Consider the following 138,249-nt stretch of genomic DNA (forward strand, 5'->3'; position numbering starts at 1 on the left):
TAAATAGAAAGCACTGGCTATGGTAGAGGACACATCTGGATTCAAATCTGGCCTCCATTATTTACAAACCGTTTGCCCTTGGGCAAGTTATTTAACTTCACTGAGCCTATTTCTTTGTCTATTCCCGTTTCACAGAGTAATTATGAAGTTCAGAAATACTGTACACAAAGAACATGACACATTGTATGCATTCAACATGTTTAGATTCCTCCCAATTGCTTGTTTATATCCTCAACCCATGTTTTTCTTTTCTTTTTTTTTTTTTTTTTTTTTGAGACAGTCTTGCTCTGCTGCCCAGGCTGGAGTGCAGTGGTGTGATCTTGGCTCACTGCAACCTCTGCCTCCCGAAGTTCAAGGGATTCTCCTGCCTCAGCCTCCAGAGTAGCTGGAATTACAGGCACATACCACCATGCCCAGCTAATTTTTGTATTTTTTAGTAGAAATGGGGGTGTCACCATGCTGGCAAGGCTGGTCTCGAAATCCTGACCTCAGGTAATCTGCCTGCCTCGGCCACCCAAAGTGCTGGGATTACAGGTGTGAGCCACCGCACCTGGCCAACCCAGTTTTTTCTAACTGGGTTCTTGTCTTTCTTATTGAAGGATCTCTTTGCATATTGTGGATATTAATCCTTTGTTAGGTTTGTTGCAAAGCTTTCCTGCAAGTTTGTTTTTACTTATTTATTCATTCATCAGTAGGTGTACTGAGCACCTACTATGTGACAGAGACTGTGCTAGGAGCTGCAAATAAAGTAGTGAATGAAGCAGATACTGTCTCTGCCCTTAAGTTATTTCTAATTGGAGAGAAAATCAAACAAAATTAATTATAAAGTGTGACAAAGGCTAAGAAGGAATTTAGCAAAAGGGTGGGACAGAAGGGGATCCACTTTTGGTGGGGTGGTCATGAAAGGCCTAAGTTATTAACATCGAAGATGACATTGAAGGATGAGAAAAAGCCAGTCATGTCATGAATGGAGGGACAAGCATATTATAAAGGACTGAAGTGGCAAAATTTGGCACATTCAATAAATTGAAAGATCACATTCCCAAATCATATTTGGCAGGGAGAATAGTGATAGGAGATGAGTCAAGAGGTTGGCAGGGGCCTCACAGGACAAGGTGAAGAAATTTGACTTTATTATAAATGTATATAATTATTATATATATTATATAATATATATATTTATATATATAATCATCATTATTATTTTTTTAAAGGACAGGATCTTGCTCTGTCACCCAAGCTGGAATGCATGGCACAATCATAGCTCACTGTAACCTCAAACTCCTGGGCTTAAGCAATCCTCCCACCTCAGCCTCCTCAGTAGCTGGGACTACAGGCCTGCACCACCACGCTTGGCTAATTTTTAAATTTTTTGTAGAGACAAGGTCTTGTTATGTTGCCCGGCTGGTCTTGAACTTCTGGCCCCAAGTGACCTGTTTCTATTTTAAGGAAGATTGTCATGGCAGCTGTGACAATGGATTACAGAAGAGAAAGAGCGGACAGTAGGCTACCATGTTGTTGACAGAAGTTAGGATAATGGCTTGTACCAGATAGTGACAGTGGGCATAATAAGAAAGGTAGATTTCAGGTATGTTTTTTGTTTTTTTTTTTGTCGAGATAGAATCTTGCTCTGTTGCCCAGGCTGGAGTGCAGTGGCACAATCTTGGCTCACTGCAACCTCCGCCTCCCAGGCTCAAGCAATTCTCCTGCCTCGGCCTCCTGAGTAACTGTGATTACAGGCACCCGTCACCATGCCCGGCTAATTTTTGTATTTTTAGTAGAGACAGGGTTTCACCATGTTGGCCAGGCTGGTCTTGAACTCCTGACCTCATGATCTGACCACCTGAGCCTCCCAAAATGCTGGGATTACAGGCGTGAGCCACCATGGGGCCTTGGGTATGTTTTGAAACAGTTCAACATGATTTGTTAAGGAACTGAGTGGAGGACAAAGGAGAGGAAGAAATAAAAAATAATTCCCCTGGCCGGGCGCGGTGCCTCACGCCGGTAATCCCAGCACTTTGGGAGGCCGAGGCGGGCGGATCACAAGGTCAAGAGATCAAGACCATCCTGGCCAACATGGTGAAACCCCGTCTCTATTAAAAGTACAAAAATTAGCTGGGCGTAGTGGTGCACGCCTGTAATCCCAGCTACTTGGGAGGCTGAGGCAGGAGAATCGCTTGAACCCGGGAGGCAGAGGTTGCAGTGAGCCAGGATTGTGCTGCTGCACTCCAGCCTCGTGACAGAGCGAGACTCCATCTCAAAAATAATAATAATAATAATAATAATAATAATAATAATTCCCCTATTTTCTTGCTGCTGAACTTACTGGGTGGTAATTGTGCTATTTAAGGAGGTAGGGAAGACCCTCATGGGAAGCGGACAGATTTGAAAGGAAATAAAGACTTCAGTGTTTTACTTGTTGGTTGCATTAACACATTAAATCTTCACTCCAGCTCTATAAGTACTATCATTAACTCTACTTTAAAGATGAGAAAACTAATCCAGAGAGAAATTAAGTAACTTGCTAGGGTTATAAATGATAAAGCCAGAATCTATTGATCTTTCTCCATTTTCCACTCCTTCCCTCCATCCAATCATTTATCTTCTCTTTTTATTGAGACAGGGTCTCACTCTGTTGACCAGGCTGAAGTGCAGTGGAATGATCATGGCTCACTGCAGCCTCGACCTCTCAGGCTCCAGTCATCCTCCCACCTCAGCCTCCCAAGTAGCTGGGAATACAGGCACGTGCCACCACGCCCAGCTAATGTTTATATTTTTTGTAGTGATGGGGTCTCACTATGTTGCCCAGGCTGATCTCAAACCCCTAGGCTCAAGCAATCCTCTTGCCCCAGCCTCCCAAAGTGCTGGGATTACAAGCGTGAGCCACCGTGCCTGGCCATTTATCTTCTCATCCATCCACTCTTCTAATCACCTATTGCCTCATCTTCCTAGTTCCCCACACACCATTTTCTCAATTCACCCACCCATCTCTTCATCCACCCATGCAATCATCCATCCATCCTCCCAGCCCCCAGTAAATATTCATCACGTGCCAGATTCCCCAGGCACCTGATACCTGCTGTGCAGGAGGAAAGTCAGGGATGAGAAGGCATGAGACAGACACAATGACATGCAGCTTAGCTTAAGATATTTATTTAATGCTCTCACATTTGGCCTCTGTGACCCAGAAAAGCGGTAGAGCAGGGCAGGAGCACATGATGCATCCTTCAGCCACTGCAACCTCCAGAGGGACCAGGTCTTCTTCAGGAAATCTTCGTTCCTGGTGGATGACTGATCAGCCATAACTGCAAGACACAGACATTTAGCACCTCGGCTTGCAGACTAAACACCCACCCTGACTGCCCTCATCCCATGAGGATCCAGGTGCCTTTGCCCCAAGAAGCCTGGTTTCCATACTATATCCCTCACCATGGGGAGAAGTCCTGCGCTCTCCATTTCTCCATCGCTGGCTTCTCCTGGGAGTCATGCCAATCATTGGTCTGGTCCCCATCGAAGTTTCCACAGGCCCCACACAGTTTCCCAGCATGGTCATCGCTGACAATCACAGCCACCTTCCCATTGGCTCCAAGCCACACCTGGACCCCTGCCTTCTGGCGGACTAGCAGGGAGCCATCAGGTGTACGACTCACGGACACAGATGCTAACTTCTCAGCTGGGAGATCCACTCGGAGACCATTCACCTGGTGGGGGATGCCCAGCAAACACAGAGGTGAGGCCACAGCCACAGAATAGCTGGGTGTTACCAGGATGGAGGATGGAGACCCCAAACAAGATAAGTTCATGGAGCTAAATCAAAGAGGCAGGTGCTGAAAGAGATGAAGACCTGGATGTTTGCACTATTTGGAGCAATGGATACATGAGAAGATAGCTGGAGATCTGGATAGACGGATAAAAGGATGGAGAGTGGAGGGATGGAGAGACGTACCCATGGATCTACACAACACCCCAAAGTCGGTGGGGGAAGCATTTTGTACCAGACAGATAAGCAAACAAACGGACAAACAATCAAACCCCAGGGTCATCCTTATGGTTCTAGTTTTCTTTTTCTTTTCTTTTCTTTTCTTTTTTTTTTAAGATAGGGTTTTGCTTTGTCATCCCAGCTGGAGTGCAGTGGTGCAATCACAGCTCACTGCAGCCCTGACCTCCTAGACTCAATCAATCCTCCCACCTCAGCCTTCTGAGTAGCTGAGACTACAGGACTACAGATGTGTGCCACCACACCAGGCTAATTTTTGTATTTTTTTCTAAAGATAGGGTCTCACTATGTTGTCTAGGCTGGTCTTGAACTCCTGGATTCAGGTGATCTGCCTCGCTCAGCCTGGTTCTAGTTTGCAAAATAAAACAAACTTTGAGCACATCCTGTAAGTTATTGGTTCCCTAACCAAAACAACGTTATCCTTTATTTTTGCAATGCTGATGTCTGAAGATAAGTAATGACTTTAGCAAATATAATAATCATGTGAGAAAATTACTTTTTCTTCATCATAGGCTGCAGATCCAGTAACTTTGTGAGTTTTTCCTTTACATAACTGTTGTCTATGTTAGTTGGTGAATTAACCCTTCTAAAGTTAGATTCCCTAGAGAAACTTCCTTAAAAGACTTGTCTTTTTTTTTTTTTTTTTGTAAATCCTTCTTTTGTTTGTTTGTTTTTTGTTGTTGTTGTTTTGTTTTTTGGTTTTGGTTTTAGTTTTTTTTTTTGAGATAGAGTCTTGCTCTGTCGCCCAGGCTGGAGTGCAATAGCGCGATCTCAGTTCACTGCAACCTCCGCCTCCCGGGTTCAAGTGATTCTCCTGCCTTAGCTGGGACTACAGGCATGTGCCACCATGCTCGGCTAATTTTTGTATTTTTAGTAGTGACAGGGTTTTGCCATGTTGGCCAGGCTGGTCTCTAACTCCTGACTTCAAGTGATCTGCCCACCTCGGCCTCCCAAAGCGCTGGGATTACAGGCATGAGCCACCATGCCCAGCCCTCTAAATGCTTTTGTATCTGAGTTTTCCTCTGCCAGATGATTGGAGAGATAGGTAGATAGATCTGAAAAGACAGATGGGTGGGTGGGTGGGTGGATGGATGGAGGGATGGATGGGTGGATGGGTGGATGGACGGATGGGTGGGTGGATGGAAGAAAGAAGGGAGAAAGACTAGAAGGAAGGAAATAGGAAAAAGAGAAGGGGGTAGAATAGATGCTGGAAGGAAGGAGGGGAAAAGGGAGGATGGGTGTAGTGAAGGACAGATGAAGACTAGTGGATGGAAAGTCTCAGTAGGGTGCAAGCTTTCCAAGTATAACGACTGAGTCCGAGTCATCTCTCTTACCCAGCACATGGCCTGGCACAAAAGGAGCAGGGCTGAGTTTATTCACAAAACCAACCTTTTACTGAGTACCCTCTAGGTGCCATGCCCTGATCTGGGTACTGGGAACAAACTGGTGACCAAGATGGACAGGATCCCTGCCTACCTGCGGCTTATAGTCCAGTGATGAACAAAGATGCTGAGCATCTTCTGGGAGTTTCCTTCTAGGAGTCTGGAATTTTGGTAGGTGGATACCAAAACCCCAGGCACTGAGACTCTATGAATTTCCCTGGCAGATGACATTTCATGTTTCATCACAACTTTGTTGCTGGAGGAATTAAGCACATCCTGTGTGACTCTACCAAGAAAGGACTCTCGGAAGCTTGCACATGATTTCCCCTGGACTTTGTGCGATGCACCTTTTCCCTGTGTCAATTTCACTTCGTATCTTTTCCCTATGATACATCTTAGCCCTAAGTACAACTGTATGCTGAGTCCTGTGAGTCCTAGTGAATCACTGAACCAGGTTATGGGAAACCCTGACACATTATGTGACCCCCCACCCCCAGCCTTGACCAATCACGGAACTTCCTCCCTAAAGTCACAGTGATTGGCTCCAGGGGTGGGCATGTGACCCAAACTGGCTCAGTGAGATATAATCCTGGGTCTTTTATTGAACCATTTTCTGTTAAGGTAGATAAGCTGGTGGGGTGTAGGCCTGGGCAGCTGGGCGGAGGTCGTCTTTACACCTGTAAGTGGAAAGCCTGTTTGAGAACAAAGCTGATTTGGCAAATAGCAAGTCTCAAAGACGGAAGTACAAATTTCTGATAATATTGCCAGGGCACCTAGATCCAGCCATTCCTGAGGCTCTATCCTGGGATTTTCTAGCTACATGGACTAATAAATTCAATTTTGCTTAAGGCAGTTTGAATTTGGTTTTAAGTCACTTGCAACCCATAGAGTCTTGATTCATACTAATGTCAAAACTATTAAGTTACTTGAGTATGTTTTTGCTCCTCTAGAACTCAGCCAGAACAGAGGGACCAAGTTTGAAATATTGAGATAAATACAAATCCAGAGACTAAACCGCAGAGACCTGGATAAAGAAAACAGATCGCAAGACAGAAAGGAAGCCAGGAATGTGGGGACACTGTAATCAGAAGAGCGAAAGCCCAGGGAGACATTCCCTACCCCCTACTCACAAACTTACCCACACACCCTTGTTTGGAGTCAACGTCACAATCCCATCCTGGAAGAAGATGTGGACCTGGCCCACAGCCTCCGTTTTGCCATGGCAGATCTGGACTTCGGCAACTACACGGTACCAGGGGATGGTATTCTGTAGTCCTGGGCAGCGGGAAGAGAGCTCATAGACACCAGGAGAGGTGGTGGCACCATGGGCCCCATCAAAGGTGGTGAGGTTGGCACCCACAGACAGGACACAGAGACCACGGGTGGCCCAGCAGTTCCGGGCTTCAGCCTTGACCTCACATACACGGCCTGGTGGGCAGCCAGCTGCCTGGCATGTCAGGCCGGAGCTTGAGGAACAGGAACAGCGCTCGCTGCAGTCTGAGGTCAGCAGGGAGGAGTTTACCTGTGCACAGAAAGGGGCCAGGTTATGGTGGTGGGATGGATCGCAAAAATGGCCACACTGCTTGAACCCTCTGTATCCATGCAGAGTGACTTTACAGACTCCCATTAAGAAATAGAGTTTATTTCCCCCTCCCTATGAATCTGGGTTGGCCGTAAGACTATATTTAGGTCAATGAAACACAGAAGAAGCAATGTTGTAACAGGTTTAAGCCTAGACCTTAAGAGACCTCACAGCTTCTCTTTCCTTCTCTCTCTCTCACATACACAGAATCCTGCCCAGCCACCATGAGAACAAGCCTGGGCTAGCTCCCTAGAAGATGAGTGACCCCATGGAACATAGATAACTCTTCCAGCTCAGGCCACCCTAGACCAGGCAGCCTTCAGCTGACCCACCAGCTGACTACAGATATTATACATGAGTAAGCCCAGAGGATAGCAGAAGAACCACCCAGCCAAGTCCAGCCTAAACTGCAGTCACAAAATTGCAAACTAAATGAATAATTGTTTTAAGCCACAGCGTTTTGGAGTGATCTGTAACCCAGCAAAAGCTAACTGATACAGGTAAGAAATGAAGAAATGTAATTAACAAAATAAATGCCATCTCTACAATGATGATTTCCACATCTCTAGGCCAGACCTCTCCCATGAAGGCCAGACTCACAAATCCAAGACTTCGGGCACAGGCAGAGGGGTCAGGGCAGAGATGGGGAAGCATAGGGAGCTGAGGGGTTCAGAGGAGGCACCTAACCCAGCCTAGGGGATCAAGGATGGCTTCCAGTAGGCAGTGAGACCTCAAGGAAAGAGCAAAATTTGGCTCCATTTGCAAGCAATGCAAGTTAGTGCTGCATGTTAATGGCTAGCCTCGGGCTGACTTCTCTATGTCACAATTTCTTCATCTGTAAAATGGGGAAAATAGTCATAGTATCTATTGCATAAGATTGTTGTGATTATTAAATGAATTAACATCCAGAACATGGCCGGGAGAGGTGGCTCATCCCTGTAATCCCAGCACTTTAGGAGGCCAAGGCAGGAGGATTGCTTGAGCCCAGGAGTTTGAGACCAGCCTGGACAACATAGCGAGATCCCATTTCTACATAAAAATTAAATAGTTAGCCAGGGATGGCAGTGTGAGCCTGTGGTCCCAGCTACTCAGGAAGCTGAGACAGAAAGATCGCTTGAGCCCAGGAGTTTGAGGCTGTAGTAAGCCGTGATCATGCCACCGCACTCCTGCCTGAAAGACAGAGTGCAATCCTATCTCAATAAATAAAGAAATAAATAATAACACCCATAACAAACATGGTGCATAGTAAGAGCTCAAAAAAAACTATTAACAAGAATAAATCAATTCTTCAATTTAATTCATATTATTAAACAATTATTAGCTGGGCTACCTATTTGCACTGTTGTAAACTGCTATTTCTTTTTTTTTCTTTTTGACATGGAGTCTCGGTCTGTTGCTCACGCTACAGTGCTGTGGCACAATCTCGGCTCGCTGCAACTTCCACTTCCTGGGTTCAAGGGATTCTCCTGCCTCAGCCTCCCGAGTAGCTAGGACTACAGGTGTCCACCACCACACCCAGCTAATTTTTGTATTTTTAGTAGAGACGGGGTTTCACCATATTGGCCAGGCTGGTCTCAAACTCCTGACTTTTTGATCCGCCCGCCTTGGCCTCCTAAAGTGCTGGGATTACAGGTGTGAGCCACTGCACCCCGCTGTAAACTGCTCTTTCTTTTTACTGAGTGCGATGAACATGCAGGGCAAGGCCCAGTGCTCAGTGGGTATCTTTCCTGTATAATCGGGCCTGATCCTCAGACACCTATGGTACAAAGATGGTGATTAGTCCCATTTTACAGGTGAAGAAAATGCAGTTCAAGGAGGGGCCAAATGATGCCCCCGCCCCAAGATATCAGGTCCTAATCCCTGTAATGAGTAAATGTCACCTTATATGGGAAAAGTGTGTTTGCAGATGTGATTGAATTAAGGATCTGAAGATGGAAAATTTCTCCTGGATTATCTGAGTGAGCCTTAGATGCAATCACGTGTATCCTTATAAGAGGGAAGCAGAGGGAGATGTTATGACACACTCAGAAGAGGAGGCAGAGGTTGGCGTGATGTGGCCACAACGAAGGAAAACCTGCAGCAACCAGCAACTGGAAGAGGCAACGAACAGATTTTCCCCTAGATTTCTTTTTTCTTTTCTTTTCTTTTCTTTTTTTTTTTTTTTTTTTGACATGGAGTCTCGGTCTGTCACCCAGGCTGGAGTGTAGTGGCGCCATCTCGGCTCACTGCCACCTCCGCCTCCTGGGTTCAAGTGATTCTCCTGCCTCAGCCTCCTGAGTAGCTGGGATTACAGGCACGCACCACCATGCCCGGCTAATTTTTGTATTTTCAGTACAGACAGGGTTTCACCATGGTGGTCAGGCTGGTCTTGAACTTCTGACCTCGTGATCCGCCCGCCTCAGTCTCCCAAAGTGCTGGGATTACAGGTGTGAGCCACCGTGCGTGGCTCTTTTCCTTTTTTCTTTAGAGGTAAGGTCTTGCTCTGTCACCCAGGCTGGAGTGCGGCAGCGTGATCATAGCTCACTGCAGCCTCCAACTCCTGGGCTCACGCCATTGTCCCACCTCAGCCTCTTGAGTAGCTGGGACTATAGGTGTGCACCACCATGCCCAGCTAATTAAAAAAACAATTGTAGAGATGGGGTCTCATTATGTTGCCCAAGCTGGTTTTGAATTCCTGGGCTCAAGTGATCCTCCTGCCTTGGCCTCCCAAAGGGCTGGGACTGCAAGTATGAGCCACTGGGCATGGCCTCCCCTAGATTTCTCTGGAGGGAGTGCCACCTTGCCAACACCTTGATGTCAGCCCAGTATTCCTGATTTCTGACTTTTGGCCTTCAGAACTGTGGGAGAATGAATTTCTCCTGTTTAAGCTACCATGTCTGTGGTAATTGGTTACAGAAGCTGCAGGAGACTAATAGGGGGAGGTTGCTTGCATCAAGTCACACAGCTGGGATATGGTGGTACCTCCTCTGTCCCCAGCCTTGAAGAGGTCAGCACAGAATCTCTGGGTCTCTCTCAAGCTCTTCTACCCTCTCTGCCCACCTCAAGCCCCTACTCACCGGCAAGTATCGGCCATTATGGGTGCAGCCACAATCTTGGACAGGGATGCAGACACCCTGGGAAAGCAGGAAGCGGTCGTCGCACTCACAGCCCTCAAAACAGCGGGTGGTGCAGCCCGTGAGGCCGGAGAGAGCCGCACAGGAGCCCTGGCAGGTGCGAGTGCAGATGGAGTAGTGGCTGTGGGCGGGGCACTGGAGCGCTGCAGAGAGAGGAGGCAGGGCTGAGTCACACCTCCAAAGGGTCCTGGATAACCAATGGGGCCTACTGCACACCCAGCCCTCTTTTAGGCGGTGCTGAGGACACAAATATTGAGAAAAGTCTCAATCCCAGTCCTACAGAGCTCACTTCCAGTGGGACAGACAGGAAGAGCCCAAAGTAAACATGCTGCATCAGGGAGTGTAGACAGAGAGGTCAGGGTCAGGGTGGGGAGGCACAGGCAGAGGGGTCAGGGCCAGGGTGGGGAGGCACAGGCAGAGGGGTCAGGGCAGGCATGAGGGGGCAAAGGCAGAGGGGTCAGGGCCAGGGTAGGGGGCTACAGACAGAAGGGTCAGGGCTGGGATGGGGAGGCACAGGCAGAGGGGTCAGGGCCAGGGTAGGGGGCTACAGACAGAAGGGTCAGGGCTGGGATGGGGAGGGCACAGACAGAGGGTTGAGGGCCAGGGTAGGGGGCACAGGCAGAGGGGTCAGGACCAGGGTCGGGGGCACAGGCAAAGAGGTCGGGGCCAGAGTGGGGGCACACAGGCAGAGGGGTCAGCGCCAGGATGGGGAGGGCACAGACAGAGGGTTGAGGGCTGGGGTTGGGGGCACAAGCAAAGGGGTCAGGGCTGGGGTGGGGGGGCAAAGGCAGAGGGGTCAGGGCCGGGATGGGGAGGGCACACACAGAGGGTTGAGGGCCGGGGTAGGGGGCACAGGCAGAGGGGTCAGGGCCGGGTAGGGGGCACAGGCAGAGGGGTCAGGGCCAGGGTGTGGGGGGCACAGGCAAAGGGGTCAGGGCTGGGATAGGGGGGCACAGGCAGAGGGGTCAGAGTTGGGACAGGGGCTATATGGACCCAAGGGAAGTATCTGTGGTAAGTCCCTGGTCTCTGGCTAAGCAATTGGTGGAGGTGTGGCTGTTCTGCAATGCCCACCAGGTTTGGGGAAGGAGCATTAGGCTGGGGGTGAAATGCTGATTTTATCTGGGAACACAGCAGGTAAGAGGGACGGTAAGGACACCCAGGGGAAGGTGTCCTGGACACCCTAACAATTACCACAGACTTTGTAGCTTAAACAGGGGAAATTCATTCTCCCACAGTTCTGAAGGCCAGAAGTCAGAAATCAGGATCACTGGGCTGACAGTCAGGAGAGAGTTCAGGGCTTGAGACAGACAGACCAGGTCCATGGTCAACAATGAGAACAAATCTAAGGCCGCGGGTGTGGACGACCGCCCTGGGTATAGGTCCTGCCCAGGGGAGACCTGGCTCTGACCTGGAGCCGAAGGGGCCATTGCTTTTTCCTGAGAGTCTCTGGTGATGTCCCTCCCATGGGGAATTGAATGAGAGGTACACTCCTAGTTTAGGGGGGTGTTTAATAGCCTGCAGCCTTGTCTTGGGGGGACCTGAGGGGATATGGTCTTGTCGGGGGTAGAAGGAGGGTCTGTGTGAGCCACAGATCTCCCAACCCATCCAACTCTCCCTTTCAGGTCACTGCAGAAAGAGTCCAGAATAGAGCACTAGGGAAGAAGAGAATTTGAGGTTTGAGGAGAGTGGGCCCGGACAGGAGGCTGAGAAGGAACAGTCAGAGGGATAGCAGGGAAGCCAGTGGACTACGCCGCGGGAGAAGGAGTTGTGTGGGTGTGGGGTGGGAGGGGGTGGGGAGGGAGCGCTTTTACAGGGAGAAACCACTCCGACATGCAAATAGAAGGAATGGGCCAGGAGGGGCCCCTACACCTGGTCTAGAGTCCTGCGAAGGACCCACGGACACTCACGGCAGAAGCTGTCTGTCCTCCAGGGCTTCACGGCCACGCCAGCGGCCTGACAGGCCGCCGTGTAGGCTGCCAGGCTGCGGCACAGGAAGGCTTTGTCACCCTTTTGCGCGCACAGGTCGTATACGCATTGGCGGAAGTACTCAGAGGGACTCAGCACCGCCTGGCAGGTCGCGAAGGGGCCCTGGGGGTTCCGGAGCTGCCCGCAGGCCTCGTTGCTCTCATAGGGTGCAGTCTCCTCTGCCAAGCACACCGGGCAGCCTTGGGGCCCGCAGCCCTCGCCACAGCCCTTGGAGGAGCCGGGCGCCCGCCATGCAGCCCCAAAGGTCTCCACACTGGACGCTGCCGAGCCATTGGGCAGGACAAAGTCATCACTCCAGTTGCCATTGAAGTTCCCACAGAGGCCACAGAGCCGTCCACGGAAGGGGCTGGGGATGGACATGAGGAGGTGGGCATCGCCATCAAAGAGAAGCCGCAGCCCCTTGGTCGTCTGCAGAACCATGTTTCGGCCCTCGGCGGTCACCCGCACGCGGCCCACAGCCACAGGCAGGGCCACAGCCTCGCCGTCCACGGTGACCTGGGTGGAAGGGTCGGGTAGGTCAGGAACTCACAGAACCACAGGCAAGGCTGTCCTGTCCCACTCCCAGGCCAGAGCTGCATCTCCCTCAGTCCCATTAACATCAGGTCATGTTTCCCTTAAACTTCTTGGGCCTCAGGCCTGGCGTGGTGACTCACACCTGTAATCCCAGCACTTTGGGAGTCCCAGACAGGTGGATCACTTGAGCCCAGGAGTTCGAGACCAGCCTGGCCATGACAGCAAGACCTCATCTCTACCAAAAATAAAAAATTAGCTAGGCATGGGGGGCGGAGGTGGGAGGATTGCTTTAGCCCAGCAGGTTGAGCCTGCAGTGAGCTGTGATCACGCCAATACACTCCAGCCTGGGTGACAGAACAAGACCCTGTCACAAAACAACACAAAAATCTCCCACGGTGGGACCATTCACCAGACCTTCCAGGGTAGGGACCAGAGTTCCCATGTTAGAGGAATGTCCCTCTCATACCTACAGGGTGGGGTTGTGTCTCCCTCAGAACCCCCTAGATGGGGCTGTGTTGCCTTCAGACCCCCAGGGCAGGCTCACATGGACTCACCTGCTGCCCCTGAGCTAGGCTCACAACCTGGCCAGTCACAGTAACCAGGAGGCGTTGGAGATCTCCAGCTGCATTCTTCTCAAGCACGATGGAAAAGTCCTCGTCCCCAGGCTTTGGGTGGCAGACTTGGGCCAAGACATAGGAGCAGGAGCCATGCAGGTCGTAGACACGGCCATCAAGGGTGATGTAGTGGATGCCCCCGTTGGCCAGGCAGCGGCCACAGCCTGTGGCATGACAGGCCTGGACACCATCCTCTAACCGGCACTCCTCATGGGGCCCACAGGCTGCGCCCTCCTGGCAGGTGACATGGCCACCTGGCCCACACTCACAGCGCCGCTCACACTCAGGGCCCGGGTAGAAGACTTCGCCCAGTGGGTAGTAGCGGCCATCATGGAGGCAGCCACACTGGCCCACGGGTACGCAGGTGTCACCACTGAGCACGAAGCCAGCATCACAGACACAGCCTTCACGGCAGGCCGACTCACAGCCCTCGGGTGCCGAGAGGCTCGGACAGCTCACAGGGCAGGAGTCACCGCAGAGCTCGTAGTGGCTGTGGGCAGGGCACTGCAAGGCTGTGGGGACAAGGTGGGCATGAGCCAGGTAGGTGTTCGAGTCGGGGTCTGGGGAGGTCCTGAGTGGGAAAACTGCTCAGGCCAACTTGAGTGTCTCTGTGTATGCACATGTGATCCAGGACATCTAACTGGGGGACTCAGTGTGGGACCTGGAATGGGAGGGGACATGCCCTGGTCTCTCTGACCAGGTTATGTGTTAGCCTGACCTAATATTTCTGAAGATCAAATGACTCTGCTTGCCTGATTTTTATTTATTTATTTATTTATTTTTTATTTATTTATTTTTTTGAGACAGGGTCTCACTCTATCTCACCCAGGCTGGAGTGCAGAGGCGCGCTTACTGCAGCCTCCACCTCCTGGGCTCAAGCGATCATCCTGCCTCAGCCCCCCGAGTATCTGGGACTACAGGCATGAGCCACCACATCTGGCTAATTTATTAGTAGTTTTCTGTAGAGATGGGGTCTCACTATGTAATTCAGTCTTACCTGGGTGAAATGGATCACTTATATGTGTTTGGGATATTCAAGATCAGAACAGACGATGTTTATCTCAGGGTGTGAATGTGACTGGGGTATGGGGCCACATGTATCTCAGGGTATGACTCTGCCTGAGGGCACCCAGCTGTGGGTGTCTGACCTGGAGCATCTCCCAGAGTCCTTCTGACATGGTCTGTCTCAGGGTGTGCCTGGGTAAAGTTGGCAGGATACAAGTGACCAGGAGACCTTGCCTGAAGGGAACCACCTAGGACTATCTAATCATGCATCTGTGTGGATCTGCCCAGGGCTATGTAAGAGTCCTGATTCTATCTGAGTGTATCTAACCAGTTAGTCTCAGTACAAAATCTGAGCAGATACCACTGAAGGTATGTGACTTATTCTATGTGACTAGGTGTATTTCAGTGTGTGCAACAGACCAAGAGCCTCTGACCAGCTGAAACTCACTAGGTCTTCCTAACCAGGGGTACCTTGCTGTGTGACTGAGGCAGGGTCAGCCATCCCAATCTACATGCCTTGGATATCTGAGAGCATGGATCACCAATCCCCAACAGTGTCCTGGACCCCAGGTTTCTGACTAGGTGTTTCTTTTCTTTTTTTCTTTCTTTCTTTTTTTTTTTTTGAGGTGGTGTCTCACTCTGTTGCCCAGGCTGGAATGCAGTGTCACATCATGGCTCACTGCCACCTCTGCCTCCTGGGTTCAAGTGCCTCAGCCTCCTGATTAGCTGGGATTACAGGTGCCCAGCACCACGCCCAGATAAATTTTGTATTTTTAGTAGGGATGGGGATTTCACCATGTTGACCGGGCTAGTCTCAACTTCCTGACCTCAGGTGATCCACCTGCCTCGGCCTCCCAAAGTGCTGGGATTACAGGCGTGAGCCACCACGCCCACACTCTGACTAGGTGTTTCTAACTCTCTCTCACTGCAGTACCTTTCTTGGGGCATTTCAGTGTGTGAGTGCCAAGGTGTTTCCTGACAGGAGATACCAAGCTCAGAGGAAGGAAAGTGGCCCCTGAGCCCCATGGAGGAGGAAGGGGCTGCTGTCCTACAGTCCAGGGAAGGACAGGGAGAGACCCGACCATGTGGACCATGCATGGAGCAGTACTCACGACAGAAGTCCGGCCGCCTCCACTCGCGGAGCTGGGCCCCAGCGGCCTGACAGGCTGCCACGTAGGTGGCCACTGCAGGACAGAGGCCTCCAGGATGGCCCTGAACTTGGCAGGCGTCCAGCAAGCAGCCCTGGAAGTACTGCGCGGGCGGCACAAGGCCGTGGCAGGGCGCCAGCGGGCCGTCGGTGGCGGAGATCACGCCGCACGCGTCCGGGCCGCCGAAGGACTCCTGCTGCTCTGGGGTGCACGGCGACGGGCATGGCTTGGACACACATTCCCCGCAGCCCTGGGCGCCGCCCACCTGCCATCCCGCGGGCTTCCCGCCCACAGCCTTCAGGTCGTCTGCGGGGTCCTGGTTGTAGTTCCCGCATAAGCCACAGAGAGAGCCCGCGTACGCCGCCGGCACGCGCAGGCGCACGAAGCTGTCCCCATCGAAAGCCAGCGAGAGCCCTGAGGTTGTGGTCACCACCACGTCGGTGCCGCTCAGGTGTGCGTGCAGGAGCGAGTCCAGCTGGAAAGGCAGAGCCACGAACACGCCGTCGACCTGCGGGCGGGGGGTGGCGGCGGGGTGATGGGGCGCGGTGAGTGGAGAAAACACGGGTTTGAATCCTGGCCCCACCACCTACTAGCTGTGGGACCCAGAGCATGTCACCTCCCCTCTGAAAATAATAATGAGCATCTATAGGCCGGACGTGGTGGCAAAGCCTGCAATCCCAGTACTTTGTAAGGACGAGATGGGAGGATCACTTGAGGTCAGAAGTTCAGACCCGCCTCGGCAACATAGTGAGACCCCCATCTCTACAAAAAAAATGAAAAATTAGCCAGCGTGGTGGCGTGCGCCTTTAGTCCCAGCCACTTGGGAGGCGGAGGCCAAGGCGAGAGGATGGATTGAGCCCAGCAGTTCCAGGCTACAGTGAGCCCTAATCCTGTCACTGCACTCCAGCCTGGGCAACAGAGTCAGGCTAAGAAAAAAAAGAAAGAAAGAAAAGCAAGAAAGAAAAACACAAAAGAAAAAACAAAGAGCCTCTATAGGCTCATGTCACTGACTCCTCATCCTTCTCAAAAACAGGTACTTTTCTTAGACCAGTTTACAGAGGAATACACTAGGCTCAGAGAGGAAGAAGCCGCTGTGCCAAGCCATCAGGCTCCTAGGCCTACACTCTGACCCTTCCATCATGCCCCAGCTAAGCTGTGAAAGGTGCCCAGGGGAATGGTGAAGCCCTTACCATCTCAGGCAACCCCAGAGCTGGCACTTGCTCCTGTCTGGCCCACAGCCCTCCTCACCTGTAGCTTCCGGGGCCAGCGGGCACTCAGTGTCAGGCTGTGGTTGTAGATTTGCAGGGTGACACTGCGGGTGTAGCTGACAGCCTGGCTGCCCCGGTGCTCATTGGCTACAGTAACAGTGAAGTTCTCAGCCCCCAAGGGTGGTCCGTGGCAGGGTGCACTCAGCAGGTACTCGCAGGTGCCTTGGAAATCGAATCGGTGCCCATCCAGAGTGACGTAATGGGGGTCACCCCACGCCTGGCACTCAGCTGTGCTGACGGGCTGGCAGCCGTGCTGGCCGGATGGCAGGAGGCCACACACTTCACCCAGCCCACAGCTGGCAGGTGTGCAGACCAGCGAGCCATCCCCAGGCCCACAGCGGCACCTCTGGGAGCAGGTGCCATCAGCCCAAAACTCACTGCCCGCCTCGTGGTAGGTGCCATTGGCCCAGCAGCCGCAGCCATTGTTGAGGGAAACACAGCGGTCAGCACTTAGCACGAAACCCGCGTCGCACTGGCAGCCTTCCACACAGGGACCCTCGCATACGGCTGGGGTCGTAAGGGGTGCAGGGGATGGACAGCTGGCCGGGCAGGGTGGGCCACAGACCTCATAGTGGCTGTTTTCTGGGCAGGTGATCTCTGTGGGCAGACGAAGGAGCAGGAAGGAGAGAAATAGAGAGAAGGATGTTAGGGGTGGGGTCCCAGGACAGGGTGGGAGGAGACAGAGATACTAGGGAGCAGACAGAAAAAGGGAGAGACAGAAAACAAGACACAGAGAGAGGACACAGAGAAAGAAATGGGAGAGAGTGAGACACCAGGAGACCCAAGCAGAAACTGAGGGAGCTAGAGAATGAGAAACAGACAGATAGACACAAGCAAAGCGAGGCCCAGAGATGAGCACCAAGAGACAGAGAGACAAACAGAGAGAAAAGAAAACAAAGAGACCCAGAAGGACCAGAGTGAAACCAAACCAGCCCCGAAGAGATGGGACCCCGCCCCCCGCCCCGCCTCTGCTCCCCCAACACTCACCACAGCCAACCTGTGCCCGCCAGTCTTCGATGACAATCCCAGCGGCCTGGCAGGCGGCCACGTAGGAAGCCAGTGCCTTGCAAAGAATGTCATGGTCCCCACCACCCATGCAGACGTCCAGAACACAGCCCTTGAAGAAGCTCTCAGGTGGCACATGAGCATGGCAGGTGGTGAAGGGGCCCCCTGTGCCAGGGGCCAGGGGTCCGCAGAAGCCAGGGCCCTCGTACTGCTCCAACCGGTCCTCAGGGCACGTTGGGCAGGACCCCCGACATTCGTCCCAACACAGTGGGTCCCAGCCTGGGGCTCGCCAGCTGCCGCCCCAGATGGGTATGGAGGGAGCCAGTGTGCCATTAGGGAAGACCTGGTCATTGTTGGGGTTGCGGTCCATGTTACCGCAGAGCCCGCACACTGCGCCATGATAGCTGCTGGGCAGCGTCACGTCTACCCGCCAGTTCCAGTCATAGCTCACTTGCAGTCCAAAGTCAGCCACCAGCAGTGCCTTCGATGCACCCTGGGTCACTGAAATCCGCCCGTCGGCCACGGAGACAGGCAAGGCTGTGAGCACACCGTTCACCTGGGGGATGGAAGGAAGGCAAATGGGTCACTGGAGGTTTTACAGCCCCAGCTCTGGCCCTCTGCCTCCCTCTCTCTCATCCCACCGGGGGCTGGGAGAGGCCAAGGCCTTTCCCCGATAGTTGGATTGTCATCTGACACACTGTGGACAGTTGTTCTAGCCCAGGTCTTGGGGAATGAAACCTCACTTTACTTTTTCTAGATCTTCTCCCTTGATCTCTATCTCCCTCCTCTGTCTCTCTGTCTCTCTGTCTATCTCTCCCTCCTCTTCCCTTTCTCCCTCCTACCCTCATTCTCTGTGTGTCTCTTCCACTCACTCACCATCATTTATCCAGTGCCTACTCTGTTCCATCCCTCATTTTCTCTCTGTGAGCTACCATTAAGCTCTATCTCCATTTCCCTGGGCAGAAAGGATAGCCCATCTGTCTCCTCTGATCTCCCTACATATCTCCCTATATTTCTTTCTTTCTTTCTTTCTTTTTTTTGAGACAGATCCTCACTCTGTCACCCAGGCTGTAGTACAGTGTGGAAATCTTGGCTCTTGTAACCTCCACCTCCCAGGTTCAAGTGATTCTCCTGCCTCAGTTTCCAGAGTAGCTGGGATTACAGTAGCACCACCACACCCAGCTAATTTTTGTATTTTTAGTAGAGATGGGGGTTTCACCATATTGGCCAGGCTGGTCTCGAACTACTAACCTCAGGTGATCCACTCGCCTCAGCCTCCCAGAGTGCTGGGATTACAGGCGTAAGCCACCGCACCTGGCCCGATCTCCCTGTATTTCTCTCTGTGTCCTGGACTCTGGGCCTCTCACTTGTTCCCTCACAGACACTCAAACGACTGTTCACCTGGACTAGACTCTGAACTCAGCATGTGACATGCACCGCCTTGCTGTGGAGGAGGCCCTGATACGATGCCCACTTCACAGATGAGGAAACTGAGGCCTACCAAGTGAACTGCCCAGCATCACATAGCTCATAAGGAGGAGAGGCTGGATTGAAACCCAGGTCTATAAAAAAGGCAAATGCTGAGGTCCATGTTAAAGCCCTTTGCAAGGGGCTAGGCTCATTTAATTCCCAGTAACAGGGTGATATTTTTGCTGCAATTATTCTTTTTGTTGACAGTTTGTTTCAGGCCCAGGTGAAGACAAAGAGCCTTGAGCTGCTAACTATGGTCGTCAGCATCCCTCCTGCCCTCCTGGGGACCTCAGGGGACCATCCTGCCACACATACCCGGACTTTGCCGATCTCATCCTTGTGGATGGAGATGTTGGTGCCGAGGGCAGCCACGGTGACGACTCTCACGTAGGACACAGCAGGGTTGCCCCGGTTCTCGTTCTTGGTGGTGACGGTGAAGGGTGTCAGGCCCTGGGTGCTGACCCCCGGGCAGCCAGTTGTTGCCAGCACATAGTTACAGGTGCCCTGGAAGTCAAACTTCCGGCCATCGAAGGAGTGGTAGTGTGGGTCGCCCCACAGCCAGCACGTGGCCTCATAGTTGGGCAGGCACACGCCCTGGCCACCCTGCTCCTTGCATGTCTCCTGTGGCCGGCATGTCACGCCGTGGCACGGGTCTGCGGACAGAAGAGGGAGGAGGACCTTGAGGGGCTGCCCATTGTAAAGCATGGCCACTCCCTCCACATCTACCCCAGTCTGTGCCAGGGATCTGAGGGTTACTGCAGGCAAGACCACATTCCAGAGTCCTCATGTCTAGCACCCACTTCCTATAGTTTGCTTTTATATTTTCTTTTGTTTTATTGGTTTTTTGAGATGGAGTCTTTCTCTGTCACCCAGGCTGGAGAGCAATGGTGCAATCTCGGCACACTGCAATCTCTGCCTCCTGGGCTCCAGTGATTCTCCTGACTCAGCCTCCTGAGTGGCTGGGATTATAGGTGCCCACCAGCATGCTTGGCTGATTTTTGTATTTTTAGTAGAGACAGGATTTCACCATGTTGGCCAGGCTGGTTTCGGGCTTCTGACGTCAAGTGGTCAGCCAACCTTGGCCTCCCAGAGTGTTGGAATTACAGGCATGAGCCATGATATCCAGCCTGCTATTTTCAAGACCAGCCCCTGGGAGTCCCACACATCTGACACTGAGGCCCCATGGTGGACTGTGTCTAAGTCTCGGCTGTCAAAGGTCCCATACCTGAGACCTGGGCCCCAGAGGTCTGTACAGCCAAGACCCAGTACCTAGAGTTCCCCTGCCTCTGAGACTGAGGCCCTGCCATTTGCTGTGTGAGACTGAGATCCTGGAGTCCACGCACCTAAGACCAAGGCAAAAACCAAGGCTCTGGGTCTGTTTAAGGTGCACTTTCCATGCTGCCCTTGCTTGAGATTTCACCCTGTTCTTGTATTTTAAGTTTTATAGGAACCTCACCCTCTTCACTTACATAGGCTACGGCTGCTTTCACACCACAGTGGCAGAGTGAGTAGTTGTGATCCAGAAGGTATAGCCTGCTAGCTTAAACATTTACCATCTAGCCCTTTAGAGAAAAGGTGCACTTGACCCCAGTTGAGATCTGTGCCCCAGGGGTCCTTGTGTCTGCGATGCCAGCCCTGAGAGCATTCACGTCTGAGATCCCAGCCCCAGGGTTCTCTGTGTTCAAGACCTGGGCCCCAGGCCAGGTGTGGTGGCTCAGGCCTGTAATCCCAGCACTTTAAGAGGCTGAGGTGGGAGGATCGCTTGAGCCCTGGAGTTTGAGACCAGCCTGGGCAACATAGTAAGATCCCATTTCTACAGAAAGATTAATAAATTAGCCAGGCATGGTGGTGTGTGCCTGTAGTCCCCCACTAGTCGGGAGGCTGAGGCGGGAGGATTGTTTGAGCCCAGGAAATCGAGGCTGCAGTAAGCTACACTACACTCTAGCCTGGGCCACGGAGTGAGACCTTAGCTCAAAAAAAAAAAAAAAAAAAAAAAAAGATCTAGGCCTCAGGGTCCCCCATGCCTGAGACCTCAGCCCCCTGGACGTCTCCACATTTGAGAGAAATTGGTCTCCAATTTCTCTAGGTCCTGGAGGCCTCTGTGCCCAAGACTAGGGCCCTGGGGTGATCTTCTGGCAAGAGCCCAGCGCCAGGGTCTCAGCAGGATTTGAAATGTTTGAGACCCTAACTAGCTAAGTCTCATGGGCTGGGCTCCCTCAGTGCAAGACTCCATCCCTGAGGGTTGCTGTATTCAAGACAGTACCCTTGAGCGTGTCTCACTGCTGAGGCCCTGTCCTGGAGGGTTTCTGTGTCCGAGACCCTGTTCGTACAGTTACTACATCTGTGACCCCAGCTTGCGGAACCCCTGTGTGGGAGAGGCCAGCCTTCAAACGTCTCCTTCCTCCTGTGTCCATTATCTATGTACCGCCTCTCAGCTTCAAATACACCCACGGAGTTAAGCTTTGTCAACAGAGGGCGCTGGAGAGTCACTGCAGGAGGGAGGGGCTCCTGGTCTGGCTTCTAGCCAGTTTGGCCCTTCCAGCTCTGGCCAGGGTTTGGGGCCACATTCAGCGAGTGCCACTGGCCCCAGCTGGTTTCCCAGGGAGCGGTTTCCTTCTTGCCAAGTCCAGCCTGCAGAAACCTCTGTGCCACCCAGTGGGCTACAGCTGCAGTGAGACTGGACTCAGCCTTGGGGCTGATTCTCCCCTCCTTGAAGAGGAGGGGCCAATGTCTCCCTTCCTTGAGGCCTCTACCTTAGCCCTAGAGTGAGGGCTACTTCCTATATCTGCTTTGGTGGTATTCTTTAGTGTTCTCTTTATCGTTTCTATTTCTATTTACTTATTTGTTTGTTTGTTTGTAAAGAGATAAGGTATTGCTGTCTTGCCTAGGCTGGAGGGCAGTGGTGCAATCATAGGTCACTGAAGCATCCAACTACTGGGCTCAAGTGATCCTCCCAACTCAGCCTCCTGAATAGCTGGGACCACAGGCATGCATCACCAGGCCTGGCTAATTTTAAATTTTTTGTGGAGTCAGCGGTCTCGCTATGTTGCCCAGGCTGGTCTCGAACTCCTGACCTCAAGTGATCCTCCCAAAGTGCTGGGTGTGTGAGCCACCGCACCAGGCCCTCTTTACCCTTTAATAGTTAATCTCCTATTAATAAGTAAATGATTGTTTAATTAAACTTTCCTCATTCAAATGGCTGTGTGCTTTCTGTCTCTCAACTGGATGCTGAGCGATATAACCCCCATTCCTGTGAGTCCCTGTTATCCTGCTCATCAGCCCTTAGGGTCTCAACCCCTACCCCTTGGTGCTGGAGCTCCTATTCTCTCATCCTTGTGGGGAGGAGGGTTCTCTGCTCTTCACCCTAAGAAATGAGCACTGGCGGTAGTAGCTCTGTGTCCCACATTTAGTCTGGGGGGGTTCCCACATCGGAGACTATACTCCTAGAAATCCTGATCTTCCACTTGAGATGGGTCCCCATATCCAATGTCCTGCCTTGGTGGGGTCTCTGTGCCTGAGACTCAGAACTCTGCTCGCTGTCCCTGCCCCTGGGATCCCAGTCTCTCCCCTGCCCTTTGGTGCTAGTGTCTGAACCCCACACCTAATCCCACACATCAGTGTTCTACTCACGATGGCCCCCTAGGCTGCTGCTCCTGTATTCTAAAGTCTTATAGGAGCCTGACCTCTTCACTTACATAGTCTACTGCTGCTTTCATGCCACAGTGGCAGAGTGAGTAGCTGGAACGAGACCATGCACCCTGCAAGCTTAAATATTTGCCATGCAGCACATTAGAGCAATGGCGCGCCCATCCCTGCCTTATAACGAGGGTCTCTGACATCCACTCTGAGAAACCTCTGAGGGTCTCCACAGCCTGGATTTTCCCTAAGGGTCCCTACCTCCCAAAGTAGGTGGCCCTGGCCCTGTGAAACCTGGCCTAGGGGTCCCAGGTCTGCGACCTCAATCATTAGTCCTGTGCACCTCCCACCATGGACACCCCAGTCACACCACCCTCAGCTCCAGAGTCCCCATCCTCCATCCCTAGTCCCATCAGCCCCAGTCCCAGCCCAGCCCAGCACCTTTGTTGACGCAGCTCAGGATGCCTCCGGAGGGCTGGCACACCTGCCCCGGCTTGCAGCTGTGTTCCTGGCACACCACGCCTTTACCTGCATGGCACGTGCACTGCTGCCGACAGTCGTCAATGAGGACTGTCTGCTCCGGCTGTGGGGAGAGAGGGAATGGCCATCAGGGGCACCACGGGTGGGAGCCGACTCACATCTCTGGTGTTCTGGGCACAGAGGGGTTTGGCAGACGTCACAGACAAGGGACATCTCTTAGCAGGATGGCCCCTTGTCTGTGAAGCTGAGGCACAGCATGGCTTTGGGGCCATCATTCATTGGTTCATTCACTTTTCTTCATTTACTCATTCATTCCAAAATATCCACTCAACGTCTGCTGTAGGAGAAATGGTGTGACACGGTAACTAAGGGCAGATCGCCTGGGCTTGAAGCCCGTTTGTGCTGTTTCCAAACTGTGTGACTCTGGGCAGTTACTTCACCTCTTTATGGCTCAGTTTCATGATCTGCAGATTGCAGATGATAGTAGCGCCTGCCTTTGGAAATATAACTGAGTTATATTCAGATAATAACCAAGTTATATTCAGATAATAACCAAGTTATATTCAGACATGTAAAATTCAGATAAAATGAAAAGGGTAGGCCGGGCGCGGTGGCTCATGCTTGTAATCCCAGCACTTTGGGAAGCCGAGGCGGGTGGATCACGAGGTCAGAAGATTGAGACCATCCTGGCTAACACGGTGAAACCCCGTCTCTACTAAAAATACAAAAAATTAGTCGGGCGTGGTGGCGGGCGCCTATAGTCCCAGCTACTCCGGAGGCTGAGGCAGGAGAATGGTGTGAACGCGGGAGGTGGAGCTCGCAGTGAGGCAAAACTGCACCACTGCACTCCAGCCTGAGTGACAGAGCGAGACTCCATCTCAAAGAAAAAAAAAAAAAAAACAGAAAAGGGTTTCCTTTAAAACATTCAGATAGGAGAGGTACGTGGGGTAGACATCAAACAAGATCCGGAGAATGTGGCTTATTTTTGAAGCTAAGTGATGGGTAAGTACATGGACAGTCATTCCACTTTTCTCTTGATTTTTGCAGGTTTGAACGTTTTCAGAATAAAAAGTTTTTAGATATGTAATGCATATATAAAAATATGCACACATAGCACTTAAAACGGTACCAGATACATAGTAAGCACTATCTACACATTTTCTGTTATTATTAATATTATTTATGTGAGGAGAACAACAGAGAGAGGGTTCCACCCCTAGGAGAGCTCACAGTCCTGCAAGGGAGATGGACATTAGACAAATACATGCTCCAGTCAAAGAAAAAAGACCAACGGGGACAGAGTGGGAGAGGGAAGTAGAGGGTGTTAGCAGCTGGTATAACACATGAAAATCTTGTCTTTGTGGTCAGAAAGGCTCCCTTCGTCCAGACCTGGAAGGCAAAGCCACCCTTGACCTGGGGAGTCAGGGGAGGGTTTAAAGCTTCAGAGCCCGTGGTCATATTTAGAAAGATCTTTACCACTCCCATGTGGAGGGTGGACCAGAGGGAGCAGAGGTAGGAGCTGGGAGGGACCCAGGTGGGAGAGGACCAGCTGGACCAAGGGAGGGCCATGGGGACAGGGAAAGGAGTGGATACAAGAGACATTGAAGAGACTGAGTGGACTAGCTGTGGTGGCTCATGCCTGTAATGCTCGCACTTTGGGAGGCCAAGGCAGGAGGATCACTTGAAGTCAGGAGTTCGAGAGCAGCCTGGCCAATATGGCAAAACTCCACCTCTACCAAAATACAAAAAATTAACTGTGTGTGGTGGCACGTGCCTGTACTCCTAGCTACTCGGGAGGCTGAGACAAGAGAATTGCTTCAACCTGGGATGCTGAGGTTGCAGTGAGCTTGAACCCGAGAGGCGGAGGTTGCACTCCAGCCTGGTCAACAGAGCAAGACTATATCTTAAAAAAAAAAAAAAAAGAGGCTCAGTGGGTCGGGCATGGTGGCACATGCCATTAATCCCAGCCCTTGGGGAGGCCAAGGCGGGAGAATGGCTTGAGGCCTGGAGTTCACGACCAGCCTGAGCAACATAGTGAGACGCCCCCATCTCTATGTGTCCACAGGAAAATTAAAAATTCGCTGGGCTTGGTGGTGCACGCCTATAGTCCCAGGTACTTGGGAGGTGAGGTGAAGGATTGCTTGAGCCAAGGAATTTGGGGCTGCAGTGAACTATGATGGTACCACTGCACTCCAGCCTGGGTGACAGAGTGAGACCCTGACTCTAAAAGAAATAAATAAGAGGCCAAGTAGGCTGTGGGGCTGATGAGCAGTGTGAGGGGTGAGGCCCCATATTCTGCCCCAGATGACTAGGTTCCTACCTCAAAGTAGACACCATTGTGGTAGCAGCCACATTGCTGGATGGGCACGCAGGCTTGGCCGTTGTAGAGGAAGCCGGAGTCACACTGGCAGCCCTCAGCACACCCATCTGGGCACTGCAGAGGGGCACTGAGAGCCGAGCAGCCCAAGGAGCAGGTGTCCGCACAGAGCTCGTAGTGACTGTTCAGAGGGCACTCCATGGCTGCAAGGAGGGGGTACCGATCAGAGCCCTGGGGAGGGAGGCACTGCAAGGCCCAGGGTCTACCCCTTCTGTGCCTCAAGCTCTCCCCTCCCTGCCCCTCCGGCTCTCCCTCACTCACGACAGAAAGTTTCATTCCTCCAGGGCTCCACGTGGCCTCCAGCCGCCTGGCAAGCACTCACGTAGGCATGGATGTTGCTGCAGAGAATACTCAGGTTCCCACCACCCAGGCAGAGATCAAAGACGCAATCTTTCAAGGGACCCTGGGGATCCACCAGCTTGTGGCAGGAGGCCAGTGGCCCTCTGGGGCTGGAGAGGAGCCCACAGAACTCCTCCTTCTGATACTTCTTCTCCAACTCGGGAGGACACTCGCCGCTGGAGTTGCAGCCCTCGCTCCCCGGCGGGCAGGTGGGCGGCGGCAGGCAGGGAGAGTCGGGCACCACCTCCTCCCAGGAGTTGCCAAACTCATTGGCGTTGCCTGCCTGGGAGCCATTGGGCTTCTGGAAGTCATCCTTGGGGTTGCCGTTGTAGTTCCCACACAGGCCACACATCAGCTGGTAGTAGTTTCCGGGGACGGTGACCCGCACATAGTACACAAGGTCGTAGGCCACACGCAGGCCAAAGTCAGTCTCAATCACAACATCTGAACCATGCTGGGAGGCACGGATCTGGCCGTTGGCCAGCACCACGGGCAGCTTCATGTCCACACCATTCACCTGGGAGGGGAGAGAGGCAGGCCACGCTTCAGAAAGTAGACTTTGAGTGAGGGTGGGACCCTAGTTCAAGCCCATGCCTGATGCTGATCTTTGTGACCTCACCTCTTAGGCCCTCAGTTTCCTATTTATTAAATGGATATAATAACAGGGCCTGATAGTAGATTGAATGGTGGTCCCCAAAAGACATATTCACCCAGAATCCCATAGCGTGAGCTTACTCGGAATAAAGTTCTTTGCAGATGTAATCAGGGTAATAATCTCAACATGAGATTATCCTGGATTAAATTGGGCCTTAAATCCAATGACTAGTATCCTTATAAGAGCCAGAAAGAAAAAGACACAGAGACACACAGAAAGGGCCACATGAAGATGAAGGCAGGGATTAGAATGGTGTTGTCACAAGCCCAGAGAACCTGGAGTCTGCAGAGCTGGGAAGGGAAAGGAAGATCCCCCAACCAGTGTCTTTGGAGGGGGTGCGGCCCTGCCGACACCTTGATGTTGAACTTCTGGCACCCAGGACTGTGGAACATACATTTCTAGTGTTTTAAGCCACCAAGTTCGTGGCAATTTTTTATGGCAGCCACGGGAAACGAATACAGGTCTCGATGAAGTAACAAGCCTCCAGCTATCCTTTGTTTACCACTTGCTGCAGTCATTAATAAGCAATCGCCCCCAGAGCCACTTGCCCGAGTTCAAACAGTTTCCCCCTTACCCTCTTTGTGATCTTGGGCAAGTGAGTCACCTCTCCCTGTTTCTGTTTCCTCATCTATCAGGCGGGAATAAGGTGTTTGCCCCATGGAACTGTTGTCACGATCAGATAAATTAATATTTGTAAAGTGCTGAGAAACGCTGGCATAGCATGCATGCTTCAGGAGCATTTGCTGTTATTAGCAGCTATGAATGGAGGTTTTTCTTCTGAAGAGTAAACAGACACCATAGGTTTTTGCTTTAAAGCATCAGCGAGTGGAAAGTTAGGCTAAATTCTTGGGGAAATGAACTTAAACCTATGAGCTGAGGACCAGCGGTTTCAGTTAAAGATTTACTAGGCTCCAACAAAGCCTGGTAAATCCACCCCTGGACAGGGCACAGTGGCTCATGTCTATAATCCCAGCATTTTGAGAGGCCAAGTCGGGAAGATCACTTGAGCCCAGGAGTTCAAGGTCAGCCTAAGCAATATATCGAGAGCCTGTCTCTACAAAATAAAAAAGAAAACAAATTAACTGGGCATGGTGGTACATGCCTGTACTCCCAGCCACTCAGGAGGCTGAAGTGGTAGGATTGCTTGAGAGCAGGAGTTCGAGGCTGCAGTGAGCTAGGATCACACCACTGCACTCCAGCCTTGGTGATAGAGCAAGACCCTGTCTCTAAAAAATAAATAAATACATCAACCCCTGATTAACATGCTTTCTCACCCTTCCTTATCACAGACAGTGCACACTGGATTCTTTTGGAAATGTGAAGAATCAGAGGAGAAGGCAGGAGAAAGACATGCTCCTGGCTGAGTCTCCTAAAAAGATGGTCAACTGCCACACTTCCCAAGCAGGGCTGGGTGGTGGGTAAGGGCAACTGACTTAGCCTTGCCTCAGTTTCCTCAGCTGTAAACTGCGGGGTAATAAGAGCTCCCACATTTGTAGGGAAGCTGGGGGTTTCAGTAAGAAGCAACTAACAAGAACATCAACAACTCCTACTTATTTAGGCGCTGTATGTCAGGGGCTATTCTAGGAGCTTCGGAAACATTAGGGAATATATTCAATTAAGTCCTGCATGTCGGCCGGGCACAGTGGCTCATGCCTCTATTCCCAGCACTTTGGGAGGCTGAGGCCGGCAGATCACTGAGCTCAGGAGTTGGAGGCCAGCCCGGCCAACATGGTGAAACCCCGTCCCCACTAAAAATACAAAAATTTCCTGGGCATAGTGTTGCACACCTGTAATCCCAGCTACTCTGGAGGCTGACGCAGGAGAATCACTTGAACCAGGGAGGCAGAGGTTGCAGTGAGCCGAGATCGCGCCACTGCACTCTAGCCTGGGTGACAAAGCCAGACTCTGTGCCAAAAAAAAAAAAAAAGAAAAAAAAAGTCACGCCTCTCCAGTTGGCCAGATTAAGTCAGTAATTGATCAGCACCTTCGCCAATACTGCCACTAGAAAAACAGCTGCGTGTCTGTGTTTCAGTGGGATCTCAGGGGAAACCCCTCCACTATAACTGAGATGCCAGTCTCCACATGAGACCAAATCTTCTCAGTAAGAAAAGCACCGCAGAGCAGCACGGGGTTCAAGCTCCACCTTTGCTGGGGGACTATGGGCCAGTGATGGGCCATCCCACTCTGAAAAATAAAGCAAGTCATAGTGCCTGCAGCCCCTGTTGCAAGCATACAGACACCATGGACATGAAGTGCCTGGCAGCCAAAAGGTGTGCAGTCAGCTGTATAGAAACTATAGCTGCTGTTGTTGTTGTTAAGGGGGTGAGAGTGTCACCCACAGATTGTCCTCTGTCCGTGAAGCTTCTCCAGACTTGGACTTTCTCAACCTCTGATGGCACCACATCCTGCCAATAAGTGGCAGACTAGGGAGATGAGTAGGGCAGAATCCAGGACTGAGGTGGGGAGAGGATGGAGTGGGAGGGAGGAGAGGGTGGGAGAAATTTGGAGAGAAAAGTCAATGCCTGGAGGTAAAGAGAGGGTGGAGACTGAGGGACAGAGATGGGGGAGCAGCTCCCAAGTGCCTGATGACACCTCCCTCATTGGCTTCCCACTCTGGGTTCTGACTGGCATCTTCTGTCCTCAGAGACCCCAGGCCTCGCACATGCACTCTCATCTCTGTGCCCCCAACTACTGGGCTGAGCGCTGCCTGTGCCCCACCCACCCACAGGCCCCTCGCCCCCTGCCCCCCATCTGCTCTCACCGTGACCTTCCACTGTCTCTGCTCCAGCCGCAGGGTGAAGTTTGCCACCTGGACCGTGATCACCCTGGTCACACTGACTCGCCCATTACCCCAGGCCACGTTCTCCTGCAGGACGGCAAACCGATGTAGGCCAGGTCGGGTGCCGCAGGTCTGAGCCAGCACATACACGCAGGTGCCCATGAAGTCGAAGCGGCGGCCATCGAAGGTGGTGTAGTGGGGATCTCCCGACGCCTGGCAGGTGGTAGAGCCCACGGCCACGCAGCCCAAGCTGCCACCGGATGGCCGGCAGGTCTCATGCGGGCCGCAGCTGGAGGGCTCGCAGGACACCTCACCGCCCTCCCGGCAGTGGCAAAGGGAATCACACCCAGGGCCAGGGTAGAAGGTCTGGCCCAGTGGGTAGTAGCGGTCATCGTGGAGGCAGCCACACTGGCCCACAGGTACACACGTGTCACCACTGAGCACGAAGCCAGCATCGCAGACACAGCCTTCACGGCAGGCCGACTTACAGCCCTCGGGTGCCGAGAGGCTCGGGCAGCTCCCAGGGCAGGAGTCACCGCAGAGCTCGTAGTGGCTGTGGGCAGGGCACTGGAAGGCTGTGGGGACAAGGTGGGCATCAGCCAGGTAGGTGTTTGAGTCGCGGTCTTGGGAGGCCCTGAGTGGGAAAACTGCTCAGGCCAACTTGGGCGTCTCTGGGTATGCACATGTGATCCAGGACATCTAACTGGGGGACTCAGCGTGGGACCTGGAATGGGAGGGGACATGCCCAGGACTCTCTGACCAAATATTTCTTAAGATCAAATGACTCTGCTTGCCTGAATTTTTTTTTTTTTTTTTTTTGAGACAGGCTCTCACTCTATCTCACCCAGGCTGGAGTGCAGAGGTGCAATCACAGTTCGCTGCAGCCTCCACCTAAACCTCAAGCAATCCTCTGGCCTCAGCCTCCCGATTAGCTGGGACTACAGGTGTGAGCCACCACATCTGGCTGATTTATTATTATTTTTTGTAGAGATGGGGTCTCACTATGTAAGCCAGGCTTACCTGGGTGAAATGGATCACTTATATCTATTCGGGGTATGCAAGATCAGAACTGACTATGGGTATATCTCAGGGTGTGAATGTGACTGGGGTATGGGGCCACATGTATCTCAGGGTATGACTCTGCCTGAGGGCACCCAGCTGTGGGTGTCTGATATGGAGCATCTCCCAGAGTCCTTCTGACATGGTCTGCCTAAGGGTGTGCCTGGGTGAAGCTGGCAGGGTATCTGTGACCAGGAGACCTGCCTGAAGGGAACCGCCTAGGACTATCTAACTATGCATCCGTGTGGATCTGCCCAAGGCTATGCCAGGATCCTGATTCTTTCTGAGTGTATCTGACCAGTCAGTATAAAATTTAAGCAGATATCACTGAAGGTATGTGAGTAATTCTATGTGACTAGGTGTATTTCAGTGTGTGCAACAGACCTGGGCCCTCTGACCAGCTGAAACTCACTAGGTCTTCCTAACAAGGGGTACTTTGCGATGTGACAGAGGCAGGGTCAGCCATCCCAATCTACATGCCTTGGATACCTGAAAGCATGGATCACCAATCCCTAAGAGTGTCCTGGACCCCAGGTTTCTTTTCTTTCTTTTTTTTCCTTTTTCTTTCTTTTTTTTTTTTTCTGTTGTTTGTTGTTTGTTTGTTTTTTGTTTTTGAGATGGAGTCTCTGTCACCCAGGCTGAAGGGCAGTGGCATGATCTCGGCTCACTGCAACCTCTGCCTCCTGGGTTCCAGTGATTCTCCTGCCTCAGCCTCCTGATTAGCTGAGATTACAGGTGCCCGCCACCACACCGGGATAATTTTTGTAGTCTTAGTAGAGGTGGGGTTTCACCATGTTGGCCGGGCTAGTGTCGACCTCCTGGCCTCAGGTGATCCGCCAGCCTAGGCCTCCCAAATTGCTGGGATTACAGGCGTGAGCCACCGTGCCCACACTCTGACTAGGTGTTTCTAACTGACTCTCTCTCACTGCAGTACCTGACTTGGGGCATTTCAGTGTGTGAGTGCCAAGGTGTTTCCTGACAGGAGATACCGAGCTCGGGAAGGAAGGTGGACCCTCAGCCTCACGGAGGAGGAAGGGGCTGCTGTCCTACAGTCCTGGGAAGGGCAGGGAGAGACCCTACTATGGGGACCATGCATGGAGCAGTACTCACGACAGAAGTCCGGCCGCCTCCACTCGCCGAGCTGGGCCCCAGCGGCCTGACAGGCTGCCACGTAGGCGGCCACTGCAGGACAGAGGCCTCCAGGATGGCCCTGAACTTGGCAGGCGTCCAGCAAGCAGCCCTGGAAGTACTGCGCGGGCGGCACAAGGCCGTGGCAGGGCGCCAGCGGGCCGTCGGTGGAGGAGATCACGCCGCACGCGTCCGGGCCGCCGAAGGACTCTTGCTGCTCTGGGGTGCACGGCGACGGGCATGGCTTGGACACACAGTCCCCGCAGCCCTGGGCGCCGCCCACCTGCCATCCGGCGGGCTTCCCGCCCACAGCCTTCAGGTCGTCTGCGGGGTCCTGGTTGTAGTTCCCGCATAAGCCACAGAGAGAGCCCGCGTACGCCGCCGGCACGCGCAGGCGCACGAAGCTGTCCCCATCGAAAGCCAGCGAGAGCCCTGAGGTTGTGGTCACCACCACGTCGGTGCCGCTCAGGTGTGCGTGCAGGAGCGAGTCCAGCTGGAAGGGCAGAGCGACGAACACACCGTCCACCTGCGGGCAGGGGGGGAGCGGTGAACGGAGCAAACACGGGTTTGAATCCTGGCCCCACTACCTACTAGCTGTGGGACCCAGGGCATGTCACCTCCCGCTGAAAATAATAACCAGCATCTATAGGCCGGGCCTGGTGGCAAAGCCTGCAATCCCAGTACTTTGGAAGGACGAGATGGGAGGATCGCTTGACGCCGGAAGTTCAGATCAGCCTGGGCAACATAGTGAGACCCCCATCTCTACAAAAAAATGAAAAATTAGCCAGCGTGGTGGCGTGTGCCTTTAGTCACAGATACTCGGGAGGCGGAGGCCAAGGCAGGAGGATGGATTGAGCCCAGGAGTTCCAGGCTACAGTGAGCCCTAATCCTGTCACTGCACTCCAGCCTGGGCAACAGAGTCAGGCTAAGAAAAGAAAGAAAGAAAAGCAAGAAAGAAAAAAAGAAAAGAAAAACAAAGAGCCTCTATTGGCTCATGTCACTGACTCCTCATCCTTCTCAAAAACAGGTACTTTTCTTAGACCAGTTTACAGAGGAATACACTAGGCTCAGAGAGGAAGAAGCCGCTGTGCCAAGCCATCAGGCTCCTAGGCCTACACTCTGACCCTTCCATCATGCCCCAGCTAAGCTGTGAAAGGTGCCCAGGGGAATGGTGAAGCCCTTACCATCTCAGGCAACCCCAGAGCTGGCACTTGCTCCTGTCTGGCCCACAGCCCTCCTCACCTGTAACTTCTGGGGCCAGCGGGCACTCAGTATCAGGCTGTGGTTGTAGATTTGCAGGGTGACACTGCGGGTGTAGCTGACAGCCTGGCTGCCCCGGTGCTCATTGGCTACAGTGACAGTGAAGTTCTCAGTCCCCAAGGGTGGTCCGTGGCAGGGTGCACTCAGCAGGTACTCGCAGGTGCCTTGGAAATCGAATCGGTGCCCATCCAGAGTGACGTAATGGGGGTCACCCCACGCCTGGCACTCAGCTGTGCTGATGGGCTGGCAGCCGTGCTGGCCGGATGGCAGGAGGCCACACACTTCACCCAGCCCACAGCTGGCAGGTGTGCAGACCAGCGAGCCACCCCCAGGCCCGCAGTGACACCGCTGGGAGCAGGTGCCATCAGCCCAAAACTCACTGCCCGCCTCGTGGTAGGTGCCATTGGCCCAGCAGCCGCAGCCGTTGTTGAGGGAAACACAGCGGTCAGCACTTAACACGAAACCCGCGTCGCACTGGCAGCCCTCCACACAGGGGCCCTCGCATACGGCTGGGGTCGTAAGGGGTGCAGGGGATGGACAGCTGGCCGGGCAGGGTGGGCCACAGACCTCATAGTGGCTGTTTTCTGGGCAGGTGATCTCTGTGGGCAGATGAAGGAGCAGGAAGGAGAGAAACAGAGAGAAGGATGTTAGGGGTGGGGTCCCAGGACAGGGTGTGAGGAGACAGAGGGAGACACTAGGGAGCAGACAGAGAAAGGGGGAGACAGAAAACAAGACACAGAGAGAGGACACAGAGAAAGAAATGGGAGAAAGCGAGACACCAGGAGACCCAAGCAGAAACTGAGGGAGCTAGAGAATGAGAAACAGACAGATAGAGACAAGCAAAGCGAGGCCCAGAGATGAGCACCAAGAAACAGAGAGACAAACAGAGAGAAAAGAAAACAAAGAGACCCAGAAGGACCAGAGTGAAACCAAACCAGCCCCAAAGAGACGGGACCCCGCCCCCAGCCCCGCCTCTGCTCCCCCAACACTCACCACAGCCGACCTGTGCCCGCCAGTCTTCGATGACAATCCCAGCGGCCTGGCAGGCGGCCACGTAGGAAGCCAGTGCCTTGCAAAGAATGTCATGGGCCCCACCACCCATGCAGACGTCCAGAACACAGCCCTTGAAGAAGCTCTCAGGTGGCACATGAGCATGGCAGGTGGTGAAGGGGCCCCCTGTGCCGGGGGCCAGGGGTCCGCAGAAGCCAGGGCCCTCGTACTGCTCCAACCGGTCCTCAGGGCACGTTGGGCAGGACCCCCGACATTCGTCCCAACACAGTGGGTCCCAGCCTGGGGCTCGCCAGCTGCCGCCCCAGATGGGTATGGAGGGAGCCAGTGTGCCATTAGGGAAGACCTGGTCATTGTTGGGGTTGCGGTCCATGTTACCGCAGAGCCCGCACACTGCGCCATGATAGCTGCTGGGCAGCGTCACGTCTACCCGCCAGTTCCAGTCATAGCTCACTTGCAGTCCAAAGTCAGCCACCAGCAGTGCCTTCGATGCACCCTGGGTCACTGAAATCCGCCCGTCGGCCACGGAGACAGGCAAGGCTGTGAGCACACCGTTCACCTGGGGGAAGGAGGGAAGGCAAACGGGTCACTGGAGGTTTTACAGCCCCAGCTCTGGCCCTCTGCCTCCCTCTCTCTCATCCCACCGGGGGCTGGGAGAGGCCAAGGCCTTCCCCCGATAGTTGGATTGTCATCTGACACACTGGACAGTTGTTCTAGCCCAGGTCTTGGTGAATGAAACCTCACTTTACTTTTTCTAGATCTTCTCCCTTGATCTCTATCTCCCTCCTCTGTCTCTCTGTCTCTCTGTGTCTCTCTCCCTCTGTCTTCACCTAAGTCTATATCACTTGGTCTTCTCTCTCTCTCTTTCTGTCTCTCTGTCTATCTCTCCCTCCTCTTCCCTTCCTCCCTCCTACCCTCATTCTCTGTGTGTCTCTTCCACTCACTCACTATCATTTATCCAGTGCCTACTCTGCTCCATCCCTCATTTTCTCTCTGTGAGCTACCATTAAGCTCCATCTCCATTTCCCTGGGCAGAAAGGATAGCCCATCTGTCTCCTCGGATCTCCCTACATATCTCCCTATATTTCTTTTCTTTTTTTTTTTTTTGAGACAGATCCTCGCTCTGTCACCCAGGCTGCAGTACAGTGTGGAAATCTTGGCTCTTGTAACCTCCACCTCCCAGGTTCAAGTGATTCTCCTGCCTCAGTTTCCAGAGTAGCTGGGAATACAGTAGCACCACCACACCCAGCTAATTTTTGTATTTTTAGTAGAGATGGGGGTGTCACCATATCGGCCAGGCTGGTCTCGAACTACTAATCTCAGGTGATCCACCCGCCTCAGCCTCCCAGAGTGCTGGGATTACAGGCGTAAGCCACCGCACCTGGCCCGATCTCCCTGTATTTCTCTCCGTGTCCTGGTCTCTGGGCCTCTCACTTGTTCCCTCACAGACACTCAAACGACTGTTCACCTGGACTAGACTCTGAGCTCAGCATGTGACATGCACCGCCTTGCTGTGGGGGAGGCCCTGATATGATGCCCACTTCACAGATGAGGAAACTGAGGCCTACCAAGTGAACTGCCCAGCATCACATAGCTCATAAGGAGGAGAGGCTGGATTGAAACCCAGGTCTATAAAAAAGGCAAATGCTGAGGTCCATGTTAAAGCCCTTTGCAAGGGGCTAGGCTCATTTAATTCCCAGTAACAGGGTGATATTTTTGCTGCAATTATTCTTTTTGTTGACAGTTTGTTTCAGGCCCAGGTGAAGACAAAGAGCCTTGAGCTGCTAACTGTGGTCGTCAGGATCCCTCCTGCCCTCCTGGGGACCTCAGGGGACCATCCTGCCACACATACCCGGACTTTGCCGATCTCGTCCTTGTGGATGGAGATGTTGGTGCCGAGGGCAGCCACGGTGACGACTCTCACGTAGGACACAGCAGGGTTGCCCCGGTTCTCGTTCTTGGTGGTGACGGTGAAGGGTGTCAGGCCCTGGGTGCTGACCCCCGGGCAGCCAGTTGTTGCCAGCACATAGTTACAGGTGCCCTGGAAGTCAAACTTCCGGCCATCGAAGGAGTGGTAGTGTGGGTCGCCCCACAGCCAGCACGTGGCCTCATAGTTGGGCAGGCACACGCCCTGGCCACCCTGCTCCTTGCATGTCTCCTGTGGCCGGCATGTCACGCCATGGCACGGGTCTGGGGACAGAAGAGGGAGGAGGACCTTGAGGGGCTGCCCATTGTAAAGCATGGCCGCTCCCTCCACATCTACCCCAGTCTGTGCCAGGGATCTGAGGGTTACTGCAGGCAAGACCACATTCCAGAGTCCTCATGTCTAGCACCCATTTCCTATAGTTTGCTTTTATATTTTCTTTTGTTTTGTTGTTTTTTTGAGATGGAGTCTTTCTCTGTCACCCAGGCTGGAGAGCAATGGTGCAATCTCGGCTCACTGCAACCTCTGCCTCCTGGGCTCCAGTGATTCTCCTGACTCAGCCTCCTGAGTGGCTGGGATTATAGGTGCCCACCAGCATGCTTGGCTGATTTTTGTATTTTTAGTAGAGACAGGGTTTCACCATGTTGGCCAGGCTGGTCTCGGGCTCCTGACGTCAAGTGATCAGCCAACCTTGGCCTCCCAGAGTGTTGGGATTACAGGCATGAGCCATCATGCCCAGCCTGCTATTTTCAAGACCAGCTCCTGGGAGTCCCACACATCTGACACTGAGGCCCCATGGTGGACTGTGTCTAAGTTTCGGCTGTCAAAGGTCCCATACCTGAGACCTGGGCCCCAGAGGTCTGTACAGCCAAGACCCAGTACCTAGAGTTCCCCTGCCTCTGAGACTGAGGCCCTGCCATTTGCTGTGTGAGACTGAGATCCTGGAGTCCACGCACTTAAGACCAAGGCAAAGACCAAGGCTCTGGGTCTGTTTAAGGTGCACTTTCCATGGTGCCCTTGCTTGAGATTTCACCCTGTTCTTGTATTTTAAGTTTTATAGGAACCTCACCCTCTTCACTTACATAGGCTATGGCTGCTTTCACACCACAGTGGGAGAGTGAGTAGTTGTGATCCAGAAGGTATAGCCTGCAAGCTTAAACATTTACCATCTAGCCCTTTAGAGAAAAGGTGCACTTGACCCCAGTTGAGATCTGTGCTCCAGGCATCCTTGTGTCTGCGATGCCAGCCCTGAGAGCATTCATGTCTGAGACACCAGCCCCAGGGTTCTCTGTGTTCAAGACCTGGGCCCCAGGCCAGGTGTGGTGGCTCAGGCCTGTAATCCCAGCACTTTAAGAGGCTGAGGTGGGAGGATCGCTTGAGCCCTGGAGTTTGAGATCAGCCTGGGCAACATAGTAAGACCCCATATCTACAGAAAGATTAATAAATTAGCCAGGCATGGTGGTGTGTGCCTGTAGTCCCCCACTAGTCGGGAGGCTGAGGCGGGAGGATTGTTTGAGCCCAGGAAATCGAGGCTGCAGTAAGCTACACTACACTCTAGCCTGGGCCACAGAGTGAGACCTTAGCTCAAAAAAAAAAAAAAAAAAGATCTAGGTCTCAGGGTCCCCCATGCCTGAGACCTCAGCCCCCTGGACGTCTCCACATTTGAGAAATTGGTCTCCAATTTCTCTAGGTCCTGGAGGCCTCTGTGCCCAAGACTAGGGCCCTGGGGTGATCTTCTGGCAAGAGCCCAGCGCCAGGGTCTCAGCAGGATTTGAAATGTTTGAGACCCTAACTAGCTAAGTCTCATGGGCTGGGCTCCCTCAGTGCAAGACTCCATCCCTGAGGGTTGCTGTATTCAAGACAGTACCCTTGAGCGTGTCTCACTGCTGAGGCCCTGTCCTGGAGGGTTTCTGTGTCCGAGACCCTGTTCGTACAGTTACTACATCTGTGACCCCAGCTTGCGGAACCCCTGTGTGGGAGAGGCCAGCCTTCAAACATCTCCTTCCTCCTGTGTCCATTATCTATGTACCGCCTCTCAGCTTCAAATACACCCACGGAGTTAAGCTTTGTCAACAGAGGGCGCTGGAGAGTCACTGCAGGAGGGAGGGGCTCCTGGTCTGGCTTCTAGCCAGTTTGGTCCTTCCAGCTCTGGCCAGGGTGCGGGGCCACATTCAGCGAGTGCCACTGGCCGCAGCTGGCTTCCCAGTGAGGGGTTCCCTTCTTGCCAAGTCCAGCCTGCAGAAACCTCTGTGCCACCCAGTGGGCTACAGCTGCAGTGAGACTGGACTCAGCCTTGGGGCTGATTCTCCCCTCCTTGAAGAGGAGGGGCCAATTTCTCCCTTCCATGAGGCTTTCACCTTAGCCCTAGAGTGGGGGCTACTTCCTGTGTATGCTTTGGTGGTATTCTTTAGTGCTCTCTTTACCGTTTCTTATTTCTGTTTATTTGTTTGTTTGTAAAGAGACAAGGTCTTGCTGTCTTGCCCAGGCTGGAGAGCAGTGGTGCAATCATATAGCTCACTGCAGCCTCGAAATCCTGGGGTCAACTGATCCTCCTACCTCAGCATCCTAAATAGCTGGGACCACAGGCACGCATCACCACACCTGGCTAATTTTCAATTTTTTGTGGAGACAGGGGTCTCGCTATGTTGCCCAGGCTGGTCTCGAACTCCTGGCCTCAAGTGATCCTCCCAAAGTTCTGGGTGTGTGAGCCATGGCACCAGACCCTCTTTACCCTTAATAGTTAATCTCCTATTAATAAGTAAATGATTCTTTAATTAAACTTTCCTCATTCAAATGGCCGTACGCTTTCTGTCTCTCGACTAGATGCTAAGTGATATACCCCCCATTCCTGGGAGTCCCCATTATCCTGCTCATCAGCCCTGAGAGTCTTAGCCCCCACTCCTTGGTGCTGGAGCTCCCATTCTCTTATCCTTAGGGGGAGGAGAGTTCTCTGCTTTTCACCCTAAGAAATGAGCCCTGGGAGTGGCTGTGTCCCAGATTTAGTCTGGGGGATTCCCACATCAGAGACTATACCCCTAGAAATCCTGATCTTCCAGTTAAGAGGGGTCCCCATATCCAATGTCCTGCCTTGGTGAGGTCTCCGTGCGTGAGACTCAGAACTCTGCTCTCTGTCCCTACCCCTGGGATCCCAGTCTCTCCCCTGCCCTTTGGTGCTGGTGTCTGAACCCCAAGCCCAATCCCACACATCAGTGTTCCGCTCACGATGGCCCCCTAGGCTGCTGCTCTTGTATTCTAAAGTCTTACAGGAGCCTGACCTCTTCACTTACATAGTCTACGGCTGCTTTCATGCCACAGTGGCAGAGTGAGTAGCTGGAACGAGAACCTAGAGCCTGCGAGCTTAAACATTTACCATGTAGCACATTAGAGCAAAGGCGCGCCTGTCCCTGCCTTATACCGAGGGTCTCTGACATCCACTCTGAGAAAACTACCTCTGAGGGTCCCCACAGCCTGGATTTTCCCTAAGGGTCCCTACCTCCCAAAGTAGGTGGCCCTGGCCCTGTGAAACCCGGTCTAGGGTTCCCCAGGTCTGCAACCTCAATCATTAGTCCTGTGCGCCTCCCACCATGGACACCCCAGTTACACTGCCCTCAGCCCCAGAGTCCCCATCCTCCATCCCTAGTCCCATCAGCCCCAGTCCCAGCCCAGCCCAGCCCAGCACCTTTGTTGACGCAGCTCAGGATGCCTCCGGAGGGCTGGCACACCTGTCCCGGCTTGCAGCTGTGTTCCTGGCACACCACGACTTTACCCGCATGGCATGTGCACTGCTGCCGACAGTTGTCAATGAGGACTGTCTGCTCCGGCTGTGGGGAGAGAGGGAACGGCCATCAGGGACACCACGGGTGGGAGCCGACTCACATCTCTGGTGTTCTGGGCACAGAGGGGTTTGGCAGACATCACAGACAAGGGACATCTCTTAGCAGGATGGCCCCTTGTCTGTGAAGCTGAGGCACAGCATGGCTTTGGGGCCATCATTCATTGGTTCATTCACTTTTCTTCATTTACTCATTCATTCCAAAATATCCACTCAACGTCTGCTGTAGGAGAAATGGTGTGACACGGTAACTAAGGGCAGATCGCCTGGGCTTGAAGCCCGTTTGTGCTGTTTCCAAACTGTGTGACTCTGGGCAGTTACTTCACCTCTTTATGGCTCAGTTTCATGATCTGCAGATTGCAGATGATAGTAGCGCCTGCCTTTGGAAATATAACTGAGTTATATTCAGATAATAACCAAGTTATATTCAGATAATAACCAAGTTATATTCAGACATGTAAAATTCAGATAAAATGAAAAGGGTAGGCCGGGCGCGGTGGCTCATGCTTGTAATCCCAGCACTTTGGGAAGCCGAGGCGGGTGGATCACGAGGTCAGAAGATTGAGACCATCCTGGCTAACACGGTGAAACCCCGTCTCTACTAAAAATACAAAAAATTAGTCGGGCGTGGTGGCGGGCGCCTATAGTCCCAGCTACTCCGGAGGCTGAGGCAGGAGAATGGTGTGAACGCGGGAGGTGGAGCTCGCAGTGAGGCAAAACTGCACCACTGCACTCCAGCCTGAGTGACAGAGCGAGACTCCATCTCAAAGAAAAAAAAAAAAAACAGAAAAGGGTTTCCTTTAAAACATTCAGATAGGAGAGGTACGTGGGGTAGACATCAAACAAGATCCGGAGAACGTGGCTTATTTTTGAAGCTAAGTGATGGGTAAGTACATGGACAGTCATTCCACTTTTCTCTTGATTTTTGCAGGTTTGAACGTTTTCAGAATAAAAAGTTTTTAGATATGTAATGCATATATAAAAATATGCACACATAGCACTTAAAACGGTACCAGATACATAGTAAGCACTATCTACACATTTTCTGTTATTATTAATATTATTTATGTGAGAAGAACAACAGAGAGAGGGTTCCACCCCTAGGAGAGCTCACAGTCCTGCAAGGGAGACGGACATTAGACAAACATGCTCCAGTCAAAGAAAAAGGACCAACAGGGACAGAGTGGGAGAGGGAAGTAGAGGGTGTTAGCAGCTGGTATAACACATGAAAATCTTGTCTTTGTGGTCAGAAAGGCTCCCTTTGTCCAGACCTGGAAGGCAAAGCCACACTTGACCTGGGGAGTCAGGGGAGGGTTTAAAGCTTCAGAGCCCGTGGTCATATTTAGAAAGCTCTTTATCACTGCCACGTGGAGGGTGGACCAGAGGGAGCAGAGGTAGGAGCTGGGAGGGACCCAGGTGGGAGAGGACCAGCTGGACCAAGGGAGGGCCATGGGGACAGGGAAAGGAGTGGATACAAGAGACATTGAAGAGAATGAGTGGACTAGCTGTGGTGGCTCACACCAGTAATGCTCGCACTTTGGGAGGCCAAGGCAGGAGGATCACTTGAAGTCAGGAGTTCGAGAGCAGCCTGGCCAATATGACAAAACTCCACCTCTACCAAAATACAAAAAATTAGCCGGGCATGGTGCCACGTGCCTGTACTCCTAGCTACTCGGGAGGCTGAGACAAGAGAATTGCTTCAACCTGGGATGCTGAGGTTGCAGTGAGCTTGAACCCGAGAGGCGGAGGTTGCACTCCAGCCTGGTCAACAGAGCAAGACTATATCTTAAAAAAAAAAAAAAAAAAACAGGCTCAGTGGGTCAGGCCTGGTGGCTCATGCCATTAATCCCAGCACTTTGGGTGGCCAAGGCGGGAGGATGGCTTGAGGCCTGGAGTTCACGACCAGCCTGAGCAACATAGTGAGACGCCCCCATCTCTATGTGTCCACAGGAAAATTAAAAATTCGCTGGGCTTGGTGGTGCACGCCTATAGTCCCAGGTACTTGGGAGGTGAGGTGAAGGATTGCTTGAGCCAAGGAATTTGGGGCTGCAGTGAACTATGATGGTACCACTGCACTCCAGCCTGGGTGACAAGAGTGAGACCCTGACTCTAAAAGAAATAAATAAGAGGCCAAGTAGGCTGTGGGGCTGATGAGCAGAGTGAGGGGTGAGGCCCCATATTCTGCCCCAGATGACTAGGTTCCTACCTCAAAGTAGACACCATTGTGGTAGCAGCCACATTGCTGGATGGGCACGCAGGCTTGGCCGTTGTAGAGGAAGCCGGAGTCACACTGGCAGCCCTCAGCACACCCATCTGGGCACTGCAGAGGGGCACTGAGAGCCGAGCAGCCCAGGGAGCAGGTGTCTGCACAGAGCTCGTAGTGACTGTTCAGAGGGCACTCCATGGCTGCAAAGAGGGGGTGCCGATCAGAGCCCTGGGGAGGGAGGGGCTGCAAGGCCCAGGGTCTACCCCTTCTGTGCCTCAAGCTCTCCCCTCCCTGCCCCTCCGGCTCTCCCTCACTCACGACAGAAAGTTTCATTCCTCCAGGGCTCCACGTGGCCTCCAGCCGCCTGGCAAGCACTCACGTAGGCATGGATGTTGCTGCAGAGAATGCTCAGGTTCCCACCACCCAGGCAGAGATCAAAGACGCAATCTTCCAAGGGACCCTGGGGATCCACCAGCTTGTGGCAGGAGGACAGTGGCCCTGTGGGGCTGGAGAGGAGCCCACAGAACTCCTCCTTCTGATACTTCTTCTCCAGCTCGGGAGGACACTCGCTGCTGGAGTTGCAGCCCTCGCTCCCCGGCGGGCAAGGGGTGGGTGGCAGGCAGGGAGAGTCGGGCACCACCTCCTCCCAGGAGTTGCCGAACTCATTGGCGTTGCCTGCCTGCGAGCCATTGGGCTTCTGGAAGTCATCCTTGGGGTCGCCGTTGTAGTTCCCACACAGGCCACACATCTGCTGGTAGTAGTTTCCGGGGACGGTGACCCGCACATAGTACACAAGGTCGTAGGCCACACGCAGGCCGAAGTCGGTCTCAATCACAACATCTGAACCATGCTGGGAGGCACGGATCTGGCCGTTGGCCAGCACCACGGGCAGCTTCATGTCCACACCGTTCATCTGGGAGGCAAGAGAGGCAGGCCACGCTTCAGAAAGTAGACTTTGAGTTGGGGTGGGACCCTAGTTCAAGCCCATGCCTGATGTTGAAGATCTGTGTGACCACACCTCTCAGGGCTTCACTTTTTGTATCTCTAAAGTTGGTAGAATAATAGGGCCTGATAGTGGATTGAATGGTGGTCCATAAAAGACATATTCACCCAGAATCCCGTAACGTGAGCTTACTTGGAATAAAGTTCTTTGCAGATGTAATCAGGGTAATAATCTCAACATGAGATTATCCTGGATTAAACTGGGCCCTAACTCCAATGACAAGTGTCCTTATAAGAGCCAGAAAGAAAAAGACAAAGAGACATACAGAAAAGGCCACATGAAGATGAAGGCAGGGATTAGAATGGTGTTGTCACAAGCCCACAGAACCTGGAGTCTGCAGAGCTGGGAAGGGAAAGGAAGATCCCCCAACCAGTGTCTTTGGAGGGGGTGCGGCCCTGCCGACACCTTGATGTTGAACTTCTGGCACCCAGGACTGTGGAACATACATTTCTATTGTTTTAAGCCACCAAGCTCGTGGTAATTTGTTATGGCAGCCATGGGAAACAAATACAGGTCTCGATGAAGTAACAAGCCTCCAGCTATCCTTTGTTTACCACTTGCTGCAGTCATTAATAAGCAATGATCGCCCCCAGAGCCACTTGCCCGAGTTCAAACAGTTTCCCCCTTACCCTCTTTGTGACCTTGGGCAAGTGAGTCACCTCTCCCTGTTTCTGTTTCCTCATCTATCAGGCGGGAATAAGGTGTTTGCCCCACAGAACTGTTGTCAGGATCAGATAAATTAATATTCGTAAAGTGCTGAGAAACGTGGCTGGCATAGCATGCATGCTTCAGGAGCATTTGCTGTTATTAGCAGCTATGAATGGAGGTTTTTCTTTTGAAGAGTAAACAGACACCACAGGTTTTTGCTTTAAAGCATCAGTGAGTGGAAAGTTAGGCTAAATTCTCGGGGAAATGAACTTAAACCTATGAGCTGAGGACCAGTGGTTTCAGTTTAAGGTTAATAGGCACCAACAAAGCCTTGTAAATCCACCCGTGGGCTGGGCACAGTGGCTCATGTCTATAATCCCAGCACTTTGAGAGGCCAAGGCGGGAAGATCACTTGAGCCCAGGAGTTCAAGGTCAGCCTAAGCAATATATCGAGATCCTGTCTCTACAAAATAAAAAAGAAAACAAATTAACTGGGCATGGTGGTACATGCCTGTAGTCCCAGCCACTCAGGAGGCTGAAGTGGTAGGATTGCTTGAGCCCAGGAGTTCGAGGCTGCAGTGAGCTAGGATCACACCACCGCACTCCAGCCTCAGTGATAGAGCAAGACCCTGTCTCTAAAAAAATAAATAAATTAACCCCTGATTAACATGCTTGCTCACCCTTCCTTATCACAGACAGTGCACACAGGATTCTTTTGGAAATGTGAAGAATCAGAGGAGAAGGCAGGAGAAAGACATGCTCCTGGCTGAGTCTCCTAAAAAGATGGTCAACTGCCACACTTCCCAAGCAGGGCTGGGCGGTGGGTAAGGGCAACTGACTTAGCCTTGCCTCAGTTTCCTCAGCTGTAAACTGGGAGATAATAAGAGCTCCCACATTTGTAGAGAAGCTGGGGGATTCAGTAAGTATGGGGAAAAGAAAGAGAGATCAGACTGTTACTGTGTCTATGTAGAAAGAAGTAGACATAAGAAACCCCATTTTGGGGCTGGGCGCGGTGGCTCACGCCTGTAATCCCAGCACTTTGGGAGGCTGAGGCGGGCGGATCACGAGGTCAGGAGATGGCGACCATCCTGGTTAACACAGTGAAACCCCGCCTCTACTAAAAATACAAAAAAAAATTAGCCGGGCGTGGTGGCGGGCGCCTGTAGTCCCAGCTACTCGGGAGGCTGAGGCAGGAGAATGGCGTGAATCCAGGAGGATGAGCTTGCAGTGAGCCAAGATCTTGCCACTGCACTCCAGCCTGGGCGAAAGAGTGAGACTCCGTCTCAAAAAAAAAAAGAAAGAAAGAAAGAAAAAAAGAAACTCCATTTTATTCTGTACTAAGAGAAATTCTTCTGCCTTGAGATGCTGTTAATCTGTAACCCTAGCCCCAATTCTGTGCTTGCAGAGACATGTGCTGTGTTGACTCAAAGTTTAATGGATTTAGGGCTGTGCAGGATGTGCTTTGTGAAAAAAGTGCTTGAAGGCACCATGCTTGATAAAAGTCATCACCATTCTCTAATCTCGAGTACCCAGGGACACAATACACTGCAGAAGGAGGCCAGGCTGCAGGGACCTCTTCCCAGGAAAGCCAGGTATTGGAATGTCTGGGTGTAAAACCCAATTGTATGTTCTATTTACTGAGATAGGAGAAAACCGCCTTAGGGCTGGAGGTGAGACATGCTAGTGGCAATACTGCTCTTTAATGCACGGAAGATGTTTGTGTACGTGCACATCAAAGCACAGCACCTTTCGTTAAACTTATTTATGACACAGAGACCTTTGCTCACATGTTTTCCTGTTGACCCTCTCCCCACTATTACCCTACTGTTCTGCCACATCCCCCTCTCCAAGATAGTAGAGATAGTGATCAATAAATACTGAGGGAACTCAGACCAGTGCCCGCAGGGGTCCTCAAGATGCTGAGTGCAGGTCCCCTGGGCCCACTGTTCTTTCTCTCTACTTTGTCTCTGTGTCTTATTTCTTTTCTCATCCCACCTGACGAGAAACACCCACAGGTGTGGAGGGGCTGGCCCCCTTCAGTAAGAAGCAAATAACAAGAACACCAACAAATCCTATGTATTTAGGCGCTGTATGTCAGGGGCTATTCTAGGAGCTTGGGAAACATTACGGAATATATTCAATTAAGTCCTGCATGTTGGCCGGGCACAATGACTCATGCCTCTAATCGTGGCACTTTGGGAGGCTGAGGCCGGCAGATCACTGAGCTCAGGAGTTCGAGACCAGCCTGGCCAACATGGCGAAACCCCATCTCCACTAAAAATACAAAATTTTGCTGGGCGTAGTGCTGCACACTTGTAATCCCAGCTACTCTGGAGGCTGAGGCAAGAGAATCACTTGAACCTGGGAGGCAGAGGTTGCAGTGAGCCGAGATCACGCTACTGCACTGTAGTCTGGGTGACAAAGCGAGACTCTGTCTCAAAAAAAAATTAAAAAAAGTCATGCCTGTCCAGTTCACCAGATTAAGTCAGTAATTTATCAGCACCTTCACCAATACTGCCACTAGAAAAACAGCTGCGTGTCTGTGTTTCAGTGGGATCTCAGGGGAAACCCCTCCACTGTAACTCAGATGCCAGTCTCCACATGAGACCAAATCTTCTCGGTAAGAAAAGCACTGCAGAGCAGCACGGGGTTCAAGCTCCACCTTTGCTGGGGGACTATGGGCCAGTGATGGGCCATCCCACTCTGAAAAATAAAGCAAGTCATAGTGCCTGCAGCCCCTGTTGCAAGCATACAGACACCATGGACATGAAGTGCCTGGCAGCCAAAAGGTGTGCAGTCAGCTGTATAGAAACTATAGCTGCTGTTGTTGTTGTTAAGGGGGTGAGAGTGTCACCCACAGATTGTCCTCTGTCCATGAAGCTTCTCCAGCTTTGCACTTTCGCAACCTCTGATGGCACCACATCCTGCCAATGAGTGGCAGACTAGGGAGGTGAATAGGGCAGAATCCAGGATTGAGGTAGGGAGAGGATGGAGTGGGAGAGAGGAAAGGGTGGGAGAGATGTGGAGAGAAAAGTCAATGCATGGAGGTGAAGTGAGGGTGGAGACTGAGGGACAGAGATGGGGGAGCAGCTCCCAAGTGCCTGATGACACCTCCCTCATTGGCTTCCCACTCCGGGTTCTGACTGGCATCTTCTGTTCTCAGGGACCCCAGGCCTCGCACATGCACTCTCATCTCTGTGCCCCCAACTCCTGGGCTGAGCGCTGCCTGTGCCCCACCCACCCACAGGCCCCTCGCCCCTGCTCCCCATCCGCTCTCACCGTGACCTTCCACTGCCTCTGCTCCAGCCGCAGGGTGAAGTTTGCCACCTGGACCGTGATCACCCTGGTCACACTGACTCGCCCATTACCCCAGGCCACGTTCTCCTGCAGGACGGCAAACCGATGTAGGCCAGGTCGGGTGCCGCAGGTCTGAGCCAGCACATACACGCAAGTGCCCATGAAGTCGAAGCGGCGGCCATCGAAGGTGGTGTAGTGGGGATCTCCCGACGCCTGGCAGGTGGTAGAGCCCATGGCCACGCAGCCCAAGCTGCCACCGGATGGCCGGCAGGTCTCATGCGGGCCGCAGCTGGAGGGCTCACAGGACACCTCACCGCCCTCCTGGCAGTGGCAAAGGGAATCACACCCAGGGCCAGGGTAGAAAGTCTGGCCCAGTGGGTAGTAGCGGTCATCGTGGAGGCAGCCACACTGGCCCACAGGTACACACGTGTCACCACTGAGCACGAAGCCAGCATCGCAGACACAGCCTTCACGGCAGGCCGACTCACAGCCCTTGGGTGACGACAGGCTCGGGCAGCTCACGGGGCAGGAGTCACCACAGAGCTCGTAGTGGCTGTGGGCAGGGCACTGGAAGGCTGTGGGGACAAGGTGGGCGTGAGCCACGTAGGTGTTTGAGTCAGGGTCTGGGGAGGCCCTGAGTGGGAAAACTGCTCACGTCAACTTGGGCGTCTCTGGGTATGCACATGTGATCCAGGACATCTAACTGGGGGACTCAGCGTGGGACCTGGAATGGGAGGGGACATGCCCAGGACTCTCTGACCAAATATTTCTTAAGATCAAATGACTCTGCTTGCCTGAATTTTTTTTTTTTTTTTTTTGAGACAGGCTCTCACTCTATCTCACCCAGGCTAGAGTGCAGAGGCGCAATCACAGCTCGCTGCAGCCTCCACCTAAACCTCAAGCAATCCTCTGGCCTCAGCCTCCTGATTAGCTGGGACTGCAGGTGTGAGCCACCACATCTGGCTGATTTATTATTATTTTTTGTAGAGATGGGGTCTTACTATGTAAGCCAGGCTTACCTGGGTGAAATGGATCACTTATATCTATTCGGGGTATGCAAGATCAGAACTGACTATGGGTATCTCAGGGTGTGAAAGTGACTGGGGTATGGGGCCACATGTATCTCAGGGTATGACTCTGTCTGAGGGCACCCAGCTGTGGGTATCTGATATGGAGCATCTCCCAGAGTTCTTCTGACATGGTCTGTCTAAGGGTGTGCCTGGGTGAAGCTGGCAGGATACCTGTGACCAGGAGACCTGCCTGAAGGGAACAGCCTAGGACTATCTAACTATGCATCTGTGTGGATCTGCCCAGGGCTATGTCAGGATCCTGATTCTTTCTGAGTGTATCTGACCAGTTAGTATAAAATTTAAGCAGATACCACTGAAGGTATGTGAGTAATTCTATGGGACTAGGTGTATTTCAGTGTGTGCAACAGACCTGGGCCCTCTGACCAGCTGAAACTCACTAGGTCTTCCTAACCAGGGGTACTCTGCTATGTGACAGAGGCAGGGTCAGCCATCTCAATCTACATGCCTTGGATATCTGAGAGCATGGATCACCAATCCCCAAGAGTGTCCTGGACCCTGGGTTTCAGTCTAGGTGTTTCTGACTAGGTGTTTCTTTTCTTTCTTTTTTTCCTTTTTCTTTGTTTGTTTGTTTGTTTGTTTGTTTTTGAGATGGAGTCTCTATCGCCCAGGCTGAAGGGCAGTGGCACCATCTTGGCTCATTGCAACCTCTGCCTCCTGGGTTCCAGTGATTCTCCTACCTCAGCCTCCCGATTAGATGAGATTACAGGCGCCCACCACCACACCAGGATAATTTTTGTAGTTTTAGTAGAGGTGGGGTTTCACCATGTTGGCCGGGCTAGTCTCGACCTCGTGACCTCAGGTGATCCACCCGCCTACGCCTCCCAAAGTGCTGGGATTACAGGCGTGAGCCACCGCGCCCACACTCTGACTAGGTGTTTCTAACTGACTCTCTCTCACTGCAGTACCTGACTTGGGGCATTTCAGTGTGTGAGTGCCAAGGTGTTTCCTGACAGGAGATACCGAGCTCAGAGGAAGGAAGGTGGCCCCTGAGCCCCATGGAGGAGGAAGGGGCTGCTGTCCTACAGTCCTGGGAAGGGCAGGGAGAGACCCTACTATGGGGACCATGCATGGAGCAGTACTCACGACAGAAGTCCGGCCGCCTCCACTCGCCGAGCTGGGCCCCAGCGGCCTGACAGGCTGCCACGTAGGCGGCCACTGCAGGACAGAGGCCTCCAGGATGGCCCTGAACTTGGCAGGCGTCCAGCAAGCAGCCCTGGAAGTACTGCGCGGGCGGCACAAGGCCGTGGCAGGGCGCCAGCGGGCCGTCGGTGGCGGAGATCACGCCGCACGCGTCCGGGCCGCCGAAGGACTCCTGCTGCTCTGGGGTGCACGGCGACGGGCATGGCTTGGACACACATTCTCCGCAGCCCTGGGCGCCGCCCACCTGCCATCCGGCGGGCTTCCCGCCCACAGCCTTCAGGTCGTCTGCGGGGTCCTGGTTGTAGTTCCCGCATAAGCCACAGAGAGAGCCCGCGTACGCCGCTGGCACGCGCAGGCGCACGAAGCTGTCCCCATCGAAAGCCAGCGAGAGCCCTGAGGTTGTGGTCACCACCACGTCGGCGCCGCTCAGGTGTGCGTGCAGGAGCGAGTCCACCTGGAAGGGCAGAGCGACGAACACGCCGTCCACCTGCGGGCAGGGGGGGAGCGGTGAACGGAGCAAACACGGGTTTGAATCCTGGCCCCACTACCTACTAGCTGTGGGACCCAGAGCATGTCACCTCCCGCTGAAAATAATAACCAGCATCTATAGGCCGGGCCTGGTGGCAAAGCCTGCAATCCCAGTACTTTGGAAGGACGAGATGGGAGGATCGCTTGACGCCGGAAGTTCAGATCAGCCTGGGCAACATAGTGAGACCCCCATCTCTACAAAAAAATGAAAAATTAGCCAGTGTGGTGGCGTGTGCCTTTAGTCACAGATACTCGGGAGGCGGAGGCCAAGGCAGGAGGATGGATTGAGCCCAGGAGTTCCAGGCTACAGTGAGCCCTAATCCTGTCACTGCACTCCAGCCTGGGCAACAGAGTCAGGCTAAGAAAAGAAAGAAAGAAAGAAAGGAAGGAAGGAAGGAAGGAAGGAAGGAAGGAAGGAACGAAGGAAGGAACGAAGGAAGGAAGGAAAAGAAAAACAAAGAGCCTCTATTGGCTCATGTCACTGACTCCTCATCCTTCTCAAAAACAGGTACTTTTCTTAGACCAGTTTACAGAGGAATACACTAGGCTCAGAGAGGAAGAAGCCGCTGTGCCAAGCCATCAGGCTCCTAGGCCTACACTCTGACCCTTCCATCATGCCCCAGCTAAGCTGTGAAAGGTGCCCAGGGGAATGGTGAAGCCCTTATCATCTCAGGCAACCCCAGAGCTGGCACTTGCTCCTGACTGGCCCACAGCCCTCCTCACCTGTAACTTCTGGGGCCAGCGGGCACTCAGTATCAGGCTGTGGTTGTAGATTTGCAGGGTGACACTGCGGGTGTAGCTGACAGCCTGGCTGCCCCGGTGCTCATTGGCTACAGTGACAGTGAAGTTCTCAGTCCCCAAGGGTGGTCCGTGGCAGGGTGCACTCAGCAGGTACTCGCAGGTGCCTTGGAAATCAAATCGGTGCCCATCCAGAGTGACGTAATGGGGGTCACCCCACGCCTGGCACTCAGCTGTGCTGATAGGCTGGCAGCCGTGCTGGCCGGATGGCAGGAGGCCACACACTTCACCCAGCCCACAGCTGGCAGGTGTGCAGACCAGCGAGCCACCCCCAGGCCCGCAGCGACACCGCTGGGAGCAGGTGCCATCAGCCCAAAACTCACTGCCCGCCTCGTGGTAGGTGCCATTGGCCCAGCAGCCGCAGCCGTTGTTGAGGGAAACACAGCGGTCAGCACTTAACACGAAACCCGCGTCGCACTGGCAGCCCTCCACACAGGGGCCCTCGCATACGGCTGGGGTCGTAAGGGGTGCAGGGGATGGACAGCTGGCCGGGCAGGGTGGGCCACAGACCTCATAGTGGCTGTTTTCTGGGCAGGTGATCTCTGTGGGCAGATGAAGGAGCAGGAAGGAGAGAAACAGAGAGAAGGGTGTTAGGGGTGGGGTACCAGGACAGGGTGTGAGGAGACAGAGGGAGACACTAGGGAGCAGACAGAGAAAGGGGGAGACAGAAAACAAGACACAGAGAGAGGACACAGAGAAAGAAATGGGAGAAAGCGAGACACCAGGAGACCCAAGCAGAAACTGAGGGAGCTAGAGAATGAGAAACAGACAGATAGAGACAAGCAAAGCGAGGCCCAGAGATAAGCACCAAGAGACAGAGAGACAAACAGAGAGAAAAGAAAACAGAGACCCAGAAGGACCAGAGTGAAACCAAACCAGCCCTAAAGAGACGGGACCCCGCCCCCCGCCCCGCCTCTGCTCCCCCAACACTCACCACAGCCGACCTGTGCCCGCCAGTCTTCGATGACAATCCCAGCGGCCTGGCAGGCGGCCACGTAGGAAGCCAGAGCCTTGCAAAGAATGTCATGGTCCCCACCACCCATGCAGACGTCCAGAACACAGCCCTTGAAGAAGCTCTCAGGTGGCACATGAGCATGGCAGGTGGTGAAGGGGCCCCCTGTGCCGGGGGCCAGGGGTCCGCAGAAGCCAGGGCCCTCGTACTGCTCCAACCGGTCCTCAGGGCACGTTGGGCAGGACCCCCGACATTCATCCCAACACAGTGGGTCCCAGCCTGGGGCTCGCCAGCTGCCGCCCCAGATGGGTATGGAGGGAGCCAGTGTGCCATTAGGGAAGACCTGGTCATTGTTGGGGTTGCGGTCCATGTTACCGCAGAGCCCGCACACTGCGCCATGATAGCTGCTGGGCAGCGTCACGTCTACCCGCCAGTTCCAGTCATAGCTCACTTGCAGTCCAAAGTCAGCCACCAGCAGTGCCTTCGATGCACCCTGGGTCACTGAAATCCGCCCGTCGGCCACGGAGACAGGCAAGGCTGTGAGCACACCGTTCACCTGGGGGAAGGAGGGAAGGCAAACGGGTCACTGGAGGTTTTACGGCCCCAGCTCTGGCCCTCTGCCTCCCTCTCTCTCATCCCACCGGGGGCTGGGAGAGGCCAAGGCCTTTCTCCGATAGTTGGATTGTCATCTGACACACTGTGGACAGTTGTTCTAGCCCAGGTCTTGGGGAATGAAACCTCACTTTACTTTTTCTAGATCTTCTCCCTTGATCTCTATCTCCCTCCTCTGTCTCTCTGTCTCTCTGTGTCTCTCTCCCTCTGTCTTCACCTAAGACTATATCACTTGGTCTTCTCTCTCTCTCTCTCTTTCTGTCTCTCTGTCTATCTCTCCCTCCTCTTCCCTTTCTCCCTCCTACCCTCATTCTCTGTGTGTCTCTTCTACTCACTCACTATCATTTATCCAGTGCCTACTCTGCTCCATCCCTCATTTTCTCTCTGTGAGCTACCATTAAGCTCCATCTCCATTTCCCTGGGCAGAAAGGATAGCCCATCTGTCTCCTCGGATCTCCCTACATATCTCCCTATATTTCTTTTCTTTTTTTTTTTTTTTGAGACAGATCCTCGCTCTGTCACCCAGGCTGCAGTACAGTGTGGAAATCTTGGCTCTTGTAACCTCCGCCTCCCAGGTTCAAGTGATTCTCCTGCCTCAGTTTCCAGAGTAGCTGGGAATACAGTAGCACCACCACACCCAGCTAATTTTTGTATTTTTAGTAGAGATGGGGGTGTCACCATATCGGCCAGGCTGGTCTCGAACTACTAATCTCAGGTGATCCACCCGCCTCAGCCTCCCAGAGTGCTGGGATTACAGGCGTAAGCCACCGCACCTGGCCCGATCTCCCTGTATTTCTCTCCGTGTCCTGGTCTCTGGGCCTCTCACTTGTTCCCTCACAGACACTCAAACGACTGTTCACCTGGACTAGACTCTGAGCTCAGCATGTGACATGCACCGCCTTGCTGTGGGGGAGGCCCTGATATGATGCCCACTTCACAGATGAGGAAACTGAGGCCTACCAAGTGAACTGCCCAGCATCACATAGCTCATAAGGAGGAGAGGCTGGATTGAAACCCAGGTCTATAAAAAAGGCAAATGCTGAGGTCCATGTTAAAGCCCTTTGCAAGGGGCTAGGCTCATTTAATTCCCAGTAACAGGGTGATATTTTTGCTGCAATTATTCTTTTTGTTGACAGTTTGTTTCAGGCCCAGGTGAAGACAAAGAGCCTTGAGCTGCTAACTGTGGTCGTCAGGATCCCTCCTGCCCTCCTGGGGACCTCAGGGGACCATCCTGCCACACATACCCGGACTTTGCCGATCTCGTCCTTGTGGATGGAGATGTTGGTGCCGAGGGCAGCCACGGTGACGACTCTCACGTAGGACACAGCAGGGTTGCCCCGGTTCTCGTTCTTGGTGGTGACGGTGAAGGGTGTCAGGCCCTGGGTGCTGACCCCCGGGCAGCCAGTTGTTGCCAGCACATAGTTACAGGTGCCCTGGAAGTCAAACTTCCGGCCATCGAAGGAGTGGTAGTGTGGGTCGCCCCACAGCCAGCACGTGGCCTCATAGTTGGGCAGGCACACGCCCTGGCCACCCTGCTCCTTGCATGTCTCCTGTGGCCGGCATGTCACGCCATGGCACGGGTCTGGGGACAGAAGAGGGAGGAGGACCTTGAGGGGCTGCCCATTGTAAAGCATGGCCGCTCCCTCCACATCTACCCCAGTCTGTGCCAGGGATCTGAGGGTTACTGCAGGCAAGACCACATTCCAGAGTCCTCATGTCTAGCACCCATTTCCTATAGTTTGCTTTTATATTTTCTTTTGTTTTGTTGTTTTTTTGAGATGGAGTCTTTCTCTGTCACCCAGGCTGGAGAGCAATGGTGCAATCTCGGCTCACTGCAACCTCTGCCTCCTGGGCTCCAGTGATTCTCCTGACTCAGCCTCCTGAGTGGCTGGGATTATAGGTGCCCACCAGCATGCTTGGCTGATTTTTGTATTTTTAGTAGAGACAGGGTTTCACCATGTTGGCCAGGCTGGTCTCGGGCTCCTGACGTCAAGTGATCAGCCAACCTTGGCCTCCCAGAGTGTTGGGATTACAGGCATGAGCCATCATGCCCAGCCTGCTATTTTCAAGACCAGCTCCTGGGAGTCCCACACATCTGACACTGAGGCCCCATGGTGGACTGTGTCTAAGTTTCGGCTGTCAAAGGTCCCATACCTGAGACCTGGGCCCCAGAGGTCTGTACAGCCAAGACCCAGTACCTAGAGTTCCCCTGCCTCTGAGACTGAGGCCCTGCCATTTGCTGTGTGAGACTGAGATCCTGGAGTCCACGCACTTAAGACCAAGGCAAAGACCAAGGCTCTGGGTCTGTTTAAGGTGCACTTTCCATGGTGCCCTTGCTTGAGATTTCACCCTGTTCTTGTATTTTAAGTTTTATAGGAACCTCACCCTCTTCACTTACATAGGCTATGGCTGCTTTCACACCACAGTGGGAGAGTGAGTAGTTGTGATCCAGAAGGTATAGCCTGCAAGCTTAAACATTTACCATCTAGCCCTTTAGAGAAAAGGTGCACTTGACCCCAGTTGAGATCTGTGCTCCAGGCATCCTTGTGTCTGCGATGCCAGCCCTGAGAGCATTCATGTCTGAGACACCAGCCCCAGGGTTCTCTGTGTTCAAGACCTGGGCCCCAGGCCAGGTGTGGTGGCTCAGGCCTGTAATCCCAGCACTTTAAGAGGCTGAGGTGGGAGGATCGCTTGAGCCCTGGAGTTTGAGATCAGCCTGGGCAACATAGTAAGACCCCATATCTACAGAAAGATTAATAAATTAGCCAGGCATGGTGGTGTGTGCCTGTAGTCCCCCACTAGTCGGGAGGCTGAGGCGGGAGGATTGTTTGAGCCCAGGAAATCGAGGCTGCAGTAAGCTACACTACACTCTAGCCTGGGCCACAGAGTGAGACCTTAGCTCAAAAAAAAAAAAAAAAAAGATCTAGGTCTCAGGGTCCCCCATGCCTGAGACCTCAGCCCCCTGGACGTCTCCACATTTGAGAAATTGGTCTCCAATTTCTCTAGGTCCTGGAGGCCTCTGTGCCCAAGACTAGGGCCCTGGGGTGATCTTCTGGCAAGAGCCCAGCGCCAGGGTCTCAGCAGGATTTGAAATGTTTGAGACCCTAACTAGCTAAGTCTCATGGGCTGGGCTCCCTCAGTGCAAGACTCCATCCCTGAGGGTTGCTGTATTCAAGACAGTACCCTTGAGCGTGTCTCACTGCTGAGGCCCTGTCCTGGAGGGTTTCTGTGTCCGAGACCCTGTTCGTACAGTTACTACATCTGTGACCCCAGCTTGCGGAACCCCTGTGTGGGAGAGGCCAGCCTTCAAACATCTCCTTCCTCCTGTGTCCATTATCTATGTACCGCCTCTCAGCTTCAAATACACCCACGGAGTTAAGCTTTGTCAACAGAGGGCGCTGGAGAGTCACTGCAGGAGGGAGGGGCTCCTGGTCTGGCTTCTAGCCAGTTTGGTCCTTCCAGCTCTGGCCAGGGTGCGGGGCCACATTCAGCGAGTGCCACTGGCCGCAGCTGGCTTCCCAGTGAGGGGTTCCCTTCTTGCCAAGTCCAGCCTGCAGAAACCTCTGTGCCACCCAGTGGGCTACAGCTGCAGTGAGACTGGACTCAGCCTTGGGGCTGATTCTCCCCTCCTTGAAGAGGAGGGGCCAATTTCTCCCTTCCATGAGGCTTTCACCTTAGCCCTAGAGTGGGGGCTACTTCCTGTGTATGCTTTGGTGGTATTCTTTAGTGCTCTCTTTACCGTTTCTTATTTCTGTTTATTTGTTTGTTTGTAAAGAGACAAGGTCTTGCTGTCTTGCCCAGGCTGGAGAGCAGTGGTGCAATCATGTAGCTCACTGCAGCCTCGAAATCCTGGGGTCAACTGATCCTCCTACCTCAGCATCCTAAATAGCTGGGACCACAGGCACGCATCACCACACCTGGCTAATTTTCAATTTTTTGTGGAGACAGGGGTCTCGCTATGTTGCCCAGGCTGGTCTCGAACTCCTGGCCTCAAGTGATCCTCCCAAAGTTCTGGGTGTGTGAGCCATGGCACCAGACCCTCTTTACCCTTAATAGTTAATCTCCTATTAATAAGTAAATGATTCTTTAATTAAACTTTCCTCATTCAAATGGCCGTACGCTTTCTGTCTCTCGACTAGATGCTAAGTGATATACCCCCCATTCCTGGGAGTCCCCATTATCCTGCTCATCAGCCCTGAGAGTCTTAGCCCCCACTCCTTGGTGCTGGAGCTCCCATTCTCTTATCCTTAGGGGGAGGAGAGTTCTCTGCTTTTCACCCTAAGAAATGAGCCCTGGGAGTGGCTGTGTCCCAGATTTAGTCTGGGGGATTCCCACATCAGAGACTATACCCCTAGAAATCCTGATCTTCCAGTTAAGAGGGGTCCCCATATCCAATGTCCTGCCTTGGTGAGGTCTCCGTGCGTGAGACTCAGAACTCTGCTCTCTGTCCCTACCCCTGGGATCCCAGTCTCTCCCCTGCCCTTTGGTGCTGGTGTCTGAACCCCAAGCCCAATCCCACACATCAGTGTTCCGCTCACGATGGCCCCCTAGGCTGCTGCTCTTGTATTCTAAAGTCTTACAGGAGCCTGACCTCTTCACTTACATAGTCTACGGCTGCTTTCATGCCACAGTGGCAGAGTGAGTAGCTGGAACGAGAACCTAGAGCCTGCGAGCTTAAACATTTACCATGTAGCACATTAGAGCAAAGGCGCGCCTGTCCCTGCCTTATACCGAGGGTCTCTGACATCCACTCTGAGAAAACTACCTCTGAGGGTCCCCACAGCCTGGATTTTCCCTAAGGGTCCCTACCTCCCAAAGTAGGTGGCCCTGGCCCTGTGAAACCCGGTCTAGGGTTCCCCAGGTCTGCAACCTCAATCATTAGTCCTGTGCGCCTCCCACCATGGACACCCCAGTTACACTGCCCTCAGCCCCAGAGTCCCCATCCTCCATCCCTAGTCCCATCAGCCCCAGTCCCAGCCCAGCCCAGCCCAGCACCTTTGTTGACGCAGCTCAGGATGCCTCCGGAGGGCTGGCACACCTGTCCCGGCTTGCAGCTGTGTTCCTGGCACACCACGACTTTACCCGCATGGCACGTGCACTGCTGCCGACAGTTGTCAATGAGGACTGTCTGCTCCGGCTGTGGGGAGAGAGGGAACGGCCATCAGGGACACCACGGGTGGGAGCCGACTCACATCTCTGGTGTTCGGGGCACAGAGGGGTTTGGCAGACATCACAGACAAGGGACATCTCTTAGCAGGATGGCCCCTTGTCTGTGAAGCTGAGGCACAGCATGGCTTTGGGGCCATCATTCATTGGTTCATTCACTTTTCTTCATTTACTCATTCATTCCAAAATATCCACTCAACGTCTGCTGTAGGAGAAATGGTGTGACACGGTAACTAAGGGCAGATCGCCTGGGCTTGAAGCCCGTTTGTGCTGTTTCCAAACTGTGTGACTCTGGGCAGTTACTTCACCTCTTTATGGCTCAGTTTCATGATCTGCAGATTGCAGATGATAGTAGCGCCTGCCTTTGGAAATATAACTGAGTTATATTCAGATAATAACCAAGTTATATTCAGATAATAACCAAGTTATATTCAGACATGTAAAATTCAGATAAAATGAAAAGGGTAGGCCGGGCGCGGTGGCACATGCTTGTAATCCCAGCACTTTGGGAAGCCGAGGCGGGTGGATCACGAGGTCAGAAGATTGAGACCATCCTGGCTAACACGGTGAAACCCCGTCTCTACTAAAAATACAAAAAATTAGTCGGGCATGGTGGCGGGCGCCTATAGTCCCAGCTCCTCGGGAGGCTGAGGCAGGAGAATGGTGTGAACTCGGGAGGCGAAGCTTGCAGTGAGGCAAAACTGCACCACTGCACTCCAGCCTGAGTGACAGAGCGAGACTCCATCTCAAGGAAAAAAAAAAACAAAAAACAGAAAAGGGTTTCCTTTAAAACATTCAGATAGGAGAGGTACGTGGGGTAGACATCAAACAAGATCGGGAGAATATGGCTTATTTTTGAAGCTAAGTGATGGGTAAGTACATGGACAGTCATTCCACTTTTCTCTTGATTTTTGCATGTTTGAACGTTTTCAGAATAAAAAGTTTTTAGATATGTAATGCATATATAAAAATATGCACACATAGCACTTAAAACGGTACCAGATACATAGTAAGCACTATCTACACATTTTCTGTTATTATTAATATTATTTATGTGAGGAGAACAACAGAGAGAGGGTTCCACCCCAGGAGAGCTCACAGTCCCGCAAGGGAGACGGACATTAGACAAACACATGCTCCAGTCAAAGAGAAAGGACCAACGGGGACAGAGTGGGAGAGGGAAGTAGAGGGTGTTAGCAGCTGGTATAACACATGAAAATCTTGTCTTTGTGGTCAGAAAGGCTCCCTTCGTCCAGACCTGGAAGGCAAAGCCACACTTGACCTGGGGAGTCAGGGGAGGGTTTAAAGCTTCAGAGCCCGTGGTCATATTTAGAAAGTTCTTTACCACTGCCACGTGGAGGGTGGACCAGAGGGAGCAGAGGTAGGAGCTGGGAGGGACCCAGGTGGGAGAGGACCAGCTGGACCAAGGGAGGGCCATGGGGACGGGGAAAGGAGTGGATACAAGAGACACTGAAGAGACTGAGTGGACTAGCTGTGGTGGCTCACGCCTGTAATGCTCGCACTTTGGGAGGCCAAGGCAGGAGGATCACTTGAAGTCAGGAGTTCGAGAGCAGCCTGGCCAATATGGCAAAACTCCACCTCTACCAAAATACAAAAAATTAACCGTGTGTGGTGCCACGTGCCTGTACTCCTAGCTACTCGGGAGGCTGAGACAAGAGAATTGCTTCAACCTGGGATGCTGAGGTTGCAGTGAGCTTGAACCCGAGAGGCGGAGGTTGCACTCCAGCCTGGGCAACAGAGCAAGAGTATATCTTTAAAAAAAAAAAAAGAGGCTCAGTGGGTTGGGCATGGTGGCACATGCCATTAATCCCAGCGCTTTGGGTGGCCAAGGTGGGAGAATGGCTTGAGGCCTGGAGTTCACGACCAGCCTGAGCAACATAGTGAGACGCCCCCATCTCTATGTGTCCACAGGAAAATTAAAAATTCGCTGGGCTTGGTGGTGCACGCCTATAGTCCCAGGTACTTGGGAGGTGAGGTGAAGGATTGCTTGAGCCAAGGAATTTGGGGCTGCAGTGAACTATGATGGTACCACTGCACTCCAGCCTGGGTGACAGAGTGAGACCCTGACTCTAAAAGAAATAAATAAGAGGCCAAGTAGGCTGTGGGGCTGATGAGCAGTGGGAGGGGTGAGGCCCCATATTCTGCCCCAGATGACTAGGTTCCTACCTCATAGTAGACACCATTGTGGTAGCAGCCACATTGCTGGATGGGCACGCAGGCTTGGCCGTTGTAGAGGAAGCCGGAGTCACACTGGCAGCCCTCAGCACACCCATCTGGGCACTGCAGAGGGGCACTGAGAGCCGAGCAGCCCAAGGAGCAGGTGTCCGCACAGAGCTCGTAGTGACTCTTTGGAGGGCATTCCATGGCTGCAAGGAGGGGGTGCTGATCAGAGCCCTGGGGAGGGAGGGGCTGCAAGGCCCAGGGTCTACCCCTTCTGTGCCTCAAGCTCTCCCCTCCCTGCCCCTCCGGCTCTCCCTCACTCACGACAGAAAGTTTCAGTCCTCCAGGGCTCCACGTGGCCTCCAGCCGCCTGGCAAGCACTCACGTAGGCATGGATGTTGCTGCAGAGAATACTCAGGTTCCCACCACCCAGGCAGAGATCAAAGACGCAATCTTCCAAGGGACCCTGGGGATCCACCAGCTTGTGGCAGGAGGACAGTGGCCCTGTGGGGCTGGAGAGGAGCCCACAGAACTCCTCCTTCTGATACTTCTTCTCCAGCTCGGGAGGACACTCGCTGCTGGAGTTGCAGCCCTCGCTCCCCGGCGGGCAGGGGGTTGGCGGCAGGCAGGGAGAGTCGGGCACCACCTCCTCCCAGGAGTTGCCGAACTCATTGGCGTTGCCTGCCTGCGAGCCATTGGGCTTCTGGAAGTCATCCTTGGGGTCGCCGTTGTAGTTCCCACACAGGCCACACATCTGCTGGTAGTAGTTTCCGGGGACGGTGACCCGCACATAGTACACAAGGTCGTAGGCCACACGCAGGCCGAAGTCAGTCTCAATCACAACATCTGAACCATGCTGGGAGGCACGGATCTGGCCGTTGGCCAGCACCACGGGCAGCTTCATGTCCACACCGTTCACCTGGGAGGCGAGAGAGGCAGGCCACGCTTCAGAAAGTAGACTTTGAGTTGAGGTGGGACCCTAGTTCAAGCCCATGCCTGATGTTGAAGATCTGTGTGACCACACCTCTTAGGGCTTCACTTTTTGTATCTCTAAAGTTGGTAGAATAATAGGGCCTGATAGTGGATTGAATGGTGGTCCATAAAAGACATATTCACCCAGAATCCCGTAACGTGAGCTTACTTGGAATAAAGTTCTTTGCAGATGTAATCAGGGTAATAATCTCAACATGAGATTATCCTGGATTAAACTGGGTCCTAAATCCAATGACAAGTGTCCTTATAAGAGCCAGAAAGAAAAAGACACAGAGACACACAGAAAGGGCCACATGAAGATGAAGGCAGGGATTAGAATGGTGTTGTCACAAGCCCAGAGAACCTGGAGTCTGCAGAGCTGGGAAGGGAAAGGAAGATCCCCCAACCAGTGTCTTTGGAGGGGGTGCAGCCCTGCCCACACCTTGGTGTTGAACTTCTGGCACCCAGGACTGTGGAACATACATTTCTATTGTTTTAAGCCACCAAGCTCGTGGTAATTTGTTATGGCAGCCATGGGAAACAAATACAGGTCTCGATGAAGTAACAAGCCTCCAGCTATCCTTTGTTTACCACTTGCTGCAGTCATTAATAAGCAATGATCGCCCCCAGAGCCACTTGCCCGAGTTCAAACAGTTTCCCCCTTACCCTCTTTGTGACCTTGGGCAAGTGAGTCACCTCTCCTTGTTTCTGTTTCCTCATCTATCAGGCGGGAATAAGGTGTTTGCCCCACGGAACTGTTGTCAGGATCAGATAAATTAATATTTGTAAAGTGCTGACAAACGTGGCTGGCATAGCATGCATGCTTCAGGAGCACTTGCCATTATTAGCAGCTATGAGTGGAGGTTTTTCTTTTGAAGAGTAAACAGACACCACAGGTTTTTGCTTTAAAGCATCAGTGAGTGGAAAGTTAGGCTAAATTCTCGGGGAAATGAACTTAAACCTATGAGCTGAGGACCAGTGGTTTCAGTTTAAGGTTAATAGGCACCAACAAAGCCTTGTAAATCCACCCGTGGGCTGGGCACAGTGGCTCATGTCTATAATCCCAGCACTTTGAGAGGCCAAGGCGGGAAGATCACTTGAGCCCAGGAGTTCAAGGTCAGCCTAAGCAATATATCGAGATCCTGTCTCTACAAAATAAAAAAGAAAACAAATTAACTGGGCATGGTGGTACATGCCTGTAGTCCCAGCCACTCAGGAGGCTGAAGTGGTAGGATTGCTTGAGCCCAGGAGTCCGAGGCTGCAGTGAGCTAGGATCACACCACCGCACTCCAGCCTCAGTGATAGAGCAAGACCCTGTCTCTAAAAAAATAAATAAATTAACCCCTGATTAACATGCTTGCTCACCCTTCCTTATCACAGACAGTGCACACAGGATTCTTTTGGAAATGTGAAGAATCAGAGGAGAAGGCAGGAGAAAGACATGCTCCTGGCTGAGTCTCCTAAAAAGATGGTCAACTGCCACACTTCCCAAGCAGGGCTGGGCGGTGGGTAAGGGCAACTGACTTAGCCTTGCCTCAGTTTCCTCAGCTGTAAACTGGGAGATAATAAGAGCTCCCACATTTGTAGAGAAGCTGGGGGATTCAGTAAGTATGGGGAAAAGAAAGAGAGATCAGACTGTTACTGTGTCTATGTAGAAAGAAGTAGACATAAGAAACCCCATTTTGGGGCTGGGCGCGGTGGCTCACGCCTGTAATCCCAGCACTTTGGGAGGCTGAGGCGGGCGGATCACGAGGTCAGGAGATGGCGACCATCCTGGTTAACACAGTGAAACCCCGCCTCTACTAAAAATACAAAAAAAAATTAGCCGGGCGTGGTGGCGGGCGCCTGTAGTCCCAGCTACTCGGGAGGCTGAGGCAGGAGAATGGCGTGAATCCAGGAGGCGGAGCTTGCAGTGAGCCAAGATCTTGCCACTGCACTCCAGCCTGGGCAAAAGAGTGAGACTCCCTCTCAAAAAAAAAAAAAAAAAGAAAAGAAAAAAAAGAAACCCCATATTATTCTGTACTAAGAGAAATTCTTCTGCCTTGAGATGCTGTTAATCTGTAACCCTAGCCCCAACCCTGTGCTTGCAGACATGTGCTGTGTTGACTCAAAGTTTAATGGATTTAGGGCTGTGCAGGATGTGCTTTGTGAAAAAAGTGCTTGAAGGCACCATGCTTGATAAAAGTCATCACCATTCTCTAATCTCGAGTACCCAGGGACACAATACACTGCAGAAGGAGGCCAGGCTGCAGGGACCTCTTCCCAGGAAAGCCAGGTATTGGAATGTCTGGGTGTAAAACCCAATTGTATGTTCTATTTACTGAGATAGGAGAAAACTGCCTTAGGGCTGGAGGTGAGACATGCTAGTGGCAATACTGCTCTTTAGTGCACGGAAGATGTTTGTGTACGTGCACATCAAAGCACAGCACCTTTCGTTAAACTTATTTATGACACAGAGACCTTTGCTCACATGTTTTCCTGTTGACCCTCTCCCCACTATTACCCTACTGTTCTGCCACATCCCCCTCTCCAAGATAGTAGAGATAGTGATCAATAAATACTGAGGGAACTCGGACCAGTGCCCGCAGGGGTCCTCAAGATGCTGAGTGCAGGTCCCCTGGGCCCACTGTTCTTTCTCTCTACTTTGTCTCTGTGTCTTATTTCTTTTCTCATCCCACCTGACGAGAAACACCCACAGGTGTGGAGGGGCTGGCCCCCTTCAGTAAGAAGCAAATAACAAGAACACCAACAAATCCTATGTATTTAGGCGCTGTATGTCAGGGGCTATTCTAGGAGCTTGGGAAACATTACGGAATATATTCAATTAAGTCCTGCATGTTGGCCGGGCACAGTGACTCATGCCTCTAATCGTGGCACTTTGGGAGGCTGAGGCCGGCAGATCACTGAGCTCAGGAGTTCGAGACCAGCCTGGCCAACATGGCGAAACCCCGTCCCCACTAAAAATACAAAAATTTGCTGGGCGTAGTGCTGCACACTTGTAATCCCAGCTACTCTGGAGGCTGAGGCAGGAGAATCACTTGAACCTGGGAGGCAGAGGTTGCAGTGAGCCGAGATCACGCTACTGCACTGTAGTCTGGGTGACAAAGCGAGACTCTGTCTCAAAAAAAAAAATAAAAAAAAGTCATGCCTGTCCAGTTCACCAGATTAAGTCAGTAATTGATCAGCACCTTCACCAATACTGCCACTAGAAAAACAGCTGCGTGTCTGTGTTTCAGTGGGATCTCAGGGGAAACCCCTCCACTGTAACTCAGATGCCAGTCTCCACATGAGACCAAATCTTCTCGGTAAGAAAAGCACTGCAGAGCAGCACGGGGTTCAAGCTCCACCTTTGCTGGGGGACTATGGGCCAGTGATGGGCCGTCCCACTCTGAAAAATAAAGCAAGTCATAGTGCCTGCAGCCCCTGTTGCAAGCATACAGACACCATGGACATGAAGTGCCTGGCAGCCAAAAGCTGTGCAGTCAGCTGTATAGAAACTATAGCTGCTGTTGTTGTTGTCAAGGGGGTGAGAGTGTCATCCACAGATTGTCCTCTGTCCATGAAGCTTCTCCAGCTTTGCACTTTTGCAACCTCTGATGGCACCACATCCTGCCAATGAGTGGCAGACTAGGGAGGTGAATAGGGCAGAATCCAGGATTGAGGTAGGGAGAGGATGGAGTGGGAGAGAGGAAAGGGTGGGAGAGATGTGGAGAGAAAAGTCAATGCATGGAGGTGAAGAGAGGGTGGATACTAAGGGACAGAGATGGGGGAGCAGCTCCCAAGTCCCTGATGACACCTCCCTCATTGGCTTCCCACTCTGGGTTCTGACTGGCATCTTCTGTCCTCAGAGACCCCAGGCCTCGCACATGCACTCTCATCTCTGTGCCCCCAACTACTGGGCTGAGCGCTGCCTGTGCCCCACCCACCCACAGGCCCCTCGCCCCCTGCTCCCCATCTGCTCTCACCGTGACCTTCCACTGTCTCTGCTCCAGCCGCAGGGTGAAGTTTGCCACCTGGACCGTGATCACCCTGGTCACACTGACTCGCCCATTACCCCAGGCCACGTTCTCCTGCAGGACGGCAAACCGATGCAGGCCAGGCCGGGTGCCGCAGGTCTGAGCCAGCACATACACGCAGGTGCCCATGAAGTCGAAGCGGCGGCCATCGAAGGTGGTGTAGTGGGGATCTCCCGATGCCTGGCAGGTGCTAGAGCCCACGGCCACACAGCCCAAGCTGCCACCGGATGGCCGGCAGGTCTCATGCGGGCCGCAGCTGGAGGGCTCACAGGACACCAGGCTGCCCTCTCCGCAGCGGCAAAGGGAATCACACCCGGGGCCAGGGTAGAAGGTCTGGCCCAGCAGGTAGTAGCGGTCATCGTGGAGGCAGCCACACTGGCCCACAGGTACACACGTGCCACCACTGAGCACGAAGCCAGCATCACAGACACAGCCTTCACGGCAGGCCGACTCACAGCCCTCGGGTGCCGACAGGCTCGGGCAGCTCACGGGGCAGGAGTCACCACAGAGCTCGTAGTGGCTGTGGGCAGGGCACTGGAAGGCTGTGGGGACAAGGTGGGCGTGAGCCACGTAGGTGTTTGAGTCAGGGTCTGGGGAGGCCCTGAGTGGGAAAACTGCTCAGGTCAACTTGGGTGTCTCTGGGTATGCACATGTGATCCAGGACATCTAACTGGGGGACTCAGCGAGGGACCTGGAAGGGGAGGGGACATGCCCAGGACTCTCTGACCAAATATTTCTGAAGATCAAATGACTCTGCATGGCTGATTTTTTTTTTTTTTTGAGACAGGCTCTCACTCTATCTCACCCAGGCTGGAGCGCAGAGGCGCAATCACAGCTCGCTGCAGCCTCCACCTAAACCTCAAGCAATCCTCTGGCCTCAGCCTCCCGATTAGCTGGGACTGCAGGTGTGAGCCACCACATCTGGCTGATTTATTATTATTTTTTGTAGAGATGGGGTCTCACTATGTAAGCCAGGCTTACCTGGGTGAAATGGATCACTTATATCTATTCGGGGTATGCAAGAACCGAACTGACTATGGGTATCTCAGGGTGTGAATGTGACTGGGGTATGGGGCCACATGTATGACTCTGCCTGAGGGCACCCAGCTGTGGGTGTCTGATATGGAGCATCTCCCAGAGTCCTTCTGATATGGTCTGCCTAAGGGTGTGCCTCGGTGAAGCTGGCAGGATACCTGTGACCAGGAGACCTGCCTGAAGGGAACCGCCTAGGACTATCTAACTATGCATCTGTGTGGATCTGCCCAAGGCTATGCCAGGATCCTGATTCTTTCTGAGTGTATCTGACCAGTCAGTATAAAATTTAAGCAGATATCACTGAAGGTATGCGACTAATTCTATGTGACTAGGTGTATTTCAGTGTTTGCAACAGACCTGGGCCCTCTGACCAGCTGAAACTCACTAGGTCTTCCTAACCAGGGGTACTCTGCTATGTGACAGAGGCAGGGTCAGCCATCCCAATCTACATGCCTTGGATATCTGAGAGCATGGATCACCAATCCCCAAGAGTGTCCTGGACCCTGGGTTTCAGTCTAGGTGTTTCTGACTAGGTGTTTCTTTTCTTTCTTTTTTTCCTTTTTCTTTCTTTCTTTGTTTTTCTTTTTTTGTTTGTTTGTTTGTTTGTTTGTTTTTGAGATGGAGTCTCTATCGCCCAGGCTGAAGGGCAGTGGCACCATCTTGGCTCATTGCAACCTCTGCCTCCTGGGTTCCAGTGATTCTCCTGCCTCAGCCTCCCGATTAGATGAGATTACAGGCACCCACCACCACACCGGGATAATTTTTGTAGTTTTAGTAGAGGTGGGGTTTCACCATGTTGGCCGGGCTAGTCTCGACCTCGTGACCTCAGGTGATCCACCCGCCTACACCTCCCAAATTGCTGGGATTACAGGCATGAACCACCGCGCCCACACTCTGACTAGGTGTTTCTAACTCTCTCTCACTGCAGTACCTGACTTGGGGCATTTCAGTGTGTGAGTGCCAAGGTGTTTCCTGACAGGAGATACCAAGCTCAGAGGAAGGAAGGTGGCCCCTGAGCCCCATGGAGGAGGAAGGGGCTGCTGTCCTACAGTCCTGGCAAGGACAGGGAGAGACCCGACCATGTGGACCATGCATGGAGCAGTACTCACGACAGAAGTCCGGCCGCCTCCACTCGCCGAGCTGGGCCCCAGTGGCCTGACAGGCTGCCACGTAGGTGGCCACTGCAGGACAGAGGCCTCCAGGATGGCCCTGAACTTGGCAGGCGTCCAGCAAGCAGCCCTGGAAGTACTGCGCGGGCGGCACAAGGCCGTGGCAGGGCGCCAGCGGGCCGTCGGTGGCGGAGATCACGCCGCACGCGTCCGGGCCGCCGAAGGACTCCTGCTGCTCTGGGGTGCACGGCGACGGGCATGGCTTGGACACACATTCTCCGCAGCCCTGGGCCCCGCCCACCTGCCATCCGGCGGGCTTCCCGCCCACAGCCTTCAGGTCGTCTGCGGGGTCCTGGTTGTAGTTCCCGCATAAGCCACAGAGAGAGCCCGCGTACGCCGCCGGCACGCGCAGGCGCACGAAGCTGTCCCCATCGAAAGCCAGCGAGAGCCCTGAGGTTGTGGTCACCACCAGGTCAGTGCCGCTCAGGTGTGCGTGCAGGAGCGAGTCCAGCTGGAAGGGCAGAGCCACGAACACACCGTCCACCTGCGGGCAGGAGGTGGAGGGGGGACGGTGAGTGGAGAGAACACGGGTTTGAATCCTGGCCCCACCACCTACTAGCTGTGGGACCCAGAGCATGTCACCTCCCCTCTGAAAATAATAATGAGCATCTATAGGCCGGGCCTGGTGGCAAAGCCTGCAATCCCAGTACTTTGGAAGGACAAGATGGGAGGATCACTTGAGGCGAGAAGTTCAGACCCGCCTGGGCAACATAGTGAGACTCCCATCTCTACAAAAAAAATGAAAAATTGGCCAGCGTGGTGGCGTGCGCCTTTAGTCCTGGCCACTTGGGAGGCAGAGGCCAAGGCGGGAGGATGGATTGAGCCCAGGAGTTCCAGGCTGCAGTGAGCCCTAATCCTGTCACTGCACTCCAGCCTGGGCAACAGAGTCAGGCTAAGAAAAAAAAGAAAGAAAGAAAAGCAAGAAAGAAAAAAAGAAAAGAAAAACAAAGAGCCTCTATAGGCTCATGTAACTGACTCCTCATCCTTCTCAAAAACAGGTACTTTTCTTAGACCAGTTTAGAGGAATACACTAGGCTCACAGAGGAAGAAGCCGCTGTGCCAAGCCATCAGGCTCCTAGGCCTACACTCTGACCCTTCCATCATGCCCCAGCTAAGCTGTGAAAGGTGCCCAGGGGAATGGTGAAGCCCTTACCATCTCAGGCAACCCCAGAGCTGGCACTTGCTCCTGTCTGGCCCACAGCCCTCCTCACCTGTAGCTTCCGGGGCCAGTGGGCACTCAGTGTCAGGCTGTGGTTGTAGATTTGCAGGGTGACACTGCGGGTGTAGCTGACAGCCTGGCTGCCCCGGTGCTCATTGGCTACAGTGACAGTGAAGTTCTCAGCCCCCAAGGGTGGTCCATGGCAGGGTGCACTCAGCAGGTACTCGCAGGTGCCTTGGAAATCGAATCGGTGCCCATCCAGAGTGACGTAATGGGGGTCACCCCACGCCTGGCACTCAGCTGTGCTGACGGGCTGGCAGCCGTGCTGGCCGGATGGCAGGAGGCCACACACTTCACCCAGCCCACAGCTGGCAGGTGTGCAGACCAGGGAGCCACCCCCAGGCCCGCAGCGGCACCTCTGGGAGCAGGTGCCATCAGCCCAAAACTCACTGCCCGCCTCGTGGTAGGTGCCATTGGCCCAGCAGCCGCAGCCGTTGTTGAGGGAAACACAGCGGTCAGCACTTAATGCGAAACCCGCGTCGCACTGGCAGCCCTCCACACAGGGGCCCTCGCATACAGCTGGGGTCGTAAGGGGTGCAGGGGATGGACAGCTGGCCGGGCAGGGTGGGCCACAGACCTCATAGTGGCTGTTTTCTGGGCAGGTGATCTCTGTGGGCAGATGAAGGAGCAGGAAGGAGAGAAATAGAGAGAAGGGTGTCAGGGGTGGGGTCCCAGGACAGGGTGTGAGGAGACAGATATACTAGGGAGCAGACAGAAAAAGGGAGAGACAGAAAACAAGACACAGAGAGAGGACACAGAGAAAGAAATGGGAGAAAGCGAGACACCAGGAGACCCAAGCAGAAACTGAGGGAGCTAGAGAATGAGAAACAGACAGATAGAGACAAGCAAAGGGAGGCCCAGAGATAAGCACCAAGAGACAGAGAGACAAACAGAGAGAAAAGAAAACAGAGACCCAGAAGGACCAGAGTGAAACCAAACCAGCCCCAAAGAGACGGGACCCCGCCCCCCGCCCCGCCTCTGCTCCCCCAACACTCACCACAGCCGACCTGTGCCCGCCAGTCTTCGATGACAATCCCAGCGGCCTGGCAGGCGGCCATGTAGGAAGCCAGTGCCTTGCAAAGAATGTCATGGTCCCCACCACCCATGCAGACGTCCAGAACACAGCCCTTGAAGAAGCTCTCAGGTGGCACATGAGCATGGCAGGTGGTGAAGGGGCCCCCTGTGCCGGGGGCCAGGGGTCCGCAGAAGCCAGGGCCCTCGTACTGCTCCAACCGGTCCTCAGGGCACGTTGGGCAGGTCCCCCGACATTCGTCCCAACACAGTGGGTCCCAGCCTGGGGCTCGCCAGCTGCCGCCCCAGATGGGTATGGAGGGAGCCAGTGTGCCATTAGGGAAGACCTGGTCATTGTTGGGGTTGCGGTCCATGTTACCGCAGAGCCCGCACACTGCGCCATGATAGCTGCTGGGCAGCGTCACGTCTACCCGCCAATTCCAGTCATAGCTCACTTGCAGTCCAAAGTCAGCCACCAGCAGTGCCTTCGATGCACCCTGGGTCACTGAAATCCGCCCGTCGGCCACGGAGACAGGCAAGGCTGTGAGCACACCGTTCACCTGGGGGAAGGAAGGAAGGCAAACGGGTCACTGGAGGTTTTACGGCTCCAGCTCTGGCCCTCTGCCTCCCTCTCTCTCATCCCACCGGGGGCTGGGAGAGGCCAAGGCCTTCCCCCGATAGTTGGATTGTCATCTGACACACTGTGGACAGTTGTTCTAGCCCAGGTCTTGGGGAATGAAACCTCACTTTACTTTTTCTAGATCTTCTCCCTTGATCTCTATCTCCCTCCCCTGTCTCTGTCTCTCTGTCTCTCTGTGTCTCTCTCCCCGTCTTCACCTAAGGCTATGCCTCTGGGTCTTCTCTCTCTCTGTCTCTCTCTCTCTCTCTGTCTCTCTGTCTCTGTCTCACCCTCTTCCCTTCCTCCCTACCTCCCTCATTCTTTGTGTGTCTCTTCCACTCACTCACCATCATTTATTCAGTGCCTACTCTGCTGCATCCCTCAGTCTCTCCATGTGAGCTGCCATCAAGCTACATCTCCATTTCCTTGGGCAGAAAGGATAGCCCATTCCTCTCCCCCATCTCCCTATATTTCTTTTTCTTGATTACTTTTTTTTTTTTCAGATGGAGTCTCACTATGTCACCGAGGCTTGTGTGCAGTGTTGCAATCTCGGCTCTTGTAACCTCTGCCTCCTCCCAGCTTCAAGCAATTCTCCTGCCTCAGTGTCCTGAGTAGCTGAGAATTCAGGAGCATCACCACACCCAGCTAATTTTTGTATTTTTAGTAGAGACGGAATTTCACCATGTTGGCCAGGATTTTCTCGAACTCCTGACCTCAGATGATCCATCGGCCTCGGTCTCCCAGAGTGCTGGGATTACAGGCGTGAGCCACCACGCCCAGCCCAATCTCCCTGCATTTTTCTCCATGTCCTGGTCTCTGGGGCTCTCACTTGTTCCCTCACAGACACTCAAACGACTGTTCACCTGGACTAGACTCTGAGCTCAGCATGTCACATGCACCGCCTTGCTGTGGGGCAGGCCCTGATACGATGCCCACTTCACAGATGAGGAAACTGAGGCCTACCAAGTGAACTGCCCAGCATCACATAGCTCATAAGGAGGAGAGGCTGGATTGAAACCCAGGTCTATAAAAAAGGCAAATGCTGAGGTCCATGTTAAAGCCCTTTGCAAGGGGCTAGGCTCATTTAATTCCCAGTAACAGGGTGACATTTTTTTGCAATTATTCCTTTTGTTGACAGTTTGTTTCAGGCCCAGGTGAAGACAAAGAGCCTTGAGCTGCTAACTATGGTCGTCAGGATCCCTCCTGCCCTCCTGGGGACTTCAGGGGACCATCCTGCCACACATACCCGGACTTTGCCGATCTCATCCTTGTGGATGGAGATGTTGGTGCCGAGGGCAGCCACGGTGACGACTCTCACGTAGGACACAGCAGGGTTGCCCCGGTTCTCGTTCTTGGTGGTGATGGTGAAGGGTGTCAGGCCCTGGGTGCTGACCCCCGGGCAGCCAGTTGTTGCCAGCACATAGTTACAGGTGCCCTGGAAGTCAAACTTCCGGCCATCGAAGGAGTGGTAGTGTGGGTCGCCCCACAGCCAGCACGTGGCCTCATAGTTGGGCAGGCACACGCCCTGGCCACCCTGCTCCTTGCACGTCTCCTGTGGCCGGCATGTCACGCCGTGGCACGGGTCTGGGGACAGAAGAGGGAGGAGGACCTTGAGGGGCTGCCCACTGTAAAGGATGGCCGCTCCCTCCACATCTACCCCAGTCTGTGCCAGGGATCTGAGGGTTACTGCAGGCAAGACCACATTCCAGAGTCCTCATGTCTAGGACCCAGGTCCTATAGTTTGCTTTTTTATTTTGTTTTGTTTTGTTTTATTGGTTTTTTGAGATGGAGTCTTTCTCTGTCACCCAGGCTGGAGAGCAATAGTGCAACCTTGGCTCACTACAACCTCTGCCTGCCAGGCTCAAGAGATTGTCCTGACTGAGCCTCCTGAGTAGCTGGCATTACAGGTGCCCACCAGCATGCTTGGCTGATTTTTGTATTTTTAGTAGAGACAGGGTTTCACCATGTTGCCCAGGCTGGTCTTGAGCTCCTGACCTCAAGTGATCTGCCCACCTCAGCTTCACAGAGTGCTGGGATTATAGGCGTGAGCCACTACACCCGGCCTGCTATTTTCAAGACCAGCCCCTGGGAGTCCTGCACATCTGACACTGAGGCATCATGGTGGACTGTGTCTATGTCTCGGGTGTCAAAGTTCCCATATCTGAGATCCTGGCCCCAGAGGTCCCTACAGCCAAGACTCAGGCCCTAGAGTTCCCCTGCCTCTGAGACTGAGGCCCTGCCATTTGCTGTGTGAGACTGAGGTCCTGGAGTCCCTGCACCTAAGACCCAGTCTCTGGGGTCCCCATGTTTGAGACACTGGTCCTGCAGATTTCTGTTTTTAAGTTACAGTTTCCATTGTGCCCTTGCTTGAGAGTTCAGCCTGTTCTTATATTCTAAAGCTTTATAGGAACCTCACCGTCTTCACTTACATAGGCTACGGCTGCTTTCACACCACAGTGGCAGAGTGAGTAGTTGTGATCCAGAAGGTATAGCCTGCAAGCTTAAACATTTACCATCTAGCCCTTTAGAGAAAAGCTGCACTTTACCCCAGTTGAAATCTGTGCCCCAGGGGTCCTTGTGTCTGCGATGCCAGCCCTGAGAGCATTCATGTCTGAGACACCAGCCCCAGGGTTCTCTGTGTTCAAGACCTGGGCCCCAGGCCAGGCGTGGTGGCTCAGGCCTATAACCCCAGCACTTTAAGAGGCTGAGATGGGAGGACCATTTGAGCCCTGGAGTTTGAGACCAGCCTTGGCAACATAGCAAGACCCCATTTCTACAAATGACTTAATAAATGAGCCAGGCATGGTGGTGTGTGCCTGTAGTCCCCCACTACTCGGAAGGCTGAGGCGGGAGAATTGTTTGAGCCCAGGAGATGGAGGCTGCAGTGAGCTATGATTGCATCACTACACTCCAGCCTGGGCGACAGAGTGAGACCTTATCTCAAAAAAAAAAAAAACAAAAAAACATCTAGGCCTCAGGGTCCCCCATGCCTGAGATCTCAGCCCCCTGGATGTCCCCACATTTGATAGAAATTGGTCTCCAATTTCTCCAGGTCCTGGAGGCCTCTGTGCCCAAGACTACGGCCCTGGGGTGCCAGAAGATCGGCAAGAGCCCAGTGCCAGGGTCTCAGCAGGATTTGAAACGTTTGAGACCCTAACTAGCTAAGTCTCATGGCCTGGGCTCCCTCAGTGCAAGACTCCATCCCTGAGGGTTGCTGTATTCAAGACAGTAGCCTTGAGCGTGTCTCACTGCTGAGGCCCTGTCCTTGAGGGCTTCTGTGTCCGAGACCCTGTTCGTACAGTTACTACATCTGTGACCCCAGCTTGTGGAACCGCTGTGTGGGACAGGCCAGCCTTCAAACGTCTCCTTCCTCCTGTGTCCATTATCAATGTACCGCCTCTCAGCTTCAAATACACCCACGGAGTTAAGCTTTGTCAACAGAGGGCGCTGGAGAGTCACTGCAGGAGGGAGGGGCTCCTGGTCTGGATTCCAGCCAGTTTGGCCCTTCTAGCTCTGGCCAGGGTTTGGTGCCACATTCAGCGAGTGCCACTGGCCCCAGCTGGCTTCCCAGTGAGGGGTTCCCTTCTTGCCAAGTCCAGCCTGCAGAAACCTCTGTGCCACCCAGTGGGCTACAGCTGCAGTGAGACTGGACTCAGCCTTGGGGCTGATTCTCCCCTCCTTGAAGAGGAGGGGCCAATTTCTCCCTTCCTTGAAGCCTCTACCTTAGCCCTAGAGTGGGAGCTACTTCCTATGTTTGCTTTGGTGGTATTCTTTAGTGCTCTCTTTACCGTTTCTTATTTCTGTTTATTTATTTATTTGTAAAGAGACAAGGTCTTGCTGTCTTGCCCAGGCTGGAGAGCAGTGGTACAATCATAGTTCACTGCAGCCTCGAAATCCTGAGGTCAACTGATCCTCCTACCTCAGCATCCTAAATAGCTGGGACCACAGGCATGCATCACCAGGCCTGGCTAATTTTAAATTTTTTGTGGAGACGGGTGTCTCACTATGTTGCCCAGGCTGGTCTCAAACTCCAGGCCTCAAGCGATCCTCCCAAAGTGCTGGGTGTGTGAGCCACGGCACCAGGCCCTCTTTTCCTTTAATAGTTAATCTCCTATTAATAAGTAAATGTTTAATTAAACTTTACTCATTCAAATGGCCATACGCTTTCTGTCTCTCGACTGGATGCTGAGTGATATACCCCCCATTCCTGGGAGTCCCCATTATCCTGCTCATCAGCCCTGAGAGTCTTAGCCCCCACCCCTTGGTGCTGGAGCTCCTATTCTCTTATCCTTGAGGGGAGGAGGGTTCTCTGCTCTTCACCCTAAGAAATGAGCCCTGGGGGTAGCTCTGTGTCCCACATTTAGTCTGGGGGGGTTCCCACATCAGAGACTATACTCCTAGAAATCCTGATCTTCCACTTGAGATGGGTCCCCATATCCAACATCCTGCCTTGGCGGGGTCTCTGTGCCTGAGACTCAGAACTCTGCTCTCTGTCCCTGCCCCTGGGATCCCAGTCTCTCCCCTGCCCTTTGGTGCTAGTGTCTGAACCCCACACCTAATCCCACACATCAGTGTTCTACTCACGATGGCCCCCTCGGCTGCTGCTCTTGTATTCTAAAGTCTTATAGGAGCCTGACCTCTTCACTTACATAGTCTACTGCTGCTTTCATGCCACAGTGGCAGAGTGAGTAGCTGGAACGAGACCATGCACCCTGCAAGCTTAAACATTTGCCATGTAGCCCTTTAGAGCAAAGGCGTGCCTGTGCCTGCCTTATACTGAGGGCCTCTGACAGCCACCCTGAGAAACTTACCTCTGAGGGTCCGCACAGCCTAGATTCCCCTTAAGGGTCCCTGCCTCCCACAGTAGGTAACCCTGGCCCTATGAAACCCAGCCCAGGGGTCCCTAGGTCTGTGACCTCAATCTTTAGTCCTGTGCACCTCCCGCCATGGACACCCCAGTTACACCACCCTCAGCCCCAGAGTCCTCGTCCTCCATCCCTAGTTGCATCAGCCCCAGTCCCAACCCCAGCTCAGCACCTTTGGTGACGCAGCTCAGGATGCCTCCGGAGGGCTGACACACCTGCCCCGGCTTGCAGCTGTGTTCCTGGCACACCACGCCTTTACCCGCATGGCACGTACACTGCTGCTGACAGTTGTCAATGAGAACTGTCTGCTCCGGCTGTGGGGAGAGAGGGCACGGCCATCAGGGACACCACGGGTGGGAGCCGACTCACATCTCTGGCGTTCTGGGCACAGAGGGGTTTGGCAGACATCACAGACAAGGGGCATCTCTCAGCAGGATGGCCCTTTGTCTGTGAAGATGAGGCACAGCATGGCTTTGAGGCCATGATTCATTTGTACATTTGTTCATTCACTTTTGTTCATTAACTCATTCATTCCAAAATATCCGCTCAATGTCTGCTGTAGGAGAAATGGTGTGACACGGTAACTAAGCGCAGATCGCCTGGGCTTGAAGCCCGTTTCTGCTGTTTCCGAACTGTGTGACTCTGGGCAAGTTACTTCACCTCTTGTTGGCTCAGTTTCCTGATTTGCAAATTGCAGATAATAGTAGCACCTGCCTATGGAAATGTAACCAAGTTAATAACACATGTAAAGGGCAGATGAAAGGAAAAGGGTTTCCCTTAAATCATTCAGATAGGAGAGCTGAGTGGGGTAGACATGAAACAAGATTCGGAGAATGTGGCTTATTTTTGAAGCTAAGTGATGGGTAAGTACATGGACAGTCATTCCACTGTTCTCTTGATTTTTTCATGTTTGAAAATTTTCAGAATAAAAAGTTTTTAGATATGTAATGCATATATAAAAATATGCACACATAGCACTTAAAACAGTACCAGATACATAGTAAGCACTATCTACACATTTTCTGTTATTATTAATATTATTTATGTGAGGAGAACAACAGAGAGAGGGTTCCACCCCTAGGAGAGCTCACAGTCCTGCAAGGGAGACGGACATTAGACAAACACATGCTCCAGTCAAAGAAAAAGGACCAACGGGGACAGAGTGGGAGAGGGAAGTAGAGGGTGTTAGCAGCTGGTATAACACATGAAAATCTTGTCTTTGTGGTCAGAAAGGCTCCCTTCGTCCAGACCTGGAAGGCAAAGCCACAACTTGACCTGGGGAGTCAGGGGAGGGTTTAAAGCTTCAGAGCCCGTGGTCATATTTAGAAAGATCTTTACCACTGCCACGTGGAGGGTGGACCAGAGGGAGCAGAGGTAGGAGCTGGGAGGGACCCAGGTGGGAGAGGACCAGCTGGACCAAGGGAGGGCCATGGGGATGGGGAAAGGAGTGGGTACAAGAGACATTGAAGAGACTGAGTGGACTAGCTGTGGTGGCTCACGCCTGTAATGCTCACACTTTGGGAGGCCAAGGCAGGAGGATCACTTGCAGTCAGGAATTTGAGAGCAGCCTGGCCAATATGGCAAAATCCCATGTCTAACAAAACTACAAAAATTAACCATGTGTGGTGGCACATGCCTGTAGTCTTAGCTTCTTGGGAGGCTGAGGCAGGAGAATTACTTGAACCTGGGATGCTGAGGTTGCAGTGAGCTTAAACCCAGGCAGTGGAGGTTGCACTCCGGCCTGGGCACAGAGCAAGACTATGTCATAATAAAAAAAAAAAAAAAAAAAAAAAAAAAGAGGCTCAGTGGGTCGGGCCTGGTGGCTCATGCCATTAATCCCAGCCCTTGGGGAGGATGGCTTGAGGCCTGGAGTTCAAGACCAGCCTGAGCTACATAGTGATTCGCCCCCATCTCTATGTCTCCACAGGAAAATTAAAAATTCGCTGGGCTTGGTGGTGCACGCCTATAGTCCCAGGTACTTGGGAGGTGAGGTGGAAGGATTGCTTGAGCCAAGGAATTCGGGGCTGCAGTGAGCTATGGTACCCTTGCCCTCCAGCCTGGGTGACAGAGTGAGACCCTGACTCTAAAAGAAATAAATAAGAGGCGAAGTAGACAGGCCGTGGGGCTGATGGGCAGTGGGAGGGGTGAGGCCCCATATTCTGCCCCAGATGACTAGGTTCCTACCTCATAGTAGACACCATTGTGGTAGCAGCCACATTGCTGGATGGGCACGCAGGCTTGGCCGTTGTAGAGGAAGCCAGAGTCACACTGGCAGCCCTCAGCACACCCATCCTGGCACTGTGGAGGGGCACTGAGAGCCGAGCAGCCCAGGGAGCAGGTGTCTGCACAGAGCTCGTAGTGACTGTTCAGAGGGCACTCCATGGCTGCAAGGAGGGGGTGCCGATCAGAGCCCTGGGGAGGGAGGGACTGCAAGGCCCAGGGTCTACCCCTTCTGTGCCTCAAGCTCTCCCCTCCCTGCCCCTCCGGCTCTCCCTCACTCACGACAGAAAGTTTCATTCCTCCAGGGCTCCACGTGGCCTCCAGCCGCCTGGCAAGCACTCACGTAGGCATGGATGTTGCTGCAGAGAATGCTCAGGTTCCCACCACCCAGGCAGAGATCAAAGACGCAATCTTCCAAGGGACCCTGGGGATCCACCAGCTTGTGGCAGGAGGACAGTGGCCCTGTGGGGCTGGAGAGGAGCCCACAGAACTCCTCCTTCTGATACTTCTTCTCCAGCTCGGGAGGACACTTGTCGATGGGGATGCAGCCCTCGCTCCCCGGCGGGCAGGGGGTGGGCGGCAGGCAGGGAGAGTCGGGCACCACCTCCTCCCAGGAGTTGCCGAACTCATTGGCGTTGCCTGCCTGTGAGCCATTGGGCTTCTGGAAGTCATCCTTGGGGTCGCCGTTGTAGTTCCCACACAGGCCACACATCTGCTGGTAGTAGTTTCCGGGGACGGTGACCCGCACATAGTACACAAGGTCGTAGGCCACACGCAGGCCGAAGTCAGTCTCAATCACAACATCTGAACCATGCTGGGAGGCACGGATCTGGCCGTTGGCCAGCACCACGGGCAGCTTCATGTCCACACCGTTCACCTGGGAGGCGAGAGAGGCAGGCCACGCTTCAGAAAGTAGACTTTGAGTAGGGGTAGGACCCTAGTTCAAGCCCATGCCTGATGCTGAAGATCTGTGTGACCACACCTCTTAGGGCTTCACTTTTTGTATCTCTAAAGTTGGTAGAATAATAGGGCCTGATAGTGGATTGAATGGTGGTCCATAAAAGACATATTCACCCAGAATCCCGTAACGTGAGCTTACTTGGAATAAAGTTCTTTGCAGATGTAATCAGGGTAATAATCTCAACATGAGATTATCCTGGATTAAACTGGTCCCTAAATCCAATGACAAGTGTCCTTATAAGAGCCAGAAAGAAAAAGACACAGAGACACACAGAAAGGGCCACATGAAGATGAAGGCAGGGATTAGAATGGTGTTGTCACAAGCCCAGAGAACCTGGAGTCTGCAGAGCTGGGAAGGGAAAGGAAGATCCCCCAACCAGTGTCTTTGGAGGGGGTGCAGCCCTGCCCACACCTTGATGTTGAACTTCTGGCACCCAGGACTGTGGAACATACATTTCTAGTGTTTTAAGCCACCAAGCTCGTGGTAATTTGTTATGGCAGCCATGGGAAATGAATACAGGTCTCGATGAAGTAACAAGCCTCCAGCTATCCTTTATGTACCACTTGCTGCAGTCATTAATAAGCAATGATCGCCCCCAGAGCCACTTGCCCGAGTTCAAACAGTTTCCCCCTTACCCTCTTTGTGACCTTGGGCAAGTGAGTCACCTCTCCCTGTTTCTGTTTCCTCATCTATCAGGCGGGAATAAGGTGTTTGCCCCACGGAACTGTTGTCAGGATCAGATAAATTAATATTTGTAAAGTGCTGAGAAACGTGGCTGGCATAGCATGCATGCTTCAGGAGCATTTGCTGTTATTAGCAGCTATGAGTGGAGGTTTTTCTTTTGAAGAGTAAACAGACACCACAGGTTTTTGCTTTAAAGCATCAGTGAGTGGAAAGTTAGGCTAAATTCTTGGGGAAATGAACTTAAACCTATGAGCTGAGGACCAGTGGTTTCAGTTTAAGGTTAATAGGCACCAACAAAGCCTCCTAAATCCACCTCTGGGCTGGGCACAGTGGCTTATATCTATAATCCCAGCACTTTGAGAGGCCAAGGTGGGAAGATCACTTGAGCCCAGGAGTTCAAGGTCAGCCTGAGCAACATATGGAGATCCTGTCTCTACAAAGTAAAAAAAATAAAAAAAAAAATTGGTCAGGAGCAGTGGTTCACAACTGTAATTCCAGCACTTTGGGAGGCCAAGGTGGGAGGGTTTCTTGAGCCCAGGAGTTCGAGACCAGCCTGGGCAACATAGCAAGACCCCTCTCTGTACAAAAAAAAAATTGTCCGGGTGTGGTGGCTCACGCCTGTAATCCCAGCACTTTGAGAGGCCGAAGTGGGTGGATCTCGAGGTCAGGAGATTGAGACCATCCTGGCCAACATGGTGAAACCCACGTCCCTACTAAAAATGCAATAAAGTAACTGGGCATGGTGGCGGGTGCTTGTAGCTGAGGCAGGAGAATCACTTGAACCAGGAAGGCAGAGGTTGCAGTGAGTTGAGATCACGCCACTGCACTCTAGTCTGGGTGACAAAGTGAGACTCTCTCTCAAAAAAAAAAAAAAAAAAAAGTCACGCCTGTCCAGTTCACCAGATTAAGTCAGTAATTGATCAGCACCTTCGCCAATACTGCTACTAGAAAAACAGCTGCGTGTCTGTTTCAGTGGGATCTCAGGGGAAACCCCTCCACTGTAACTCAGATGCCAGTCTCCACATGAGACCAAATCTTCTCAGTGAGCAAAGCACCGCAGAGCAGCACGGGGTTCAAGCTCCACCTTTGCTGGGGGACTATGGGCCAGTGATGGGCCATCCCACTCTGAAAAATAAAGCAAGTCATAGTGCCTGCAGCCCCTGTTGCAAGCATACAGACACCATGGACATGAAGTGCCTGGCAGCCAAAAGGTGTGCAGTCAGCTGTATAGAAACTATAGCTGCTGTTGTTGTTGTTAAGGGGGTGAGAGTGTCACCCACAGATTGTCCTCTGTCCATGAAGCTTCTCCAGACTTGATCTTTCCCAACCTCTGATGGTATCACATCCTGCCAATGAGTGGCAGACTAGGGAGGTGGGTAGGGCAGAATCCAGGATTGAGGTGAGGAGAGGATGAAGCGGGAGGGAGGAGAGAGTGGGAGAGATTTGGAGAGAAAAGTCAATGCGGCCAGGTGCAGTGGCTCACGCCTGTAATCCTAGCGCTTTGGGAGGCCAAGGCGGGTGGATCACAAGGTCAGGCGTTCAAGACCAGCCTGGCCAACATGGTGAAACCCTGTCTCTACTAAATAGAAAAATTAGCCAGGTGTTGTGGTGGGCGCCTCTAATCCCAGCTACTTGAGAGGCTGAGGCAGGAGAATCCACTGAACCCAGGAAGCTGAGGTTGTAGTGAGCCCAGATCGCACCATTGCGTTGCAGCCTGGGCGACAGAGCGATACTCCATCTCAAAAAAAAAAAAAAAAAAAAAGAAAAGTCAATGCATGGAGGTGAAGAGAGGGTGGAGACTTAGGGACAGAGATGGGGGAGCAGCTCCCAAGTCCCTGATGACACCTCCCTCATTGGCTTCCCACTCTGGGTTCTGACTGGCATCTTCTGTCCTCAGGGACCCCAGGCCTCGCACATGCACTCTCATCTCTGTGCCCCCAACTCCTGGGCTGAGCGCTGCCTGTGTCCCACCCACCCACAGGCCCCTTGCCCCCTGTTCCCCATCTGCTCTCACCGTGACCTTCCACTGTCTCTGCTCCAGCCGCAGGGTGAAGTTTGCCACCTGGACCGTGATCACCCTGGTCACACTGACTCGCCCATTACCCCAGGCCACGTTCTCCTGCAGGACGGCAAACCGATGTAGGCCAGGTCGGGTGCCGCAGGTCTGAGCCAGCACATACACGCAGGTGCCCATGAAGTCGAAGCGGCGGCCATCGAAGGTGGTGTAGTGGGGGTCTCCTGACGCCTGGCAGGTGCTAGAGCCCACGGCCACACAGCCCAAGCTGCCACCGGATGGCTGGCAGGCCTCGTGCGGTCCGCAGCTGGAGGACTCACAGGACACCAGGCCGCCCTCCTGGCAGTGGCAAAGGGAATCACATCCGGGGCCAGGGTAGAAGGTCTGGCCTGGTGGGTGGTAGGTGCCCTGGTGTACGCAGCCACAGGAGGCCAGGGGCAGGCAGGACTCACCACTGAGCGCAAAGCCCTCATCGCACACGCAGCCCTCATGGCATTCTGAGCCACAGCCCCCGGGCACTGGGAGGTCTCCACAGGACAGCGGGCAGCCGTAGGAACACGCCTCATAGTGGCTGTGGGGTGGGCAGCTCAGTGCTGCAGGGAGAGGAGACATCAAGATCAAGAATTCCTGCTCCCAGGTCAGGAGTTCAAGACACACTCACATACAAGCGGTCCCCCAACACATTTGTATGCACACAAACACTCAAACACACTCACACACAAGTGGTCCCCCAAGACATTCATATGCACACACACGCTCAAACACACTCACACACACACAAGCGGTCCCCCAACACATTCGTATGCACACACAGATGCTCAAAGACACTCACACACAAGCGGTCCCATTGCAGGGTGCTTGGGGAACACATTACATCGCAGTTAATCTGATCCTGATAATTAAGATTCTTTCCCAATTTAACTATGGTTTGGAGTTATCTATTATGGTTTGTTTTTTTTTTTTTTTGAGATAGGGGTCGCTCTGTTACTCAGGCTGGAGTGCGGTGGTGCTTGCTATCACAGCTCACTGCAGCTTTGACCTCCTGGGCTCAAGCAATCCTCCCACTTCAGCCTCCTGAGTAGCTGGGACTATAGGCGTGCACCATCATGCCTGGCTAACTGTTCAAATTTTTTATAGAGATGCGGTCTCGCTATGTTGCCCAGGCTGGCCTCAAACTCCTGGGCTCAAGCAGTCCACCTGCCTCAGCCTCCCGAAGTGCCGGGATTGCAGGAATGAGCCACCACACCCAGCCTTCTATTATGTCTTTAATGACCTTATTCAAGTTTGATACATGGTGTTGATATGTGGCATATATTTTAAACATGCATATGCATATATTTGTGTGTTTGTATAATCTATGCAATATTTGTGAATGCAATACTTTTAGCTTCTTCCTTCTATAGCAGTAATTAAAATATTTAGCCAGTGTTATAAAGAAAAAAAGAAAAACCTCCCTGCTCCCCTCCCCAAACTCCAGTCACTCCATAAAAAGCAAATCTAAGTGACTAAAACTAAACCACATTAAATCTCTATCTGTGCTGTCAAATACAGTAGCCACTAGCCACTTGTGACCATTTGGATGTAAGTTAATTAAAATGAAACAAAATTGAAGATTTAGCTCCTCAGTCACAACAGCCTCATTGCAAGTGCTCAGCAGCCACATGTGACCTGTGGCGACCTGGTATGTATTTGAACAGCTCAAATATGGAGCTGTCATCATTGAAGTTCTGCTGGGTGGTGCTGTTCTGAAGCTGACATCCAGCTTACAGGAGAATCATGGGGACATAGGGACAAGTTCAATAACACTCCAAAATAGCAACTAGCCAGATCCTGAAAGTATGAAATTCTGCAGGATAAATAACCTATCTTTCCCAGTAAATAAGTGACATAGACAAAAGGAAGAGCTGGATGGAGGGATAGCTACGTGATAAGGCAAATGAATGAATTAGAATTAGAGTGAAGAGGCCGGGCGCGGTGGCTCACACCTGTAACCCCAGCATTTTTGGAAGCCGAGGCAGAAGGATCACTTGAGGTCAGGAGTTCGAGACCAGCCTAGCCAACATGGTAAAACCCGTTTCTACTAAAAATACAAAAATTAGCTGGGCATGATGGCGCACATCTGTAATCCCAGCTACGTGGGAGGCTGAGGTGGGAGAATCGCTTGAACCCGGGAGGCGGAGGTTGCAGTGAGCTGAGATTGCACCACTGCACTCCAGATTAGGCGACAGAGTGAGACTCCATCTCAAAAAAAAAAAAAAAAAAAGAAAGAAAGAAAGAAAGAAAAAAGAAAAGAAAAAGAATTAGAGTGTAGAGTCCAAGTGGTAGGTTTATGGGTCTTCACTGTAAAATTCTTCCAACTTTTTTGTATATTTGACAATTTTCATAATACTATGTTGGGAGGAACAAAGGAAGGAAATTCTGACAGAGTAAAAGCAAAGAGGTAGATCAATCCAATGCAGTATGTGTATTTGGTTTGGTTCTAGAGCCAAACAAAATAGAAAAAAAACTTTTTTTTTTTTTTTAGACAATTGGGAAAATTTGAACCCAGATTGGGCTTTACATGATGTTAGGGAATTAATGTTATTGTTGTTACTGGTAATTACCACATGCCCTCATATCTCTTTCTCTCTTTCTTTCTTCCTTCCTTTTTTTTTTTTTTAGAGACAGGGCCTCACTGGAGTGCAGTGCCACAGTCTCGCCTCACTGCCACCTCCACCTCCTGGGCTGAAGATATTCTCCCACCTTAGCCTCCTGAGTAGCTGACATGATAGGCACTAGTCACCATGCCCGGCTTATTCTTTATTTTTATTTTTGTAGAGACTGGGTTTTGCTATGTTGCCCAGGCTGGTCTTGAACTCCTGGCCTCCAGCGATCCTTCCACCTAGGCCTCCCAAAGTGCTGGGATTACAGGCATGAAAAGCAAACTCCTGTGCCTTAAAAGTCCTTTTTTGTTGCTGAAAAGCAGATGCTTACTGAAGTAGTTAGAGGAGAACTCATCTGCCTAGAATTTGATCTAAAATATTCTACCAAAAAAGAGGGGGTGGAGTGAGAGGTAGAGGAACTAAGAATGGCAAAATACCAATAATTGTTCAAGCTGGGTCAGGCCTCCGTCTGCATATCTAAGACCTCATGATCCAGTCTTCTAGAACTTCCAGGCGGTACAAGGAAAGGAGTAGTTTTAAGGAAACAAGAGATTCTCAATTTCCACACAGGCCACAGAGTCTGATAATTAACAGCACAAAATCAGGAGCCAGCCTGTTCAAATCACCCCACCGGCTGTGTGACCTCAGGCTAGTTCCTTAACATCTCTGTGGTTCAGTTTCCTCGTCTTGTAAAATAGGAATAAGAGCAATTCCGCCTCACGGGGTGGTTGTGAGGATTCAATGAGAAACCCTTAGAACAGGACCTGCCCAGTGGGATGCGTGTCACACAACTGCTAGCTGGAATTATACGTGTCCTGCCTAAAAGGACAGCCCAAGAATGCTCTGTTAGAAGAGCATTCCCACTTCCCATTGTCCACCTGTCCCCTTCACAAGTGTGCTTCCTGCACTTTACAGAAGAGAACAGTGCAGTCCCCCACCCAACCTGAATCTTTTTTTTTTTTTTTGAGACAGGGTCTCGATCTGTGGGCCAGGCTGGAGTGCAGTGGTGCGATCTCGGCTCACTGCAATCTCTGCCTCCCAGGTTTAAGCTAAGATTCTCCTGCCTCAACCTCCCAAGTAGCTGGGATTACAGGCGCTCACCACCAGGCCTAGCTAACTTTTGTATTTTTTGTAGAGACAGGGTTTTGCCATATTGGCCAGGCTGGTCTCGAACTCCTCACCTCAAGTGATCCGCCCGCCTCAGCCTCCCAAAGTGCTGGGATTACAGGCATGAGCCACCACACCCAGCCCCATCCTGAATCTTAACACATGGCACACTGCCCTGGAGTGTGAAACCTCTGAGGACATAAACGGACGATTTCAAATATTGCTATCGCTGTGAACACAACGAATGCTGAATCATTATTGAGTAATAAATCAAAAGGAGGGCCTAATAGAATTGGCTGCTCACAGATAATATAAAATAAATTTGTCGTGTCTCACTGTGTGCCTTCCCTATGACTCAGAAGGGGTTCAGAGCACGGAGTGATGTTACTCCACCTGCACTCCGTCCACTCCCACCCACTTATTAATATCATGTAAGCCAGGAGCTGTGGCTCAAGTCTGTAATCTCAGCACTTTGGGAGGCCAAGGCGGGAGGATGGCTTGAGCCCAGGAGTTTGAGACCAGCCTGGACAACATAGCGAGATCTTGTGTCTACAAAAAATAAAAAATTAGCCAGGCATGGTAGTGTGCACCTGTAGTCCCAGCTACTCAGGAGGCTGACACAGGAGGACTACTCGAGCCCAAAGATGGAGGCTACAGTAAGCTGTGATCACACCACTGGACTCCAGCCTCGGTGACAGGATAATACCTTATCTCAAAAATAAATAAATATCATATCTACAAAAATAAAAGATAGGATTAGAATTGATGCTGAACCCTGTCTCATTCTAACAATATATGTGAAATATTGGGTGGGGGTAAGCTCACTGAGTGATGCCATTACAATGGCCATTACAATTTACTTCTGTTTAATATTTTTATCAATTGTGCACAAACAATTCTTGCAATGATATCTTACTCCATTAAAAAAACCACTTTGAGTCTTAGAGTCTCAGGAATTTCTAAAACTTCTTATATCTTTTATAAGAAGGCTGTTTTGTCCTGGGAGGTTTCACACCCCAGGGCAACACGCCACGTGTTGAGATTTGGGATGAGTGGAGACTGCACTGTTATTATTTTATTTTATTTTATTTTATTTTATTTTATTTTATTTTTTGAGACAGAGTCTCGCTCTATTGCCCAGGCTGGAGTGCAGTAGCTTGATCTCGGCTCGCTGCAACCTCTGCCTCCTGGGTTCAAGCGATTCTTCTGCCTCAGCCTCCTGAGTAGCTGGGATTATAAAAATTCTGAAATCTTAGTCATAGATGTGTATGTTTGTGGCAGAGAAGTGTGATGGCGATTGTGACACAGGCTGCCAATGGTCACGTCTTGACTCTGGGCATGACCATGGCACTTGCTTTGGCCAATGGGACATTGGCCACCATGATACCAAGTAGAGCCTTGGAAAGTGCTTGCACACTGGGGCTTGTGTGCTCTTAGGAATCTTGAGAGCACCTTGGGAAGAAGCCTTGGCTCACCTGCTGGAAGATGAGACCAAGTAGAGCAGAGACAAGAATTCCCAGCTGAGGGCCCCCCAAACCAACCAGCTTGACAACTGCCAGATGTGTAAAATCACCCTAGATTACCCGGCCTTGGCTGAGCCTCCAACAGACTGCAGAGATCAACCAAGCTGGCCCAGGCTGGGAGAACAGCTCAGCAGCCCCCAGAATCATGAGAAAGAATAAATACTTGGCCGGGCATGGTGGCTCACACCTGTAATCCCAGCACTTTGGGAGGCTGAGGCGGGCAGATCACCTGAAGTCAGGAGATCGAGACCAGCCTGGCTAACATGGTGAAACCCCCATCTCTTCTAAAAATACAAAAAATTAGCCGGGCATGGTGGCACATGCCTGTAATTCTAGCTACTTGGGAAGCTGAGACAGAAGAATCACTTGAACCCAGGAGGCGGAGGTTGCAATGAGCCGAGATCACGCCATTGCACTCCAGCCTGGGCAACAGAGCGAGACTCCATGTCAATAAATAAATAAATAAATAAATAAATAAATAAATAAAAATAAACACTTGTTTTAATGCACTCAGCCACTAAGCCTTGGGTTGTTTGTTAGGCACCAAAAGCCAGCTGATACAGTGACTTTAACAAAAGACTTCCATGCATTCAAATGTGTTACATTAGGTTAAATTCTGTTAGAACTAAAAAGCATTAGAAAATCAGTTCAGAAAGGCAAGGATTTGTTTTCTTATTCTCTCCCCTATTGTATCTGGAGTGTTTAGAATAGTACCTGGAATACAGAAGGTATTTTTGAATGTTTTGGATATTTGTTGAATGAATGAATGTAAGTTGAAGGAGAAAAAGGAATGATGTATTTATCCTGTATTTTTCAGTGGACAATGATGTGTACCACTGTGTGCTATGTATCTGTTGAATACATTTAAAAGAGGAGCATAAGTCAAGTAATGGTTTCATTTTGAAATACCAATATTATGTTGATAATTGTGGAAACTAAATGATGGATATATGCTGGCTCACTATCCTAGTTTACTTTGGATATGTTTAAATTTTTCCCTAATAAAAAGGTTCTTAAGGCCATGAGCAGTGGCTCATGCCTGTAATTCTAGCACTTTGGGAGACCGAGATGGGCGGATCACTTGAGGTCAGGAGTTCGAAACCAGCCTGGCCAACATGGTGAAACCCCCTCTCTACTAAAAATACCAAAAAAATTAGCCAAGCATGGTGGCAGGCGTCTGTAGTCCCAGCTACTTGGGAGGCTGAGGCAGGAGAATTGCTTGAACCCAGGAGGCAGAGGTTGCAATGAGCTGAGATCATGCCACTGCACTCCAGCCTGGGTGACAGAGTGAGACTCCATCTCAAAAAAAAAAAAAAAAAAAAAAGGTTCTTAAAAGTCAAAAGTTACCATTTGTTAGAAATTATATGTTTTATGATTATTTCAGGTGAAAAACTAGACATGTATGCTTCTATTAATTCCAAAATTCAAAAACTTTAGAAGTCAGAATAGTGGTTACCTCTTGGGGTTGGGAACCTGGATTTTTTTTTTTTTCTTGAATTTGGGACAGTTCACACAGATTTGTTCTCTTGGTGAAAACTGATCAAGCTGTTAGCTTATGATATGTACATATTTTTAAATATCTGTATTATATTTCAATAATAAATTTTTTAAATTAAAAATCAGGTGAGAGGAAACTGGTACGATGGCTCACACCTGTCATCCTAGTATTTTGAGAGGCCGAGGCAGGAGGATTGCTTGAGCCCAAGAGCCCAAGACCAGCCTGGGCAAAATATCAAAACCCTGTCTCTATAAAAAATATTTTAAAAATTAGCTGGGGATGGTGGTGCAAGCCTGCCGTTTCAGCTACTCAGGAGACTGAGGCAGGAGAATCGCTTGAGCCCAGGAGTTCCAGGCTGCAGTAAGCTATGATTGCACCACTACACTCCAGCCTAGGCAACAGAGCAAGACCCCATCTTAAAAAAAATCAGGTGAGAGGATGCATGGCTTTTCAAACTTCTTTCATAGGCAAACAAAGGTGTTGGAAAATCATTCATGCACCCACCTCTGAAACAAGGCTCTCAAACTGACTGCCCAAGGGGTCAGGCAGATGTAAATAAGCGAGGTAGGATAGATGGGGACCAAAAAGAACCAGAGAGGGATCCTAATGACAATACTGTTGCTCATATCTCAATGACAGCTGTTATGTGGGAATCAGACCCTGGGCCACCAGGTGTACTCAGTCATTTTACAAATACCAACTGCCGCTGGGCACGGTGGCTCACGCCTGTAATCCCAGCACTTTGGAAGGCTGAGGTGGGCGGATCACGTGGTCAGGAGATCGAGACCATCCTGGCCAACATGGTGAAACCCCATCTCTACTAAAAATACAAAAATTAGCTGGGCGTGGTGGCGCATGCCTGTAATCCCAGCTACTCTGGAGGCTGAGGCAGGAGAATAGCTTGAACCAGAGTCAGAGGTTGCAGTGAGCCGAGATCGTGCCACTGCACTCCAGCCTGGTGACAGAGCAAGACTCCATCTAAAAAAAAAATACCAACTGCATGCCCACCATCTGTGATTTTCTAGCTATCATGATCCCAGGTGTGTAACTGAACCTTTCTGAACCTCAATTTCTTCATCTGTTAAATGGGTATAACCACAATCCCTACCTCATAGGGCTATTATAAGGATTAAATGAATTAATGATATTTATACATTAATGAATATATATAAGGCTGAGTCCCCCAGTTGCCACTTCCGATACTCACGGCAAAGTTCTTCACTCCTCCAGGGGTGCACTGTGGCTCCAGCAGCCTGGCATGCAGCAGCATAGGTGGCCAGTGCGTCACACAGTGGCCCAGACTGGCCTGGCAGCAGGCAGCAGTCATAGACACAGTCGCGCACGGCACCCTGGGGGTCCAGCTTGCTGTGGCACTCCCGGAAGGGCCCCTTGGGGTCGGCAAGGATTCCACACTCATTCTTGCTCTGCAGCTGCTGGGCCACCAGGGAGTCCAGCTTGGGACAGTCACCCGGTTCAGCTGCTCCACAGCCGGGCCTCGTCTCTTCTTGCCAGCTGTTCCCAAAGGCCAGTGCATTGGCAGCTTGACCCCCACCCCGCAGAGCCAGGTCATCAGCTGGGTCCCCGTTGAAGTTCCCACAGAGTCCACACAGGGCCTCAGCATAGCTGCTGGGCACCTTGGCAGTCACTCGTGCATTCCAGTCATAAGTGACAGTCAGGCCAAAGTCCGTGCGCACGACGGCATCCCTGCCCTGGCGGAACACCTGCACCTGCCCATCTGCTGCTTGGAAGGGCAGATACTGAAGGACGTCATCCACCTGGGTGGAGATGCAAGAGGGCCACCTGGTCAGGGTATTCACAGCTCTGTGGCCCACCCTTCAATTCACTCACCTCCAGCTACCCTGACCTCCTTGCTATTCTCTTGGACATATTACGCTCAGTCCCACCTCAAGGCCTTTGCACTTGCTGTTCCCTCTGCCTGGCTCACCATTCACCCTTCTTCATTCCTAAAGCACCAGCTTAAATCCAAATCCCTCACCCATGGCCTTCAAAACCTACATGATCTGTCTATCTCCCCATTACCTCCCTCGCCTCACCTCTTCTCACTGTCCCTCTCACTCAGGCTGCTGCAACCATACTAGCTTTCTTTTCTTTTTTTTTTTTTTTTGGACAGGGTCTCACTCTGTTGCCCAGGCTGGAGTGCAGTGGCACAATCTTGGCTCACTACAACCTCTGCCTCCTGGGTTCAAGCGATTCTCTCTCAGCCTCCCTAGTAGCTGGGATTACAGGTGTGAGCCACTGCACCTGGCTAATTTTTTTTTCTATTTTTAGTAGAGAGGGGGTTTCACCATGTTGGCCAGGATGGTCTCAAACCTCAGATGATCCACTCGCCTCAGCCTCCCAAAATGCTGGGATTACAGGCGTGAGCCACGGTGCCCAGCCACTAGCTTCCTTTTTAAAATAGAGACAGGGGTCTCACTCTGTCACCCAGGCCAGAGTGGAGTGGCACGATCATAGCTCACTTCCTAGCACTTCAGGAAGCTGAGGCGGGAGGGTCACTTGAGCCCAGGAGTTGGAGACCGGCCTGGGCAACTTAGTGCGACTCCGTTCTCCACAAAAACGAAAAAGGAAAACGAAAAAAATAAAATCTTCTAACAGGCCTCCCCCACCCCCAGGCCCATCCAGAACTCCAAGTCTTCAGAGGGTATTTCCTGCCCCGTCACCCAGCCCTGGGCGCCACGTCGCTCACCAGCACTTGCCCAGGGTACTCCCGGCGCACGGCCACCTTCACCCCGCGGGCCTCCACCCGCACGGCGCGCGTGTAGCTCACAGTCTGGCTGCCCCGATGCTCGTTTTCCACCAGCACCCGGAAGGCAGGCAGCGCTGCGTTCTGGCCGCATGAGCCGACCAGCAGGTACGTGCAAGTGCCCATGAAGTCGAAGCGCCGGCCGTCGAAGCTCACATAGTGTGGGTCCCCGGACCCCTGGCAGGTCCCGAAGCGATCGGGGTAGCAGCCCAGGAGGCCGTTCTGGACGCTGCAGCGCTCACCCGCCGGGCAGCTCTGCGTGTCGCGGCAGGTGACCTGATGGGTGGCGCCGTTGCAGGTGCAGCGCCTTTGGCACAACTCGTCCGCCCACACTTCCTGGCCCGGAGCGAGCTGGAGACCCTGGAAGGTGCAGCCACACGACGAGGCCGGCACGCAGGCGCCGCCGCTGGCCACGAAGCCTGGGAGGCACACGCAGCCCTCCACGCAGGGGCGCCCGGAGCAGTTGGACGGCGCCGCAGCCCCGTTGCAGGAGGTCGGGCAAGCAGGGCCGCAGAGCTCATAGCGGCTGTTGGCTGGGCAGGACAGGGCTGCGGGGAGATCAGAGAGGGTGGATCAGGCCCGCGTAGCAGGGGCCGTCGAAGAGCGCCCTGTCGGGGACGGCGCCCAGGAATTCCCTTCCCAAACCCTGCTCCTCTCTCAGAGCTCGCCATCTCAGATAATGGCACTGCCATTCTTCTGGGTGCTCCTGCGCCACACCCCAGCGACGCAGTTAATCTCCACCCCGCCAACCCCCTAACGCTCACTGGACAACCAATCTGTCAGCAAGTCCTGTGAGCTCCATATTCAAAATCTACCCAGATTGGCCGGGAGTGGTGGCGCAGGCCTGTATTCCGAGCTACTCAGGAGGCTGAGGCAGGAGAATCGCTTGAACCCGGAAGGCGGAGGTTGCAGTGAGCTGAGACCACACCACTGCACTCCAGCCCGGGCGCAGAGCAAGACTTTGTCTCAAAAAAAAAAAAAAAATCCACCCAGTTACAGAATCTGCCTCTGATCCTATCCACCGCAGCAGCCTCCTGCCTGGGCTCCCTCCTGCCCCCACAGCCTGTTCCTAACACCAGCCCGAGGAATCTGGGAACATCTGGGTCAGATCAGGTCCCTCCCCGTCTCAGAGCACTACTGTGGCTTCCTCTCACTCAGGGTAAACGCCAGAGTCCTCCCCATGCCTCAGGAGGCCCTGTGCCATCTGTTCCTCTCACCTCTCAGCCCTCACCTCTTCTCCCTCTCCCTCGGGCTCACTCTGCCCCTGCCCCAGCTGCCTCCTCCTCCCGGGTCCTCATGCTCCCACCTCAGGGCCTTTGCATTGGCTGTTCCCTCTGCCTTCCCTTTCCCCAGAAAGCCCACTGGGGCCCAGGTGGCCTGGGTTCAGATCCCAGATCTCTCCTTCTCGGCCACTGACTCCAATCTCCCCGTGCCTCAGTTTCCCCATCAGTAAGATGGGATAATGTAGTCGAGACCTCACAGGGTTGTTGTGGGGATTAAATGAGTTGATCTATGGGGAAACATTCTGTGGACATCACTGTTAGTTAGTACTTAGCTGACTCCATTGCCTGACCCTGGTCTCAGCTCCAATGTTACCTGCCCAGAAAGGCCTTCCCTGATCACCCTCTTCACGAGCCTCACAGTCACTGTCATTGAATGAACTTGTTTCTTTGCCTCTCTGAAGATACTTCCTAGTTCATCTGCTCACTGTCTGTGTCCCTCCCCTGCCGCTAAGAGATAAGTTCTGCGGGAGTGGGGACCTGATCTGTCTCAATCACTGCTGAGTCCCCAGCACCAAGGACAGGGCCTGGTGCACAGCAGGTGCTCAGGAAATACTGCAGAAATGAATGGGAGAATAAATGAACTCTCTGATTCCTATTTTGCGCCAGGCATGGGGTTGGGGGGGTGCTTACTGGGCAGTGGGGACACAGCACTGGCCAAGACAAACACCTAGTGGCCTCTATGTCTGCCCCGTACTTACTCCCCCTCCCTCTGGGCCTGGGCCTGGATGCCTCTTCCTCCCTCCCACCTGTCCTTTCTGCCTCTGGGACATGTCTCTAGGAGCCTCACTCACAAGGGCAGGAATAGATTTATGCTGGTCTTCACTGTGTCTTCAATATCATTAGCATGCACAGGGGGCAGGCAGGGGTTCAAGGAATGCTTGTGGAATGAATGAGTGAATGATTAAGCAGACAGACACCTGGCTAAAGAGCCTGGACTTTATCTAGAGGGCAATGGGAGTCATGGGAGGGCTATAGGCAAAGGAAGAGATGTCACGTCTCTGTGTTGGGATTCTGCAGACAAGAATTCCCGTCCTGCCAAGCCTTTGAGCATGCTGTTCTCTGGGCCTGCAACTCACTTCCTCCTCTTTCTCTTGGCAACTTCCAGCCCCTCTTATGGGTTTCAAATTGGACATCCCTTTCTCTAGAAAACCCTCCCTGACCACCCCTGCTCCCCAGGCTGGGCTGGGAACCTCCTCTGGTTTCCCATAGCCCCACTGACTTCCTCCATCCTGGCCCCAACCCCTCTGCCTGTGTCCCCCCCAGTCCCAGCCCTGACTCATCTGCCTGTCTTTCTCCCATCCTGGCCCCAACCCATCCGAGTGGGCCTCCCCATCCTGCCTGGACCCCTCCAGACTGTCAATGTCTAGTGAAACGTCTCTCCAACCTTAGGCTCATTGTGGACAGAGCTGGCTGTCTTGGCCATCACTAGGCCCCTGGCATTGCCCAGCACCAGGCTGAACCATAATAACTTCTCAGATATTGAGCAGATGCTAGGGATCTCCTGCCCCTCACTGTATGCTCCCAGCCCCCACCCAGGGCATCACTCACGGCAGTTGGCTGGTGATCTCCAGTCCCCAACCGAGATGCCAAGCTCCAGACAGGCCTGGGCATAGGCGCTGAGGCCACGGCACAGGCTGAGCCGCTCCCCACCGACCACACACAGGTCATATACACACTGCTCCAGGAAGGGCCTGGGGTCCAGGGTGTCATGGCAGACAGCGAAGGGGCCATCGAGCTTGGTCAGCATGCCACAGAGTCGGTCGCCCTCATAGTGTTGGGCCTGGCCTGGGGTGCAGGCGGGACAGTTGTTCTGGCAGCCATCCTCACACAGGTAGTCCCCATCATCCAGCTTCCAGCTACTTGCGAACTCCACAGCGTCAGGAGCCAGAGCCCCGTCAGGCGTGAGGAAGTCGTCTGCTGGGTCACCATTATAGTTGCCACACAGCCCGCACACCTGGTCTTGGAAGTGTGCAGGCAGGCTGAGTGCCAGCTGGCAGTCCCAGTCATAAGTGACCACCAGCCCAAAGACCAGCTCCACCACGGCCCGTGGTCCGCTCTGGTACACACGCAGGCGACCCTCACTCAGGGAGACTGGCAGGCGCGAGCGCTGGTTGTCAACCTGCAGAGTGGGTGAAGAGGAGGTGGTCAGGCCCCTGTGCCATCTGGCCTCCAGCCCTCATTAAAGTCTACTTTTTAATTAAAAGTTTTAAATAGGAGAATATAGAAAAAGAATATGTGCTCAAACGTCACTGACTCAAGCCTTCCCTGACTGCCCTATTTTATGATTTTATTTTATGGTTTGTTCTGTTTTGTTTTATAGAGATGAGGTCTTGCCCAGCCTACACCCCTTTTTAAATGGCAGCCTTGGGCCGGGCGCAGTGGCTCACGCCTGTAATCCCAGCACTTTGGAAGGGTGAGGTGGGTGGATCACTTGATGTCAGGAGTTTGAGACCAGCCTGGTCAACATGGTGAAACCCTGTCTCTACTAAAAATAAAAAAATTAGCTGGGTGTGGTGGGGCACACCTGTAATCCCAGTTAGTCAGTTGGCTGGGGCAGGAGAATTGCTTTAACCCAGGAGGTGGAGGCTGCAGTGAGCCAAGATCGTGCCAAACAGAGTGAGACTCTGTCTAAAAAAAAAAAAAAAGGCAGCCTCTCCCTACTCCATAGCCTCCTTCCCTGCTTTCCTTTTTTTTTCTATAGCATCTGGCCTTCTGAAATATAATTCACAAATTGACCATGTTTATCATCTGTCTTACTCCATCAGAATGGCAGCTCCACAAAGACAAGGATTTGGGTCTGCTTTGATCACTGCTTTATCCCCAATGCATAGAACAGGGCCTGATAGAATCCCAGGCACTCACTAAGTGAATTAAGTCACTGCTGCATTTAATAAACATTCACTGGGCACTCACTCTGTGCCTGGCCTTGAGCTGGGAGATCCTGGGAATACGAAGGTGGCGGAGACAGCCCCAAGCCCTACCCTCATGGGGCTCCCAGTCCATTGGGAGAAACAGACACATCACCAGACAGTGAGAGCTCAGAGGGGTCAGGGCAGAGATGGGAGAAGCACAGGCAGAAAAGTCAAGGCCAGGATCAGAAAGGCCCAGGCAGAGGGGTCAAGGATGGGATAGGGGAGGTACAGGCTGAGGGTTCAGAGCTGGGATAGTGGGGAGATAGGAGGCTGTGAAAACCTAGAAAAATGGCCAGATCTAACCTTGCTGGTCAGGGGAGGCTTCCCAGAGGAAAGAATAGTTGTGCTGAGCCTTAAAGGACCAGTAAGAGAGAGACAGCCAAGACAACTGGGAGGGAGTAGGATATTCCCATTCAAATGTCCTGAGTGGACAGAGATCCTGGCCAGTCCATCTGGCTTGGTGTTATAGGCTCAATATCTGTGTCTTCTGCAAAGCCCACATGTTGAAATCTTAACACCCAACATGATGGTATTAAGAGTGGGGGGAGGCCTTTGGGAGGTGATTAGGTCATGAGGGTGGCACCCTCATGAATGGGATTAGTGCCCTTATGACAGAGGCCTCAGAGAGCTCTCAGGTCCGCTTTCCACCGTGTGAGGATACAAGGAGAAGTAGGCCATCTGCAACCTGGAAGAGCACCCTCACCTGAACCTGGCAGTGCTGGTGACCTCATCTTGGACTTCAACCTGGCAGTGCTGGTGACCTCATCTTGGACTTCAACCTGGCAGTGCTGGTGACCTCATCTTGGACTTCCAGCCTCCAGAACACAGAGACGAGGTTGTGTTGTTTATAAGCCTCCCAGGCTCTGGAGAAGCCTGAAGTCTGACTAAGAACCAGGAGATAAGAACTATGTCTCTCTGTGCCCTGGGGCATCTTTTTTTTTGAGATGGAATCTTGCTCTGTCACCAAGGCTGGGCTGCATTGGCACGATCTCGGTTCACTGCAACCTCTGTCTCCCAGGTTCAAGTGATTCTCCCACCTGGGATTACAGGTGCCTGCCACCACGTCCAGCTAATTTTTGTATTTTTAGTAGAGATAGGGTTTCACCATGTTGGCCAGACTGGTCTTGAACTCCTGACCTCAAGTGATCTGCCCACCCCTGCTCAGCCTCCCAAAGTGCTGGGATTACAGGCATGAGCCACCGTACCCAGCCTCTTTTTTTTTTTAATTAATAAAAAAATTTTTTTAATTAGAGATGGGGGTCTCACTATGTTGTCCAGGCTGGTCTGGAGCTCATGGCTCAAGCAATCCTCCCACCTCGGCCTCCCAAAGTGCTGGGATTATAGGCGTGAGCCACCGCACCCAGCCTGGGCATCTCTTTCTTACTCTTTCCTTACACATTCTCTGAGCTGTGCCAGAGCTGAGAATTGAAGTGGAGAAGTCTTAGCCAAGAGGATGGAATATGATAAAAGGAGCAACAGGAGAGAGGACAGCATGAGCAACGGCCCAGAAGGAAGACAGAGCATTCACTCATTCCGGCTCCCAGCAAAGCTTCTGTGAGTCCCACTGTGTGGCCCGCTCTGTGCCAGCTGGTGCTTTAGACACTGCAGTGATGGAGACAGGCCACGGCCCCATGCTCAGAGCTCTCAGTCCAGGATGGCTGCTCCAATCTGTCTCTCCCCTAAGTCCAGTGATCTCTATTTTAATTTTTCTATTTTTTTATGTATGTATTTTTTTGAGACAGTTTTGCTCTGTCACCCAGCCTGGAGTGTAGTGGCAGCATCATAGCTCACTGCAGCCTCGACCTCCTGGGCTCAAGCCATCTTCCTGCCTCAGCCTCCCAAGTAGCTGGGACCATAGGCAGGCGCCACCACACCCAGCTACTTTTTTTTTTTTTTTTTTTTTTGGTAGAGATAGGGTCTCCCTATGTTGCCCAGGCTGGTCTCAAATTTCTGGGCTCAAGTAATCTTCCAGCTTCAGCCTCCCAAAGTACTGGGATCACAGGCGTAAGCTACCATGCCCAGCCAATCTCCATTTTTAAATGACACAAATAATATTCGTTCATTACAGAAAACTGAAAATGCACAGGAGCAAAAATGAGAAAAGAAAATCACCCTGTAGGCAGACACATACAAATGTATAGATCCTGTTGAGTTTTTCCTACCTTTAGATATATTTACACTTAAAAAAAAACACCATGCTGAAGTCACTATTTCATTAACTCCTCTCCTAACAATGTCTTGTGAGTATCCTACTATGATTCTGACAGTAGCTCTGCACCTTTGTCAAGTCACTGACCTCTGTGAGGATCTGACGGAAAAAAAAATGAAAGGCCGGGTGCGGTGGCTCATGCCTGTAATCCCAACACTTTGGGAAGCCGAGTTGGGCGGATCACAAGGTCAGGAGATCAAGACCATCCTGGCTAACACAATGAAACCCCAGCTCTACTAAAAATACAAAAAATTAGCCGGGCGTGGTGGCATGTGCCTGTAGTCCCAGCTACTCGGGAGGCTGAGGCAGGAGAATCGTTTGAACCCAGGAGGCGGAGGTTGCAGTGAGCCGAGATCACGTCACTGCACTCCAGCCTGGGCAACAGAGCGAGACTCCGTCTCAAAAAAAATAAAAAGTAGTTTTCAGAGAGAGGTATAAAATTCTGTATATAATTTCAAGGGATCTGAAGTCCGCCTGAACTTGTGCTCAACCCCTCCAGGGCTGAAGAACACCTACTTTCACCAACTGATTATTAATCGCAGAGATCTACCTGCACACTCACAAAATCAGGGAGGTACAAGAATATTTATTTCAGGTCAGATACAGGGGCTTACGCCTCTAATCCCAGAACTTTGGGAGGCCAAGGTGGGAGGATCACTTGAGACCAGGAGTTCGAGACTAGCCTGGGCAACATAGCGAGCCCTTATCTCTACTAAAAATAAAAATACTTAGCCCAGTATAGTGGCATGAGACTGTAGTCCCAGCTACTTGGAAGGCCAAGGCTGGAGGATTGCTTGAGCCCAGGAGTTTGAGGTTGAAGTGAGCTATAATCACACCACTGCACTTCAGCCTGGGCAACAGGGCAAGACCTTGTCTCAAAAAAAAAAAATCAAAAAAATATTCATTGCAGTATTGTTTGTAATAGTGAACAATGTGTCCATCCACAGGGGACTGGTTGAATGAACCATGGTGTTCATATCCATATAAAGAATTGTGCAGATGTTAAAAAAAAATAGAGGCTGATAGAGAAACTGTTGATAGAGAAACTGTTTCAGAATGTATTGCTAAATGCAAAAAGCAAAGTAGAGAACACAATATATATATACACATATACATGTATATATGTGTGTGCATATATGTATATATATATAAAAATATACTCTCTCTCTCTCTCTCTCTCTCTCTATATATATATATATATATTTTTTTTTTTTTTTTGAGACAGAGTCTTACCCTGTCACCCAGGCTGGAGTGCAGTGGTGCAATCTTGGCTCACTACAACCTCTGCCTCCTAGGTTCAAGCGATTCTCCTGCCTCAGCCTCCCGTGTAGCTGGAATTACAGGCATGCGCCACCACGCCCAGCTAATTTTTGTACTCTTACTAACGATGGGGTTTCACCATGTTGACCAGGCTGGTCTCTAACTCCTGACCTCAAGTGATCCACCCACCTAGGCCTCCCAAAGTGCTGGGATTATAGGCATGAGCCACTGCGCCTGGCCCTGAAGTTATTGAACAGGCAAAACTAATCTATGCTGGAAAAAAAAAATCAGAACTGTGATCATCTCCAGGAGTAGGTTGGGGACTGTTTGGTAAGGCACATGAGGGAATTTTCCCAGGTGATAAAAATATTCTGTATCTTAATGGGCAATTTGGTTACACATTTGCCAAAGGTGAACTATACAGTTAAGATTTGTGATTTTTGTTATATATAAATTTCACCTCCAAAAGAAGTGTGAAAATATTATATTCTAGTTAATGACATGGTGAAGTCTTTTGGGTGATATGTACTTATGTCTGGAACTTTGAAGTGCATAAAAAATAAGAGAGATTGTGGAATGGACAGAGGGATGAACCGATAGATCAGTGTGTGATCAATCAAGAAGAGTACAGTGTTTAGAATCTAGATGATTGGCACCTGTAATCTCAGCACTTTGGGAGGCTGAGGCAGGCCGATCAGTTGAGGCCAGGAGTTCCAGACCAGCCTGGCCAACATGGTGAAACCCCTCTCTACAAAAATACAAAAATTAGCTGGGCATGGTGGCACATGCCTGTCATCCCAGCTACTCGGGAGGCTGAGGCAGGAGAATCGCTTGAACCTGATCCTGCCGCTGCACTCCATCCTGGGTGACACAGCAAGACTCTATCTCAAAAAAAAAAAAAAAAAGAAAGAAAGAAAACTCTAGGCGATTGGCATATGAGCATTCACTGTATAAGAATTTCAACTTTGGACATTTTAATATTTTCATAATAACATGGCGAGAAAAAAGGAAGTAATTGCTCTAGGCTGCTGTTATTCATATGAACTGAATAGAAATGCATTTACCAGAGTCAGGACAGCTGAGGGATTAAGAACAAGGACTCCAGAGCCAGCATGCCTGTGCCCTTAGCTCCACCTCTTACTAGCTCTGAGCCCTGGGGAAGTCACTAGCCTATCTCAACCTCAGTTTCCCAATCTGAACATGTTCATAATAATAATGCCTCCTGCACTGAGTTTGTGAGCATTAAATTCGTTAAGATGAGAAAAGTGCTAAGAAACATATCTGGTGCATAGCAGGTGCTCATTAAATTTAGTTATTTGGTCAACGTAAATCCCCCATTGCTGGATAATTTTTTGTTTGTTTGTTTTTGTTTTATGCTATTATAAACCATGTTGGCATGTTTCCCCCCCAAGTCTCTGTCTCTGAATATCCTTTAAATTTCTAGACGTGGGATGGCTGGAGGGCAGGGTTCTAAGGTCCTGCTACTGATTTTCAAATCCGCCTCCCCACCCTCCAACTCCATGGCCCACTTCCCTGCACCCTGGTTTGAGGTCGGCCATTGGGCTTTGCCTCCGCCTTCGGACCCGCAGCTCATGGATGTTAACCCCCCGAAGCCTCCAGGTACTCACCAGGACGAAGCCAACTTCACCGCGGGTCAGCGACACAGAGTGGCTGTAGGCGCGCACAGTGACGAGGCCCACGTAGGAGACGCGGCGGCTGCCCCGGTGCTCGTTCTTGGCCTCCACGCTGAAGGCGGGCAGGGTGTCGTCCTCGCTGCACAGCTCCGCCATTGTGTACGAACAGGTGCCCATCATGTCGTAGCGACGGCCGTCGAAGGTGGTGTAATGGGGGTCGCCCTGGGCGCGGCAGACAGCGGTGGACTCCGCCACACACCCGGCCTTCCCGCCTACCACCTGGCAGCGCTGCCCGGCTGCGCACTGCACGCCTTCGCAGGAGGGCTCCACTGGGGACAGTACAGCTGGGGAGGGAAGGGAACGGTGAAAAGAGAGAATCAGAAGTGTCCGCGGGGTTGTAATCCCAGCACATTGGGAGGCCAAGGTGAGGGGGGCGGATCACTTGAGGTCAGGAGTTCGAGACCAGCCTGCCCAACATAGTGAAACCCCATCTCCATTAAAAACACAAAAATTAGCAGAGCATGGTGGCACATGCCTGTAATCCCAGCTACTTGGGAGGCTGAGGCAGGAGAGTCTCTTGACCCCAGGAGGCGAAGGTTGCAGTGAGCTGAGATGGCACCACTGCACTCCAGCCTGGGTGACAAAGTGAGACTCTGTCTCACAAAGAAAGAAAGAAGAAAGAAAAGGAAGAAGAAGAAGAAAGAAGAAAGAAGAAGAAAGAAAGAAGAAGAAGAAGAGGAAGAAGAAGAAGAAGAAGAGGGAAGGGGGAGGAGGAGGAAGAGGAGGAGGAGGAGGGAAGAAGAAGGAAGAAGGAAGAAACCGCCTCAGGCCTCAGAGGGAGGCATCCTGGAGCCCACCTTGCCGGGGAAGCTTGAGCAATTCGCTCACAACTGCCCATTTTTGCCCATTTTAAAGGTGGGGAAACCGAGGTCTGGCACCCCACAGGGAGAGAGTTGCTCAGGTCTCTCTGAGAGCCCCATGTTTTCTGATTCTCCAGTTTAACACAGGGCAGCCTAGAAAAAGGGAAGGCAGTAAATAAGAAAAGGCAGAAACGGTCATTAAAATGTTAATTTGTGTTTTTCTCTCCCCCTTTTCCCCGCTTCCCTACCTTCCCTCCAGGGTCAAAAAGAGGTAAGGGATTTTTTTAAGGACAGAAAATGGAAGACAGCCTTCAGCAGGATGAAAAGGACTATGGAGTCAGGCCGCCTAGGTAGGAATCCTGGCTCAACCAACTGGCTCTGAGACACTGGGCAAGTGGTTTTAAACTCCCTCTGCCTCAGTTTCCTCATTTGTAACATGGGGGTGATAATAATACCTCCTTCGTAGGGATCTTGGTGGGGGGTGTTAGGATTAAATAAGCTAAAACTCGAGAAAGCTTTAGAACTGAACCTATGTGTTAAGTGGAGTGTTACCCATTATAATTAATCACCCACCGCTCCCTCATTCTATTTCTCAAGCCCAAAGTGGCTCCTTGAAGTTGGGTGGCTTCCATGCCTTGGAGGGGAGGGGAGGGGCATTTTTGCCAGGTCCAGGAATGCCAGAGTCTTAGCATGGCAGGGACTACATGGGAAGAAACAGCTTTCCTTCATCTGCCTCCCAGTCCTCAAAAGTTTTTGCAGCTGGGTGTGGTGGCTCAGGCCTGTAATTCCAGCCCTTTGAGAGGCTGAGGCAGGAGGATCGCTTGAGCCCAGGAATTTGAGACCAGCCTGGGCAACATGGCAAGACCCTATCTCTACAAAATACAAATTAAAAATTAGCTGGGTGTGGTGGTGCATGCCTATAGTCTCAGCTACTTGGGAGGCTGAGGGAGGATTGCTTTAGTCCAAGAGTTCGAGGCTACGGTGAGCTGTGATCACACCACCGCACTCCAGCCCGAGTGACAGAGTGACACCCTGTCTCTAAAACAAAAAAAGTTTTGAGGGAGAAGCAGTTATCCCCATTTTACAGATGTGGAAACTGAAGCCCAGAGAGATGAAGTCACTTGTCCAAGATCACACAGCAGAGCTGGGATTTGAACCCTGGGACCCTGCACTACACTGACAGCGTCTCATGGGCTGAGCCTGAGGTCACACAAACTGCCAGGTCATATACATTAACTGTGTCAAAAACACGTGAAACACCTAGAAAGATTGCAAGATACTCCCCTCCCCAACGCGTAGTCATCTTATTATCATACATTTAGACCTCCTAAGTTTGGGTATCAACATTCCTACATGAGGTGTGGAGAGTGGCTTAGCAACTGGTGTGGCTATGTCAGTTGCTAAAATATCAAAATATTTCCAAACTGGTTGGTGAGAAGCTGCTGACCTGACTGTCCCCCACAACCCCAAAGATCCCTCCTTCTCAGCACCCTGGCTCTCCCCTAGGGCCCTTTCCAGAACAAACCAACAGACAGGGGCTGATGCCAGCATGATGGGGGCTTCAGGACCCTGTCACAGTGCTTTGGCTGCTGTCTCTTCTGACTGGTAGTGCCCCAGCTCTCCCTGGTTGCTAAATATTTAGAATATTGTTTCTGGGAGGATGGGAGGGGCTGAGAAGACTTGAGGAAGGATGTCGCAGAGAAGAGAAGTGAGGGGAGGACAATCAGGATCCCGAAAGCCACAGAGGAGTAGGTGGGTGGAAAAGCAGTCACCAGGTGGACAGGACCAGAGGACATTTCCATTACTTACTCCGGCCGCAATCAGCTGCTGTTGCATAGCCTATAGCCTTGGCCAGCCCGAAGGTGAGCAGTCCGAAGTTGGTGGTGGCCTCGGCCGTGTGGATCATGTCAGCTGTGCCAAGCTCCACTTCAGCATACGAGAACTCACTGCCTGGCACAGCCTCCCAGGTGAGCTTGGCCCCCACTGCATGCCCATCTATGGTCAGCCCGCTGATAGCCTTCGTCTGTGCCACTACCAGGGCCACGCCCTCACAGCCTGGTACACTCTTGACCACATAGGCTGGGCAGTAGGCCGCCACATCTGGGATCAGGACCAGGTAGGGGTCATAAGTCACTTCATTCCTTATGGCACCTGTGCCAAACAGCAGGACCTGGATGCCCACATTTGCAGACAGGTAGAGTGGCCAGGATGGCCGGACCTCAAACTCTACCACATCACCTGCCTGGAGCCCACGGGAGCCAGTGATACCCCCATGGTTGTAGGTCAGCTTTGTGGCCTGGCTGGCCACAACGAAGGCCAAATCATAGCGAGATTGGGAGGCCAGCGTGGGTACTACATAGTGGGTGCCCCAGGCAGATGTGGGTAGCAGCTGCTCGACCACATGGTTGCAGGTCGTATGTTTCTGCGCACAGCTGTGGCCAGAGAGGACAGCCACGGGGCTACTAGCTGTGACCTTTGACCCCGAGAGATCCATTGAGCTCTGTAGCTGGGCCACATTGTAGGGCTGTAGAGTCACTCTTAGGACATTGCCTGCTGGATAGAACTTGCCGTTGAATGTCACTGACCCCTTCAGCGTGACACTGACCGAGGCACCTGCGGCACCGGCCACCACGGCAAACTCCTTGACATTCCTGGCTGAGGTGCCGGGGGGTGTGAGCACAAAGTACTCGGTGCCTAGGGCCTGGATGGGCCGCAGCAGTGTCAGCTCCGCTGTGTCGGGCTTGGCATTTAGTGCCTGCACAGAGATGGCATAGTCAGAATGGATCACCACCGCATGCTGGAAGATCTTGCTGCCTATCATCTCAGCCTTGGCACTGATGTTGACCATGACCGACTCCCCGGGCCTCACTGTGACCTTCTTTGAGGTGTTGTCTGCCTGGCTGAGGATGGAGACTGAAGCGGGGCTCTCTGACAGACTGGAGATAAGGAGGCGGGGGTAGGCCTTGCTGTAGGCCAGCTGATAGTTCTGCAGGAAGGCTGTGAGGAATTCCTCTCTGCCAGTGTTCTTGAGGTCCACTGAAGCCTCCTGGGTCAATCCTGGTTGAGAAAATACAGTTGTGGGTCCACTTATCCAATCCTCCCCACTTTTGCTCTGCACCCAGAAACATGTTGAGGTATTAACTTGGGCTTTCCCCCACCACCCTTCTCTTTCCTTTCTTCTGATTCATGCAGCTTTCGTCTACAAGCCTTCCTGGCTTTTGTTTTTCAAAAATCTAAACACCTTAGACAGGGCCCTCAAACTCCAATGCTGATGGGGCCAGGCAAGAAATATAAATGTGTGAAACAGTCCCGGAGGGGCAACTGTGGAACTGAAGCACTCCTATACCATCTAAAGTGGGTTGTTGCTTATGCAAATCCATCAGTGTGATACATCTTATCAACAGAATAAAGGACAAAAACTATGTGATCACTTCAATTGATGCCAGAAAAGCATTTGATAAAATTTAACATCCTTTCGTGATAAAAACTCTCAAGAAAGTAGACACGGAAGGAACACACCCCAACATGATGAAATCCATGTACAACAGACCCACAGCTGGTATCATACTGAATGGGGAAAAACTGAAAGCCTTTGCTCTAAGATCTGGAACACAGCAAGGATGTCCACTTTCACCACTATTCTTCAACATATTATTGTTAGTCCTAGCTAAACCACTTAGACAATAGGAAAAAATAAAGGGCATCCAAACTGGAAAAAGAGCATTCAAATTATCTTTGTTTGCAGATGATATAATCTTATATTTAGAAAAACCTGAAGACAGCTGGGCTTGGTAGCTCATGCCTATAATCCCAGCACTTTAGGAGGCCGAGGTGGGTGGATCACCTGAGGTCAGGAGTTCAAGACCAGCCTGGCCAACATGGCAAAACCCAATCTCTACTAAAAAAAAAAGCAAACATTAGCTGGGTATAGTTGCACATGCCTGTAGTCCCAGCTACTCGGGAGGCTGGGGCAAGAGAATCTCTTGAACCCAGGAGGTGGAGGTTGCAGTGAGCCAAGATCATGCCACCGCACTCCAGCCTGGATGACAGAGCAAGACTCTGTCTCAAAAAAAAAACAACTTTGGCTGGGTGCAGTGGCTCAAGCCTGTAATCCCACCACTTTGGGAGGCTGAGCTGCACAGATGAAGAGGTCAAGAGATTGAGACCATCCTGGCCAACATGGTGAAACCTGTCTCTATTAAAAATACAAAAAAATAATTAGCCTGGCATGGTGGCAGACACCTGTAATCCCAGCTACTCGGGAGGTTGAGGCAGGAGAATCGCTTGAACCTGGGAGGCAGAGATGGTAGTGAGCTGAGATGGCACCATTGCACTCCAGGCTGGGCAACAAGAGCAAAACTCCATCTCAAAAAAAAAAAAAACCAAAAAACAAAAAAACCAGAAAACCTAAAGACTTCATCAAGAAGCTATTAGAACTGATAAACAAATTCACTAAACTTGCAGGATACAAAATCAACATACAAAAATCAGTAGCATTTCTATATGCTAACAGCAAACAATCTGAAAAAAAAAAAAAAGGAAAGTAATCCCATTTACAATAGCCACAAATAAAATAAAACATCTAGGAATAAATGAAAGAAATGAAAGATCTCTACAATGAAAACTATAAAACAGTAATGAAAGAAATGGAGGAGGACACACACCAAAAAAAACGGAAAGATATTCCATGTTCATGGATTGGAAGACACAATATTGTTAAAATGTCCATACTAACCAAAGCAATCTACCGATTCAATGCAATCTCTATAAAAATACCAGTGACATTCTTCACAGAAATAGAAGACTAATCCCAAAATTTATGTGGAAACACAAAATACCCAGAATAGCTAACGCCATCCTGAGCATAAAGAACAAAACTGGAGGAATCACATTACCTGACTTCACATTATACTACAAAACTATAATAACCAAAACAGTGTGGTACTGGCATAAAAACAAACACATGGACCAGTGGAACAGAACATAGAACCCAGAAACAAATCCACCCACCTACAGTGAATTCATTTTTGACAAAGATCCCAAGAACATACATTGCATTTATTGAAGATAAATGGTACTGGGAAAACTGGATATCCATATGCAGAAGAGTGAAACTAGACCCCTATCTCTCACCACATACAAAAACCAAATCAGAATGGATTAAAGACTTAAATCTAAGACCTCAGACTATGAAACTACTACAAGAAGACATTTGGGAAACTCTCCAGTTCATTAGTCTGGGCAAAAATTTATTAAGTAATACATCAAAAGCACAGGCAACCAAAGAAAAATGGACAAATGGGATTACATCAACCTAAAAAGCTTCTGCTCAGCAAAGGAAACAATCCACAAAGTGAAGACACAACTGACAGAATAAGAGAAAATATATACAACCCATCTTAGCTAAAGCAATTAGACAAGAGAAAGAAATAAAGGCATCCAAACTGGAAAAAAAAAAAAGAAGTCAAATTATCCTTGTTTGCAGATGATATAATCTGATATTTTAAAAAAACCTAAAGACACCATCAAAAAGCTATTAGAACTGATAAACAAATTCACTAAATTTGCAGGATACAAAATCAACATACAAAAATCAGTAGCATTTCTAGATGGTACTGACAAGGGATTAATAACCAGAATATAAAAGGAGCTCAAACAACTCAATAGGAAAAAAATCAAATAATCTGATTTTTGTGTGTGTGTGTGTGTGTGTGTGTGTGTGTGTTTGTGTGTTTGAGATGGGGTCTTGCTCTGTCACCCCAGGCTGGACTGCAGTGGCACCATCTCAGCTAACTGCAACCTCCGCCTCCTGAGTTCAAGTGATTCTCTTGCCTCAGCCTTCCAAGTAGCTGGGATTACAGGCATGCGCCATCATGCTCGGCTAATTTTTGTACTTTTAGTAGAGACAGGGTTTCCTCATGCTGGCCAGGTTGGTCTCGAACTCCTGACCTCAAGTGATCCGCCTGCCTCGGCCTCCCAAAGTGCTGGGATTAGAGGAGTGAGCCACCACGCCCAGATTAATCTGATTTTAAAATGGGCAAAAGATCTGAATAGACATTTCTCAAAGAAGACATACACATGGCCAGCAGGTATATCAAAAAATGCTCAACATCACTAATCATCAGAGAAACACAAAACCACAGTGAGATATCATCTCACTCGAGTTAAAATGGCTTTTATCCTAAAGAAAGGCAGTAATGAATGCTGGTGAGCATGCGGAGAAAAGCCAACCCTCTTACACTGTTGGTGGGACTGTAAATCAGTACAATCACTATCAATAATAATATGAAGGTTTCTCAGAAAACTAAAACTAGAACTACTGTATGATCCAGCAATTCCTTTCCTTCCAAGTCAGGAAGTCAGTATATGTAAGAGACATCTGCTCTCCCATGTTTATTGCAGCACTATTCCTAATAGCCAAGATATGGAATCAACCTAAGTGCCCATCAACAGATGAGTGGATAAAGGAAATTTGGTACATACAAACAATGGAGAATTATCCACCATAAAAAAGAATGAGATCACCCAGCACAGTGGCTCACACCTATAATCCCAGCACTTTGGGAGGCCAAGGCAGGTGGATCACTTGAGGTCAGGAGTTCGAGACCAGCCTGGCCAACATGGTGAAACCCCATCTCTACCAAAAATACAAAAATTAGCCAGGAATGGTGGCATGTACCTGTAATCCCAGCTACTCAGGAGGCTGAGGCACGAGAATCACTTGAACCTGGGAGGCGGAGGTTGCAGTGAGCCAAGATCGCGCCACTGTACTCCAGCCTGGGCAACAGAGTGAGACTCGGTCTCAAAAAAAAAAAAAAAAAAAGGAATGAGATCCTGTCATTTGCAACAACATGGATGGAACTGGAGGACATGATGTTAAGTGAAATAAGCCAGTATAGAAAGACAAATTTCACATGTTCTCACTCATAGATGGGAGTTTAAAATTTTTAACTGATGAACTCATAGAAATAGAGAGTAAAATGATGGTTACGATGATTACCACAGGCTGGAAAGGGTAGCGGGGACTGGGGGATAAGTAGATATGGTTAATGGGTACAAAAATACAGTTAAACAGTTAGATAAAATAGATAAAATCTAGTATTTGGTAGCAGAACAGGATGACTATTGTTGACAATAATTTATGGTATATTTTAAAATAACAGAGTGGAATTGGAATGTTCCTAACACAAAGAAATGACAAATGCTTGAAGTGAGGGATGCCCTAGTTACCCTGATTTTATCATTACACACTGTATGCCTGTATCAAAATATCACAGGTACCCCATAAATGCAAACCCATAAAAATTAAAAATTTTAAAAATATATAAACTAGTAAAAAAAAATAAAGTGGATTGTTGGTACTAGCTTTCACCTGTTATAATGAAAGAATGTGAGCTTTTTAAAATTGTAAGACCTTCCTGTTTTTCTTTTTTTTTTTCTTCTGAGATGGAGTCTCGCTCTGTCACCCAGGCTGGAGTGCAGTGGCACGATCTCGGCTCACCATAACCTCTGCCTCTCAGGTTCGAGTGATTCTACCGCCTCAGCCTCCCGAGTACTGGGACTATACAGGTGTGTGCCACCACGCACAGTTAACTTTCGTATTTTTTCTTTTTTTTTTTTTCTTTTGAGATGGAGTCTCACTCTGTCACCCAGGCTGGAGTGCAGTGGCGCGATCCTGGGTCACTGCAACCTCTGCCTCCCGGTTTCCACGCCCAGCTAATTTCTGTATTTTTAGTAGAGACGAGGTTTCACCCTGTTGGCCAGGCTGGTCTCAAATTCCTGACCTCAGGTGATCCACCTGCCTTGGTCTCCCAAAGTGCTGGGATTACAGGCGTAAGCCACCATGCCTGGCTGTTCTTTCTGTTTTTAAAGAAAATGTGGCTATCTGAATTTTCATGTGAAATCTCCAACCCACAATTGTTTTAAGCACTTTGGGGCTCAAGATGGATGTACTCTGCTGCCAGTGTATGATTTCCATCTTTTTACAAACTGGAGTGCAGTGGCTTAAACACAACACACTGCAGCCTCAACCTCCTGGGCTCAAGGGATCCTCCTGTCTCAGCTTCTGGTATAGCTGGGACCACAGGCACGCACTGTGTGCCTGGCTCATTTTTTAATTTTTTTCTAGAGGCAGGGTCTCACTTTGTTGCCCAAGCTGGTCTTGAACTCCTGGGCTCAAGTGATCCTCCTGCATCAGCCTCCCGAAGTGCTGGGATTACAGACGGGACCAACTAACTGTACCCAGCTGGTTTTTGTCTTAATAGGACTTGTGGGGGCCAGGCGCGGTGGCTCTTGCCTGTAATCCCAGCACTTTGGGAGGCCAATGCGGGTGGATCACTTGAGGTTAGGAGTTCATGAGCAGACTGACCAACGTGGTGAAATTCCATCTCTACTAAAAATGCAAAATTAGCCGGACATGGTGGCATGGGGCACCTGTAATCCCAGCTACTAGGGAGGCTGAGGCAGGAGAATCGCTTGAACCCAGGAGGTGGAGGTTGCAATTAGCTGAGATCACACCATTGCACTCCAGTCTAGGCAACAAGAGTGAAACTCCATCTCAAATAATAATAATAATAATAATAATAATAATAATAATGGGACTTGGGGGTTTGTGAAAAGGGGATAAAGAGAAGAAGGGGATTACGGAAGGGTGGATGAATTGTCTCTTAGAAATAGATGGCAGTGGGGGCTTCTGACCACCCCCAACTAGGAAGAGCGTCCCTGGGGCTGAGGAGAGAGAGAGAGATCTAAGGAATCTTGAAGAGAGTGTGGGGGCTATGGAATGACCACCTTCCATATAAAGGGGGCTTTGAAGGATATCCCAGGGGGCCAGGGGATCAGGAACAATGGACATTTCAAAAGTAACCTAGATGGATGCTGACTGGTGACGAGAGGGCCCTCATATCCCATCCTCCCCCCAGTACTTTGGCTTTATCCAAAATTTTAGTTTTGGACACATCCCTGGGAGAAGTGGGAACAACACCCTCCAAGAATGACTTTCGTGAAATTTTCCATCAACTTAGCAGAATGAGGCTCAGAGTCAAAACCTTAGTTGAGTTGCAGAAAACCAAGAAAGTTCTTGCACACTTGAGTTTGGGGACTAAGGTTTTTACCTGTGCTCCCATCCAGAAAAGGGTGAGAATCGGTGAATTCTACCACATCCCCCCGCAGAGCCTAAGGGCCTCTCTCCTGTCTCAGCTAGCCTGGGGTGACATGTGGAGGAGGCACACATGGAAGGCGTGGACCCACGCAGAGTTCCCCAGATTGGAACAAGGACATGGAGAGGGTCTTGGTCTGACTTACCCCACAGGAGGGTTGCTCCAGCCCAGAGTATCCACCAGCTCCATAGGGCACCCATGGCTGCAGTAGGAAAAGAGAAAGGATCATAGAAAGCTGATCCACCACCTCTGCTGGAGACTGTCCTGGGCAGAAGGGCCCACTCTCATGACAAGGGCCACCTGGGACCATGAAGGCTGAGGTGGGGAAAGAAGTCGGGCAGATTGGGCCAGGGGGTATGGATCCAAGGACCAGTGTGTGTGTATAGGGGAGGCTGGCTGTCCAGCAGGTCTGGAGGTGGGGTGGGGAGGGCAGAAGCCAGGGATGGGGTGGAGAGTTGGCTGTCTTGTGGGTCTAGGGTAGGATGAGGAGGCCTACAGCCAGGGGCAAGAGTAGGGGACCTGCTGTCCCACTTCCAAAGGGGACCCCAGCCCTTCTCACCTGCAGGTCCCTGGAGCTGCAGGGCCAGCCCTGTGGCAGGGCTATATAGTGGAGTTTCTGGGCCACACCCTGGGCCACGTGCCAGGCAGATGATGCCAACTTCCTGAAGGAGGCTGCCATCCTCACGGCCAGATGAAACGGGAAACTGTGAAGGCCTGAGAAGGAGGGACGGTGATTCTGGATGCCTGGGTTCCAAGAAGGGAGTGAGGACAGCTGGTGGCCATTCCCTGTAAGCCTTCTGGAGAGTTTGGTCCTGGAAGGGTGGGGTCCCTGAGGGAGACAGCTGGGGAGCAGGCAGATGAGCACCTGGGTCCCTGGGTGGAGGTGGGGTGGGGTGGGGGTGTGGGCAGTGAGGGTGGGAGGTGGCATGTGGTCATATTTGCTGGTTTAGTGGCTAGATTCCTTCCTTTGGCTCCTGCCAGGAACAACAATGAGGGACCCATATCCGGGTCCTGGTTCCTTCTCAGTCCCCACAGGCTGGGGAGTCCCTAGCCACCCACATCCTGCTTCCAGACACCACTAGGGGCAGGTGTCTGGGATGGGCAGGAGTCTGAGGCTGTGGAGTGGGACAGAACACCTCCACCACAGCCCAGCGGGGCGTCTGCGGTTTCTCATCTGCAAAATGGGAACACCAAAACCAGCCTCTCTGGGCATCTTTACGTCCCAGAGATGTAAAAAAATTCTCAAGGACTGTAGAGCTGGGGGGCAGCCTCCTCTGGTGTGGGCGCAGGCCAGGATGCAGGTGGGCACTGGGACTGAGGCGGTGTGTGAAGAAGGGACAATGGCCTCTGTTTCCTGGTTCCACACAGACACCCGGATTCTACTTCTGATCCCAGACACCTGCTCCTCAGTGGTGCTGGAAACAGGATATAGGTGGCCAGGGACTCCCCAGCCTGTGGGGACTGAGGAAGAGCCAGGACCTGTTGGTTTTGGAGTTTTTTTGTGTGTAGGGAGGGTTTGCTCTTAGCAGGGGCTAGCTGAACAGGTTTAGGGGACTCTGTGCCTCTCCATCACCCCAGAATTTGCCTGAGATGGGAGGTGGAGGTCTAGGTTGCACACAAGGAGCAGAAGAATGAGCTGAAAGTTGGGCTTTCTCAGCTGGAGTCAGCTCCTCTGAGGGGCTGGCCTGACCCATGCCCTGCCTGCCTTCTCCCTGACTCAGGAGCTCATTGTTTGCTGGGGGAGTCTCCCCTGGGACCAGCAGCTGCAAAGCCTGGGTGCTCTCTTGGACCAACACCCTAGCAGCTGCTGCCCCTGGGGCTCCTCCTCTCTTATCACAGCAGCCTGGGCCTCTGGGAGGCCAGAGCGGGTGGGGGGCTTCTCTCTCCCTGGAGCTCCAACCAATCCCCATGCCCACCCAAGAAATGTTCCTGGAGGGAAAGATAAAGGCTAAGAGTTGACTGGGACATAAAGTCAACCAGGAGAATGAGGTGAGTAAATAGGAGACTGGCTAAAAGCCAGAGATAACAAGAAACAAGCAGGGGCAGGGGACCCACAGGAAGTGGAAGCTTTGGGAAAAGGATGCCTGGGTCCCTGAGGGGTCTAAAAGTTGGTGGAAGGGGCTGCTGGGTCCCTGAGACAGAGAAGGACTCGGAGGAGGAGACGTCGGGATTCCTAGGAGGAAACAGCAATTGCAAACCAAGATGTGAAAATTCTCTGTCTGAGGCCAGGCGCAGTGGCTCAGCTTATAATTCCAGCATTTTGGGAGGCTGAGGCAGGAGGATTGCTTAAGGCCACGAGTTTGAGACCAGCCTGGTTCAAGACGAACATAGTGAGACCCTGTATCTACAAAAAAATACAAAAATTAGCCAGGCACGGTGGTGCACGCTTGTAGTCCCAGCTAGTTGGGAGGCTGAGGCAGGAGGATCACTTGAGGCCACAAGGTCAAGACCAGCCTGGGCAACATAGTGAGACCCTTTCTCTACAAAAAATATAAAAATAAACCGAGTGTGGTGGCATGCACCTGTAGTCTCCACCATTCAGGAGGCTAAGGTGGGAGGATTGCTTGATCCTAGGAGTCTGAGGCTGCAGCGAGCCGTGATCACGCCACTGCACTCTGGCCTGGGGAGAAAAAGAAAAAATAAAATAAAATCCTCTGTGTGCCATACGCCTCTTGTAATTAGAGGCACTCAGAGACAAATGGGAGGTGAAGGGAAAGAATCAGGGTGAGTTTCATGGGTGTTTCTGGCCCTCAATTCTCTCTAAGCCTTGGGGTTTCCCCTGGTTGATCACAGAAAGAAGCTTCCTGCCTTCAAAATTCATCATCGCTCTCCACAGCCAGAGTCCCCAGAAATGGGGTGGTTGTGGTGGGAGATCTCACAAATTAATACTCTGTATGTGCCAATCCCCTTGGGTCTTCTTTCTCACTCCTTTTAAGGCCCAAGTGGTGTGTGTGTGTGTGTGTATGTGTGTGTGTACACCCCTGTGCTTTACCCTGTATTATATCAATTCTCAGGAAACCCTTTGGTGACCCGGGAAATAAACTCTGGGGACACTTCCTTATGGTCAGAGAAATCGCATCCATCCCTCCACTGGCAGCCTTGATCTGAGCCCAAACAAGGGTATTTGTGTACCTGAGCCTTTCGGCCTCTTCCTGCTTATCTGCTTCTGTCTCCTTGCAGCATGGGCACTGGCTATACCATCCCAGACCCCTGGGCCCCTCTGACTAGTCTTGGCTTTATAGACCAGAGCACAGTGGAAGAGAATTTACTCTCTCCAGCTAAATTCAGGCTTGCGGGCAATTTCTAACTTAATTCCTTTACGCTCTGGATCCCACAATCCAACTTCCATAAGCACTGAACATTTTGTTAAACTCTCCAATGACCCATTATTTGCCACTTGCCTCTAGTTCCTTCCCTCTAACATTTGACATTCACACTTCCTCTCTGCCTATAATAATTGAAATTCTATAGGAGATGTTCTCTGACCGTAATGGAATCAGCTTGAAATGAATAACAGAAAAACAGGAAAATCTCCACTCACAAGGATATTGAGCAACTCACTTCTAAATAATCCATGGGCCAAAGAGGAAGTATCAAAAATACATAGAATTAAATGAAAATGAAAAGAAGATATTTCGAAATATGTGGGATATAGCTAAAGGGAAATTTATGGCATTAAATATTTACATTAGGAAAGAGGAAAGTTCTTAAACCAATATTCTAAGCTCTTCTTACACAATAAAGTAGTAAAAGACCAAAACAAACACAATGCAGAAGAAAGGAAATAATGAAGAGCAGAAATTAATAAAACTGAACATGAGAAAATCAATGAAACGAAAGAACTACTTCTTTGTTGTTGTTGTTGTTGCTAACAAGAGCAAGGCTTTGAATTTCCCAAATGTATTTGTGGATTTGTCTATTGTTGAATTGAGCATTCTATAAATATCAATTAGATCCTGTTGATTGATGCTTTTATTCAGTTCTTTGATATTCTCACATATTTTATCCTGGTAGTTCTATCAATTTGGTGAGATTGATGTTTTTAATTCTCCAACTATATTTGTGGACTTGTCTATTTCACCTTTCAGCTCTATCAGTTTTTGCTTCATGTACTTGAATCTCTGTTGTTTGGTACATATACCTTAGGATTGCAATGTCTTGGCAGAATGATCCTTTGTTTTTAGCAATGTTTTTCGCTCTGAAGGAAAGTATTTTCGTATTAATATAGTACTTCCTTCCTTTTAAAAATTTATATTTAAAATTTTATATATATATATATATATATATATATATATATTTATTTTTTAGACAGAGTCTCGCTCTGTTGCCCAAGCTGGAGTGCAAGGGCATGATCTCGGCTCACTGCAGCCTCTGCCTCCCAGGTTCACGCAATTCTCCTGCTTCAGCCTCCCAAGTAGCTGGGATTACAGGCACCTGTGACCACGCCTGGCTAATTTTTGTATTTTTGGTAGATACGGGGTTTCACCATGTTGACCAGGCTGGTCTTGAACTCTTGACCTCAAGTGATCTATCTGCCTTGGCCTCCCAAAGTGCTGGGATTACAGGGGTGAGCCACTGCGCCCAGCCTAAAATTTATATTTATAATAACATAAATTAATAAAATTAATATATATTTCTATTCTTTTATTTTCAACCTACCTATGTTGTTATATTTGGAGTAAAGTTTTTTGGAGACAGTATCTAGTTGGATCATTTTTTAAATCCACTCTACCAATCTCTGGCCTTTTATTTCATGTAAGGAGATAGACTATTTACATTTAAAGTAGTTATTGATATGTTTGGACTTAAGTTTAACATTTTAATATTCATTTTCCATTTGTTCCATTTCTCATTCTTATTTTTTCTTGCATTCCTGTGAGTTACATGAGCATTTTTTAGCATTCCATTTTGATTCATATTATTTTCGAATACATAATTTGTAGAATTTTCTTAGCACTTGCTCTAGTACAATATACATATGTAACTGATTATAATCCAACTTATGAATATTTTACCACTTTGATTGAAGTGTTGAAACTTTACATCCATATAGATCCTTTTACCCTCCCACTTATACATATGCGTGTGTGTGTATATACATATAACTATTTTAAGTATTGTCTCTTCCTATAGACATCAGATAATACTATAATTTTTTCTTCAACCAACTACGATTTTTAAAAACTCATGAGAAGGGTAATCTGCTATAGTTATCACTATTTTTGTCCATTCTGCTATTCTTCCTTCCTTTCTAAAGTTCTGAGCCTTTTCCTGTAATCATTTGGAGTTTGGAGAACTTCCTTCAATCATTCTCTAAAAATAATTCTGCTGATGGCAAAGTCTTGTAGTCTTCCTTCATCTAAAAGCTTTTTATTTCTTCTTCATACCCCATAGATAGTTTTGCTGGATATAAGATTCTCGGCTGGGGGCGCGGTGGCTCACGCCTGTAATCCCAGCACTTTGGGGTGCTGAGGCGGGCAGATCACAAGGTCAGGAGTTCCAGACCAGCCTGGCCAACATGGTGAAACCCTGTCTCTAATAAAAGTACAAAAATTAGCCGGGCATGGTGGCGGGCGCCTGTAGTCCCAGCTACTTGGGAGGCTGAGGCAGGAGAATCACTGGGAGGTGGAGGTTGCAGTGAGCCAAAAGCACACCACTGCATTCCAGCCTGGAGGACAGAGCGAGACTGTCTCAAAAAAAAAAAAAAAAAAAAAAAAAGATTCTCAGCAGATAGTTATTTTCTTTCAGCACTTGAAGAGTATTGCTGCAGGCTTTCTTCTCCATGGTTTTTGATAAGAAATTTTTTGTCATTTGATCAGTGTTCCCTATAGACAATTTATAATTCCTCTCTAGCTGCTTCCAAGATAGTTTCATTGTTTGCCTTTGTTTTCATAAGTTAGTTATACTGTGTTTTGGCATGGAATCCGTCAGATTTATTCTGTTTAGCTTCTTGCATCTGTAGGTTTATGTCTTTTGCCAAATTTGGGAAGGTTTGGTCATTATTCTTCAAATATTTTTCAGCCCCACTTTCTTTTCTCCTTCTGTTAATCTGATAATACAAATGTTAGCTATTTTATAATTGTCCTGCAGGTTCTCTGAGCCCTTGTTAGTCATTTTCTGTTTCTCTTTTTTAAAGTTGATTGTCTCTCTGTTTTTTGGATTGGGTAATTTTTATTGTTCTATCTTCAAGTTCACTTCTTATTTCCTTTGTCATAGTTGCTCTGCTCTTGAGCCTTTCCAGTGAGTTTTTATTTTAGTTATTGTATTTTTCAGTTTTATCATTTTCATTTGATTCTTTAAGAACATACTTTCCATTTCTTTGGTGAGATTTTCTTTTCTTTCCCATCTTTGCAAGGAATTTCTACTTGCTTGGTGAAACATTTTTATGATGGCTACTTTAGATCTTTGTCAGATAATTCTAAAATCTTTCATCTCAGTGTTAGATTGTTGATTGGCTTTTCTCATTCAAGTTGTGATTTTTCTGGTTGTTCATATTATGTATGATTTTTAAATTATATCCTGGACATTTCTGGTATTATGAGAGGAGACCCTGGATCCTATTTAACTCTTCCATTTTAGCAGTCACTGTTTTTAGGTTAGCATGCAGGTCCTGGCCTACTTTTGTGTGCTATGATTCCAATGACAATTTAGTTTTCAGAGCCCTTGCATTATTATTCTGGTCTATTTCATTTGCCTGGTGCTGGTTGAGCTCATACCCAATTCCTGTTAGTACCACCAATGGAGGTTAAAAGCATTTTCTTGGGGCCTGCTTGGTGCTGCTAGGTTAGGAGTAGGAGACACTGGCACAAAAGGGTGGAGAGTACTTCCCTGGGCTGTGTGGTGCCAGCGGGGCTCTTCCTTCATCTCTGCCATCCACTAGGGTGGGGAAAGCACCTACCTGGGTGCTTTCTGCTGCTGGATAGGGGGCTGGGGAGATGCTGGATCTAGACCACCTCCTGTCGTTGGGTGAGAAATTGAGAGATGCTGGGCCACTGAGATGTTTCTCGAGTTCTAAGGCCCCTTGTCAGTTTTCCTTCTTTTTATCTTTCAGAGTCCTCTTAAGAATGTCTGTTATGTTATTCCAGGGTTTTTAGCAGAGAGGAGCCAGGAAAAATAAATCTATGTCATCTTGACAGAGATGTTACCATCATCCTGGCTTGTTGTAGTCTCCTAAGATAGAAATCAAGTGAGATTACCAGACACAGTATTAAAGAGAAAAAAAAAAAAGTTTGTTTCAGTTTGTGCAGAAGGGAGGTCAGCACCATGAAAGGAAAAGGGTAGGCTGCTCCCCACAGGGAGCAAGTCGATCTGTTTTGTAGGGGTCCAGATGCCATGATGTGCCTGTCATCATGTGTTAACAAGGGATTTCTTGGCGCCTGCATAATGGTTCAACATGGTTTTTCATACATTGCATGTAATATTGGCATTTTAAATCTCTACCTCTGAGCATGATTTTTAGCATTGAAATAAGGAAATTATCACTGTAAGTTGAAACTTAAGCTGTTCCTGTGGCTTCCTGGGGAAGTCCCTAAGCCCCTAAAGCAGGAACTTGTGGTTAATAGCTTCTTGGGCCTCTGATGCTGACTGGCTGGAGATTAGGTATAGAACAGGAATTAAAAGAAATAAAGAATGTGTAAGCAAAACTTAGTTGTATGTAAGAAAACCCAATTCCCCCTGAGGAAGAGAAAGAGCTGGAGTCCTTTAAAATTAACTGCCTGTTTTTCTATGGCTAGTGAGCCTTATCTCTCCCTTTCCCAGGCATTGTGAAGACTCTGTTTCTCTAGCTGTGCAGCTGTAAGATCACTAGACAGATAATCTCAAGTCGTAAAACATGCTGTTCCTTGAAAAAAAATGATATAATGCATGTCTCAATTGAATGACTGTCTTTGTTTCTCACTTCTGTGATACGCTTCCCCCTGCACAGATCTCCCCCAGCCCCACGAAATGCTTAAAAGGTAGCTTGACTCTTTGTTCAGGGCTCAGTCCTTTGGATGTTAATCTGACTGGGTCGGTGCACCTGAATAATTAAATAATTCTTCCTCAACCCCACGGTCTCTCTGATTCCTTAATTATCCTGCTGCAGATAAGCTACAGCTTGAGTAAGGGGCTTTTGTTCTTTTTCACTAAACCACCTCAAAATAGGAAGCCAGCCAGCTGTCTCATTCCCAGCCAAGAGATTTCATTCTCCTTATTCTTAAGGAGCAAAGGTCTCTTCTGGAACTACTTCCTGCTAAGCATGGACATAGTCTCTACATCTATTTCCAGGAGGAGTAGAAATTTCTTATGGCTTGCTGAAGGGGCTGATACGGCTCTGGGCTAGTGGTCTCTGAAACAGGCTGGAAGCCTGGCAAGACCATTTACTTGGCATGAAAGCATTACAGTCTGAAAGACGTGAATTTTACCAGCAGGTTAAACAAGCATGGTTTAAAAATTAAAAATTTAAAGATTAAAAACTTTAAATATTAAAAGAAGAAAGATAGCCAATAAGGGCTTAAGAAAGGGAGGAACCAAGTTACAAGCCTTACAAGGGTAAGGTTGATCTGACAGCATTCTACACTAAGTTGACTTCCTTTACCGAAAGAGTGTAACCAATTTCCTGATTGTAAATCGCCTGGGTGTTAACCTCTACTCGCCCCAGTAGTATTTATCCAAGTGCAGCAGGAGGTGTGGTGACTGTACAAACGTCTTCCTGTTCAGCTAATAAGTAACCTAGAAGTCTTGCATGATGATTAACTTGACATGAAACTATTGTAGTCTGAAAGACACAAATTTTACCAGCAGGTTAAAGAAGCATGGTTTAAAGATTAAAAGAAGAAAGATAGCTAATAAGGGCTTAAGAAAGGAAGGAACCAAGTTATGGAGGGTAAGGCCAAGCAGTTGTCCAACACCACATTAGCAAGAGAATTGAGGGAGGTTTTTAGCCTTTCCAGGGCCTGTCTCACCTGGTCCACTATATGCCTAGGGCTATTGTGACTCCAGGTACCCTGCACCCAGACTAAAAGGAAGAGGTTACAGTGAGATAGAAGAGGGTACAGTGGCCGGGCGCGGCGGCTCACGCCTGTAATCCCAGCACTTTGGGAGGCCGAGGCGGGTGGATCACGAGGTCAGGAGATCAAGACCATCCTGGCTAACACGGTGAAACCCCCATCTCTAAAATACAAAAAATTAGCCAGACATGGTAGCATGCACCTGTAGTCCCAGCTACTTGGGAGGCTGAGGCAGGAGAATCCCTTTAACCCAGGAGGTGGAGGTTGCAGTGAGCCGAGATCGTGCCACTGCCCTCCAACCTGGGCAACAGACTCCGTTTAAAAAAAAAAAAAAAAAGAAGAGGGTACAGTGGGAGCATGATTCATGCCAGGCCCTCACCATGTCTTGAGTATGACCTGTGCACCTGAGCTAATAGGGAAATGATCCCAAACCATCTTACCCAGCTGGGGTAATATTTTATTATTATATTGTCTGCTAAATTTTCCCCAAGTTGATAATGTATTTTACAGCCTGATTTAAGTCTTCATCTATTAGAAAGTTTGTCTTGAGAAAGGACTGCTCCAATAGGTCATTTTAAAAGGGCTGAGCTTTAAGTTCCCCTTTGGGGTGGATCTTATTCTTAGTAAGGCAATAGGGAGGCACTTAATCCATGATTTCTGGGCTTCTTGGCATAGTGTAGCCAAGGTTCTTTTTAAGGGTTTGATTCATTCTCTCAACTTTCCTGGAAGATTGAGGATGCCAGGCAGGGTGAAGTTTGTATTGGATGCTAAGACTGCTAGACAGCCCTTTGGTGACCTAGGTGATAAAAGACAGCCTGTTGTCACTTTGTAGGGAAGCTGGAAGCCCAAACCTAGGAATTCCTTGTTTAAGCAGCCATTTACTTTTTGTCTGGTTTGGTTTGGTTTGGTTTTTAATTTTTTTTTTGACAGAGTCTCGTTCTTGTTGCCCAGGTTGGAATGCAGTGGCACGATATCAGTTCACTGCAACCTCCACCTCCAGGGTTCAGGTAATTCTCCTGCCTCAGCCTTTCTAGTAGCTGGGATTACAGGTGCCCTGTGCCACCAAGCCCAGCTAATTTTTTTTTTTTTTTTTTTTTTTTTGAGACGGAGTCTCGTTCTGTCACCCAGGCTGGAGTGCAGTGGTGCAATCTTGGCTCCCTGCAAGCTCCGCCTCCCAGGTTCATGCCATTCTCCTGCCTCAGCCTCCCGAGTAGTTGGGACTACAGGCGCTGCCACCATGCCCAGCTAATTTTTTGTATTTTTAGTAGAGACGGGGTTTCACCGTGTTAACCAGGATGGTCTTGATCTCCTGATTGTGATCCACCCGCCTCAGCCTCCCAAAGTGCAGGGATTACAGGTGTGAGCCACCACGCCTGGCCTTAATTTTTGTATTTTTAGTAGAGATGGGGTTTCACCATGTTGGTCAGGCTGGTCTCAAACTCCTGGCCTCAGGTGATCCGCCCACCTCAGCCTCCCAAACTGCTGGGATTACAGGCGTGAGCCACCGCACCTGGCCTTTAAGCAGTCATTTACAAACTTCAGTTGCTTTTTCTGTTTGTGTGGGGAAAGCTTCCACCCAGCCTGTGAAAGTGTCTATAGAAATCAGAATATATTTGAATTCCCCTTTAGGGGTATCTGTGTAATTCGCCAATCTTCTCCAGGATAGGTCTTCTTATGCTGCACTGGGGCAGAGCCAGTGGATGGGCTCAGGAATTATTTCTAAGACAAATTTCACATGCTTGAGTTACAGAGTCCACTGTGGCTTTTTTATTTTTATTTTTTGAGACTGAGTCTCACTCTGTCACCCAGGCTGGAGTGCAGTGGCATGATCTTTGCTCACTGCGGCCTCTGCCTCTCAGGTTCAAGCAATTCTCCTGCTTCAGCCTCCTGAGTAGCTGGGATTACAGGCATGCGCCACCACACCCAGCTAATTTTTGTATTTTTAGTAGAGACGGGATTTCACTAAGTTGGCCAGGCTGGTCTCGAACTCCTGACCTCAGGTAATCCACTCACCTCAGCCTCCCAAACTGCTGGGCTTACAGGTGTGAGCCACTGCACCTGGCCCACTGTGGCTTTTTCTTTTTCTTTTTTTTTTGACAAGGTCTCGCTTTGTCACCCAGGCTGGAGTGCAATTGTGCAATCTTGACTCACTGCTGCTTCAAACTCCTGGGCTCGAGCAATCCTCCCACCTCAGCTTCCCAAGTAGTTAGGACCACAGATGCATTCCACCATGCCCAGATAATTTTTAAAAATGCTTTTGTAGAGACACGGTCTTATCATGTTGCCCAGGCTGGTCCTGATCTCCTGGGCTCAAGCAATCCTCCTGCCTCAGCCTCCTCAAATGCTGGGATTACTGGTGTGAACCACCATGCCTGTTATGCTGTAGCTTTTAAAGCCTTGCTCACTAGGAGATTTTGGATTAAATTCCATAGTGAGTCTCTGTCATAATGAGTTTCCTCATGAAGTCTTTTGATGACTTTCCATTGGTCAGCTTCTGGTAGGAAGAGGCATTGTTGCTGATCTTCTAGCCACCCTGACCATTTAAATTATACCCTCCTTCATCTGCTCAGTTTTTTTTTTGATGGAGTGTCGCTCTGTTGCCCAGGCTGGAGTGCAGTGGTGCCATCTCAGCTCATGGCAATCTCTCCCTCCTGGGTTCAAGCGATTCTCTTGCCTCAGCCTCCCAAGTAGCTGGGACTACAGGCATGCACCACCATGCCCAGCTAATTTTTGTGTATTTTAGTAGAGACGGGGTTTCACCATGTTGGCCAGGCTGGTCTCGAACTCCTGACCTTAGGTGATCCTCCTGTCTTGGCCTCCCAAAGTGCTGGGATTACAGGCATGAGCCATCACTCCCGGCCAACCACTGCCAACTTCTTTTTTTTTTTTTTGAGACGGAGTCTCGCTCTGTCCCCTAGGCTGGAGTGCTGTGGTGTGGTTTCAGCTCACTGTAAGCTCCACCTCCCGGGTTCACGCCATTCTCCTGCCTCAGCCTCCCAAGTAGCTGGGACTACAGGCGCCTGCCACCACGCCCGGCTAATTTTTTGTGTTTTCAGTAGAGACGGGGTTTCACCATGTTAGCCAGGATGGTCTTGATCTCTTGACCTCGTGATCCACCTGCCTCGGCCTCCCAAAGTGCTGGGATTACAGGCATGAGCTACCGCGCCCGGCCCAGCTGCCTGTTTGGCAGCTCTATCAGCCTGGTTGTTTCCTTGGCTGATTAAAGAATTGTCTTTTTGTTGCCCTTTACAGGACATAACAGCTACTTGGGCAGGGAGCTTAATATGGTTTGGCTCTGTGTCCCCACCCAAATCTCATCTCGAATTGTAATCCCCTCATGTCAAGGGAAGTACTTGGTGGGAGGTGACTGGATCACGGAGGCAGTTTCCCCAATGCTGTTTTCACAATAGTACGTGAGTTCTCATGAGATCTGATAGCTTAAAGGTGTGTGGCTTCCTTCACTCACTCTCCTGCTGCCATGCAAGATGTGCCTTGCTTCCCCTTCACCTTCCGCCATGATTGTAAGTTTCCTGAAGCCTCCCAGCCATGCAGAACTGTGAGTCAATTAAACTTTCTTTGTTTATAAATTACCCAGTCTCAGGTATGTCTTTATAGCAGTGTAAGAACAGACTAACACAGAGATGAACTGCCTCAAGGAGGAATAAAATCGTTTCATTGGGTTTTGTCGGGGTGCTCCTGGCAGTTAGCATTCTCCTCTTTCCAGACAGCTGCATGAGTATGGAGCATTAGGAATCCATACTTAGAATCAGTATATATATTAAGTCTCTTCCCTTCTTCAAGCTGAAGAGCCCTTAACTAAGGCTTGGAGCTCTGCTTCCTGAGCTGAAGTGCTTAGGGGAAGTTATTTTGCCTCTCTGGTCCAGCGTAGGCTGACAATAGCATGTTTTGCCTTCCGGGCTCCATTTTATTTGTTTTTTTTTTTTTTTTTTTTTTAGATGGAGTCTCGCTCTGTTACCCAGGCTGGAGTGCAATGGCGTGATCGTGGCTCACTGCAACCTCCGCCTCCCAGGTTCAAGCGATTCTCCTGTCTCAGCCTCCTGAGTAGCTGGGATGACAGGCGCATCACGAGCCCAGGACTTTGAGACCAGCCTGGGCAACACGGTGAAACCTGTCTCTGCTAAAATACAAAAAATTACCTGGGTGTGGTGGCATGCCACCTGCAGGCTCCATTTTCTACAAAACAACTCCCATCTGTAAACCATTCTTCATCTGGATTCTCTCAAGGGGTCTCCCGTAAATCTATCCAACTAGAATAGATCTGCTCCAAAGTTTCCACATAGGTGTGTTCCAGTGTCCCCAAGGTGGGCAAGGGAAGGAGGGTGGCAGGATTCAAGGATTCATATATCTTTAAGGTCAAGTCTGGGGTGTCTAACAGTGGGGCTTGATTTTGAGTTAACCTTCCCCGAGTTAGCCAGTGGCTCCCTTTGATTTCCAACACATTCTGGACCTGGTAAGGAGTATAAACTTCAAGGGATTGGCCTAGCATGAGTTTGGAGATCTCCCTGACCAGGAGGCTGGTGGCTGCCACTGCCCTAAGACAGCCAGGCCACACCTGGGCTACTGGGTCCAGTTGATTTAAAAAATAAGTCACTGGCCTTTGGACAGGCCCTAGCTTCTGAATTAGGACTTCCAGGGCTTGCCCAGAGAGGTGGAGGCTATCTGGAAACCCCGGGGGTAACACTGTCCAAGTACAGTGGGGAGCTTCCTGAGTCTCTGGATCCTTCCATTCAAAGGCAAAAATGTAGGTGGAGTCAGGATGCAGCATATATTAAAGAAAACATCCTTTAGATCCAGTACAGTGTAAAACTGTGTGCACCCAGGGATTTGAGAGTGGAGTGTGTATGAATTAGGGACTGAAGGATGTGTGGGAACAACTGAGTCATTCACTACTCTAAAGTGTGGAAGAAACTGGTATTCTACATTTGGTTTCTTCACAGGCAGGACTGGAGTATTACAAGGGGACTGCAGGGCTGAATTAGTCTGTTCTGTATCAATGTTTCCAGGAGGGGCCATATCCCTTGTAGGGCTTCTGGCCTCAAATGGTATTTTGGCTTGCATGGGTAGGGTAGGCCTGGCTTAAGCTTTATTTTAATATTCTCCTCATTGATGACCTGTCGTGAAATGTTGGTATCCCATACAGACTTTTCCACTCAAATCAATATCTTTTCTAGGACTGGGGGTAGCTTCTGATCTTGGGGAGCCAAAAGGGCCAGTAAATGGATTCCTTTCTCAGGAGGCACTGAGACTTGTATGGCATTCCCCTGGAGGGAAACTGAGGCTCCCAACTTAGATAATAAGTCATGAACCATTAAAGGAAGGGGACACTCAAGGACATATAGGAAGGAATGAGTGATAGCCTTAGATCCAATTTTACAAGTCAAAGGAAAGGTAAACTGTCTTACCTTGGGTTGTCCATCTGTTCCCGTCACTGTACAACTGGCGCTGAACAGAGATCCATCAGGATGGGTCAGGACAGAGTAGGGGGCTCTGGTATCCCTAAGGAATTCAGTTTCCTACCTGCCATATTGAGGGTGACCCAAGGCTCCACAGTGGTGATGGTGATGGAACTCTTCAGGACTGGAGGCAGATAAGCATTTGAGAACACCTCATTCGGAGGGGGTAGTCTTTTTATTTGAGAGGCCAGCAACAAGAGGAGTGGGCTGGGGAGGTCTACTCCATCCTGGCTTCCCAGAAAAGAATGGACAGTCCTTTCTCTGGTGCCTCTTCTTACAGTAAGCACACTGGTTGCACCCCATTTCCATGGACATTGGGTGGGGCTTAATCCCCACCCTCCCGCATTCAGGTTTCTCTGTTACCTAAGGTCACCTCAAGGTGGGCCTGTGATTATAGCAGCCAAAATGTGTGTCTTCCTTTTTATTCTCTCATTTTTCTACACCTTCTCTCCCTGGTCCCAGTTGTTAAAAATGTTGAAGACCTCTGCTACCAACGTTGCTTGAGGGGTCTAAGGGTCAGCTTTCAGCTTTTGAAGCTTTTCCCAAATGTCTGGCACAGCGTGGGTTATAAAATGCATGGCCAGAAGTGTTAGGCCTTCATTGGTCCTTGGGTCTATGTTACTACACTTTCTAAAAGCCTCAGAGAGCCTATTAAGCTACCCAGCTGGATTTTCATCCACTTCCTGAGCAATTATTTTACTTTATTATACTTTACTGGTTTTGTCTGACACCCTCTGATATGCAATTAAGGAAGTGATTGATCCTTAACCAGTCCCTGTCATCTGTATAAACCCATTGCGGGTTCTGCTCTGGGACTGCCTCACCAGATACCCAGTAAATGACATGGCCAGGATTATATCTGGCCATCTCCTCTGCATATTTCTTACCCTTTCCAAGATTCGAGTTTTTTCACCAGGAGTACAACAATGAGTTAGGACTACAAGAACATCTTGTCAAGTCAAAGGAAAGGTTAGACTAAACTTAATAAATTCATCACTAAACCTATCTGGATTGTTCAAGAACCGGCCAAACCAATCCTTGCCTTGATTTATGTCTGACATTGGTAAGGGTCCATGTACCTGAGCTGCCCCTCTAGTTCCATCCGTTACCTCCCAGGGGGAAAGCAGCCCTGGTATGGTGGGGAAGTGAAGGAGGGTGCTGACTTGGAGCCCAGTTGGAGCCACACTGGGGACAGCACTGAGGGTTGTTGAGGAGTAGAAGGGGAAAGCCTTCCTGACCCAGCATGGTATGGAGGAGGCTCCAGACAGAAGGAGAAAGGATCCACAGTAGCAGAGAGGCCTGCTTCCCACCCTGCCCTTAGAAAGGTAGTGAGAGAATTGAGCCCTAGGGGTTAAAATCTGAGACAGGACTTGGCTCATCTCTCAGCTGTTGCTTGAGAGGTGCCATATAAACCTGGCAGGAGTCCTAGAGTTTGAGATCCAGATATAATTTCCTGAGGGCCTGCATGTATGGAATCTCAAGCTATGTATTAGAATTTTTTACAGTATATATCCAATTGGAAAATGATGTTGTAACTGAAGGACCCCATTCTCAGGTCATTTCTCTTGGTACCCCAGGGGATACTGAGGCCAAGCAACATCACAGAGGAACATGAGCTTCTTTTTCTTTGTAATATCTCATTTAAACTGATCCCAATTACAGAGGATGCATCCAAGGGGAGGAATCTTTTGGGAGTCTATAGTGTTTCCCATGGTAGAGCTGGTGTCCTGTAATCAAGAGGTCTGGTGAGGGATGCAGCCTCTGACTCTGACAATCTTCACAATTGCAGCACACATCCTGGTCTGACTCATCCCAGACCTTCAAATCCCTGGCAAGAACTAAGCAAGCCAAAGAGGACAGAGGGAGGAGAGCAGAACGAGGGGGCTTGAGAGCCTTTAGCTCTTGGATTTGCCAGCTTCAACCCACAAAGTCTAGCAAGTAGTAGATTTTACATCGGCTCCAAGTAGAACTTACTCTACACTCACATTTATTTACATGGACTCTAACAAGAAACGAGATGATGTACTAGACAGAGGAAAAACTTCATCTGGCCTAATGAGTAAGGCTTCCTTCCAAGAATCCTGGAGGGTGGCTTCACCCACGCAACAAGGACCAGAAACAAGAACGCATTTCCATTCAGACAACTGACAAAACAGATTATAAACGTCCAGGCTCCACAAAGAAGAATATGGTCAGGGAAAATACTGAGTGGTTTCAGTATTTGAAACAAAAGAGAATTCCAGATTGCCGGCTGGTACCTAGCCCACACATGTCTGGGGCAGTTCCCTAGACCAATCTCAGAAGAGCCAGCCAGAATCACTCCAACTGCCTACGCAAGTTTCCCAGAAGGGCTAACTGGAATCACCCCAACTTCCCACCCAAATTTCCAAAAATGAGGGAGAGAAGGAGAGACAAAAGAAAGAGGCCCTTATCAATGTCAGACATAAGTCAAGGCAAGGATTGGTTTGGCCGGTTCTTGAACAATCCAGATAGGTTTAGTGATTAATGTACTAAGTTTAGTCTAACCTTTCCTTTGACTTGACAAGATGTTCTAGTAGTCCTCACTCATTGTACTCCTGGTGAAAGGTTCAAATCTTGGAAAGGGTAAGAAATACGCAGAGGAGATGGCCAGATATAATCCTGGCCATGCCATTTACTGGGCATCTGGTGAGAGAGAGAGAGAGAGAGAAGAAGAGCAGACTCACCTAGGGTCCAGACTTGACTCTCCAAAGCACCAACACCAAAGCAATGGTCCAGAGTGGCCACCTTTGTTACCACCTGGTCAGTTGCCTCTGTCCTCCAGGAAGTCTTGCTAACTCCTGTGGGGACCTAAAATGAGGGTCCCATCTGGGGTACCAGGAGATGTTACAATCATCCTTGGTTCTTGTAATCTTCCAGGATAGAAATCAAGTGAGATTGCTGGGCGTGGTGGCTCACCCCTGTAATCCCAGCACTTTGGGAGGCTGAGGCAGGTGGATTGCTTGAGCCCAGGAGTTCAAGACCAGCCTGGGCAACATGGTGAAAACCCATTTCTACTAAAAATACGAAAAAAAACAGCTGGGTGTGGTGGTGCATGCCTGTAATCCCAGCTACTTGGGAGGCTGAGGCAGGAGAATTGCTTGAACCTGGAAGGCAGAAGTTGCAGTGAGCCGAGATTGTGCCATTGCACTCCAGCCTGGGTGACAAAACAAGACTCCATCTCAAAAAAAAAAAAAAAAAAGAAAGAAAGAAAAAGAGAATGTTTATTTTAGCTTGTGCACAAGAAAGGTCAGCACTGCAAAAGGAAAAGGGTGGGCTGCACCCCAAAGGGAGCAGGTTGATCTGTCTTATAGGGGCCTAGCTGCTGTGACATGCCTGTCATTGAATGTTTAGGAGGGATTTCTTTGGTGCCTGCACAGTGGTTCAACACGCTTTTTCATACATTGTATATAACATTAGCATTTTAAATCACCTCTGGGCATGATTTTTAGCATAAAAATAAGGAAAAGTTGAAACAAGCCTAGCTGTACTTGCGGGTCCCTGGGGAAGTCCCTAGGCCCCTAAAGCAGGAACTTGTGGTTAATAGCTTCTTGGGCCTTTGATGCTGATTGGCTGGAGATTAGGTAAGCTACAGCTTGAGTAAGGGGCTTTTCTTCTTTTTCTCTGGACCACATCAAAACAGGAAGTCAGCCAGCTTGCCTGTCACAAAACCAGGAGTCAATAAATAAAATGATTTATTATTTGAATAATGTATTTGTAGGTTCTTTTGGGTTCTCTACACATACAATCATATTGCTTATGAATTAGTTTAATTCCTTCCATTCTCATCTTTATAACTTTTCTTTAGGCTTTCCAATAGATAATTGAATAAAAGATATGATGGGGGCATCCTAGTCTTGCTTCTGATCACAAAGAAAATACTTTCAATTGGTTTTTGTTGTTGTTTGAGAGGGAGTCTCGCTCTGTCACGCAGGCGGGAGTTCAGTGGCACAATCTAAGCTCACTGCAACCTTTGCCTCCTGGGCTCAAGCGATCCTTCCATCTTAGCCTCCCAAGTAGTAGGGACTACAGGCACATGCCACCACGCTGAGCCGATTTTTGTATTTTTTTGTAAAGATGGGGTTTTTGCTCAGGCTGGTCTCGAACTCCTGGGCTCCAGTGATCCACCTCCCTCAGCCTCCCAAAGTGCTGGGATTACACGCATCAGCCACTACACCCAGCCTGTTTTCAATATTTTGCTATTAAGTATGATGCTTACCGTAGCATTTTTGAAAGTATACATTATTGTATTAAAGAAGTTTCCTTCTACTTTTAATTGTTTAATCATAAATAGATGTTTAACTTTATCAAATGATTTTTCTGCATCTGTCTCAATGATATTAATATCCATTGTTGATCATTACCTTGATGTAGAATTGCTAACTAAGATACAAGACCTCCAGTTCAATTTGAATTTCAGGTGACAATTAATTTTTAGTATAAATATGTCCCATGCCATTTATTGGCTAAATCTGGAAACCTGTCTAGTTCCATTATTTCACCAGGGCTTTGCAAAATGGGGATTTTTAATGTATTATTTTCTCTTCATTTATTAACTACAATGCTATTATACAAAGAAGCATCCCCTCATTAATTCTCTGGTTACCCTAAATTGTAGTTAATACAGAAAAAGCAACTTAAATGCTTCAATTTTCAGTTTTAGTACATTCTCTCTAAAGGTAACCAAAACGTGTTTGTGCGTGTGTGTGTGTGTGTGTGTGTGTGTGTGTGTGTATGTAATATCCTTATGAATGCATGCATTTTTAACATTTGAAGTGGTCAAACCTTAGACCAATGGGAGCTGTCTTGGTTTATGGTACATTTCCTACCCAGAACCACAATCATCCATTTCTAAAAGAGCCACAATTCCTATGATTACCAAATTGTATTTATTTATTTATTTTGAGACAAAGTCCTGCTCTGTTGCTGAGGCTGGAGTACAGTGGCATGATCATGGCTCACTGCAGCCTTGACCTCCTGGGCTCAAGTGATCCTCCTGCCTCAGCCTCCCAAGTAGCTGAGACTACAGACTACACCCAGCTAATTTTTAAATTGTTTGTAGAGACAAGGTCTCCCTATGTTACCCAGGCTGCTCTCAAACTCCTGGATTCAAGTGATCCTCCTGACTTGGACTCTCAAAGTGCTGGGATTATAAGTGTGAGCCACGTGCCTGGCCCCAAATTGAATTTAGACACTATAATTTGAGCACTAGGGGAGGAACTGCCTTTGTTTAATATTTTTAATTTTGTAAAACATTTGCACAGTTCCAGAGCCAAAACTTGACAATAAGTTATCTTCACAGAGCTTTAGCTGCCATCCCTGTCCTCTCCACATTTCCTCCCTTCTCCTGTGAGTAACCATTTTTATGGGATTTTCATTCAACTTTCCATCATTTCTTTTTGAAAATATATGCAAAGACATACATATACAAGTGTGCGTGTCTGTGCATTTCCCTCTCCTTCTTCTGCAAAAGGTAGCATATTATAGCATATCATACACATTGTGTTTTCTTCTTTTTGTTTTGTTTTGTTTTGTTTTTATGAGACCAAGTCTCACTCGGCCGCCCAGCTGGAACGCAGTGTCACGATCTCACCTCACTAACCTCCACCTCCCAAGTTCAAGCGATTCTCCTGCTTCAGCCACTCAAGTATCTGGGATTACAGGTGTGTGCCACCATGCCCGGCTAATTTTTGTATTTTTTAGTAGAGACGGGTTTCACCATGTTGGCCAGGCTGGTCTTGAACTCCTGACCTCAGGTGATCCTCCCACCTCAGCCTCCCAAAGTATTGAGATCACAGAAGTAAGCCACTGCGCCCAGCTCACACTGTTCTTTATTTTACTTTTTTTACTTGACTTTTTTTTTTGAGACGTAGTTTCACTCTTGTTGTCCAGGCTGGAGTACAATGGCACGATCTTGGCTCACCGCAACCTCTGCCTCCTGGGTTCAAGCAATTCTCCTGCCTCAGCCTCCCGAGTAGCTGAGATTACAGGCATGTGCCATCACGCCCAGCTAATTTTGCATTTTTAGTAGAGATGGAGTTTCTCCATGTTGGTCAGGATGGTTTCGAACTCCTGACCTCAGGTGATCCGCCCACCTCAGCCTCCCAAAGCTCTGGGATTACAGGCATGAGCCACTGCGCCTGGCCCATGAGCCACCACGCCAGGCAGGCATGTACTATTTTTCATCCCCATTAGCAATGTGAGAGTGCCAATTTTCCCACAACCTTGGCAAGAGTATGTTATCAATCTGATAGGTGAGAAATGGTATCTCGATACAGTTTTATGTTGCATTTGTAGTATCATGAGATAAATCATTTGTTCATTTAAGGGTTTGCATTTTCTATGAATTCTGTTCTTTTGTTTTCTTACCTTGTTGTGTTTTTGTCATGCATAAAATTGTAATTATTATGTAGTCAAATATATCAGTCCTTTCTTTTATTGCTTCTGTAATTTGAATCAGGTAGCAAAAAAAATTGACCACTGCCAGGTTATAAAGAAATTCATTGGCCGGGCACAGTGGCTCACACCTGTAATCCCAGCACTTTGGGAGGTCAAGGCAGGAGGATTGCTTGAGCCCAGGAGTTCGAGACCAGCCTGGGTAAAATTGGGAAGTTCTATCTCTACCAAAGAATTACAAAAATTAGCCAGTTGTGCAGGTGTGTGCCTGTAGTCCCCGCTATTCAGGAGGCTGAGGTAGGAGAATTGCTTGAACCAAAGGGGCAGAGGTTGCAATGAGCCGAGATCATGCCACTGCACTCCAGCCTGGACAGTAGAGCCAGACCCCGTCTCAACTTAAAACCTAAATGAATAAATTCATTCACATTTAGTAGTTACAGGGTTTCACATTTTAAAATTTAGATCTCTGACCTTTTCACATTTGTCCTGCTGTGTGGTTTGAGGAATGGGTTTAATTTTATATTCTTCCATAGAGTTGTCAGCTTACTCCAGTATCACTTATTAAAAAGTCCTTCTTGTCTCCAATGATTTGAGATGCAACCTTTATCATATACTAAATATCTATACGCATTTGGGTCTGCTCTGGATTCTCTATTCTGTTCCTTCATTCTGTGGTATTCATGTGCTAATACCACACTGTTTTCATTAGAGGTTTTCTGTTTTAACATCTAGTCAGGTCGGCCAGGCGCGGTGGCTCATGCCTGTAATCCCAGTACTTTGGGAGGCTGAGGCGTGCGGATCACGAGGTCAGGACTTCAAGACCAGTCTGGCCAACATGGTGAAACCCCATGACTACTAAAAATACAAAAATTAGCTGGGCATGGTGGCACGCGTCTGTAATCCCAGCTGCTCAGGATTACAAAAAACAAGAACAGCTAAGAAAGTTCTGGAAAACTCAGGAGGCTGAGGCAGGAGAATCACTTGAACCCAGGAGGCAGAGGTTGCAGTGAGCTGAGATTGTGCCACTGCACTCCAGGATAGCGATATATATATATATGTAGTCAGGTCAGTGGTGCCTCCCTACTCTAGTCTTTTTCAGAATTTTCTTAGCTGTTCTTGTTTTTCTCATTCTCCCAAATAAGTTTTACAATAATTTCTCTAATTCTAGATAAAAACCTGATGATATTTTTGGAGGGATTGCATTACATTTTTAAACTAACTTTTTGAGAGATATTTTTATTATGTGAGTCTCCTATCCAAAACCATTGCCCTTCCATCTATATATGTTCATATTTACCTTTGTGAATAATAGAAAAGCAGACACTATTCACGTTTATCTTAAAAAAAAAAAAAAAAAGCAAAATAGGCCGGGTGTGGTGGCTCACGCCTGTAATCCCAGCACTTTGGGAGGCTGAGGCAGGAGAATTACTTGAGTCCAGGAGTTCAAGACCAGCCTAGGCAACATGGTGAAACCCCATCTCTACAAAAAATCAGCTAGGCATGGTGGTGTGCACCTGTAGTTCCAGCTACTCGGAAGGCTGAGGTGGTGTCAGGCCTCTGAGCCTAAGCTAAGCCATCGCATCCTCTGTGACTTGCACGTATACGCCCAGATGGCCTGAAGTAACTGAAGAATCACAAAATAAGTGAAAATGTCCTGCCCCGCCTTAACTGATGGCATTCCACCACAAAAGAAGTGAAAATGGCCGGTCCTTGCCTTAAGTGATGACATTACCTTGTGAAAGTCCTTTTCCTGGTTCATCCTGGCTCAGAAAGCTCCCCCACTGAGCACCTTGCAACCCCCACTCCTGCCCGCCAGAAAACAAACCCCCTTTGACTGTAATTTTCCTTTACCTACTCAAATCTTATAAAATGGCCCCACCCCTATCTCCCTTTGCTGACTCTCTTTTTGGACTCAGCCCGCCTGCACCCAGGTGATTAAAAGCTTTTATTCTCACACAAAGCCTGTTTAGTAGTCTCTTCACACAGACGTGCATGAAAGGTGGGAGGATCACTTGAGCCTGGGAGGTGGAGGTTGCAGTGAGCTGAGATTGTGCCACTGCACACCAGCCTGGGCAACAGAGACATCCTGTCTCAAAAAAAAAAAAAAAAAAAACAGTAAAATTGATATGTATAGATTTGTGTAACCACCTCCATGAAGGGGTGGGTTGCCCCTCCACACCTCTGGGTGTTTCTCGTTAGGTGGAACGAGAGACTTGGAAAAGAAAGAGACACAGAGACAAAGTATAGACAAAGAATAAAGGGGGCCCAGGGAACCGGCGTTCAGCATACGGAGGCTCCACCGGCCTCTGAGTTCCCTTAGTATTTATTGATCATTCTTGGGTGTTTCTCGGAGAGGGGGATGTGGCAGCGTCATAGGATAATATTGGAGAGGTCAGCAGATAAACACTTGAACAAAGGTCTCTGCATCATAGACAAGGTAAAGAATTAAAGGCTGTACTTTAGATATGCATACATATAAACATCTCAATGCCTTAAACAGCAGTATTGCTACCCCCATGTCCCACCTCCAGCCCTAAGGCGGTTTTCCCCTATCTTAGTAGATGGAACATACAATCGGGTTTTACAGGAGACATTCCATTGCCCAGGGACGGGCAGGAGACAGATGCCTTCCTCTTGTCTCAACTGCAAAGAGGCGTTCCTTCCTCTTTTACTAATCCTCCTCAGCACAGACCCTTTACGGGTGTCGGGCTGGGGGACGGTCAGGTCTTTCCCTTCCCACGAGGCCGTATTTCAGACTATCACATGGGGAGAAACCTTGGACAATACCTGGCTTTCCTAGGCAGAGGTCCCTGCGGCCTTCCGCAGTGTTTGTGTCCCTGGGTACTTGAGATTAGGGAGTGGTGATGACTCTTAAGGAGCATGCTGCCTTCAAGCATCTGTTTAACAAAGCACATCCTGCACAGCCCTAAATCCATTTAACCCTGAGTTGACACAGTACATGTTTCAGGGAGCACAGGGTTGGCGGTAAGGTTACAGATTACAGAACAAAATGGAGTCTCCTATGTCTACTTCTTTCTACACAGACACAGTAACAATCTGATCTCTCTTTCTTTTCCCCACACCTCCACAATCAAGATACAATTTCATCACCCCAAAACTTCTCTCATGCTGTCCTTTTGTAGTATCCCTCCCCACCAACCCCTGGAAACCAGTGACCTAGTCTCTGTTCCTTTAATCTTGTGTTTTCAAGAATGTCATACAAATGGAATCAGAAAGTACGTCACCTCCAGTCCTATGTACCCATTTGACTATGGAAAATTTCCACTCGAATGTCCCACAGGTACCTTAGCTCAACCTCATTGCTCTCCTTCCAATATGCCCCTCCTCCTATGTCTAGATTCTAGTCAAACACTACGCCATCATCCAGCAGTCCAAGCTAGGAGTGTCATCCTGGGTTCCTCTTTTTTCCTTTCACCCCTCTTTCTAATTATTCTTTTTTTTTTTTTTTTTTTTTTTGAGACAGAGTTTCTCTCTTGTTGCAGGCTGGAGTGTAATGGCACGATCTCGGCTCACCACAACCTCTGCCTCCCGAGTTCAAGTGATTCTCCTGCCTCAGCCTCCAGAGTAGCTGGGATTACAGGCATTCACCACCATGCCCAGCTAATTTTGTATTTTTAGTAGAGACGGGGTTTCTCCATGTTGATCAGGCTGGTTTTGAACTCCCGACCTCTGGTGATCTGCCTGCCTCGGCCTCCCAAAGTGCTGGGATTACAGGCATGAGCCACCGCACCCGGCTCTAATTACTTTCTTAATCTCATTGCTTATATGTTCTTTATATCTCTCAAAACAATCTATTTCTAAATCCACAACCATTTTACAAGTGATTCTGGCAACCACCTCTCAACTGGATTATTCCAACAGCTTTCTGGGTTTTTTGCTGAGTCTTATCCTTTTGAGTCTCTACATCACAGTAAACATGATCATCCTAAACAAACACAAATCTTGTTAAGTCATTCCCCCAATCCCCCACTCCCTGCCACTTAAAACCCTTCATGGGTTGTCCCTTGCCCTCAGGACAAATTGTAAGCTCCTTAGGTGACATTCAAGACTTCCTATAATTTAAGCCTTCCTCTATCTCAACCCAAAACTCCTGTTCTCACCCTACATGTCTCCCACACATACTCCCACTTGGGTTGCTTTTTTAAAGTCTGGAATGTCTTTCTCCTCACCTTGTTTTTTTTTTCTTTCTTTCTTTCTTTTTTTTTTTTTTTTTGAGTTGGAGTCTCACTCTGTCGCCCAGGCTGGAGTGCAGTGGCGCAATCTCAGCTCACTGCAACCTCTGCCTCCCGGGTTCAAGCAATTCTCCTGCTTCAGCCTCCTGAGTAGCTGGGATTACAGGCGTGCACCAGCATGCCCAGCTAATTTTCTGAATTTTTAGTAGAGATGGGGGTTTTACCATGTTGGCCAGGATGGTCTCGATCTCCTGACCTCGTGATCCGCTCACCTCAGCCTCCCAAAATGCTGGTATTACAGGCATGAGCCACGGCGCCTGGCTCTCCTCACCTTTCTTAGCTAATTACTACCTGTCCTTCAGGTCTCACCTTGGCTCTAACCTCCTGGCTGGATCAATGCTCTACCTTTCTAATTCCTGCAGGAAAACACTGGACTTTTCTCTTTTTCCTTAGTAGAGAAGTTTTCAAAGTGGGACTGCAGACCCCTGCATGTCCCTGATCCCTTCAGAGGGTCCCTGAGGTCAAAACTATTTTTATAATAATACTAAGATGTTATTCAAATTTTTCACTCTTAATATTTGCACTGATAGTGCAAAAACAATGGTAAGTAAGACTACTGGCCCTTGCCCCAAATCAATTTAGCTAATAATCATCAGATTAATGGAACCTTCTTGTTTTAATATTACACCAAAACTCTACAAGTGGAAGTATCTTAAAGGTTAGTTGCAATATGGTGTCTGAAACGATATCAGTGAATTATTTCCATGCTATTACAGTAAAATCCCTTGGTCTATATTGCACTTTGCATGGATCTTTTACCCATTCATAGTTTTATAGCATCATGCAACAGGAATTTGGAAAATACTGGTGCAGTGAGTTATACAGCTTTCCAAATGTTGAAACATTTGTTATAAAATACTGAAAAATTATAGTCATAGATATCCACATCATTCTAATCTGAAAGGCAATAAGCATTTGGGAAGCTGTCAAGCTCATGGTGGCAGATTAAATATACTTCCATATTACTACTACTTATATATGTGTGGCTACATTTTTTTTGGTATACGTTAACTGAAACAAACTATCACAGCACATTGAATGCAAAAGCAGACATTGGCCGGGCGCAGTGGCTCACGCCTGTAATCCCAGTACTTTGGGAAGCCGAGGCAGGAGGATTGCCTGAAGTCAGGAGTTCAAGACCAGCCCGGCCAAGATGGCAAAACCCCGTCTCCACTAAAAATACAAAACACTAGCCGGGCGCAGTGGCTCACACCTGTAATCCCAGCTACTTGGGAGGCTGAGGCAGGAGAATCACTTGAACCTGAGAGGCAGAGGTTGCAGCAAGCCAAGATCGTGCCATTGCACTCCAGCCTGGGGGACAGAGTGAGACTCTGTCTCAAAAAAAAAAAAGCAGAAAAAAAAGCAGACATTAAGATCCAGTTGTTTTCCATCAAGCTGGACATTAAAGAGATTTGCAAAAATGCAAAACAATGCTACTCCTCTCTGACCATAATAGAATTAAAGTAGAAATCAATTAACAGAAAGATGTCTAGGAGATGCCCAAATATTTCGAAATTAATCACTCACTTCTAAATAATCCATGAGTCAAAGAAGAAGTATTAAGAAGAAATAGAAAATATTTTTCACTTAATGAAAATAAAATATAACAAAATATATGTAAGCAATTAAGGCCGTTTTTAGGGGGTAAATTTATATTAGCAAACACATATGTCATGAAAGAAAATCTCAAATCTAACCCTCCACATTAACATTGTAGAAAAAGAAAAGTAAATGAAATCCAAAGCACTGAAGGAAAAAAAAAATAAAGAGCAGAAATCAATGAAATTAAAAACAGGAAAAAAAAAACAGGAAAAATCAATGAAACCAAAAATTTTCCTTATGAAAGGTCAATACAACTAATAAACCTCTAACCAGACGAACCAAGAAAAAAACAGAGAAGACAAAAATTACCTATATTAGGAATGATAGAAGAGATATCACTACAGTATCTATAAATTTTACAACTTACATGTAATAGATCGGTCCCTTGAAAGATACAAACTACCACAATTCACCAAAGATGAACAAGATAAAGAGGTCTTAGAACTGTTAAAGAAATTAAATTTATAGTTAAGTATCTTCCCCTGAAAATCTCCAGGCCCAGTTTTATTGGAGAATGTTATCAAGTATTATTGAAAGAAATAACATGAATTCTAAAAAATTCTCCTTCAGAAAATATAAGAGGAGAAATACTTTCCAATTTGTTTTATGAGGCTAGCATTACCTTGATACCAGAAGCCAAAGACATTACAATGAAAGAACACTATAAATCAGTATCCCTCATATTAGCAAATTGAATCTAGCAATATAAAAATGACAATTCATCATGGCCAAGTAGGGCTTATCCTGGGAATACAAGGTTTGTTCAAAATTTTCTTGACAAAAGTGAACATCTGGCAGGGCGTGGTGGCACACACCTGTAATCCCAGCATTTGGGAGGCTGAGGCAGGCAGATCACCTGAGGTCAGGAGTTTGAGACCAGCCTAGCTAACATTGTGAAACCCTGTCTCTATACTAAAAATGCAAAACTAGCCGGGTGTGGTAGGAGGTGCCTGTAATCCCAGCTACTCAGGAGGCTGAGGCAGGAGAACTGCTTGAACTCAGGAGGGGAAGGTTGCAGTGAGCCAAGATTGCACCACTGTACTCCATCCTAGGTGACAGAGCAAGGGTTCGTTTCAAAATAAAAAAAGTGAACATCCATTCAGGGTTTAAAAAAAAAAACCAACTCAGCAAACTAAGAAGAGAAAGAAACTTCCTTAATCTCCTAAAAGGGCATTTTGAAAGACACTTAATGTTAGAAGTCTAAATGCTTTCCACCAAAGATTGAGAACAAAGAAAAGAATGTTTGCATTCACCACTCCTAGTCAATATTGTACTGAAAGTCCTGGCCGATGTAATAAGTAGGAAAAGGAAACAAAAGTAATGTCGATTGAAAAGGAAGAAAAAAATAAAACTGTCTTTATTCACTAATGACATAGTTGTCACAAAAAAAACTCCAGGAAATCTACAGAAACTCCTAAAACTACTAAATGATTTTTACAAGATCACAGAATAATGTGCAAAAGTCAATCATATTTTTAAGCATAAGGAAACAAAAATCAGAAATTTAAAAAATTTTAATAACATTTATAATATCATAAAATATGAAATACATAGGGATAACCTGACAAAAGATGTACAAGACCTATACACTGAAAACTAAAAAACATTGCTGGTAGAAGTTAAGGAATGACTAAATAAATTGGGAGATTGCCGGGCGTGGTGGCTCACGCCTGTAATCCCAGAACTTTGAGAGGCCGAGGCAGGCGGATCACGAGGTCAGGAGATCGAGACCATCCTGGCAAACACGGTGAAACCCCGTCTCTACTAAAAATACAAAAAATTAGCCGGGCGCGGTGGTGGGCGCCTGTAGTCCCAGCTACTCGGGAGGCTGAGGCAGGAGAATGGCGTGAACCCAGGAGGCAGAGCTTGCAGTGAGCCGAGATAGCGCCACTGCACTCTGGCTTGGGTGAAAGAGACTCCCTCTCAAAAAATAAATAAATAAATAAATAAATTGGGAGATATACCAGGTTCATAGATTATAAGATTTAATGTTGGCCGGGTGTGGTGGCTCACGCCTGTAATCCCAGCACTTTGGGAGGCTCAGGTTGGGGGATCACGAGGTCAGGAGATCGAGACCATCCTAGCCAACAGGCCTAGCCAATATGGTGAAACCCCATCTCTATTAAAAATACAAAAATTAGCCGGGTGTGGTGGTGCATGCCTGTAGTCTCAGCTACTTGGGAGGCTGAGGCTGGAGAATCTCTTGAAACCGGGAGGCGGAGGTTGCAGTGAGCCAAGATTGCGCCACTGCACTCCAGCCTGACGACAGAGTGAGACTCCATCTTTAAAGAAAAAAAAAAGAAAAAAGAAAGAAAATTAGATCAACAGAACAGAATCAAGAGTCCACAGATAGATGTACACATGCATAATCAACTGATTTTTGACAAAGCTGCAGGGCATTTCAGTGGGAAAAGATAAGGTTTTCAATAAATGGTACTGGAGCGACTGGGTATTCACATGCAAAAAGATGAAACTTCGGCCAGGCACAGTGGTTCAGGCCTGGAATCCCAGCACTTTGAGAAGCCGAGGCAGGTGGATGGATCACCTGAGGTCAGGTGTTCGAGACCACCCTGGCCAACATGGTGAAACTCCATCTCTACTAAAAATACAAAAATTAGCCGAGCGTGGTGGCAGGCACCTGTAATCCCAGCTACTCCAGAGGCTGAGGGAGGAGAATCGCTTGAACCTTGGAGGCAGAGGTG

General features: G+C 50.2%; 1 protein-coding gene across 4 annotated transcripts; it reads right to left on the bottom strand.

Moving 5' to 3' along the window:
* Positions 1 to 3,131: 3,131 nt before the first annotated feature.
* FCGBP (Fc gamma binding protein) lies at positions 3,132 to 109,508 on the bottom strand. Of its 4 annotated transcripts, XM_055103614.2 has the most exons (45): positions 109,377 to 109,508; positions 108,963 to 109,019; positions 101,469 to 102,716; positions 98,794 to 99,143; positions 92,333 to 92,903; positions 89,445 to 90,049; positions 87,945 to 88,512; positions 79,968 to 80,560; positions 76,591 to 77,185; positions 76,273 to 76,472; positions 74,261 to 74,402; positions 70,470 to 70,807; positions 68,591 to 69,164; positions 67,586 to 68,202; positions 66,315 to 66,858; positions 64,120 to 64,712; positions 59,507 to 60,101; positions 59,189 to 59,388; positions 56,831 to 56,972; positions 53,080 to 53,417; positions 51,206 to 51,779; positions 50,197 to 50,813; positions 48,889 to 49,432; positions 46,697 to 47,289; positions 42,085 to 42,679; positions 41,767 to 41,966; positions 39,408 to 39,549; positions 35,657 to 35,994; positions 33,790 to 34,363; positions 32,779 to 33,395; positions 31,519 to 32,062; positions 29,332 to 29,924; positions 25,838 to 26,432; positions 25,520 to 25,719; positions 23,161 to 23,302; positions 19,399 to 19,736; positions 17,596 to 18,169; positions 16,589 to 17,205; positions 15,305 to 15,848; positions 13,128 to 13,699; positions 11,982 to 12,555; positions 10,018 to 10,217; positions 6,518 to 6,901; positions 3,430 to 3,701; positions 3,132 to 3,305 (listed from the first exon to the last, which is right to left on the bottom strand). In XM_055103614.2, exons 2-45 carry the CDS (start codon positions 109,015 to 109,017, stop codon positions 3,296 to 3,298), a joined length of 19,821 nt encoding a protein of 6,606 aa, XP_054959589.2. In that variant the 5' UTR covers positions 109,018 to 109,019; positions 109,377 to 109,508; the 3' UTR covers positions 3,132 to 3,295. The 4 variants fall into 4 exon arrangements, with proteins under 4 accessions (XP_054959589.2, XP_063456334.1, XP_054959590.2 ...); XM_063600264.1 differs by lacking the exons at positions 15,305 to 15,848; positions 16,589 to 17,205; positions 17,596 to 18,169; ... (3 more) ...; positions 25,838 to 26,432; positions 29,332 to 29,924; XM_055103615.2 differs by lacking the exons at positions 59,507 to 60,101; positions 64,120 to 64,712; positions 66,315 to 66,858; ... (4 more) ...; positions 76,273 to 76,472; positions 109,377 to 109,508.
* Between the last annotated feature and the right edge of the window lie 28,741 nt (positions 109,509 to 138,249).

This window comes from Pan paniscus, chromosome 20 (assembly GCF_029289425.2).
Source record: "Pan paniscus chromosome 20, NHGRI_mPanPan1-v2.0_pri, whole genome shotgun sequence".
NCBI lineage: Eukaryota > Metazoa > Chordata > Mammalia > Primates > Hominidae > Pan > Pan paniscus.

What these genes read in the sequence shown, in the direction of transcription:
- FCGBP (XM_055103614.2), bottom strand. Translation starts at nt 109,017, where the DNA reads ATGGGTGCCCTATGGAGCTGGTGGATACTCTGGGCTGGAGCAACCCTC. An exon ending in GCTGGCCCCAGAAGTTACAG is followed by an intron (nt 32,063 to 32,778) that starts GTGAGGAGGGCT and finishes CCCTGCCCGCAG; the next exon opens with GTGGACGGTGTGTTCGTCGC. An exon ending in ACAATGGTGTCTACTTTGAG is followed by an intron (nt 23,303 to 25,519) that starts GTAGGAACCTAG and finishes CTCTCCCCACAG; the next exon opens with CCGGAGCAGACAGTCCTCAT.